The 123247-nt window shown below is 43.8% G+C and overlaps 1 protein-coding gene and 1 non-coding gene across 2 annotated transcripts; both read right to left on the bottom strand.

Annotated features, from left to right (window-relative positions):
- Positions 1–24369: 24369 nt before the first annotated feature.
- On the bottom strand, positions 24370–64588 carry LOC119929711 (carboxypeptidase B-like). Its single transcript, XM_038747953.1, has 11 exons — positions 64515–64588; positions 63088–63163; positions 56839–56963; positions 52057–52156; positions 51863–51964; positions 49394–49495; positions 47521–47631; positions 47230–47320; positions 44307–44509; positions 25757–25841; positions 24370–24759 (listed from the first exon to the last, which is right to left on the bottom strand). The coding sequence occupies exons 1-11, from the start codon at positions 64586–64588 to the stop codon at positions 24572–24574; spliced, it is 1257 nt and encodes a 418-aa protein (XP_038603881.1). The 3' UTR covers positions 24370–24571.
- Positions 64589–69507: 4919 nt separating this feature from the next.
- LOC119935255 lies at positions 69508–69645 on the bottom strand. Its single transcript, XR_005453146.1, has one exon. It is a non-coding gene; the product is annotated as a small nucleolar RNA SNORA7 (small nucleolar RNA).
- Between the last annotated feature and the right edge of the window lie 53602 nt (positions 69646–123247).

Below are 123247 nucleotides of genomic sequence, written 5' to 3'. Positions count from 1 at the left end.
AATTTCCGTGCAAGGAAAATATCAGAGGAAGGAGAAGGTTTTCAAAAGTTAATTCAGGTCAACTTGCTAAAGCCCTTAATTTTTCATTATTCTGAGTGGACTTAACAATCAAGCATAGTTTTAGTCTTTAATGTAGAAAAATATATGTACTGTAGCCATAAGAGGAACTTTCACTTGAAAAGTAAAGGGATTTGTAGAATAAGATTTACCCTAGCTTCACCACTTGCTTCATTATACAGAGTGAAAGTACAGCTTGACTGGTATACAGAACAGAAGTCAGCTCTGAGTTCCACAATGTATTTTGCAAAGTGTAAAGTTGATTAAAATGGAGCTACATACATAAGCAGAAGCTGTAAAACCATGAGACTTTCTTATTCATCTAGAAAATGATGTTTTACTAATGCCAGACAAGGTTTTTAGATCTGTAATACACTGAGAATATTACGTATTTGGCATTTGGAACTCAGTGTCTCCTTCTGCTTGCCTGAAAAAAATAATATATTGCCAAAAAGGATTTATTCAGGTGAGGTAGCTAGAGCTCTTGTAACCAAATGAAAAATATAGTCAGATTTGAAAGGAATAAATGGGTTGCACCAGGAAAAGAGAATAGACTTATTACTTGAAACAGAATAAACCCATTGTGAAGTCTTCTTGAGGATAGCATTCACTTGGAATTTGACAGCCAGAATGGTTTCTCTTCAGGATGACTTTATGTATGACTCTGGTAAGACAAAGCCATAGCTACCCTTAGCTCGGAGCTCAAAGACAAAGGAGTATTTGATTCCAAGTTTGTAAGTCCAGTCTATTGATGAGCTTGAATTTGGGATTGTAAAACACAGGCATTAAATAATTAATTAAAAGCTATCTCTCAGTGGAGATTTAGTGGAGCAAACTTAGGGAGAGACAAAGAACTGCAATTCCAGATATTCTTCGTAACTGGTATTTTGGTTACAAAAATAAAAATAGTAATTGTGATATTTGTTAAGTGCTTACTATGTACCAAGCACTGTATTAAGTGTTGGGGTAGAAACAAATAGTCAAGTCCCACAAGGGGCTCACAATCTAAGTAGAAGGGAGGACAGGTATTGAATACCTGTTTTACAGATGAGGGCACTCAGGTCCAGTGACTTGACCAAGGTCGCACTGCAGACAAGTGGTAGAGCCAGAATTAGAACCCAGATCCTTTTGATTCTCAGGCCTATGCTCTATCCACTGGGCTATGCTGCTTCTATCCAGTAACAGGGATCAGGACAGAATTTATGAGAAAAAGTTAAAAAAAATTTGTTGACCAAGATAACTAAGATCATTTAAGAATGGGAGCAATGTCCTCTTTTCTCTTCATAATTTTAAGGATGGTTAGCAACCAAGTATAGCCCCTTTGAAGGTCAGTCTCAGAGCAAGAAGTAAAATGGATATCTTTAATTATTTATTATTATGGTGTTTGTTGAGAGCTTGCTATATGTTAAGCACTATTCTAAGTGCTGGAGTAGATACAAGTTAATCAAAACCCTGTCCCTGTTTTACATAGAACTTCCAGTCTAAGTAGGAGGGAGATTCATTCATTCATTCATTCATTCATTGATTCATCCATTCATTCATTCATTCATTCATTCAATTGTATTTATTGAGTGCTTCCTGTTTGCAGAGCAGAGTTCTATCTTGGGAAAGTACAATACAGCAATAAAGAGAGACAAATGGGGATTAAAACTGTGACCCCAGCGTTGAATGGGACTGTGTCCACCCCGATTTGCTTGTAGTGCTTGGTACATAGTAAACACTTAACAAATATCATAATTATCATTATTATTTTTGTACCCAGAATACCAGTTACTATGAATATCTGGAATTACAGTTCTTTGTCTCTCCCTGAGTTCACTCCGCTAAATCTCCACTGAGAGATAGCTTTCAATTTATTATTTAATGCCTGCGTTTTACAGTCCCAAATTCAAGCTCATCAGTAGACTGGATTTACAAACTTGGGATCAAATACTCCTTTGAGCTCCGAGTGAAGGGTAAATATGGCTTTGTCTTACCAGCGTCATACATAAAGTCAACCTGAACAGAAACCATGCTGGCTGTCAAATTCCTAGCCAATGCTATCCTCAAGAAGACTTGATAATGTGTTTCGAGTAATAAGTCAATTCTCTTTTCCTGGTGCAGCCCATTTATTCCTTTCAAATTTGACTATATTTTTCATTTGATAACAGGAGCTCTAGCTACCTGTCACCTTAATAAATCCTTTTTGGTAACATGTTATTTTTTCAGGCAAGGAGAAGCAGACACTGAGTTCCAAGTGTCATATACGCAATGTTCTCAGTTTATTACGGATCTAAAAAGCTGGTTGGGCATTAGTAAAGCATCATTTTCCAGATGAATATGAAAGTCTCATGGTTTTACAGCTTCTGCTTATGTAGCTCCATTGTGAACAATTTTATGCTTTGCAAAATACATTGTGGAACTCAGAGCTGACTTTGTTCTGTATACCAATCTTGAATTCCCATTCTACAGGTGAGAAAACTGAGGCATCAGGAAGTTAAGTGACTTGTCTAAAGTCATCCAGCAAGCAAGTGGTGAAGCTAGGGTAAGATCTTATTCTCCAAACCCTTTTACTTTTCAAGTGAAAGTTCCTCTTATGGTTACAGTACATATTTTTTTCTACATTAAAGACTAAAACTATGCTTGATTGTTAAGTCCACTCAGAATAATGAAAAATTAAGGGCTTTAGCAAGCTGACCTGAATTAACTTTTGAAAACCTTCTCCTTCCTCTGATATTTTCGTTGCGTAGAAATTGCTCTCATTCTGTTGACTTTCGACATTTGCTGAACACTTACTGAGTCTTTTTCATCTACCCATTTGGAGGCACCAGAATTTGCTTCTTAACAGAAAAAGAGCCTTCAATAATTATATAGCTGAATAGATATAGGAGTTTCATATATTCAGGGGCACTGTATGTGGCTTGCTCCTTGTTCAGTTGTCTGATGTTTCATCAGATGTCTTCAAGTCAGTAGTCTGTTTAGTGCCACACACTACACATGAAAAAGGAACAGATTCAACCTGATGATATTTTGGTAGATAGCCTATCCACTCTCTGCCTCTATCTTTCTATTTCTCTCTTTCTCTCTCATCTGGGATCAAACTCGTCACTGTTGCTATGAGGGTTACTATCTATTTGTGTTTGCATGGCTGAAAAAACCGTGCCCTTTTCACATTGGGCACCCCTTTGGTTTGTGTCTCCATTTGCTGCTCAGAAGGGTGTCATTTTTGTGGTCCTGCCTCTTTGTCAACGGGGAGGGAAACATCTCTTACTCCCTGCCCTCCCTCTAGCTCCTAAAAAGGCACTCCATCCCTCATTCCTGCCCTCCAAGGGAAATGGCTCTGGCTGGGGTTTCCCCACATTCCACAGCTCTGCTTCACAGCTTGAAATTGTGTTCCAGAGCATACGCGTGACATTTCTTCTGCATTCCCTGTTACAGTTTATTTTCTTGAGGCTACTATGAATCACCACGGAGCAGCGTAGCCTAGAGAAAAGAGCACAGGTCCGGGAGTCAGAGGACATGGGTTCCAATTCCGACTCTTCCACTTTGGGGTGTGACTTCGGACAAGTCACTTAACTCTTTGGTGCCTCAGTTATCTCACCTGTAACATGGGGGCTAAGACTTGTGAGCCCTATGGGGGACAACGACTATGTCCAACCTGATTATTTTGTATATAACCCAGTGATTGGTACAAAGTCAGTGCTTAACAAATACCATTGAAAAAACAGAAACCTGCTCAGGACCGCTGCTGTCATCTATCCTCCACTTCTGGGGAGCCTCCCCGATATACCTCTGTTGTAGTCTAACAGTTGGGCCTTGTTGGATTATAGGAGCTGGTTGTTGAGTTTGCCTGTTTTAAATGTAAAAGTATTTGTGAAGCATTTACTGAGGGCCAAAGAACCATGCTGAGCTCTGGGATTGATACAAGATGGAAAGGTCAGGTACAGTCCTTTTTCAACACAGGGCTACCTCACCTTTTAAGAAGGAGGGAGAGCAGGTATCTTATCCTTATTTTTCAGTTGAGGAAACTGAGGCCCAGAGAAATTGTGATATCAAGCTAGTGATAGAGTTGTGACTACAACTTGTGAATCCTGACTCCTAGTTACCAATCAGTCATATTTATTGAGTACTTAATGTGTGCAGAACACTGTACTAAGCGCTTGGGAGAGTACAGTATAACAATATAACAGACACATTTCCTGCTCGCAATGAGCTTACAGTCTAGAGATGAGCTTACTGTCTAGAGATGAGCTTACAGTCTCCATACTTTCACTCTATGGGAGAGTTTTTGGGAGGGGTTTTGAGAGCTGTTCACATTGGACCTGGAGTCGGTTTAGATCTCAGAGCTAAAGAGAGAGTTAATGACTTTATCTGCTCTGTAGGCTTTAGCTTTCATGCTGTGTGGCCCCCATCTCTAATAGCTTCTCTAAGGCTAGCCCTTGCCAAAGCACAGTAAGAGGAAGAAAATGATTTTCACCAAACTTTCCGTCTCCAGAAGTTAATGGATGGACTTTCAGGGGGAAGAGATCATTCTGAATTACCATTCTGGGACACATTATTTCTCCAGAAAGGAGGAAATAGGGCAGAGCTACCCATAAAGTTTATTCATCCTGCAGCTCAGTCTCTCAGCGCATATGCACCTATCTGTAATTTATTTATTTATTTATTTATTTGTTCAATTATATTAATGTCTGTCTTCCCCAGTAGATTGTAACCTCATTGTGGGCAGGGAATGTATCTGTTTATTATTATAGTCTCTATATGTTGCCAACTTGTACTTCCCAAGTGCTTAGTACAGTGCTCTGCACACAGTAAGCACTCAATAAATACGATTGAATAGTGTACTCTCCCAAGGGTTTAGTATAGAGCTCTGCACACAGTAAGTGCTCAATAAATATGAATGAATGAATAAAAAAACAGTTTGAAAACTTACAGGTGATGGAAAATATTAGCTCACAAGTCCAAAGTTGATAAAGTTTCAATGGTAGAGTTTGTTTTGGAGCCTGAGAAAAATGAGAGATGAGAACATGAAAGAGAGCAGAAGAGTTGTGATAGGGAACTAAGGTGGATTTTCTGATGCCCTCCCTCCTTATTCATTCAGTTGTATTTATTGAGCACTTACTGTGTGCAGAGCACTGTACTAATCCCCCTTCTTTCTTCCTGCTCTTTTTGTCTCTTCTCCCCATGTCTCTCCTTGCATCTCCTGCCATTTTCCTTCCTCACTTTTATTTCTTCAATCATCTCTCAGTTCTGTCCACCCTCATTCACCCCTAAGCAAGCCAGTGGCCTTCAGAGGCCAGGTAACATGGGCATTCATTCAATCGTATTTATTGAGGGCTGACTGTGTGCAGAGCACTGTACTATAGGCATCATGGAGGTCAGGTAGTGGGGCAGATGGAGGCTTCGTGCTCCTGGCCTAGAGGAGTATTTTAAGATGTATCTACCAGGACCAAGCAGGGCTTTGTGGGAAATTCTACGATTGGTCTGGATCTTCACAGGATCCTCAAAAGCAGCATTGGATAGAGCATGGGCCTGGGACTCAGAAGGACCTGGGTTCTAATCCTGGCTCCTCTGCTTGTCTGCTGTGTGATCTCGGGCCAGTGATTTAAATTCTCTGTGCCTCAGCTACCTGATCTGTAAAATGTGGATTAAGACTGTGAGCCCTATGTGAGACAGGGACTGTGTCCAACCTGATTAGCTTGTATCTATCCCAACGCTTAGTACAGTGCCTACATAGCTAGACGTTTAACATATACCATAAAAAAACTGGGGTTGGGTGGTCATGACCAGCATTTTGGGTAACCCTACACTAGTCCATTTCCATGTTTGACTGATATTATTTCAGATTTTCCTTTTCCTAAACCTTTTCTCCACGTTTCCACCACTCTGGGGGCTAGGGTGATGGTGACGGGGAAGGACTCAGGACTGCCAAGCAGACTGGATGCACTCTCAAGCCAAGCTGGCGGCCTGCCCAAAGAAACAATCCTGGAGAGGAAAATACCAAGTTTGCCCAATTTCACAACCCTTCCATGCCTTATTGGGACAGAAAGTATAAGGAACAATCTCAGCCTGAGAGTAGTGCCCCAAGGGCACAAGCAGTGTCTGGGAATGTTTCTGCCAATGGGTTTGGCCACCTGCCATGGCCACGTGTCTGCTGTTGTTTGGAAACACCTTCAGATGCCACGCTGCTCACACATGCTTAACAAAATCACCTTTAGGAATGTGAAATAGACAGTCCTGTGTCAGCAGCTGACCGACCCATAATCTTCACTTTAGGTCACCTCTATTTCCTAACCGGCCTAGGAAGTGAATTTGATTTTGCAAAAATCTGTGGGAGAGAAAAGGAGGGCAAGCACATTTTTACGTTTCATGGGTCACCTTTGGGAATAGGGCTTTTTTTGTGTGGTATTTGTTAAGCACTTACTATGTGTCAAGCACTATTCTGTGAACTAGATACAAGTTAATCAGGTCAGATCAGTCCCTGTCCCACACAGGGCTAACAAATTTTGTGGGAGGGAGAGTGGGTATTGAATCCCTATTATGCAGTTGAGGAAACGGAGGCACAGAGAAGTTAAGTGACTTGCCTAATGTCACACAGAAAGCAAGTGACAGAACTGGGATTAGAAGGTCCTCTGGCTCCCAGGCCCAAGTTTTATCCACTAGGTCACATTGCTTCCATGCCACGTAGGGGATAGACCACGTAGCAGATAGACTTGCTCTTTCCTAGTTAGATGGGCTGTGGTAGTGCCTTGACAATGGTTTGGGCCATGGCTTTTGTTTGGGCCATTGCTAACTTTTCCAGAAGGGCCTTTCCCACTGGTGCATTGTCACTGTGGCTGGGTTCGGTTTTCCATAGTAACTAAGAATTGATATTTAGGCAGCTGCACGTCACAGTTGTAGCCTATATTTTTTGAGAACCCATGGTAGGAATTTCTTCATATTACATCCCCTCCCGTTATCTCTGCCTCCCCCATTTTAGTGCTCTTATAATTTTCTCCCCACCATGCTTCTCCCCACCGGCCCCGTCTCACTTCCAAATTTGCTTCATCCTCCCCTTCCTCTCTCAAACTTCTATCTCCATGGCTCCCCCTGCACACTTCCTTCCCCAGTGTTCTGTAACACCAAACCAGCCCTCCCCTTCCCTGTGGCTCCCTCATGCCAGGCTTCCAAGTTCCCAAGCGAGAAGCAGCGTGGCTCAGTGGAAGGAGCATGGGCTTTGGAGTCAGAGGTCATGGGTTCAAATCCCAGCTCCGCCAATTGTCAGCTGTGTGAATTTGGGCAAGTCACTTCACTTCTCTGTGCCTTTGTTACCTCATCTGGAAAATGGGGATTAAGACTGTGTGCCCCCTGTGGGACAACCTGATCACCTTGTAACCTCTCCAGCGCTTAGAACAATGCTTTGCCCATAGTAAGCACTTAATAAATGCCATCATTATTATTATTATTAGCAAACTGGTCCCTCCTGTTTTTTTTTATTTAATTTGTCTTTCTGGAAACACCACAGAACCTTTCCTGCTGCCTGAGTCCCTTACAGTTTGCTCCGTGGACCCCAAAGTCTGGGGGAGAGGGAGCAGAACAGAGTTAGGGAGGTAGCAAACCTTTCCAAGCCTCCTCCTTTGTCTGCTCCTTTCCCAGCTCCACAGCTTGAGAAGCAATGCAGAAGCAGCCTGGCCTATTGGAGATATCATGGGCTTGAGAGTCAATGGACCTGGGTTCTAATCACAGCTTCACCACATGGCAACATGTCTATCAACTCTTGTTATATTGTATTCTGCACGGAGTAAGTGTTCAGTAAATACAACTAATTGATTGCTGTGTGACCTTGAACATGTCACTTAATGTCTCTGTGTCTTACTTCCTTCACCTGTAAAATGGGGATTCAATACCTTTTCTCCCTGCTACTTAGACTGTGAGTCCCTTATGGGACCTGAATATCTACTCCAGTGCTTAGTACAGTGTTTGACACATAGTAATCACTTAACAAATACCGCAATTATTAATTATTATTCATTCACAAGGGAATCATTTTTACAGTAGGGAAAGTGCAGGGGAACATGGCAAGATTAGGGAAAGAAAAAAGGAAGTCACTTGGGGAAGGTTCAGTTGTGGAGCGCTCAATAAATACGATTGAATGAATGAATGACAAGGGGCAGGGCAAGAGGCTAGCCCCGTGGGAGCTGGGATGAGGGAGGATTAGGGGGAATTTCGGTGCAGAGAAGGAAGTTTAAAAGAGCTGTGAGAAGGACAGGGAGAGGAAGGATGAGGATTTGGGAGAGGCCAGTGTCAGGGTGCAGTAATGAAAAATAACATAAAAAAGGACTTCAGCATATTCACCAGCAAGTAAAAGAATCAGGTTGCAATGGAATTGATTCAATCACACCTAAATTATGGGTATTAATGGTAGTCACAGAGCTATACTGTCTGTATTTTCTTCCCCCTTGTATAATCATTGCCTGGTTGAAATCTCTATACTGCTCAAACTTAAATGTCATGGGCTAATCACTGGCTCCTGAAGTCTGACTATATATCTCTTTCTCCACAGAAAGGGCAGAGTTTGCACTGCAGCCATAAGCAGATCTGTTGCATCATTATGAGAGGGTTCAGTGAGCCAAAGTCCAGGCACTTTATGTTATTTCTCTTTCTCGTAATCCCGTTGAAAACTAAAACTCCACCCAGTTTATGTGACTCCTGTTTACATATGCGGGCCCAAGAAAAAGTCAGTAAAATGCTATTCCAAACAGACTAGAATAGGTTGATGTCCATTTATAGAGAGGTCCAGGGTTCTGAGTGTACTGTTATTCACCAGAAGAGACAGTTGCTGTTCTCTAGAAAGCATCCTAAAACTGGAGCTGGAAGTTGTTGGGCATTATTGAGGTTGGTAAAAAGGATTCTGACATTTTTCTGATCCTTGCTGGTTGGGGTCTCTTTCAAACCTATTTGTATTTTATATGTCCACTCCCACCAATGGTGTCTTTGATCTCCCAAGGGCCCTAGTTTTCCTCTCCTTTCCACAATGGACAAAATAGTCATTTGCTCAGGGAACATGGGATTAAATCCCTTAGGCCTAGGGGCTTTTTGATTATGAGGGGCCCTTCACATGACATCATTGCCTCCCACTATTTAATGACATCATTTCATCACAACCCTCCTTCCTCTCAACCCTGAAGCCACAGTTGGAACTTTTCCACTGCTGCTTACCCCCTTCCCCAAAACCGCATATGCTCCTTGTTGCTTTTGCCTGATTCCTGCCCCTGTTGGGAAACAGAAGGGGACCTTCAGGGATCAGGATGGACATCAGAAGACCTCCTGCCTGGCAGACATCCAATCTCCCATTCCTTTCTTCCCCAGAAACACCCTCCCCCTTTCCAACGGGTACAACTGGGCAGCCAGACTAAGTAATCCAGGTCTTTAACTGCCTCCAGCATCCCCACCTTCCTCACCTTTGATGGTTATTCCCACTTGCTTGTTGAAAAAACTGAAACATTCAGGAATAAACTTCCCAAAGTCTTCCCCTCATCTCCCCAGCTCCCTCCCACTCCTAAATCCCTTGTTTCATCCTGTCCACCCTTCTCTGCTGGGTATCTCCCACTGGTTTTTGAAATCTATCCTATCAGTGACTCCTTCCCCATACTCTCTCACCTTCTGTAGACACTTGTGCCCACTTTCCTTCTCTCCTTGATTGCCATCTTCAACCATTCACGTTTTGATAATACCTTCCCCTCTGCCTTCACATGTGCTCATGTCTGCTTTTTTCCTCCTTCCCCCTCTCCTCTCACCTTCTCGAAACACTTGTTCCCACTCTTTTTCCCTCCTTGATTGCCCTGATGGCACTTTCCCCTCGGCCTTCAAACATGCTCATGTCTTCTTCCTCCTCCTTCCCCATCCCCTCTCACCTCCCTCTCTCACCTTCTGAAGACACTTGTGCCCACTCTCCTTCCCAACTTGATTGCCTTCTTCAACCACTTACTCCCTGATGACACCTTCCCATCTGCCTTCAAACATGCTCATGTTTTCTGTATCCTAAAAAAATTATTCTCTGGATTCCACTCTATTCTCCAGCTAATGCATGATGTCCCTATTCCAATTCCTGTCCAAGCATCTGTTCCCTCCACTTCCTCTCCTTCCAGTTCCTTTCTTGACCTTCCTTTGATTTCCATCCTCTTCGCTTCACTAAGACTGCACTCTTCAAGATCACCAAAGACCTTCTCTTTGACAAATGCATTTGACTCCACTCTGTCCTAATCTGTCTCGACCTTCAAGGTGTTCCCTTGAGGTATGGAATGTATGAGCCCCTCTGGCCTGCTGCAATCTGGAATAAAGCCTTGTAGGACCCTGATCAGGCCAAGCAGGGACTATCCCTCTCTAATGGATTAGCTGGGGATTAGCAAGGCCTTTAGGAGGGCGCTCCAAGTTGGGTCAACCTGCAGACCTGTGGTTCTGATCTGGACACCTGGCTATTAGACTCCTGAACAACTAGTTGAGCTTCATCTCCACTGGCTTTCAATCCAATAGCTGCTAGGGTCCCAAGCATCATGCCTGTCTGTGAGAGGCATCCTTCTTCTGTGTATTCCCACATATAATACTATTATTATATTATTCCCACATAATACCCTTCATAATACTAACATAATTAATAATAAATAATAAAACATGCAATATACAACAATAATAATATAATAATAATACTTTCCACATAATAATACCATTATCCTTCCCACATAATAATATTATCAACATATTGTGCCCAGTTAGAGATGGGGCAGGCCTGGAAGATCTCTTTCAGGGCTTGATGGAAGAGGGTTGAAGCACTGTGAAAGTTGGGGTGCATCCAAGTTTGATGCCATTGGGTCCTTCCTACATAAAAGCAGTTTTGGATTCTCTGCCTGCCTTCCAATGCCAGAGTGACCTGATGAAGTTCAGGATAGTCAATGGTGAGTCTCCAGGTATGAATGGAGCATGCGCAGAGGACTAGCTGGAAATGACACAGCCCCTCTGATATGTGATGTCTCCCTTGCCCCTCTGGAATTTTATATTGTCGGAGTGGATATGGCCGACCTCCCTCAACCTGTACCTCAGTTTGGCCCTAGATCCCCAGCCTTCAGACCTTCCCTGGTCCAGGATCCTATGTCTTTCCACCCACTGTGGAGAATCTTTATGGAGAGTGCCTCAGTAGTTGTGGATGAGTAAGCCTCATTATCATCATTCCCTTCTGGCTGTCCCCTTCCCATAATAGGGTATTATTGGCTAGGTCAACGCATCCCCTGCCAAGAAGCCTCATCCTTATAATGCTATTGTCATTCTAGACAGCCCAACACACACATGTCCAGTCCGTGGGTTGCGTTGAAGGGCCAGCTGTAATGGCAACTTGGAAAGGAAGCTCAACGAGATCGTTAGCCACTGTCCCCACACACAGTTCCATTCCAGATGACCTTCCCTACTACTGTGCTCATATTGGGGAGGGGGTTTGAGGTTTAGGGAGGATCCGGTATCAATAATCATGACCTAGTGGATAGAGCCCAGACCTGGAAAGGACCTGATTTCTAATCCAGGCATCTGCCACTTACTGAGACATAGCATGGCATAGTGGGTAGAGCACTAGCCCCGGAGCCAGAAGGACCTGGGTTCTAATTCCACTTCTCTACTTGTCTGCTGTGTGACCGAGGGCAAGTCACTTCACTTCTCTGGGTCTCGGTTAACTCAGCTGTAAAATGGAGATTGAGACTGTGAGTTCCATATGGGAAAGGGGCTGTGCCCAAACCGATTTGCTTGTATCCACCCCAGTGGTTAGTACAGTGCTTGGTACATAGTAAGTGCTTAATAAATACCATAATTATTATTACTATTGTCTGCCGTGGGACCCTGGGCAAGTCACTTAGTTTCTCTGTGTTTCAGTTACCTGATCTGTAAAATGGGGATTAAGACTATGAGTCCCATGGGACAGGGACTCATAAGTATAGTGCCTGGCACATAGTAAGTGCTTAACAAATGCCGTAAAATCCCTCCTCATATCTGATAGACAATTACTTGCCTCCCAAGTCAAAACCATATTGAAGGCACATTTCCTCCAAGAGGGCTTCAGGCATAAGCCCTCCTTTCCTCTTCTCTCACTCCCTTCTGCATTGCCCTGACTTGCTCCCTTTATTCATCCCCCCTCCCAAACCCACATTACTTATGTACATGTCTGTAATTTGTTTGTTTATATTAATGTCTGTTTCTCCCTCTAGACTGTAAGTTTGTTGTGGGCAGGGAAAGTGTCTGTTTACTGTTCTATTGTACTCTCCCAAGCACTTAGTACAATACTCTGAACATAGTAAGCACTCAATAAATACGATTGAATGAAATAATGAATGGTCTCTGCCCCACTGCTGAATTTTGTGGGTCTGGAACCAGGTCTGAGGCTGGTCCAGGGATGCAGCCATGTACCCCTGGAGAACATGCAGGCAAGCAGGAGACAGACTATCTCTCCAGGCCTGGAATAGGTCCAGGCTGGCAGGACCCACTGTCAGGGCCCAATCCTGGGAGAACCAGACTGGTTTTCCCTCAGGGATCGGTGGGATACCTGTTCAAATCCTCACTGGCATTTGTAGTTATTGGTTGACCTCATCTGAGAGGTTTTTCTTTTCAAGGTATGTGGTAAGTGCTTACTGTGTCCCTGGCACTGTACTAAGCATTGGGGTTGATACAAGTTAATCAGTTTGGACAAAATCCCTGTCCTTCATAGGGCTCACAGTCTTAATCCCCATTTTACAGATGAGGTAACTGAGACACAGATAATATAAGTGACTTACCCAAGGTAACAGAGCAGACAACTGGCGGACCCAGAGTTCCCCTGGGTCTGAGAGTAACTGAGCAACCCCAGAGGCCAGTGACCAAATAGAAAACAGTAATCCGGTGAGCTCCTGTACTGCTTCCAACTGCCCTCCCCCTGCCAGTATGTGAAAGAGGTAGGCCCAAGGATCCAGGAGGCTCTCCCGAGCCTCTTCTGGTTTCTAGGTTCATACTGAAACATTATTATTCTAAAAAACTTTTTTGTTCATGTTTCCCCACTCCTCAATAACCTCCAGTGGTTGCCACCCACTTCCACACTGAATAGAAACTCCTTACTATCAGCTTTAAAACACTCAATCATCTTGGCCCTTCCTACCTTACCTCAGTGATCTCCTACTACTGGCCAGCACACATACATAACTCCTCTGGTGTTGGCTTGTTCACTGTTCCCCAGTCTCATCTATCTCACCACCAACCCCTTTCCCACATCCTCCCTCTGCCCTGAAACAATAATAATAATAATAATGGTATTTGTTAAGCGCTTACTATGTGCAAAGCACTGTTCTATGTGCTAGGGAGGTTACAAGGTGATCAGGTTGTCCCAAGGGAGGCTCACAGTCTTAATCCCCACTTTACAGATGAGGTAACTGAGGCTCAGAGAAGTTAAGTGACTTGTCCAAAGTCAAACAGCTGACGGTGGAGCCAGGATTTGAACCCATGACCTCTGACTCTGAAGCCCATGCTCTTTCCACTGAGCCACGCTGCTTCTCCTGAAACTCTGTTCCCCTCCATGTAAGCTAAACCATCACTCTCCCCACCTTCAAAGCCTTATTAAAATCATATCACCTCAAACAGGCCTTCCCCAATTAAGCCCACTTTTCCCTACTCCCACTCCTGCTTTCCCCACTCCCTTCTGCTTTATCATTCATTCATTCATTCAGTCATATTTATGCACTTGTCTCTGTATCCTTTGGGCACTTGTTTCTCACCCCATTCTCAGCCTGACAGCACTTATGTACATAACTGCAATTTGTTTACATTAATGTCTGTCTCCCCTTCTAGACTGTAAGCTCCCTGTGGGCAGAGAACATATCTTCCAACTTTGTTGTATTGAACTCTCCGCAGTGCATAATACAGTGCTGTGCAAACAGTAAACACTCAATAAATACCATTGATTGATTACCTCTTCTCCTCTCTCCCCCCCACCCCCTTCTCTCTTCCCCTCTCTCCCCCCACCCCCTGTGTGTGAGCTGGAATAAGTTTTTGGACTGAAAAAAAATTTCATCTCCAGGAATGAGAGTGGTGAAGGTAATCCTATCTCACATCACAGGCCTACCAGTGGCTGATGCTGATGTTCTAGCCTCTGGAGTTGCGGTAGAGTTGATGGGAAATGAGACTGAGGTCAAGTCATATGTTCAAGTCTGAGCAGTCATACAGATTTTATGAGTATTAGTATGAGCCCTTATTTCCTTTTTTCTCACTCCCTTCTGTTCCCTTTATTCACCCCCTCTCCCAGCTCCACAGCACTTGTGTACATAACTGTAATTTATTTACTTATATTAATGTCCATCTTCCCCTCTAGACTGTAAGCTCATTGTGGGCAGGGAATGTGTCTGTTCTATTGTTGTGTAGTACTCTCCCAAGCACTTGGTATAGTGTCTTGCACACAATAAGCGCTCAGTTCATTCATTCATTCAATTGTATTTATTGAGCACTTACTGTGTGCAGAGCACTGTACTAAGCGCTTGGGAAGTACAAGTTGGCAACATATAGAGACGGTCCATACCCAACAGTGGGCTCACAGTCTAGAAGAGTGGGCTCACAGTCTAGAAGCTCAATAAATATGATTGATTGATGAGGCCTGTCTTCATTTTCCCTTACACCTGGATAGTACCCAAACCACTCACAGGAAGGAGTTTTTCTGGGGGCTGTCAGCCGCTCTGGGAACAATCTCCCCCTACTGCCCCCCATTTCTACCAGGATTCCGGGAGCTGGACCCTGGTCTATCACGTCTTTGGGCTAGAGTTCCCTGAAGATCTCTATTCTGCTCCTCCACTCTCCAAAGCTGTAATTCTAGTATCTGACTCACCTCTCTCTTTTCCTGTAACTGCAGAGCCATCAGTTCCCTGGCCATCACTGACTGACAAGGGACCACCTGCTAGAGAAGCAGCATTACCTAGTGGATAGAACACAGGCCTAGAAGTCAGGAGGACTTGAACTTTAGTCCCGGCTCTACCATTTGCCTGCTGTATGGACTTGGGCAAGTCACTTTACTTCTCTATTCCTCAGTTACTTCATCCATAAAATGGGGATTAAGACTGTGAGCCCTATGTGGGACATGGACTGTGTCCAACTTGATTACTTTGTATCTACCCTAGCACTTAGAACGATACCTAGCATATAGTTAGTACTTAACAAATACCATAAACAAATGTCCTTAGTCTACTGAAGGGTTCCAGCCTTTTAAGGTGGTGATGTCTCTACACACTGTCTCCTTTTCTTCCTTCCAGTGATTCATGCCTTTTCTTTAAAAAAAAATCCTGCTCCCCTTACTAACTAGCCCACAAACCCTGGATGCTTGTTGGCCCCTGTTTTGGAGACCCCAGCAATCCTCTTGAAGCCCCCCTGGGTCCTCGGGCAATGTCTTGTCTGACCTCCTGAGGTGTTCTGAGGTGTTCCTTAAGGACCCATCCCAATTCCCAATACATTTGGCCATAAACTCACTGTCCAAGATCCAAGTTTGCAGGACTCAAGGACAGCCTGTGGTCTCACGGATCCTCACTGGGTAATCAATCCAGGGTCTGGATCCACCATGTGTTCAAGATCCTGCTCACAGCACCACGCTGTTAGGTCAAAACTTCAGCAGACCTATCCTAGAACAAGAAGAGGATGGCATAGTTTAAACGAGCAGTACTTTACTGCCAGCTGGACACTACCGGCAGATTGACTGTCCCGGGATGCAGCCTAGCCTTACATCCTGTTGATCTCCATCTCCAGGTTACTCTGCCCACATGACAGGGATGACCCAGATTCTCCAATGCACCTGCCGAACATGTTGACCTCTTTCCCTCCTGCTCTAGACTGTAAGCTCATTGCAGGCAGAGAATATGTCTATGAACTCTGTTGAATTATGCTCTCTCAAATACCTAGTACAGTGCCCTGCACACAGTAAGCACTCAATAAATACCACTGATGGACTGATTTTAAGTCTTGCCTTCTGGTGACCCAGTCCCATTCTAACCAAGGAGACCAAAATGCTGTCTCTTTGTTTTTGTAGTTTCATGTTTCTCCCTCTCCCTGGTCAGGGAAAGGGGATAATGGGAGCTTTTCTGTTTTTGTGACTTAGAAGGGAAATTAGGTCCCAAGAATTAACTTCCACCCAAAGTTAGTAGTTAGTACTTTTCTCATCCGTGTTAATGAGTGGTATCCTTTCATTCATTCAATCATATTTATTGAGCGTTTACTGTGTGCAGAGCACTGTACAGTGCTTGGGAAGTATAAGTCGGTAGAGACGGTCCCTACCCAACAACGGGCTCACAGGCTAGAAGGGGAAGACAGACTACAAAACAAAACACGTAGACAGGTGTCAAAACAGTCAGAATAAATAGAATTATATCTATATGCACATCATTATCAAAATAAATAGAGTTGCAAGTGCACAAGTAAAATAAATAGGGTAATAAATCTGTACAGATATATACAAGTGCTGTGGGGAGGGGAAGGAGGTAGGGTTGGGGGGGCTGGGGAGGAGGAGAGGAAAATGGGGGCTCAGTCTTGGAAGGCTTCTTGGAGGAGGTGAGCTCTCAGTAGGGCTTTGAAGGGAGGAAGAGAGCTAGTTTGGTAGATGTGTAGAGGGAGGGCATTCCAGGCCATGGGAAGGATGTGGGCCAGGGGTCAATGGCAGGACAGGAGAGAACAAGGCACAGTGAGGAGGTTAGTGGCAGAGGAGCGGAGAGTGAGGGCTGGGCTGTAGAAGGAGAGAATTGGGAGGTGAGGTAGGAGGGGGCGAGGTGATGGAGAGCCTCGAAGCCGAGAGTGAGGAGTTTTTGCTTGATGTGTAGGTTGATTGGTAGCCACTGGAGATTTTTGAGGAGGGGAGTGACATGCCCAGAGCATTTCTGTACAAACTCTCTGTTCTTTTAGATCCCTAACTTAGAAATAAGGCACATTATTCAATTTCTGGAGGTGATCCCATTATTGGTCTAATCCTAAAGCGTCATAATTACCACTTGTCTGCTTTGTGGCCTTGGGCAAGTCACTTTACTTGCTTGTGCCTCAGTTACCTTATCTGTAAAATGGAGGTTGAGATTGTGAGCCTCACATGGACTATGTCCGACCCGATTAACTTGTACCCACCCCAGGACTTGGAACAGTGCCTGGCACATAATAAGTGCTTAACAAATACTGTTATTATTATTATTATTATTGTTAATGATAATAACAATTCTGATCTGAGACACTCAATAAATACCATTACAACAACTACTACTGTTACTGCTACTAGTTCTTCAGCTACTACCACTACTCTGATTACTACTACTATAACTACTACTACTATTATTACCATTCTTCCTCTTCCTCTTCCTCCCCCCCTTCCTCTTCTTCCTCCTCCTCCCCCTCCTACTACTACAACTACCATAGAAGGGCACAGCAGGGGAAGACTCCAACAACTGGAACAGTAGATCTGAGTGTCTTATTCAAAAGTGGTTTACAAGGCATTGTATAGCATATGCATAAGGAACTAATTGCAACTGTTTAAAGTACAGTGTTGCCTTATGTTTACTAGAAACAATGAACTTTGAGCAGTTACAGACTAATTTCTTACTCAATGCTACTGAACTAGTGTTCTAGTAGAGTCATTCTGTGCATAACCATTGTGCACTCCAGTCCCATTATGGCCAATTCATGGCTGCATTATGACTGAGTTTCTCTATCGAATCACACATTAAATAGTTGTACTATGGCAGGAAGAACTAATATATTTTAATTATTTTTTATAAGATCTTTGAAATAAAAATCTTGCATAGTAACATTTCTCACAACTGGAACCCTCAGTATTGTTTTAGAGGCTTAACTGTATAGTGGTGGATTAAACAGGCTTTACCTGTTTTTTGCTTATCAAAATTGATCTATGGATTGATTTCCTAATATATTTGTAGTGTTCAAGCCACTTCTGAGGAGCTGTAAGTTTCAGTAGTTGTCAAGACTCATAAAGTGTTTGATTTTGCTTCAAGAATGGCTGGATGTGCACTGACTCATTTTAACCAACATGATAATAATGTTAATAGTACTATTACTACTAATAATAATGATATTTGTTAAGTACTTACTATGTACCAAGTACTGTATTATGTGCAAGGGAAGATACAAGATAATCAGGTCCCACTTAGGAGGCACAGACTAATTAGTAGAGAGAACAGGTTTTGAATCCCAATTTTGCAGATGAGGGAACTGAAACACAGATAATTTAAGTGACTTGCCAAATCCACCTTTGGGTCAACAACTATGTGATGATCAGAAGTGGGATATCAGAAACAAGGGGCAAAAATAAATGATGGCGAGTTGTATCATCATCATTAGCACAATGTAGAGGCCTCTTATATGGGTTCATGAAGACTAAGATTGTTGGGTAGGGACTGTCTCTATATGTTGCCAATTTGTACTTCCCAAGCGCTTAGTACAGTGCTCTGCACACAGTAAGCACTCAATAAATACGATTGATGATGAAATGCCAAAAGGAATCAAAGACTTCTGGGTAAACCAGGTCTTTGGGTAATCATTTCCTTCCCTCTCTGAGGGAGTCTGGCCATGGGTACCCATCTGGGTGTTGGTCTGAAAGCAGAGGCATGATCATCCTGAAGTAAACATTCCCAGACCCCAGATCAAAATGAAATGTCTCTTTACCTCAATTTTCATGACTGAAGTCTCTAGGAAGCTAGCCTGCTTTTCATTCTGGGGCTTCATGAGAAGTACTTTTTCCCTTTGAAACAAAAATTCAAGCAGTCAGCACCGAATCGAACAAGCAGGTCCAAAAACACCTCAAAAGCCCCAAGAAGATGACATATGTTTTACCTTTCAAAGTGGCGAGTGGAAGTCAGAGCAAATGCCACTGGGACTCAGACGAAAAGGCCCAGAAGCTTTATGTTTCTCTTTTCCCTTTAGATCATCTTGATGGCCATTTTTATATATCAGGAATGATCGCCTCAGCAACAACTTTGTTTCTGGGTCTTCCTGGAGCAGCTATTTTGGAAGTGGCTTTCTTAATCTTTCAATGAATCTGATGGAGAATCTGATTGGAAGTAGCATGGCCTAGTGGAAAGAGCACAGTCCTGGGAGTCAGGGGACCTGTGTTCTAATCCTGGCTCTGCCACTTTCTTGCTGTGTGACCTTGGACAAGTCAAAAACTCTCTGTGGCTCAGTTTTCTTAGCTGTAAAATGGGGATTCAATACCTGTTCTCCCTCCTATTTGACAGTGAGCCCTATATGGGTCAGGTCTGTATCTAGACTGATTAACTTGCATCTTCCCTAGTAAGTACTTAAAAAATACCATTAAAAAAGAAAGCAGAGCCTATCACAGTGTCCCACATACCAGATCCCCTGGTTGTCTGGAGAGGAGCAAGATAACCATTTTATGTCATGAAGAAAGGAGGATGCTTTTTCTTGTTTACACTGATCACCACCATCTTGTAGTCATCTTTTTATGGTATTTGTTTAGCACTTACTACGTGTCAAGCGCTGTTCTAAGTGCTGGGATAGATACAAGTTAATCAGATTGGACACAGTCCTTTTCCCACATGGAGCTCACAGACTAAGAAGGAGTGAGAACAGGTATTGAATCCCCGTTTTGTAGATGGGGCAGAGAGAAGATAAGTGAAGGTCACACAGTAGGTAAATTGAGGATCTCCAGACTTGGACTCAGCAGGCAGTTGTCATAGTTGCATTCAGTATCTGCCATCCAGGAGGAATGAATGTTTCAGGGAACTGCAGACTTCACTGACAGAGTGACTTCCAAAAACCACAACGGGATTCCAAGTGATAGCCAGTTCAGCCATCTCTTTCACACACACACACACACACACACACACACACACACACACACACACACACACACACACACACACACACACACACACACACCCATTTATACAATCTGACCTTTGCCATGCTCAGTATTCCGATGAGCCAGAACAGCTGGATATTCACACCTTGTAAATTCATCCACTGTACATGGTCCTGGGCCTCTCTTTTAATATCATCATCATCATCAATCGTATTTATTGAGCGCTTACTATGTGCAGAGCACTGTACTAAGCGCTTGGGAAGTACAAATTGGCAACATATAGAGACAGTCCCTACCCAACAGTGGGCTCACAGTCTTAAAGGGGGAGACAGAGAACAAAACCAAACATACTAACAAAATAAAATAAATAGAATAGATATGTACAAGTAAAATAAATAAATAAATAGAGTAATAAATATGTACAAACATATATACATATATACAGGTGCTGTGGGGAAGGGAAGGAGGTAAGATGGGGGGGATGGAGATGGGGACGAGGGGGAAAGGAAGGAAGGGGCTCAGTCTGGGAAGGCCTCCTGGAGGAGGTGAGCTCTCAGTAGGGTCTTGAAGGGAGGAAGAGAGCGAGCTTGGCGGATGGGCAGAGGGAGGGCATTCCAGGCCCGGGGGATGACGTGGGCCGGGGGTCGAACTAATGATGATATTTATTAAGCACTTACTATGTGCCAAGCACTATTCTAAGTGCTGGGGTAGACACAAGGTAATCAGGTTGTCCCATATGGGGCTCACAGTCTTAATCCCTATTTTACAGATGAGGTAACTGAGGCACAGAGAAGTTAAAAGTGACTTCCCAAAGTCACAGAGCTGATAAGTGGTAGAGCCAGGATTAGAACCCATGACTTCTGACTCCTAAGCCTGGGCTCTTTCCACTAAGCCTCGCTACTTCTCTTCTGTCAGGTGGATGCTGATGAGGACTAGATCCTTGACATTCACACTCTGAATCTCACTCCAGATCTAAGCACTTATCGTATTCCACCTTAATTACTCTATCAGTCTCCTCAATGACCACCCTGCCTCCTGTCTCTGTCCTGTCCCTCCCCAGTCTACTTCAGTCTGCTACTTGGGGATCATTTTTCTAAAAAAAACCCCCTTAGTTTGTGTTTCCCCACTCCTCAAGAGAGCCACCAGTGGTTGCTCATCCACCTCCGCATCAAAAAGGAATTCCTTACAAATGGCTTTAAGGCACTCGATCCGCTCTCCACCTCCAACCTTAACTCACTGCTCTCCTATTACAACCCAGACCACACACTCCACTACTCTCAATCCATCAATCAATGGCATTTACTGAACACTTACTTGTGCAGAGCACTGCACTAGCTCCTTGGGAAATACAAAGTTAGTGGACATCAGGAGACACAAGATCAAAGTACAATGAGAAGGCTGGTGTTAGAGGAGCGAAGTGAGTGTTCTGGGTTGTAGAAGGAGATTGGTGAGGTAAGGATAGGTGATTGACGGGGAGGTGGAAAGGACCTTCTGTTTGATGGGGAGGTGAACTGTCATAGAAGGTTATTGAGGATTGGGGAGACATGGGCTGAGACTTTATTTTAGAAAAATGATCTAGGCAACATAGTGGGGTATGTTTTGAAGAGGGGAGAGACAGGAGGTAGAAAGGGCAGTGGACTGATGCATTAGTTAAGGAGAGACATGATAACACTTGGGGTGTAAAGGAAGAGGTAGACTCTAGAAATGTTGAGAAGGTAGAATGGACAGAATTCAGTGACAAAAAGCCAATTTTCTAAACCTTGCTTAACTGAATGACCAGTACCTTTAGCTAACAGTACTTCTTTCTATGTTATCTTTCTGCCTTCCATTTCTTCAAATGCATGGCATTTTGCAGAGTAAATTCAGGCCATCTCCTCCTTTTCTTCCTCTTCCTCCTATACTTCAATCCTATATTTTCTTTTCCATTTCTTCTTCCTCCTGGTGTGTTTTTTCCTCTTCATATTTTCTACCTCCTCTTCCTTCTCCTCCTCCTCCTCCTCTTCTCCTCCTATCCTTCTTCTTTCTCCTCTTGCCCTTTAAATTCCACTGGGCCGGGGATTTTGGAGCTACTCACTTGACCCAGACCATACAGTTCTCACTGACTAAAATGGAATGGGGCAAGTCTCGCCTTTTTCTTCCTCATGGAGTCAAGGCCCAAGATTTCCAGGAGAACTTTCGTCTCCCTCTCAGGAGTCAGCTCCTTAAGGAATCTTTTATTTTATTCAAGCCAATTTACCGGACCTGGAAAACATCGAGCTCGTGTGCTAGCCAGAATTTGGAAGTAGCACTGCCACCATCTAGTGGACAATTAGCAGAATCAATTATGGATTGTCAAGATTTTCAAGATTTCCATGTGCAGTTGGGATTTCTTTAACTTGTTTTAACAAAGCCAAAGAAATCACTCCAACCAGATTTTACCGGGAAAGCCTTCCTCTAGTCTATTTTGTTTCCTCTCCCCCTCGTCCCCCTCTCCATCCCCACCTCTTACCTCCTTCCCTTCCCCACAGCACCTGTATATATGTATATATGTTTGTACATATTTATTACTCTATTTATTTATTTATTTTACTTGTACATATCTATTCTATTTATTTTATTTTGTTAGTATGTTTGGTTCTGTTCTCTGTCTCCCCCCTTTTAGACTGTGAGCCCACTGTTGGGTAGGGACTGTCTCTATATGTTGCCAACTTGTACTTCCCAAGCGCTTAGTACAGTGCTCTGCACACAGTAAGTGCTCAATAAATACGATTGATTGATAGTAATGTTTAGTTGATTTTGAGTTTCACTTTTTCTAAGATTTTTAAAGTCAATCAATCAATCAATACTATTTATTGAGCGTTTACGGTGTGCAGAGAGCTCTACTGAGTGCTTGGAAGTGTACAATACAACGAAGTTGATAGGCATGTTCCCTGCCCACAACAAGCTTACAGTCGAGAGAGAGAGAGAGAGAGGGAGAGAGAGAGAGAGGGAGAGAGAAAGAGAGGGAGAGAGAGGGAGCAGACATTAATATGAATAAATTAGGGATATGTGCTGTGGGATGAGAGTGGGGTGACTATCAAGTGCTTAAAGGGTACAAATCCAAGTGCACAGGGGATACAATAGGGAGAGAGAGTCGGGGAAAGAGGTGCTTATTTGGGGAAGGTCTCTTGGAAGAGATGTTATTTTAATAAAGCTTTGAAGGTGGTGAAAGTGGTGGTCTGGCATATATGGAGGAGGACAGAGTTCCAGAGCAGAGGGAGGAATGTGGTAAAGATAAGGAGGTCTATTTTGGACATATTTAGTTTGAGGTGCTGGCTGGACATCCTATTTGAGATGTTCTGAAGGTAGCAGGAAATGTGAAACTGCAGATAAGGAGAAAGGTCAGGGCTGGAGAGGTAAATTTGAGAATCATCTACATAAAGATGGTATTTGAAGCCAAGGGAGTGAATGAGTTCTCCAAGGGAGTGGGTGTAGATGGGGAATAGAAGGGGACCCAGAATTGAGCCTCGAGGGACTCCCACAGAGGGTGGGAGGCTGAGGAGGAGCCTGCAAAAGAGATGGGGAATGAGTAGCCAGAGAAATGGCAGGAGAACCAGGAGAGTGTCAGTGTCAGTGAAGCCAAGGTTGAAGGCACTGAGAGATCGAGAAGGATTAGGATGGAGAAGAAGGTCACTTGCGACCTTGGAGAAGACAGTTTCCTTGGAGTGATAGATGCAGAAACCAGACTAAAGGGGATCCAGGAGAGATTTAGAAGAAAGGAAGTGGACACTGTGGGTATAGACAAGTAGTTTGGAGAGGAATGGTAGGAAGGAGATGGGGCAATAACTACAGAGATCTGTAGGATCAAGTGAGGGTTTTTTTTAGGAAAGGAGATACCCGAGCATGCTTGAAAGTCATAAAATCCAGTCAATTTGGGGAAAGGATAGAACTGGGAGTCAGGAGAACTGGGTTCCTGCTTTCCCACTTGCCTCTTGTGTGTCCCTGGGCAAGTCACTTCTCTGTGCCTATAGCTGTTCTGCCCAATCCTTCTCTTTAAACTTTAAGCCCCATGTGGGATAGGGATTATGTCTGATCTGATTATATTTTACTTACCCCAAGGGCTAATACAATGCTTTGCTCATAGGAAGCTCTTAACAAATACCAAAATTATTATCAATCATTCACACTCAGTGACATTTATTAAACATTAATTACTTATCATTTTTCAAATGTTGAAAATATGCCCAAAGCTGCTATATGATGACTTTTCTATTTTGAGGAGCATTACACTTTTCCCACCACTATCAAATTTCTTCTCCCTCTCCTTTGTACCATCTGACTAGGAGGCTAAAATTAGTACCTCTGTCCTGCCCCATTCTTTATGATTTTACCATTTCCTATTATGCTGTTCCTTACACCCGGTCCATGTATTGTGCAATGTACATCCCAGATTAATAGCCTAACAATGCAAAATCTTGAAATTTCTTCCAGATGCTGGGAACCAGCCAGAGTTAAAAAGTGCAGCATTTACGTATTCATCTATTCATCCCAGTTCCCCAAGAAACAGATGTTCTATCAATTTTTCAAATTGGAAGTGACTCGTTTTTATTTGTGATCAACAGCAAAAGACTCGGATGGCTCCATTAGTTCTGAGGTGTTTTAAAAAGGTCAAAAGCATCAAGGAAAGCAGAAACACAAGTTCAAAAGAGGAATGAGGAGCTGGAATCTGGCAACGAAATTGCCTCTAAGTTAGTATAAGTGCTGCAGTACGTAATTGGCAATGTATTTGACGGCTAGGGTGGTTTCTTCGCAGGTGGGCTTAATCAGTGATGGAGGAAGGACAAAGCCATAAGCACCCGTGTCACGGAGTTCAAAGGTGAAGGAATATTTGATACCTTGATCGTAAGCCCAGTCATCAGAGCCTCCTGCAGCGGGGTCTGAAACAAGAGGACACACAAATAAAAGAGAACTCTTTCAAATGTTTTGAAAAATGAAGGTTTCCCCAAACCTATTACACCTTTCCTGGCCCCCTTCCCGCATTTCCTTATTCACTTGCAAGAATTTACTGAGAGTCCTCTGTGTGCAGAACCCTGAGTTGGGTTCAGCAGGTATGTTAACACCAGTGGACTGAATTTTAAGCCACTGACCACTGTCAGGGTTGGTCTTTCCACGGCCAGTGTAATCTCGATCCTGAACGAAAACTGCAGTGCTCTGAAAGCCTAGTTTCTGGGAAAATGCATTGTTTTGTACTCTGGGGAGCATGGAGCTCCCTCAAAACAGTCTTCTAGACTGTGAGCCCATTGTGGGCAGGGACTGTCTCTATTTGTTGCTGAACTGTACTTCCCAAGAGCTTAGTACAGTGCTCTGCACACAGTAAGTGCTCAATAAATACCATTGAATGAAAAGTGTGGGCTTTAGTGAGGACTCTCAACTCTGGGGAGGGCCAAGGCTCGAATAATTTTTGGCTTCTGAAACACAGCTGAACCCTTAGTGCAGTTTTAAAAATCGATTCTGAAAGAACAGTGATCTTTGTGAAATAAATTGGCCGAGTCCATTCCAGCCATGCCCAGAAGAACCAACCCTGGGAGGGACAGAAAGGAAATGGGGAAAGCCCGTATAGAATCAGGTGGAGGGCAAAGTAGAACTTAAATGAAAACTGGACAACATCAAATTAGTAGGGGGTTGCACACCACAAGACAGCTTCCTTCTGTAACATCGGTGGCAGTGGGAAGTGGTGGTGAGTAGCTTAAATATGGTTAAACCGTGTTGGGTTTCTGAATCAAAATCTGATTAGTCACTTGGGAAGAATTAGGGCCATCCACTGACAAATTTTCAGAGATGGTTTGAATTGTCAGGAAGAAGGGGCTATATATCTGTCCAATGTGCTGTTGCAATGTGCCGCGCCGTGAAAGGTGAACGGAAACTGAGACTCACAGATAGTTTTTGCTCCAGGCCCGTACTTGTACTTTGTGTTGTAAAGTGAAGCCAGCTGTTTCACAGTAGCTTCAGCGAGGGCGTTCTGGACAAAAAATAATTAAAAACAATAATTTATTACTTATTGAGCACTCATAATGTGCAGAGCCTGTGCTCAGCGCTCGGGTGAGAGCAATTGAGTTAGAAGGCATGATCTTTATCCTCAAGGAACTTAAAGGTAATTGGGTAGGCCTTTGGTTATTTAAAGTCCCATACATATTCCTAGACCTAAGCAATGCCTCTTTGTCAAGAAGATCCAAGATTTTTTTATCTCTCTGACCTCAATTCCCCTGACCTCAGCCCAAGGAAGAGGAGGAGGACAAAGGACAATGTCTAAAGATCTTTTTCTTTTCCCTGGTAAAAAGGATGCCCAGGATCATCAGGTAGTAATAACGTTTTGAATTTATAGAACACTTTTATTTTCTTAATAGCTTTCCCTATTACTTATTCCATTTTTGCCCCACAATGTCCCCATGAAAGGCAAAGGGAAAGGCAGGTGCTATTCTCATTTTACATATGAAGAAATAGAGATTAAGGAATTTGTCGTGGCCTTCGAGAAATGGTGTGGCCTAGTGGATGAAGTACAGGCCTGGGAGTTAGAAGGATCTGGGCTCTAATTCTGACTCTGTCACTTGTCTGATCTGTGACCTTTGGCAAGTCACTTACCTTTGCTGGGATTGAATTACCTCATCGGTAAAATGATTAAGACTGTGAGCCCCATGTTGGGGGTCATGGATTGTGTCCAATCTGATTATCTTGCATCTACCTCAGCACTTAGTACGGTGCCTGACACATAGTAAGTCCTTAACAAATACTATTAAAAAAATTCTAGGTCTTATGAAGTTGATAATGGAACCAGGCTGGGAATCCATCTCTATTTATTTCCTGTCCACTCTGATTCATTGTTCCTCTCATTTTCCTCTCACTTTTATCCCCCTTATCAATATCAGTATCAGTAGCAACAGTGTTTATTGAATGCCTGCAAGGTACAAATCAATGTACCAGGTCTCTGGGGAACATGTTAAAGAAGCAAAGACATGGTTCCTTCCCTTACAATCTAATGGGGCAGTAGATCTAAATGAACTAACCTACCACAGCTAAGAGAGAAAAATAAGTTAAATGATAGCTATCAATAATAGAAAAAGTGAATAAATCAACCAATAACAGGTAAGTAAATCAATAGAAGCAAAAATGGTAATTGCAGATATGACCAGAAAAGTGAGAGAATTAGTCAGGAAAGGCTTCATGTTTTTCAGGTCTTTGATTGGGAAGGCCAGAGCTTAGCAAAGACGTGAGGGAGAAACGTTCTGGTTGAGGGTGGTGGGTCAGAGCTGGGAGAATTGAGAGTGAGGGAAGTTTGCCTGGGAATCTCAAAGAGCACAAGTCACAGTACTCGTGAACCTGGGTCTTTTATCTACATTTACTTTTTCCCTTTTCTATCCTGGTGAAGCAGAATTGCAGGGATTTTGCAGCGACCTCAAATCTCATCATGTGCTGATGCAATGACACAGCAACGTCTGTTGTGTTCCAAGCTTTAGTTTGGCAAGATGGATTTGATGAAGTTTAAGTAGTCCCCTGTGGGAAGGGAAAAGCAGGAATTGCTATTGGAACAAGAGATATTTTCAGCGTAGAACTTTATGAAAAGAAACTGGAGATGGAAGAAAAATGAGGTAAAGTTGTAGCCGTGGTAGGTATATGACAACTGGGGGATTAGAAAAGACATAAAAAGGTGATTAACTTGATAGTCAAAACTATTTTCAATTTCAATTTAGAAATTTCAGGTCTGTGGCAAATCCCTCAGATGGAGAGTACTTAACTTGATAAGTAATTAGTGAAGAAAATTAAGACCATGAGAACATCATGGGCATTGCCATTACTTGTTTGAACAGCCTGGGATTATGGCTCTGAGAGGGGCAGCATGGCCTAATGGAAATGGCATGGGCATGGGAGTCAAAGGAGTTCGGTTCTAATCCTGGCTCTGCTACTGGCCTGCTGTCTGACCTTGGGGAAGTCACCTAACGTCTCTGTGCCTCAGTTTCCACTTCTGTAAAATGGAAATTCAATACCTGTTTTCCTCCTACTTCAACTGTAAACCTCATGTGGGACATGGACTGTGTTTAACCTGATTATTTGTATCTATCCCAGGGCTTACTACAGTGCTTGGCACAAAGTAAGCACTTAACAAATATAATAATAGTAATCATAATCACAATAATAATAGTAATAAAAAGTCTGGAGGAATAATGTGATGTTTGCCCTCCTAGACAGCTGCCCTAATAGTTAGGTTAGGCCATTTGATTCCCCTGTCTTTGCCATCTAATAAATTTTTCCTTTTAGAGCTACACATCTTTAAGATGTGAACTTTTTCAGCAGTGGGTTTCAAAATGTTGAAATGAATAGTAATGAGAAAACATTTCCAGGTTATTACACACTTTGGAAGCAACAATACCTTATTCTTTAAATAAGACAAAGATCACTCAGATACTTAATTCCAACTCCACAGATTATTTACACAGGAGATGATGGGACAGTTAGAAATCTCAGTAGGTTTCATAATCAAATAACTCATTCAAATATCATAGCCCAGACAGGCCTTTGGGGAAATTCAGTCTGTTTATTCTAGAGAATCAGCTGGAATTCAGTCTAGTCATAAAAACCACAGCATTTCATTCTGCCATAGAATAACTGACCTGTGCACATAGACAGGGGCACTGTACTGAAGAGCAAAACAGTAGGGGTTTAGTAAATTAGTAAGTGGATATCATTCAAGGCAAGTCAATGAAGCTAGTTGGGTTTCCATCCTAGGATTCAACCAATTAATCGGTCAGTGATACTGTCTGTGTGAAGTGCACTCTACTAAAAGCCTGAGAGAGTACAATATAACAGAGTTGGTAGAAGTTCTCCTGGCCTACTAGAAGCTTACAGTCTAGAGAAAAGCCATGGGGTACTGAGGCTAATGTCCTTCAATATATTCAATGACTTAGACATGACAAACCTCCCTCCACCCTCCCTTACCCCGCCAAAGCCTTTGAAATTATTTCGTTTCAGGGCTGCCCTTGGACCTAGGCCTGAGACTATCACTTTCCCAATGCCCAAATTTCTAGGCTACAGATAACCGTCTTCGCTCTTCTCTCCGAGGGATGGAGGAACTGTGACTGTAGGAAAAAAAACAGAGCTGAACTTCACCCAGTCCTTAGACTCTGTTGCTCCTTTTTTATAGCCAAGACCTTCCTCAGTGTAGATTTCAATTCCAGAAGGATTTCAGGTACCTCTACAGCATTAATGTCATCTCACAAAACCAATCACCTCACTTTCTAGACATGTGCTGCTTCAGTCAGGTGGAGCATTTTTTCTGAGGTGGATAGCATGGTGGCTATTTGTCTACTCTCTCTCCCATTGCCATCCATCAAAGGCTGGCCTCACATTCCCTTTTGTGTGAGCTCCTCGGCCCTTTCCTCTTCTCCACAGGTGAACTTCCAACAGTGTCCCTTCCCCCTCCACTCAGGGCATCTCCTCTGTTCTTCCTTCCCCTTCAGCTTCAGAACTCTGAATTGCATTTTTGTCACTTCAGGCAATATTGCTCTCTGACCTATTTCTGAACTCCTAGACACTGCTTAATCCAGGGGAATTTAGTATGCGTTGTAATCATTGCTTAGATTCACGAACTGGGAGATTGCCATTGTTTGAAATTTGACTCGAGTCTTCTTCAGCATCTCAGTCCCCCGTCATAACCAAAGGTCACACTTGGGATCGTTTTGTCTCCCTTAACCTGCCTGCTTTGATCTGAACTTTAGAGTTGGTATGTTCGTATGAAAATCAAGACTGGCTTCCACTTCCAATTTGCCTCTCCCTAAATGTCTACCAGGGCTGCATACTGAGAACAGGCTGCTTAGAACTTGTACATTTCTTCTGGCTGGAATTGCAGTGCCTTTGCTCATGATCCACTGACTGTGTCTGCACTACCCAAGGTGAGAGAAAGAGGAAGCATTGGTCTTGCTTATAATGCTCCATAGACATCCGCTAATGGGGAAATTTAGGCCAATAAAGTCCAACTTGGGACCTACCTGCATGAAACAAATCAACTGGATTGTGACAACTCCTTCACCTGGGCTGAGTTGGGCCATTAGCATTTCAACCTTTCCATGCAGTATTATGGCAATGTGAACTAGGAGGGAATCTCCATAGCAATAATAATAATAATAATTATTATTATTATTATGGTACTTGTTAAGTACCTACTATATGCCAGGTACTGGTTTAAATGCTGGAGTAGATACAAGTTAATCAGGTTGGACAGAGTCCTTGTCCCACATAGGGCTCAAGGTCTAAGTAGGAGAGAGTAGGATTCAATCCCCATTTTACAGATGAGGTAACTGAGGCACAGAGAAGTTAAGTAACTTGCCCAAGGTCATAGAGAAGACATGTGTTGGAACTGGGATTAGAACCCAGGTTCTCTGACTCTCAGACCCAAGCTCTTTCCACTAGGCCATTCTAATTCCCTACCATTAACTGAGAAGATAGCAGACATGATACTGCTGCTAAAATCCAGTAATCCAGTACAGGGATGGAGCTGACCCCTGTGTTCAGTACCATTGCCTGGAATGCCCTCCCTCTGCCCATCCGCCAAGCTAGCTCTCTTCCTCCCTTCAAGGCCCTACTGAGAGCTCACCTCCTCCAGGAGGCCTTCCCAGACTGAGCCCCCTCCTTCCTCTCCCCCTTGCCCCCCTCTCCATCCCCCCCATCTTACCTCCTTCCCTTCCCCACAGCACCTGTATATATGTTTGTACATATTTATTACTCTATTTATTTATTTTACTTGTACATATCTATTTTATTTATTTTATTTTGTTAGTGTGTTTGGTTTTGTTCTCTGTCTCCCAGTTTTAGACTGTGAGCCCACTGTTGGGTAGGGACTGTCTCTATATGTTGCCAACTTGTACTTCCCAAGCGATAGTACAGTGCTCTGCACACAGTAAGTGCTCAATAAATACGATTGATTGATTGATTGATTGCTGACACTGAAATTTTCATGCTGAGAAGTGAAAAGATTGAGCCTTCCACAGTGTATCCATAGAGAATTAGTGAGACGAAGCATGTTCTAGTGGAAGAAGCGTAGGCTTGGGAATCAGAGGACATGACTTAGTGGCAGGAGCACAGTCTTGGGAGTTGGAAGTTGTGGGTTCTAATCTCGGCTCTGCCACTTATCAGCTGTGTGATTTTGGGCAAGCCACTTAACTTCTCTGTGCCTCAGTTACCTCATCTGTAAAATGGGGATTTAAACTGTGAGCCCCATGTGGGACAACCTGATTATCTTGTATCTACCCCAGTGCTTAGAACAGTGCTTGGCACACAGTAAGCACTTAATGAATACCATTATTATTATTACTATTATTATTAATCCCAACTCCACCACTTATTTGCAGTGTGACCTTGGCCAAGTCACTTAACTGCTCTGAGCCTTGGTTCTTTCACCTGCAAAAAGAGGATTCAATACCTGTTGTCCCTCCTACTTAGACTGTGAACCCCATGAGGGACCTGATTACCTTGTATCTATCCCAGCACTTAGTACAGTGGATGGCATATAGTAAAGGCTCAGTGGGAAGAGCACAGCCTTGGGAGTCAAGGTCACAGGTTCTATTCCTGTTTCCACCACTTGTCAGCTGTGTGACTATGGGAAAGTCACTTAACTTCTCTGTGCCTCGGTTACCTCATCTGTAAAACGGGAATTAAGACTGTGAGCCCCACGTGGGACAACCTGGTTATCTTGTATCACCCCTAGTGCTTAGAACAGTGCTTGGCACATAGTAAGTGCTTAACAAATGCTATTATTATTATTAAATAGCACACATTATTATTATTATTATTATTATTATTATCATTATTATTATTATTATTATTATTACTAGGACTCCTTTCATTCCTTGTCCAAGTGGAATCGACAGTGCATCTTTAACTGGGGCACTCAGACACCCAGGAATTGTCAGAGGATGTTGTCTCAGAGCTCTGTTCATTTTGTGACACAAGAGTAGCTCCAATGACAAGGTATTCACACAGTGGCATGGACCCAACCGTTGAGTTTACAGAAGACAAAAAGTGTTCTTGTGGAAAAATCAGGAGGCTAAAGGGTACAGGAGAATCCTAGAGTGTAAGCTCATTGTGGGCAGAGAATATGTCTATGGACTCTGTTATACTGTACTCTCTCAAGCACTCAGTAAAGTGCTCTTCATCCAGTAAGCGCTCAATAAATGCCACTGACATTGATTTCTAATGCTGCATTTTGCTTGGAAGGTCAGGAGCTTAGACAGTGAGCTCCTTGTGGGCAGGGAAGATGTCTACCAATTCTGTTTTATTATCCATTCCCAAATGCTTGCAAGCCTACAACCCTGCAATAAGTGCTCAATAAATATAATTAATTGATTGAGCTGTCAGGCTTGGTAGGAGCGATAAGCATTTGTCAGGGTGGGAGGGTGGAACTGGAACCACTCTCTCCTGTGGCTAGTCAGGATTCATTCCAGTTTTGGTCTCTGAACCTCCAGGGGACAAGGAAGGTTGAATTAGTTGGAGGTGCCAAGCCCACAGAACAAATTCACACTGATACGCACCATTTTACTTCCAAATAAACATTAAATTAAGCTGAGTAACTGGGATGGGCAGACCCTCTCACAGTGGGGAATGGTAGAACAGCTCAGACTATTTTTTCATGTGTTTCCAGGGTTTATGAAACTCTCAAATGCTTTTGTCCAAATACTTTCTACAGCATTTTGATCAATGTTTGTTAAAAGACAATGGAATTTGATGCTAATGATGCCTGTCTACTTGTTTTGTTTTGTTGCCTGTCTCCCCCTTCTAGACTGTGAGCCCATTGTTGGGTAGGGATTGTATCTATCTGTTGCTGAACTGTACTTTCCAAGGGCTTAGTACAGTGCTCTGCACACAGTAAGTGCTCAATAAATAAGATTGAATGAATGAATGAATGAATGAAATTAAAGACCTTGACAAATTGCAGTAAATAAATTTTAAGTTTCAATCCCTGTCCTGCTGGTGGATTACAGTGATCCTCCCCAACTAGACTACATCCACCCCTTTCCCCCCACCTTCCCCTGCTCCTCCTGGTCCAGGCCCAGTTGAGAGACCAAGAGGAGCTCGAGATATTTTTCTGGGAGAGGAAGCCTTCCGGCAGCTGTCATAACAGAGACGTCCTGCCAGATGATGTTCCAAGGTACCACCTAAGGCATTGGCCCTCTGGTACAGCTATGTGAGGAAGTGATTTCCGTCAGAGTTGGAACCCTCACTGCTGGTAGAACAGGCTAAAAACTGGGTAGGCAGCCCCTCTCGGAGAACAACACTAGGCAGGGATTACCCAGTGACTCTCCTTCCTTCGCGTGACTCTCCTCCTTTCAGTGACTCTCCTCCTTTACTGCTACTGATCCTAACACTTTGTCTCCTGGGTGGAAGTTCCCCGGGCTGCCCTCTCTGAGTGAGGGTCAGTGCTCCAGTGCTTTGCGCACAGTCAGCACTCAATAAATACTATTGAATGAATGAACGAGTGAATACCCCATATCAATCAATCAATCAATCGTATTTATTGAGTGCTTACTGTGTTCAGAGTACTGTTCTAAGCGTTTGGGAAGTAAAAGTTGGCAACATATAGAGATGGTCCCTACCCAACAGTCAGGCTCACCAGTGTGAGGCAGCAGTCAGTCAATCAGTCAATCACATTTTTTGAGCACTTACTGTGTGCAGAACACTGTACTAAGTCCCTGGGAGAGTACAATAAAACAATAGACAGACACATTCCCTGCCCACAACGAGCTTTCAGTCTAGAGGCAGGACCCTGAAAGTTTGAAGTTACTACCTGGGGGGCCGAAATCCTAATCTTTCCCTTGAATTAACTGGAAATCAGTCCTGAACCACAAACTGATAATCTTGTATCTACACCAATGCTTAGAACAGTGCTTGGAACATAGTAAGTGCTTAATGAATGCCATTTAAAAAAGTGCAACAGAGCATCATCATCATCAATCGTATTTATTGAGCGCTTACTTTGTGCAGAGCACTGTACGTGCAGAGCACACAACTTCAATGTTCCATTTAAAGGTTCTCAAGGGAGGCAAGAGGCATCACATCTGTCCCAGGCATTTCAGCACTCCCTGAATTTCCCCCCTCACCCAATTTTGCTCCATTAGGGACTTAAAAATCCCATCACATGTTCATTTCATTTCTCACTTTTCCCTAGGAGTGTGGAATTCTAGGTTCATTCTCCCCTCCGCCTCAAGCTCTATTTTTAGTTAAACAGTAAAATGATGATATTTTCCACAGAGAAGCAATGTGGCTAAGTGGAAAAAGTGCAGGCCTGAGAGTCAGAGAATCTGGGTTCTAATCCTGACTCTCCTTTGTGACATTGGACAAGTCACCTAATTTCTTTATGCCTCAGTTTCCTCATTTATAAAATGGAGATTAAATACCTGCTCTCTCTCCTCAGGCTGTGAGTTTATGAAGGGACAGGGACTGTGTCTAACCAGATTATCTTTTATCTACTTGAATACTTGGCAGTTGGTAAGCTTTTAACAAATGCCATTATTATTATTCCAACGTGCAAAGTGAAAGGGAGCAGGGCCTCTGAAGTCATTACCGAAAAAAGCCAGGAAAAAAGAGAGATAGTGACCTAGAGAAACAAACACACTAAAGGCATTTGGAGAAACATGGAAACAGAGACAGAGAGGGCAAAATATGTGAACAGAGACTAAGAGGAAGGAGAAAAATATTTGAGAGGGAAGAAAAAGAAAGTAGATAGAGAGCACTTGCGTGTGAGAGAGAGGCAGCATGGGCTAGTGGAAAGAGCCAGTCCCAGGAGTCAGAAGACCTGGATTCTAATCCTGCCTCTGTCAGTTGCCTGTTGTGTGACCTTGGGCAAGTCACTCAACTTCTCTGTGTCCCAGTTGCCTCATCTGCAAAATGAGGATTCGATTCCTGTTCTCCCTCTTACTTAGACTGTGATTTCTATTTGGGACAGGAATTGTGCCCAACCTGATTAACTTTTATCTACCCTATCGCTTAGAAATGATTGACAGATAGTAAGCACTTAACAAATTCCATAAAAAAAGGGAAGACAAGGGAAGAGAATAATAATAATAATGATGGTATTTGTTAAGCGCTTGCTATGTGCAAAGCGCTGTTCTAAGTGCTGGGGGGATACAAGGTGATCAGGTTGTCCCACGTGGGGCTCACAATCTTAATCCCCATTTTACAGATCCTCATCTGTAGCTGAGGTACAGAGAAGTTAAGTGACTTGTCCAAAGTCACACAGCCGACAAGTGGTGGAGCTGGGAAAGAGAAAGAAAGAGAAAGAAAGAGGAAAAGAAACTGAAGGCAAGTATATATTTAAGAAGGTCTAGGGAAGAAACAGCATGCACACATGCATATGTATTATTAATAAATTATATATCCTAAATGATATTATTTATTATACATTATATTGCACTATAAGTTACTTGCTACAAATTATTTATTTATATTAATGTTTGTCTCCCCAGTAGACTTTAAGCTTGTTGGACACGGGGAAAGTGTCCATTATCATCATACTGTACTCTCCCAAGAGTTTAGTACAGTGCTCTGCACATAGTAAGCACTCAATAAATGCTATTGATGATGATGATTATTATTATGGCGTATTGCACCAGGCACACAGATTAATTAAATGATATCATAAGCACCATTTTCCTGAAGTCCCTCCAAGTCCACCAAATCTAGAATGTTTCTCTTTGGGGACCCTGAACTTCCCTACTGTTTTGGTCCGGGCTCTTTGCAGTGTCCTCCCAGGCCCTTCTGAACATGGGTGCAGTTTGTGAGCCAAATAACCTGGCAGAGGATGGCTGGGTGCTAAGAATTAAAATACTAGACCTAGGTGCCTATGCTGCTCTGTAAGGGACTGGACAGAGGCCGGACCAGTTGAGAAATGGACCGTGCAGAGCAAAATCAAGTTGTAAGTGCATCATATTGTGTATATATCTATAATTCTATTTATCTATTTTGGTGGTATTGACACTTGCCTACTTGTTTTGTTTTGTTGTCTGTCTCCCGCTTCTAGACTGTGAGCCCATTGTTGGGTAGGGACTGTCTCTATCTGTTGCCAAATTGTACTTTCCAAGCACTTAGTACAGTGCTCTCCACACAGTAAATGCTCCATAAATACGATTGAATGAATGAATCATCAAGGCAAGATGCCACCTTTCCTTGCATGTGGCATGGAATGAACTGTCAGTCACACATAGGTCTTTTCAGCGACCCTCACCCACATGGATAGGATCTCAGCCTTCACCCACATGGATAGGATCTCAGCCCGTCAGAAGTGCCATATTTAAATACAAAGGACACCTATCCGGAGGGCACAGAGCCTCAGGAAGTCACCTACATCTCGTGTTAAGGAGGGGAGTTGACAAGTAGAAGTACTTGCTGATATGTAGTTATGCTCTTAACCCATGCCTCCCTCAACCTAGCCCATGAGGCCACGAGTTCCAGGGCTAATTTGGTCCTACCCCCAGTGGCTCTGCCACAGAATAATAATAATAGTATTTGTTGAGTGCTTCCTATGTGCCAGGCACTGTTCTAAGCCCTGGGGTAGATACAAGCTACTCAGGTTGGACACCCTGTCTCACATTCATTCATTCATTCATTCATTCATTCAGTCGTATTTATTGAGTGCTTCTGTGTGCAGAGCACTGTCCTAAATGCTTGGGAAGTACAAGTCGGCAACATACAGAGACGATCCCTACCCAATAACGGGCTCACAGTCTAGAAGGGGGAGACAGACAACAAAACAAAACATGTAGACAGATGTCAAAATCGTCAGAACAAATAGAATTAAAGCTATATGCACAACATTAACAAAATAAATAGTAAATATGTACCAGTAAAATAGAGTAATAAATCTGTAGAAATATATATCCAGGTGCTGAGGGGAGGGGAAGGAGGTAGGGCAGGGGGGATGGGGAGGAGGAGAGGAAAAAGGGGGCTCAGCCTGGGAAGGCCTCCTGGAGGAGGTGAGCTCTCAGTAGGGCTCTGAAGGGAGGAAGAGAGCTAGCTTGGTGGATGCGTGGAGGGAGGGCCGGGGGTCAACGGTGGGACAGGCAAGAACAAGGTACAGTGAGGAGGTTTGCGGCAGAGGAGTGTAGGGTGCGGGCTGGGCTGTAGAAGGAGAGAAGGGAGGTGAGGTAGGAGGGGGAGAGGTGACGGAGAGCCTTGGAGCCGAGAGTGAGGAGTTTTTGCTTGATTCGTGGGTTGGCAGCCAGGGCTCACAGTCTTAATCCCCATTTTACAGATGAGGTAACCGAGGCACAGAGAAGTTAAGTGACTTGCCCACGGTCACAGAGCAGACAAGTGGCGGAGCCGGGATTAGAACCAAGGTCCTTCTGACTCCCAGGCCTGTGCTCCATCTCCTAGGCCCTGCTGCTTCTCATAGAATAGGTTCATTTGCTGTAAGGGGTGGGTTTGCTTCAGGCCTATGGCCTGGGTCATTGTTGGTCCTCCCTACCAGCTCTCGATGTATAGAGTTATGTATATGCCAGCAGAACTACCTGGTCTATGTCTGGGTTGTTAGATCCTGCTTCCCTCTCGCTCCAGATTCAATATGCCAAAATTAAAATTAAAATTAAAACAGTTCTCCCGCTCCCTAAACAGAGCCTGCTGCTGCTCATTGCTTCCCTGAGCCCAATTCTGAGGTTCTTCTCTCTGGAGTAGTCCTGATAGCTCCAGGATGTCCCACCTCCCCAGCTCCCTCCTTCTTGTCCTGACGTTTCTAATTCCTTACTTTTTCCCTTCTCCAGAGTCCAACTTTTGTTTCCGTTTCAGCTCCTGTCCATCTCATGGCTTAACCCTCTCAGCTAATCACCTCTTGGGAATCATCTCTGAACCAGTAAGAGAACACAGGGATGTTTTAGATGGGGACACCTTCATTCAAGTGGTGATTTTGTATGTAGATGTTCTGGATATGCTCAGTTCCAACGATATATTCTTAAACAGCTTAAAAATTGACCAGAAAAATCCATGCTTAAAAAAATGATAGTTACATTTCCATTAGTAGAGTTATAGACTAGACAGATCGGCATTCTCCAGGGACTGAAAAAAAAATCCATAAAGTTCCATGACACTCTACTCTGCCATACTTAAAATATTGAACTTGCTCAAATGCAGATTCCAGTATTTTCCATATTCAATGTTCCTATCAATCCTACAGAAGCATCTCCCGCCTGATGGGACAGATATTCCATTCTATTTATTCCTGCAGTTAATTTCTGAAGTAAGAGATTGGACCAGTGAATTAATACCGATGAGAACTTAGTTTTGATATTCAGTCACTTATCACATTGTGGAAAAGATCAGTAGTGTCAGGCACATTCTCCTCGATTTGTTCAGTATAAAAACAAACATCTGAGATAAAGTTGTTTGCTTTTGTCTTTGTAGGATGATTACAGATACTGTTTGGGGAAGACGAGGATTCTCTTTGGTTCTCTGTAAGCTCATTGAGGGCAGGGAACATGCCTACCAACTGGGTTATATTGTACTCTCTCAAGTGCTTAGTACAGTGCTCTATACATAATAAGTTCTCTTAAATACGATAGATTAATTGACTGATCTTCCTTGAGTTTGCTAATGCTGATCTTTGAAAACAAGTCTGGGAAATATTAATAGAGGGCTGACCCAAGCAGCATGGCTCAATGGAAAGAGCACGGGCTTGGGAGTCAGAGGTCATGGGTTCAAATCCTGACTCTGCCAATTGTTAGCTGTGTGACTTTGGGCAAGTGACTTAACTTCTCTGTGCCTCAGTTACCTCATCTGTAAAATGGGGATGAAGACTGTGAGCCCTACGTGGGACAATCTGATCATCTTTTATCCTCCCCAGCGCTTAGAACAGTGCTTTGCACATAGTAAGCACTTAACAGATGCCTTATTATTATTATTATCCCTCATTTATCTTGTTTTTAAATGAGGAGGTAATTGCTAGCAGAAAGTCTCACTGGCTCACAGGGGTTGAGAATTTATCCATGGACTCCAGACACAAACTGGTTATCCCATGAACTCCTATCCTGTGAGTTATTGGCACTTTATTGGGTAGTGAAAAACCTGGGTGGAAGGTGGCATTTCATTATTTTGCTTATGCTACAATTATTTTTAGATTCCTTGGTCCCAGGATCCTAGATGATCAGTATATAGGGGAATGTTTCTAGAAACTGATCCTGTGAAGCTCATTCTAGACCTGCTGGTATCTTTAAGACTGTGAGCCCATTGTTGGGTAGGGATTGTCTCTATTTATTCCCCAGTTGTACCTTCAAGCTCTTACTACAGTGCTCTTCACATGGCCTGGAATGTCCTCCCTCTGCACATCCGCGAAGCTAGCTCTCTTCCTCCCTTCAAAGCCCTACTGAGAGCTCACCTCCTCCAGGAGGCCTTCCCAGACTGAGCCCCCTCTTTCCTCTCCCCCTCTCCCTGGCCTTACCTCCTTCCCCTCCCCACAGCACCTGTATATATGTTTGTACAGATTTATTACTCTATTTTACTTGTACATATTTACTATTCTACTTATTTTATTTTGTTAATATGTTTTGTTTTGTTGTCTGTCTCCCCCTTCTAGACTGTGAGCTTGCTGTTGGATAGGGACCGTTTCTATATGTTGCCAACTTGTACTTCCCAACTGCTTAGTACAGTGCTCTGCACACAGTAAGCGCTCAATAAATACAATTGAATGAATGAATGAATGAATAAATACGATTGGATGAAAGCTGGAGGCCAACAGGGCTCGCTGGAAAGCAGTACGACCTAGAGGGAAGAACATGGGCCTAGTAGTCAGAGGACTTGGGTTCTAATCCTGACTCCACCACTTGTCTGTTGTGTGACCTTGGGCAAGTTACTTAGCTTCCCTGTACCTCAGTTACTTACCTCATCTGTAAAATTGGGATTAAGACTGTGAGCCCTATGCGGGACACAGATTGTATCCATTCTGATTAGTTTGTATCTACCCCAGTGCTTAGTACAGTGCCTGCCCTATAGTAAGTAGTTAAAAATACCAAAAAACAAAATTTCAGAAGCAAATCCAAAACCAGTTCTTTGAGATCAGAATTTAGCTCTGGCTCATCACTACCTGGCTGAGAACAAACTGGATAAAGTTAATGTTCTCATTCAGGTGGAGCTTGGCTAGGTATATGTATACTGATGCCCAAATGGGTATTTTACCTATTCATTTAGATTAAATAACATAGATCCTCAGTTCTCCCAGGGGCTGAAGTTCTTCACTAGGAGGCTCCCCTGGCACTTTAGTAGGAGTTGGGACTCAAATCCCCAGAGAATGTTTGTGTTCACAGCTACTTTACAGGTGCACACTCAGGGCTGCCAAGTTTTAAGCTGCCCCCTACAAGTCTAAGAGAAGTGCTGCTTCCTCTAGAGTGCCTCCACTTCCTCTCCTCCAGTCTCATCTTGATTTCATCCAACTGGGCTTGCATGGAAACTGCCCTTTCTAAGGTCATCAGTGATCTCCTTCCTGCCAAAGCCAATGGCTTCTACTCCATCCCAATCCTACTCAACCTCTCAGCTGCCTTCCACACTGTGGATCGGCTCTTCTCTGGGAAACATTATCTAACTTTGGCTTTCCTGACACTACTTTCTCCTGGTTCTCCTCCTGTCTATCTCTCTGGCTGCTCTTTCTCAGTCAGTTTCACAGGCTTCTCCTCTGTCTTCCATCACTTAACAGTGGGAGTCCCTCAAAACTCAGGTCTAGGTCCCCTTCTATTCTCTATCTACTCAGACTCCCTTGAAAAATTCATTCATTTTCATGGCTTCAACTTCCATCTCTATGAGGATGATTCCCACAGCTACATCTGCAGTCCTAAACTCTGTAGTGTCTTATTTCTTCCTGCCTTCAGGACATCGCAACTGCTGACACCTCAAACTAAACATGTCCAAAATCATCTTCCCACCTAAACCCTGTCTTCCTCCTGATTTTCCCATTACTGTAGACAAAGCCACTATCCTACCTATCTCACCACCCTTGACATTATTCTCAACTCATCTCTCACATTCAATCCACATATTCAATCTGACCTTCACTACATCACTAAAATGTGCCATTTTCTCTCCATCCAAACCGCTACCATGTTGATCGAAGCGCTTATTTCCTGCCTTGACTACTGCATCTATCTCCTCACTGACATCCCTGCATCCTGTCTCTCCTCGCTCTAGTCCATGCTTCACTCTGCTGTCTGGATCAACTTTTCTAAAAAAAAGTTCAGCCTACATCTCCTTAATCCTCAAGAACCTCCAGTGATTGCCCATCTACCACTGCATCAAACAGAAACTCCTTATCATTGGCTGTAAAGCACTCATTCACCTTGGCCCCTCCTATGTTACCTCTCTGATTTCCTGCTACAACTTAGCACACTCTGCTCCTCTATCACCAACCTACTCACTACACCAATCTTACTGTTGACCCCTTGCCCACATTAGACTGTGAGCCCACTGTTGGGTAGGGACTGTCTCTATATGTTGCTAATTTGTACTTCCCAAGCGCTTAGTACAGTGCTCTACACATAGTAAGCACTCAATAAATACTATTGATGATGATGATTATGCTTCCGGCCTGGAACATTTTCCCCCTTCGTATCTGACAGTTGATAGCTTTTCCCTCTTTCAAAACCTTATTATAAGCACATCTCCTCAAAGAGGCCTTCTCTGACTAAGCCCTCATTTCCCCTACTCCCTCTCCCTTCTGCATCACCCTTGCACTTAGATTTTCATCCTTTGTCTACCCCTCCTCAGCCCCATAGCACTTAAGTACATATCTATAATTTATTTATTTATATTCATGTCTGTCTCCCCCTCTAGACTGTGAGGTCTTTGTGGGCAGAGAATGTGTCTACCAACCCTGTTACATTATACTCTCCTAAGCTCCTAGTTCTGTAATCAGCACATGGTAAATGCTCAATAAATATGATTGCTTAACTGATTGACATGGATCTTCAATGCAGAGGAGTGGATCCACTCTGTTTGCATTTTCCTTTTTATTCCAGCTTTTAACTAGCTAGACAGTTAAGCCCGATGGACAGGAAAGGTTCATCTGAGACATCCCAAACTTTTCCATCATGCTGTTACATCCTGAACCCTCAATCCCCTCTTTAACCAGCAGAATTATGAGCTCTTTGCTTGTGGAACACTTTGTTCTTGCACAATTTGAGAGTAGAAATATTGAAGGAGCCAGCAAACAGTGTTTCCCCTGGTTTCTGGAAAATGCCCTGTGAAAAGTACCGCTAAAAGAGATCTCCTGACCAAGTGCAGCTCTGTGTTTCTTGGAGGAGACAAGGGTAACTTTCTCATTGTCATTTTGTTTTTCATATTATTCTACTACTAATTCTAATAATAATAGTATTTGTTAAGGGCTTACTATGTGCCAGGCACTGTAGTGTTGGGGTAGATAGTGTTGGGGTCCCTCATGGGGCTCACTGTCTAAAATAAGAGGGAGAACTGGTACTGAATCCCCATTTTGCAGATGAGGAAACTGAGACCCAGAGAAGTTAAGCTGCTTACAGAATTAGAATGCTTACAGGGTTAGAGTTAGCATTTAGCCTTAGGAAGTATGAATAGTTAAAAACCCCCAAGCATTTTCCCCAGTTTCACTGCAGCTGAATTGACATTCTAGGTCCATGTTGATTTGGTTTGCCAAAATGTATGGTAATAGTTATAGCGATAGAGAAGCAGCAGGGGCATGAGCCTGGGAGTGAGAAGGTCATGAGTTCTAATCCTGGCTCTGTCATATCTGCTGTGTGACCTTGGGTAATTCACTTTACTTCTCAATGCCTCAGTTACCTCATCTGTAAAATGGGGATTGAAACTGTGAGCCCCATGTGGGACAGGGACTGTATTCAACCCAATTTGCTTGTATCCACCCTAGCGCTTAGTACACTGCCTGGTATATAGTAAGCACATAACAAATACCTTAATAATAACAATAATAATAATAATTTAATGGATTAATGGCACCTGCTGACTCATACAGTTCCTCTAGACTGTAAGCTTGTTGTGGACAGGGAATGCATCTGTTTATTGTTGTATTCTCCCAAATGCTTAGTATAGTGCTCTGCTCACAGTCAGTGCTCAATAAATATGATTGAATGAATGAATGAACATGATCTCTGTTTATTTCCCCATTCCCTGTCCTTTACATGGAGTTGCCATCCCTGCTTCTGGAAGCCAAGTATTTCTGGAGAATTTAAAACTATTTGCACTGACTGTATTACTTCTGAAATGAAGCCTGCTCCTGTTCCTTTACCATTCCAGTCCAGAACCGCCCTGAAGAATGGGTGTGGTTTGGCACATTCACTACCACCTGTCCAGGTGGCCCAAAGCAAAGTGGCATACGGCAATTATCTAGGTAATTTGATCTGGCAGGCAGCCAAACTGGCTAATTTAGGCCCTGGAGGGGTCTTTTTGGCCCAGCTAATTGGGTTCGGATGTCCTCATCAGTTCAATATATTACTGTCAAAGATTGACTTCATGTGCTGCTTTTTAGACAAATGTGCCAAACTCCTGTTGCTATTTGGTGTGGTTTGCCTATACAGAGTGGGAGAAGTTACGCATGCGAAGCTTAGCAGATCGACCAAGTAGGCAACCCTTGGGAAGGACAGTCATGATCCCCGAGAAGACAGGGAACTAGAAACAGGGAGTCTCCCAAATGGTTTCTTGAGTGGGAACTGGTGATGGCTGGATGCCAGAGAAACAGGACTAGTGGAGTGATATGGTGGTCCTTCTGACCTGGGCTCTTAGTGTTCAAGGGTGGTGCCACTGACACAAGCACAAGGAGAAAATAATGACAAATAATCTTACTCCAGGTGAAACCACAATATAACCAGAGCTCACTGAACTCCCCCAAATACTTTATAGTACCAGTCTTTATTATATCTAAAGACAACTGCCCAGCCAGACTAGTCTTGTGGAAGCAGCATGGCCTAGTGGAAAGAGCACAGGCCTGGGAGTTGTAGGATCTGGATTCTAATCCTGGCTTTGCCACTTGCCTCCTGCATGACCTGGGGCAAGTTGCTTCACTTCTCTGTGCCTCAATTTCCTCATCTGTAAAATGAGGACTTGATACCTGTACTCCCTCCTACTTAGACTGTGAGCCCCATATGGCACAGGGACTGTGTCCAACTTGATTATCTTGTTTCTACCCCAGAGCTTAGGACAGTGTTTGACACCCAGTAAGTTCTTATCCAATACTACAACCTTTGTGTCCCCTTTCTATGAAGTGCTTCTTCATAGTTATATCTGTATCATTTCCCTTTCCAGCTAACCCAACTTTCCATATCAAGTGGAAATAATGAATGCCTTCTCTCCCCCCAAAGCAACAGTCGACACACTGAACTAGCTCTCGAAATTGCTCGAAGGTTTCTATTCTAGTGTTGGAAGGAAGTAGACCAGGGACGTGATTTCTCTGACAGGCCAAAGGATTGTTTAGTAAGTAAGGGCTCCTTACCAGTTCATCGAAGTCCTTTGGGATATTGTAGTTGTATGAGTAGGGGAAGAGTAACAACTGAGAATAGGAGTGAATGGTCAGATAGGCCTTGATGGAGGAGAGCTTGCTTCGGACGAAATCGGCCAGGGCCTTAGTTTCCTTCTCCGACTCAGGGCGTGGTCCGCAGTAAGTGTCATCACATGGGTACTTGGAGGCTCCCATTGCTGCAGAAAGTGGGGAGTCAGAGTCAGGAAGCCAGACAGGCAATGGACCAGGATTAAAAAGCTGTTCTTCCCCTACTGCTTCAAATGTGAACCCACAAGACTCCGGGACAGGGATTGTGTCTAATCTGCTTGTAATGTATCTATTCCATTGCTTAGCACAGTGCCTGGTACATAATAAGTTCTTAACAAATACTAGTTATTAGGGCAGCAGTGTGGCCTAGTGGAAGGAACCCGGATGGGACTGGGAGCCAGGAGACTGGGTTCTAGTCCCGACTACACCACTGGTCCACTATGTAACCTTGTGGGAGTCACTTGACCTTCTCAGCCTTGATTTTTCTATATTCCAAGTGGGGTTAAAATACTTATTTTTCATCCCTCTTGGACTGTGAGCCCCTGAGAAACAAGGACTATGCTTCAACTATCATCTCCATGCAGATGACACTCAAATCTACATCTCCGCCCCTGCTCTCTCTCCCTCCCTCCAGGCTTGCATCTCCTCCTGCCTTTAGGACATCTTTACTTGGATGTCCTCCCACCACTTCAGACTCAACATGTCCAAGACGGAGCTCCTTATCTTCCCTCCCAAACCCTGTTCTCTCCTTAACTTTCTCATCACTGTGGACGGCACAATCATCGTTCACGTCTCACAAGCCCACAACCTTGGTCTCATCCTTGACTCTGCTTTCTCATTCACCCAACATATCCAATCTGTCACCAAAGCCTGCTGCTCTCACCTTCACAACATTGCCAAGATCCACCATTTCCTCTCCATCCAAACTACTACCGCATTAGTACAATCACTCATCCTATTCCAACTGGATTACTTGCATCAGTCTCCTTTCTGAGCTCCCAACCTCTTGTCTCTCCCCGCTTCAGTCTATACTTCACTCTGCTGCCCGGATTATCTTTCTACAGAAAGGTTCTGGGAATAATAATAATAATGATAGCATTTATTAAGTGCTTACTATATGCAAAGCACTGTTCTAAGCGCTGGGGAGGTTACAAGGTGATGAGGTTGTCCCACGAGGGGCTCACAGTCTTAATCCCCATTTTACAGATGAGGGAACTGAGGCCCAGAGAAGGTAAGTGACTTGCTGAAAGTCACACAGCTGACAAGTGGCGGAGCTGGGATTTGAACCCATGACCTCTGACTCTCAAGCCCGTGTTCTTTCCACTGAGCCAGACTGCTTCCCATGTCATGTGCATGTGCATGACATGCTTCCCATGTGCATGCCACCTCTCCTCAAAAATCTCCAGTGTTTGCCTATCAACCTCTATATCAAACAAAAACTCCTCACTATTGTCTTCAAAGCTCTCCATCACCTTGCCCCTTCTTGCCTCACCTCACTTCTCTCCTTCTACATCCCAGCCCGCATACTCTGCTCCTCTGGTGCTAACCTTTTCACTGTGCCTCTATCTCACCTGTCCTGCCTTCAACCCCTGGCCCAAGTCCTCCTGGAACTCCCTGGAACATCCTCCCTCCTCAAATCCTCCAAACAATCACTCTTCCCCCCCTTCAAAGCCCTACTGAAGGTTCACCTCCTCCAAGAGGCCTTCTCAAACTGTCCCACTTTTCCTCAGCTCCATCTCCCTTCTGCATCCCCTCAACTTGCTCCCTTTGCTCTTCCCCCACCCCACCCCACAGCACATTTGTCTATAAGTATATATCTATAATTTTATTTATTTATTTTGATGCCTGTTTACTTGTATTGATATCTGTCTCCACCCTTATAGATTGTAAACCTGGTGTGGGTAGGGATTGTCTGTCTTTATTGCTGAATTGTACTTTCCAAGCACTTAGTACAGTGCTTTGCACAGTCAGTGCCCAATAAATAATGATTGAATGAATCTTGTATCTACCTCAGGGTTTACCACAGTAGTTGGGACATAGTAAGTGCCTAACAAACTCCATAATTATTAGTATTATTACTTAATAAATGCCATTATTATTATTATTATTATTGTTATTATTATTATTAAGGTGTTTCCAGGGGAGAGAGACTTGGCCTCTGATTTAATCAATGTATTGGGGCTAATGGTTCCAAGAACTATTCCACTTGACTTTTGAGCTTGTTTGAGCTCTAAAGCCTTGGGGAATCTCTGTTACACAGGTCAGGGTGATTCGTTATGAAATGGTTATCCAGATTTGGGAAGACATACATCTTACCCAGTCACTTTCCTGAGAAACCTGAGAGTGACTACTTAGGAGATTAATTAAGAACCACGACTTTATCCTGCACATTTTTTCTTCATTAGGATCTATAGGTGATTCTGGAAGTTAAAAAAATAAAAAGCTCGTACATCTCTTCTTGGATTAGCAGTACACATTTTTCTGGGCAATGCATCTTAACGCTGCCACCCAATTGACAGTGGATTGTGTCTGACCTGATTATCTTGTAACTGCCCAGTGCTTGGGCTTGGGGCATAGTAAGAGCTTAACAAATACCACAATTATTTATCTAGACTGTAAGCTCCTTGTGGGCAGGGATCAGCTCTAGCAACTTGGTTGTATTATACTCTCTCAAGAGCTTAGTAGAGAGCTCTGCACAGAGTAAGCATTCAATATATAGCATAGATTGATCAACTGACTGGAAATGGAAACATTATTGTTTTGTCCTTTCCCAAGAGCTTGGTTGAGAGCCCTGCACATGGTAAGTATGCAATATATACCACTGATAGATTGATTAGAAATGGCCAGAAAGCTCCTGGGCCACACTTACTACACCATTTGGCATCGAAGTTTCTGTTTGGGTCGGTACCAATGCAGTTGCTGTTAGAAGAGGTGGAACGGGTCTTTCTCCACATGCGATCCTGAACCAGAGAGAGCAGACTGTGAGCTCTATATGTTGCCAATTTGTACTTCCCAAGCGCTTAGTACAGTGCTCTGCACATAGTAAGCACTCAATAAATACGATTGATGATGATCTAGGATTAGGGCAATCTGAACTCACCAACACCTAGTTGCTTCCTGCTCCAACTAACACACTTTGGGGTGGAGGCAAGGGATGTACCTTTTTCCAGGTGTAGACATAGCCATCGATGTTGACCACGGGCAGGATGTAGAAGTCAAGGTTGTTGAGGAGATTGGCCATCTGGGCATCAGTTCCATAGGTGTTCACAGCCTAGAGACGGCGATAGGGACATGCAGATCTAAGTGAATGTCGGCCACCATGGGTCCATTAGCCCAGAAACAGTGGGAGGTGGGTGGGAGGTCAGTCCCATTAAGGGAATACTCAGTTAGGCGGTTCAGTTGCCAGCACAATGCCAGGTTCCATTTTAAAGGGCAGACTCTGGTCGCCTGGGCCACCTTCGCTGCTGAGACAACAAATAGAGCAGTTCATTTCTCATGCTGTTGTTTTCAGCCTTCCACAAGCAGACCAAGGTTTAAAATGGTGGGCAATTTCCCCTTGGGGTGACCAATCATTCAATCAATCAATCAGTGGTATTTAGGGAGTGCTTACTGTGTGCCGAGCACTGTGCTAAACTCTTGGGGAGTACAATATAGCAAGTTAGAAGGCACGTTCCCTACCTACAAGGAGTTTACAGTCTAGTGGGGGAGACAGACAGTCAAAGAAATTACAGATAGAGTGGAAGCCGTTTCACCCAGTGTATAAAGAGAGTCCTCTGTTAACATTATCTAAAATAAATACACATTATATGATTCAAAATAACTCTTTTATGGTATTTGTGTAGCAGAGTGGCCTAGTGGATAGAGCACAGGCCTGGAAGTAAGACGGACCTGAGTTCTAGTCCCAGATCTTCCACTTGTCTGTTGTGTGACCTTGGGCAAGTCACTTCACTTTTCTGTGCCTCAGTTACCTCATCTGGAAAATGGTAATTATGACTATAAGCCCCATTGAGGACATGCGTCTGTGTCCAATCTGATTACTTGTAAATACCCCAGTACTTTGAACAGTGCCTGGCCTGTTTTTTTGAAAATATATTTTGTCTTTCTTCTCCATTAGATTGTAAGTTTCTTGAGGGCAGGGAATATATCTTTTGCTGCTGTTGTATTCACTCTAATGCTTAGGACAGTTTTCTGCACTTTTGATTACTTAAATTTAATCTCTTGCCTCAAGCTTCCTTGTTTGATCTTCAGAATGACTGAAAACAATCTACTCATCTTCTCACTATTCAATTTTTGGAGTAAACGTTGATTCAGGAACACAATAACATATATGACCCAGTCCATAATTACTTATTGGTCACAAAAAAATAGATAGCGTAATAAACTTGCTCTAAAGTGTCTGGATTCATTTGCAAATGCTCTAAAGGATACTTGACTATCCTATCTTATCTCTGTAAGGATAGAGATATAAGACCTACTAATTTCTTGGTGCAGATGGTTAACTCTCAGTGATGTTATGGGTTGCTAATTGGAATTATAATATGCCTACAAATCAAGAGCACAAGAGTTTCAGTATTTCTTACGGAGATCTCTCTAAAACTAAACTAGAAGAGGACAGTTGGGGAAGTCGAAGCTTCGGGTGGGCTCCTTGGAAGAGCGATTTTATTTTCTTGCAAATACTAATTTTGCTTACTTCATCTAGTCAACAGTCAGGTACTGTTTGTTGACTAGATCAGCCCAATGTTCTGGTGGATGCATTTTCCCATTCCTCTTCTTCTCAATCTTCCTCTGCTTCCTCCTCCTCCTTATCTTTCCAGCAATTTTCCATTTTATCTCTTAATGGCAGAGGGGAGGGGAAGGAAGATGGGGGAAGAAGCTTGTGACCAGGCTCAGAAAAGAGGGCTGGAGGAAGTTCAAGTGGAGAACTCCTATAAATTTGGGCCATGCCTGAAGATTTAATTTAGCCCACAGAATGCTTCCCTCCTCCAGCTCAGGAATTTCCTTCCCACAGTTGCTTCATTGCTCATCTCACTGACCTCTTTCACAAACCACTGGCAGAATGCATGGGAGATCCACTCTCTGGCATGGAAACCACAGTCCATGAAGATGGCTGGCTTGTCTGCTCCTTCTTTGCCAACCTATTCCAAACAGAGAAATAGTGGTAGAAAACACCCACAAGTGAGCAGCCTGAAGTTAACACTCCACCAGTCAGTCAGTCAATCGTACTTACTGAGGCACTTACTTGGTGCAGAGCAATGTACTAACCGTTTGGGAGAGTACAATACAACAATAAACAGACACATGGGGAAACTCGACAGCAGCGCGTGAATCTCTGCCCTTTGGGCACCTGGTATTGACCCCACCCCTAGTCCCACAGCACTTATGTACGTAGCCATAATTTATTTATTTGTATTACTATCGGTCCCCCTCCAGACTGTAAATTCACTGTGGGCAGGGAATGTGCCTACCAATTCTACCAAGAAGCAGCAGGGCTTAGTGGAAAGAGCATGGGTTTGGGAGTCAGAAGTCGTGGGTTCTAATCCCAGTTTTGCCACTTGTCAGCTATGTGACCTTGGGCAAGTCACTTAACTTCTCTGTGCCTCAGTTACCTCATCTGTAAATTGGGGATGAAGACTGTGAGCCCCATGTGGGGCAACCTGATTACCCTATATCTACCCCAGTGCTTAGTAAGTGCTTAACAAATATTGTTATTATTATTATGGATGGGAAATGCTGGGGTTTCTGTCTCTTGAGCCACAGGGGCTAAGACAAAAACAAGTATATTTCTGACTACCAGAGAGGGAAGTGGGCACAGGCCAGCGCCCCTGGCATGCCAAGTTCTTCGGCCCTCTGACCCTGGTGGTCGGTTCCCTGGTTTTTCCTCAGACCCGGCTCAGGCAGGCACAGGGACCTCCAGGAGAGGATTCAATCACAGGACAGGAGGCCCAACTGAATATTCAAAGCAGCAGTGGCTCCTCTACAGAGTGAGACAACCTGATTGCCTTGTATCTACCCCAGCGCTTAAAACAGTGCTTGGCACATAGTAAGTGCTTAACAAACGCCAACATTATTATTATTATTAATTCTGTTATCTCCCTAGAGGTTGGTACAGTACTCTGCACGCAGTAAATATCGCTGATTGACTTATTTAATGAAAACATAATGCCAAGAAGCAATTTCACACCCTAGATGGTAACAATGATCAAGCTGCTTTTTATTTTTACTGAGGTTGTCAAGATCATATTTCCAGGGGATGCCTGATTGTCACCTCTTAATTGTTCTATGATGTTATTATTCATTGACACAGCTAAGACAACTGCAGGTGTTAATGACTCCTGCCCAACTGCCAGGAAATTTTCCTTCCCTCCCACTCTTGACACTTAGTCCTTGGGAATTGTATTTGTTCATTAGTCTTAGATGACAGAAATGACATTTGTAGAAGACACAAACAAATTGTTGGTAGAGTTTATAATGCTATCTGATAGACTGAAGTTTATGGATCTCTTTAGGGAAAGGAGTGGCAACACCAGATGGGAGAGACAGTTTCATCAAGGTAGATTATCATTTACATGGCTTGCAGGGACGGGGCTGAATTTATGGGTTGGAGTGCTCACCATTTTATGGCATTTTCCTTTTGGATCAATCTAACTGAGAGCAATAAGAGCTCAACGTAGGATATGAGTGGAGGTGGAGGGAGAGAGGCCGGAGGGAGAAGTGGAAGGATGTGGAGTAAAGAAATGAATGACAATAAATTAGAATCCCCCACTTTGAAGCACTTCTACTAGGTAGTGTGCCTAATGGAAGCCTGGAATTCTAGTCCCAGCTCCACCACTGGCCTGCTGTGTAATTAATTCATTCAATTGTATTTATTGAGCGCTCACCACATGCAAAGCACTGTACTAAAGCACTTGGGAGAGTATGGGAACAGCATGGAAGAGTGGGTGGAGCCTGGGCCTGGGGCCTGGGAGAAAGTCATGGGTTCTAATACCGGCTCCTCCACTTGCTGCTGTGTGGCCTTGGGTGAGTCACTTCACGTCTCTGGGCCTAGTTACCTTATCTGTAAAATGGAGATTGAGACTGTGAACCCCATGTGGTACAGGGACTGTGTCCAACAGAATTTTCCTGTATCTACCCCAGCGCTTAGTACAGTGCCTGGCACATAGTAAGTGCTTAACAAACACCACTGTTATTATCACCTATAAGCAAGTCCCTTAGGGTCCCTCTCCTTCAATTTCCTCACCTGTAAACATGTTGTTGGACAGGGACCGTCTCCATATGTTGCAAATTTGTACTTCCCAAGCGCTTAGTCCAGTGCTCTGCACACAGTAAGCTCTCAATAAATACGATTGAATGAATGAATGAATAAAATGGGGACAAAACCCCTGAACTCCCTCCCTCTTAGGCTGTGTGTCCCCCGTGGCACGGGGATGATCCCTAGCAAGGCATCTAGTAAGCACATAATCGATGCTATCGTTATTGTTGTAATTATTATTCCTGACAATTACCTTGAGGACGTACATGTTGCGCTCTTCAAAGGTGGTGCCGATCACAATCCGTGACACAAGCTTTGGGTTCTCCTCAGCCATCTGCTGGGTCCAGGCTTCAATCTGCAAAAAAACCACCCCATGGGGGTTAGAGCAGAGTTGGATCACCTCCCGAAGCAGGTGACACCCCGCAAGGAGGACTTCCCCCTTCCTACCTGCTCCCAGGTGTTATACTTCTCATAATCGTGCCCCGTCGCCCGAGCCTGGTGGTCAAACTGAGCCTCCAGCACTGACTGCAGGTTGTCGATCAAAACCCTGTGGGAGAGTAGCAGTCAATCAATCATATTTATTGAATGCTTCCTAGGTGCAGAGAACTGTATTAAATGCTGGGTCGCAGTGATGACTGGTGTGAAAACAGGCACTTTCCGTCCTATCCCCGGCCCTGGCAGTGAGTGACTGATTAATTCAACCTTACTGGTGGCTGCCCCATTTGAAACAGCAGCAAGTTTCCTCCTGCCCTTGATTCTGATAAGCTGAGAGATTCCCACAGGGATTCTTTCCCTTCCCTCCCCCACCTCCAGCACCACCCCCACATCCCATCCCGCCACTGAGAATGACTTGTGGAGTGCTGGGCTCCGGGAAGGACCGAGTTTCAGTTGGGGCTTTCTTGGTCCAGAACATTTTTGAGGAGTTCAGTTCCCGCCTACATCATTCTGGGAATGGATATCTGGAATGGGCTGCATTTCTGGGGTTGAATAGTCCATTTTTAACCCCAGAGATGGATAATTCACCACTGGTTCCTTCAAATGCCCTGGTGCTACAACCAGAGACAGAGTCCTGGCCTGCTTGGTCTGCCTAGCTGCTTCACAGGCCATCCAGCCCAGGACTCTGTTTCTGACTGTGTAGCTAAGCTACTAGGTGATTTACTGGGTGCTGTATTTGGGCTCACAGCCTAAGAGGGAGGATTGACAAGTGTTTTGTCTCAATTTTATAGGTGAGGCAACTGAGGCAGAAAAACCCTAAGGGACTTGCTCATGGGTACTCTTCCAAGCGCTTTGTACAGTGCACTGCACACAGTAACTGCTCAGCAATGGTGAGGTTTAAGAGGCCTTCCCTGATTAAGCTCACTTTTCCCCTACACCCACTCTCTTCTGCATCACCTACTAACTTAGATGTGATTCCTTTAAGCACTTAATATTCATTCCATCCTAAGCCCCACAGTACATAGCCATAATTTATCTATTTATAATATTTTCTGTCTCCCATTCTAGACTGCAAACTTGCTGTGGGCAGCGAACATGTCTACCTACTCTATTTTACTCTCCCAAGTGCTTAGTGAAGTGTGTTACACACAGTAAGCACTCAATAAATATCACTGATTGGTTTTTTTTTCCCCTGGGAATCCATCCACAGGGGGTCCACGCTGTCATTGGTGTTTTGACACGAACTCTGGTAACAGAGTGATGTTAGTCTGTCACTCCACATTCATTCACTCAATCAATCAGTGGCATTTATTGGGTGCTCAGTGTTTGCAGAACACTTTATTAAGCACTTGGGAAAGTACAATAGAATAGAACTGGTAAGATACTCTTTTCTTGAGTGTTAATAGGTTAATGCAACTCTGCTCTGAGTTGCTGATTGGGTGATGAGACTGAATGAGGTTAAGAGACTCTAAAATAAATGCCTTGGATCACATAAATCCAGTTACGCTGCACACAACCATTTACTGGACTAAAATGGTTTTGGATTTGAAGAACTGGGACTTTAATTTTAATCACTTGCTTTGTGCTTGTCCTCATCTTGCTTTAAAATAATGAAACGCTGCCAACCAGCTTTTCCAATATTGGCAAACGTGGCCTAGTGGATAAAACACAGGCCTGGGAGTCAGAAGGACTTGGGTTCTAATCCCTGCTCTGCCACTTGTCTGCTGTGTGACCTTGGGCAAGTCACTTCACTTCCCTGTGCCTCAGTTACCTCCTCTGTAAAATAGGGATTTAAGACTGTGATTTCTACTGTGGGACAGGGACTGTGTCCAACCTAAGCTGGTAGTCAACTACCCCAGTGCTTAAAATAATGCTTCATCCATAGTAAGCACTTAAAAAACGCCATTATTATTATCATTAAGTCCACTGAATGACAATTATCTTCAAGGGACGGGGAGTCCACCAGGCAGGTGGGTGCACGCCTGGCTGTGGGCATAGCTCCCACAGTTCCCACACCCTTATACTTCATCTGTGTGAAAGGAAGCTGGGAAGAGGACAGAACATTTTGTCCCTGGTGGCTGCAACTTAAAAATTAGAACACAAAATTAGAGGGCCAGGCAGGGTTTGCACCACCAGGCAGCATAACAAACAATCCAAGTGGTTTCATCTGACATGTCGGAGAATTGTAGCAGCACATCAAAGGGTGGTATCTGCTCCGGCCTCCCCAAGGACAGGCTGATGAAACCCTTCAAGGACATCCTCTCGGTTTATGCCTTCTATCTGACAATCTGGGCCTGAACTCGGGTCAACTGATGGAAGATGCAGAGGCCTTGCCCACTCTACAACTCCTCCCATGCCCCAAGGAAACTCTGAGCCCAGAACTCACGGGTGAGGAACAGATCGCTATTGATCCAAGAGCCAAAAATGAGTCCTCCGAAAAAGATTGAGTTTTTTTTTTAAACCAAGCAGCTCTGCCTGCTTAATTTAGCCTGATGGGGTTAAAAATTGCACTCCAGGTACCCCAGGTGAAAGAGAGAGATTATTGAGCAGTAGGCAAGATGGTTTTCACTGTTCAGGCCCAGAGACTATAAAGCTAATCAAATTCATTGCTTGGCCACTGAAGTGCTCATAAAGGTGTGCAGAGACAGAGATGACCCATCTATTTTAATGATAATGATAATACTTATTAACGATGTTGATTTTAACCATTAAAATTAATAAAATAATGATAGTAATAGTGGTACTTATTCAGGGTTTACCAAGTGCCTAGCACTGTATTCATTCATTCATTCAATCGTATTTATTGAGTGCTTACTGTGTGCAGAGCACTGTACTAAGCGATTGGGAAGTACAAGTCAGCAACATACAGAGACGGTCCCTACCCAACAATGGGCTCACAGTCTGGAAGGGGGAGACAGACAACAAAACATGTAGACAGGTGTCAAAATTGTCAGAACAAATATAATTAAAACTATATGCACATCTTAACAAAATAAATAGTAAATATGTACTGTATAAACAATGGGACACATACACTACAACTAGATCATATACTGTACCTATCTTACAGATAATCTGGAAAAAAACCAACAACATAACATTCAAATCCATTTGAAGAAGCTGTGTGGCCTAGTGGAAAGAACATGGGCCTAGCAGTCGGAGGACCTGGGTTCTAATCCCAGCTCTGCCGCTTACTTGCTGTGTGATCTTGGGCAGGTCACTTAACTTCTCATTCCCTCATCTACAAAGTGGGGATTTGATCCCTCCTGCTTAGACTGTGAGCCAGCCCCATATGAGATCTGATTATCTTGTATCCTAGGGTTTAGTATAGTGTACGCCATACACTGATTGCTTAACAAATACCATTTTGCTCAGTAGATACAATTAGCTGTACTACTAGCATGGCTCAGTAGAAAGAACCTGGGCTTGGTAGTCAGAGGTCATGGGTTCTAATAACCAGCTCCACCACTTGTCAGCTGTGTGACTTTGGGCAAGTCACTTAACTTCTCCGTGCTTCAGTTACGTCATCTGTAAAATGGGGATTAAGACTGTGAGCCCCATGTGGGACAACCTGATTACCTTGGATCCCCCCCAGTGCTTAGATCAGTACATAGTAAGCACTTAGCAAATGCCATTATTATTATTACTACTGTTGATGAAGCTACTACTACTATTACTACTCCTACTTACTGACACACTGAACACACAGAGTTGGTTTAAAATTCCACAGGATGTGAGGTTCCTGCCCACACAAAACCTCTTAACCATAGAGGAGAGACTCGGGGTTTCCACTTGCCCGCTTCTTCCTGTACACAGGAAATGAAAGATTCAGTCTGAGAGAGCCAGAGATGCACTCTCTTTCCACATAAGTCACTTTATGAGGGCAGGACAGATGGCTGCTACCGGTACCTCTTTAGGAGTCAGCAGAGTTCCAGACACCTCTGAACACTCTACAGCCTGGGGACTAGAGATAAACTTTGGTAGTGTTTTTTTTTCTTATTTTTTTATGGTATTTGGTAAGAGCTTACTATATGCCATCATCGTCATCATCAATTGTATTTATTGAGCGCTTACTGTGTGCAGAGCACTGTACTAAGCTCTTGGGAAGTACAAGTTGGTAACATATAGAGACAGTCCCTACCCAGCAGTGGGCTCACAGTCTAAAAGGGGGAGACAGAGAACAAAACCAAACATACTAACAAAATAAAATAAATAGAATAGATATGTACAAGTAAAATAAATAAATAAATAGAGTAATAAATATGTACAAACATATGTACATATATACAGGTGCTGTGGGGAAGGGAAGGAGGTAAGATGGGGGGGATGGAGAGGGGGACGAGGGGGAGAGGAAGGAAGGGACTATATGCCAGGGACTATATGCCAGGGACTATACTGTGTGCTGCGGCAGATACAAGCTGATCAGGTTAGATGCAGTCCTTGTCCCACATGTGGCTCCCTAGTCTCATTCCCATTTTACAGATGGGGTAACTGAGGCACAGAAAAGTGAAGTGACTTGCCCAAGGTCGCACAGCAGACAAGCGGTGGAGCTGGGATTAGAACCCAGGTCCTTCTGACTCCCAAATCCGGGCTCTATCCATGCTGCTTTAAATGCAGGTTCAGGTTCTGACAAGATATTGGCTTCCTGAATCTTCCTGCTTCATCTGCACCATCACCCAGCTGACCACACAGGGAGTCTGCCACCCCATAGGACAGTTATAGTAAGGGAGAACGCATCCACTTTATGACATTGTGTGTTTCTCAAAACAAAATAAATTTTGGGTATCAACTTACTCGTAATTGAATCCATTCTGCTCCAGAAATCGCTCAGCAGCAAAGACCTGGGCAGCTTCCACACGGAAGTCCACGATGCTGTCAGGTTTGACTAGGACAACTGAATCTGGTTTCCAGAAATCAATCTGAAAGAAAGGGCAATGATGTTCTTTCTCTGCAGGTTCTTGGGGTGGAAAGAAATGAGCTCAACGTTCATGGGCCTACGAGTCAGGAGGACCTGGGTTCTAATACTGATCCACCACTGGCTTGCTGGGTGACCTTGGCCAAGTCATTTAACGTCTCTGTGGCTCAGTTACCTCATCTGTAAAATGGGAATTAATAATAACAATAATAATAATAGTGTTTGTTAAACACTTACTATGTGCCAAGCACTGTTCTAAGCTCTGTGGAAAATATAAAGTAATCAGGTTGGACACAGTCCCTGACCCACAGGGGGCTCACAGTCTTGTGGCTCAGTGGAAAGAGCATGGGCTTGGGAGTCAGAAGTCATGGGTTCAAATCCCAGCTCCACCACTTGTCAGCTGTGTGACTTTGGGCAAGTCACTTAACTTCTCTGTGCCTCAGTTACCCCATCTGTAAAATGGGAATTAAGACTGTGAGCCCCACGTGGGACAACCTGATCCCTTGTATCCTCCCCAGTGTTTAGAACAGTGCTTTGCACAGAGTAAGCACTTAACAAATACCATTAAAAAAAGACTATCCCAAAAAGACATATTCTGCATAATGATAGCATTTATTAAGCACTTACTATGTGCAAAGCACTGTTCTAAGCTCTGGGGAGGTTACAAGGTGATCAGGTTGTCCCACGGGGGGTTCACAGTCTTAATCCCCAATTTACAGATGCGGTAACTGAGGAACAGAGAAGTTAAGTGACTAGCCCAAAGTCACACAGCTGGCAATTGACAGAGCAGAGATTTGAACCCATGACCTCTAACTCCAAAGCCCATGCTCTTTCCACTGAGGGCATGGAGGGTGAATAAATGATGCAACTTTAGTTTATTTGCTTTGGGTGATTTGCCTTGAGGGAAGGAATAGAAGTACATAGATGTAGTTCCTCAATCTGAATTTGTTAACTGCTCATTTTTTTTCTGTTACCTGAGGAAATGTCAGTACATATATAACTTGTTAATCAACCTTACCTCTGTTTAGTAGGTCGTAAGACATTCAAAACAACCTGAATTTCACACTGAAAATGTCAACACCTTTCTTCCCTCAACCCCAGATCTGCACCAGAAACCTTTTAGGACAATTGAAAAGTCAGAACTCTTGAATTAGTCTTTTCTTAAAGAATGTAGTGGATATAGCATCCTCACCTCAAATTTCTTCCATCGTAAAGTTCACTATTGCTTCATTTTCTCTGGTATGATTATACGTTCCAAAACAGGCAGGCACGCTGCCTAATTTTGCATAATATTGTTAAAGTGTCTATGAAAATAGAGTGAAAACTAACACAAGATCTAAGTACACAGAACAGCTAATAAGCTAAGCTGATTCCATTTCGGAGCTGATGAATCCTCTGCCATCAGGAAGTCCCTGGCCATTCATTCTCAGTCTACTTTGGGAGCTCCTCCTCCCCCTTCCATCCCCTAGCTGTAGTAGTCCCTTAAGGTTCAGTTTTTGGTCCCCTCCTATTCTCCATCTACACTCATTCCCTTGGAGAACTCATTCTCTCCCATGGCTTCAGATCCCATGTCTACCCACGTGACACCCAAATCTCATCATCTCCTCCCCTGTTCTCTCTCTCTCCCTCCCTCCAGGCTTGCCTCTCTTCCTGCCTTCAAGATATCTCCACCTGGGTGTCCTCCGGGCACCTCAAACTCAACATGTCCAAGACAGAGCTCCTTATCTTCCCTCCCAAACCCTGTCCTCTCCTGAACTTTCCTGTCATTCTGGATGGCATAACCATCCTTCCTGTCTCACAAACCCATAACCTCGGAGTCATCCTTGGCTCCGTTCCTCACTAATCTCATTCTAAACATACCCTCCCTTGGCCCCAGAGCCCCCTCCAGTTATCGCTCCATCTCCCTCCTACCCTTACTCACTCATGTCCCGCCTCTGGCCTAGAATGCCCTCCCTGTTCACATATGACAGGCAATTACTCTCCCCATGTTCAAAGCCTTATTGAAGGCACATCTCCTCCAAGAGGACTTTCTTAACTAAGCCCTCCCTTTTCTCCCACTCTCTTCTGCATTATCCTGATTTGCTCACTTTCACCACACCCTCAACCCTGCCGAGCACTTATGCACATATTCGTAATTTATTTATATTAATGTCTGTCTCCCTCTCTAGAGTTTTAGCTTATTATTGTCAGGGAATGTGTCTATTATATTGTTATATTGTGCACTCTCAAGCGCTTAGTACAGTGCTCTGTTCAGCGTAGGCACTCAATAAATACGATTGATTGATTTCCTCATCTGTAAAAAGGAGATAACATCTTTTCTCTTCCCTCTAAAGATTGTGAGCCCTGACTGGAATCAAGACTGTAACTGACCTGATTATCTTGGATCAATCACAGTGCTCTGTACATAGTAAGCATTTAGTAGATATCATTATCTATCAATCAGTGGTAGTCATTGAATGCTTATTGTGTGCAGAGCTCTGTACTAAGGACTTGGGAGAGTACAATACAACAGAGTTGGCAGGCACATTCCCTAACCACAAGGAACTTTCAGCCTAGAGGGGAAGACCAACATTAATATAAATAAATAATTTACGGTTATGTACCTAAGTGCTGTTGGGCTGAGGGTGGGGTGAATACTAAATGCCCAAAAAGAGCAGTTCCAAGTGCAGAGACGATGCAGAGGGAGAGGGAGTAGGGGAAAAGAGAACTTAAAGGGGGAAGACTTCCCGGAGGAGATGTGTTTTTAACAAGCCTTTGAAGGTGGGGAGAGTGGTGGTCTATGAATATGGAGGGGAAAAGAGTTCCAGACCATTATAAAAATAACTAGGTGGTAGTTGGGTTGTTTGTAGTTGTGGAGGTTGCTGGCTGGGCTGAGTCTGAGTAAGAGACTGGGAGGGAGTTGGGGCTCACTTCCAAATTCCCTGCCAATCAAAGATCCCAGGGCTTGCCCTAGACGCCGTAGGGAGCTCATCAGCCTTTTACTTAACTAACTTATTGAATTAGCCTTACAGGGGTCATGTACACGAGTGCACAGGAACGTTGAAAATGTTACAACAATCCACAGTTTTGACTTGCAGCAGATACCCCGCAGCTGATGAACACTTCTTAAATGACTCTGGAGGCATTCCCTGGAGCACTCCCAAGTGCTCTCTAATTTGGCTCAATCTCTAGTTACAACAACAGTGGGGGAGCCAAGCCAGGCCTGGTTTGGAGCAGAGCTTCATCTCCAGAGCCAGCTGGGAGAGCCAGGACCCAGCCGCAAAGGAACTTCCAAATTCCTTAAACCTTTCCTCCTTTTCAGCTTCACTCTCTGGCCCTGAGCATCCCCTAACCCGGCCTGCTCCTGGACACTGAGCCCCAGAATCTGTGACCTTGGGCAAGTCACTTAACTTCTCTGAGCCTCAGTTACATCATCTGTAAAATAGGGATTAAGATTGTGGGTCCCACGTGGGACAACCTGATCACCTTGTATCCCCCCAGCGCTTAGAACAGTGCTTTGCGCATAGTAAGTACTTAACAAATACTATTATTATTATTATTATATTACTTGTATAACTTGTCTATTCCTCACAGTATCACTCCAAAAAGTGCAAAAGAGGAGCATTTTTTCCTTAAAGGTCTACTTGGGAGACGGTAAAGGATTTTTTTGCTTTTTTAGAAATGTATTTGCTCAGAATTTACCTATGTGTCAAGCACTGTTCTAAGCACTTGGGTACATGCAAGTTTATTGGGTTGGACACAGTTCCTGTCCCACAAGGGGCTCACAATCCAAGTAGGAGGGAAGAGGATTTAATCCTCATTTTACGGATGAGGTAACTGAGGCACAGAAAAGTTAAGTGTCTTGCCCAAAGTCACACAGCAAGCAATTGGCAGAGATGGGATTAGAGTACATATTTGTACATATTTATTACTCTATTTATTTTACTTGTACGTATTTACTACTCTTAATTTTATTAATGATGTGCATATAGCTATAATTCTATTTGTTCTGATGGTTTTGACACCTGTCTACATGTTTTATTTAGTTTTCTGTCTCCCCCTTCTAGACTGTGAGCCTGTTGTTGGGTAGGGACCGTCTCTATATGTTGCCGACTTGTACTTCCCAAGTGCTTAGTACAGTGCTCTGCACACAGTAAGTGCTCAATAAATACATTTGAATGAATGAATGAATGAACCCAGATCCTCTGACTCCAAGGCCTGTGCTCTTTCAACTAGACCAATCTGCTTCTCGATGTGAATACATGCTTCTTGGGATTTACATATTCCTAAGGAGCAGGCATAGGGACTGTTACTTACTGCATGATTGTCAGTGCAAACCCCCTCCACCTCGCCAGATAATTAAAAATACCAGGCATCCTCCTACAGATAGTTCTACTCTCCTGACCAGCGATCTTGGCATCCACAGAGCTGATGGGAAGTAAGAAATGAAAAAAAAAAAAACCCAAAATACGTGGCGGAGCCAGGATTAGAACCCATGTTCTAGAGAAGCAGCGTGGCTCAGTGGAAAGAGCACGGGCTTTGTAGTCAGAGGTCATGAGTTCAAATCCCGGCTCCACCACAAGTCTGCTGTGTGACTTTGGGCAAGTCATTTCACTTCTCTGGGCCTCAGTTACCTCATCTGTAAAATGGGGATGAAGACTGTGAGCCCCCCATGGGACAACCTGATCACCTTGTAATCTCCCCAGTGTTTAGAACAGTGCTTTGCACATAGTAAGTGCTTAGTAAATGCTATCATTATGCAGAATATGTCTTTCTGGGATAGTCTTTTTTAAATGACATTTGTTGGGAATTGGGAAGCTTCAATTGGGAAGCTTTTCAGTATTCTTACATGGGTTTAGAGAAACCAGAGAGGGGCCTGGGAAAAAGCCTCCAAAATTATTTTAAAAAGTGGAAACTGGGTTCTAAGGAATTTTTAAAGTGATTAGGGTTTTTAGCCTGGAGTCAAGACAGCTCGGGAGTGACATAGGGAAAGATGTCTTGGCCACTGTCCCTGGAGATCTTTAAAGGAAGACTGACGCCCCTCTGTCTGGGGTCATATAGTCTGTCTCCTACCTGGAGGCAGACCACTGGACCTGATGGACTCTTAGGATCTTTTCCAGATCCACACCTTTTTGACTTTCACCTTCAGACAACTGAACTCCCTGCCTCTTGTCCCTCTCCTCTCCAATCCATATTTTACTTTGCTACTTGAATTGTTTCTCCAAAAAAAAAATCAAGTCCATGTCTCACCACTACTCAAAATCCAGCCATAGCCATGGCAAGCAGAAACTCTTTACCATTGGCTTTAAGGCACTCGGTCAGGTCTCCCGCTCCTACCTTGTGTCCTTAATCTCCTACCACATCCCAGTTCACGCACTTCACTCTTCTAATGCCAACCTTATTCACTGTACCTCTAGGTCATCTGTCTCACTGCCGACCCCTTGCCTGTGTGCTCCCACTGGCCTGGAACTCTCTCCTCCTTCATATCTGACAGAACAAAACCGTTTCCATCTTCAAAGCCCTCCCAAAATCCTATCTCTTTCTAGAGGCTTTTCCAGACTAAGTCCTCTTTTCCCTATTCTATTTCCCCTCACTTCTGTATTGTCTATGAATGTGGGTATGCATCCCTTTAGAACTTTGATACTCACCACAACCCACAGCACACACAGATATCCTTTGACTCATCATTTCATCTGTAATTTATTTTAATCCCTGTCTCCTCCTCTACAGTGCAAACTCCTTGTGGGCAGGAATTGAATCTACCAATTATATTATATTGTACTCTCCCAAGCACTTAGTGCAATGCTCTGCACACCGTAAGGGTTCAGTAATTACTGCAGATTGACTGATTAAAACAGCAAGGCATGATAATAATAATAATAATAATAATAATAATAATAATAATAATAATAATGGCATTTATTAAGCACTATGTGCAAGATGCTAACAGCCATGAAAAAATATAGGACTCAATCATAGCCTCAGTGATTTTATGGCAATGCTCAATCCAGGTTAGCCCAAATAATTCGGGATCATCTGGGCCACACTGTACCACACTTTCATTTGATTTTGGAGAATGAGGTTGCTACTTAGGCTTTTAATGTCGGGACAAAAGAAAAGGTAGAAACACCAAATGATCATTTATTTACCTGCATGGTATTGGCCAAGGCATTGATCAATTTCACTTGCTCCTCATTTTGGACATTCACCCGGAACACCTTCTCCCTAAACAGGGTTTGCAGCACAAATAGAAGGGAACATTTAATTAAAAATAATAATAGTAACAATAGCAATCATATTTGTTAAGTACTTACTCTGTGCCAAGCACATGAAGAGCAGTGCATCTAGTGGAAAGAACATGGGCCTGAGATTCACAGGACCTGGATTCTAGTCCCAGCTCTGACAACTCCTTGTTGTGTGACCTTGGGCCAGTCACTTAACTTCTCTATGTGTCAGTTTCCTCAACTGTAAAATGGGGATTAAATGCCTGTTCTCCCTCCTACTTAAACTGTGATCCCTGTGAGGGACAGGCACTGTGTTGGACCTAATTAACTTGTACCTACCCCAGTGCTTAGAACAGTGTTTGACACCTAGTAAGTGTTTAACAAATACCACTGGAAAAAAAGCTGTTCTAAGCCCTGTTCTGATATTATAATTGCTATAGAATAGAACCCATGACCTCTCACTCCCAAGCCCGTGCTCTTGCCACTGGGCCATGCTGCTTCTCATACAAGATAGTCAGATTTGACATGGGAACAAGATATTCAGGTTGGACGCAGTCCTTGTCCCACACAGGGCTCACAGTCAATCTCCATTTTACAGATGAGAGAACTGAGGCACAGAAAAGTTGTGTAGGTTGCCCAAAGTCACACAGCAGGCAATTGGTGGAGCCAGGATTAGAACCCAGCTCCTCTGACTCCCGGGTCTATGCTCTTTCCACTAGACCATGCTGCTACTCTAAGCACTTTTCATGTACTTATATTTACCAAGCACTGAACTAAGTGTTGGGACAGGCATAAAGTCATCCGGTGGGACACATTCCCCCAAGGGGTGAACCCCATGCTGGAAGCAGCATGGCTCAGTGGAAAGAGCCCAGGCTTTGGAGTCAGAGGTCATGGGTTCAAATTCCAACTCCACCACTTGTCTGTGTGACTTTGGGCAAGTCACTTCCCTTCTCTGGGCCTCAGTTACCTCATCTGTAAAATGGGGATGAAGACTGTGAGCCCCACATGGGACAACCTGATCACCTTGTAACCTCCCCAGCGCTTAGAACAGTGCTTTGCACATAGTAAGTGCTTAATAAATGCCATTAAAAAAGGGGTTCACCTTGTAAGTAGGAGAGAGAACAGGTATTGAAGCCCCATTTTTCAGATGGGAAAACTAAGGCCCAGAGAATGTAAGTGACTTGCACAAACTCACTTAACAGGCAAGTCGTAGGGCTGTGATCAGAACCCAGGTCCTCTGACTCTCAGGCCTGTGCTCTTTCCACTAAGCCAGGCAGATTGTCAGTTGATTGGAATGGTTCATTCGGACAGGCAATGAGAAGGCCCCCTCCAGTTAAGGATTACAGTCTTACCCATTGAACTTTTCAGCAGAAATGTTGGCCGAAGCCAAGGCAGTGGTGGCGAGGATCAGCAGCAGGGCCAGCATGTTGCTCCTTTGCACATCGACCAAGGGGGCTCGCTGCCTTTTAAAGCCCAGCCCGTTCACTCTCCTCTTTCCTCAGGAGACGGTGTCACTCGAGGTGTGATTGATGACCTTTCTGGCCTTGCAGCACTGTTAGCCTGGTGGAAGTCGGGCCGGCTATCTCTCACTCTCTGCACCTGTGGCCCCAGAGCAAACATCCTCTGGTTTGACCTTCAATATTTCGGAGGGAACACCATGAGGACTAAAAACATTTAACTTCCCAGGGGGGTAATTTGCACTGGCTAAACGCCTTCCTCTGACGTGTCCTATTTTCCACACTGGTGGAAGGTGAGGCCCAGGATGACATCTCCATCATTTGTTGGGGACCCCAAACCCCACGAGTAGGCTTTTCCCCAGGCAAAGACTGGCCCTGCAGAAGTGAACTAAAATGAGATTTGGGATCAGGAATGCTGGCAATGTGGTCAGAAATGCTGTCGGTCAGAGATGGGGCAACTGAAACAAGTTGCTGAGACCTGTGAAACACTCATAGTCATTTCTTTCATTTATTCATTCAACCGTATTTTTTGAACGCTTACTGTGTGCAGAGCACTGTACTAAGCATTTGGGAAGAAGAAGTCGGCAACATGTAGAGACAGTCCCTACCCAACAACGGGCTTGTTTTCTCCTTTTATTCATTCATTCAATCATATTTATTGAGTGCTTGCTGCTTGCAAGCATTGTACTAAGCTCTTGGGAGAGTACAGTACAACAGCAGACACATTTCTTGCCCACAAGAAGCTTACAGCCTAAAGGGAATACTAGTCTGTCTCCTTTTTCCTCAGACCCCCTCATCATTTACCCCTCCAGCTCAATCTAACCCCTAACACCTCAATCCATCAATCAAATTAATTGCAATGCACAGCAAAAAACACTTGGCAAAGCATGACAGACACTCAAGATGTAATCCCTGCCCACGAAGGGCTTATGTTCTTTTTGTGGAGACAGATATAAAAAATATTTACGAACAGTGGGATCAGAAAAAATAATAGAATGTTCAATTGAATAGACACATATACACAAGTGCTGAGGATAATAATAATGAATATGAATAAATACCAACATAAGTGCTAGAGTCAGTCTGTCAATCATATTTATTGAGTGTTTTCTGTGTGCAGAGCACTGTACTAAGTGCTGGAGATGTTGCCAACTTGAACCCCCCAAGCGCTTAGTACAGTGCTCTGCACACAGTAAGTGCTCAATAAATACGATGGATTGATTGATTGATTGGAGAGAATATGATTCAACAATAAGCAGACATATTCCCTGAGATGGCTTTGGAGGTGTTGTGATTCAGGGTGTTGGGCATTGGTTGGGAAAGGTTTGTTAGAGGAAGTTGGATTTTAGGAGTTGGAAGATGGGCTAGGGACCTTGGGAGTAATAAAAAGTGCAGTTTGGGGAAGAGTAGGTGAAGAGAACCAAGGAGAGAGCAGGTGGAGAGCCTAAAAGCAAATGGTAAGGGATTTTTGTTTGAGGTGGAGGAAGATGAGAGTTTTAGAAGAGTGGAGAAGCAATAATTCAGGAAGAAAATTTGGCATCAGCATCGATTTTGGGAGAACATGAAGAGGCTAGTACTGTGAGAAGGCTAGCATAGCCTCACAGTACGGCTCTTTAGAACCCAAAAGTATTATTTGATCAATTAGAAGAGGCCAGGAACTAAAAAGGAAGTGAATTCTGTCTTTGAGATGGCCACCTGGACATTGAGAAACAGAGTGGGTAGAATACAGGCCTGGGAGTCATAAGGACCTGGGTTCTAATCCCTTCTCTGCCACTTGTTGGCTGTGTGACTTTGGGCAAGTCACTTCACTTCTCACTTCATGTGGGTCATGGACTGTATCCAATCTGTTTAGCTTTTATCTCCCCCAGGGCTTAGAACAGTGCTTGACACGTAGTAGGTGCTTAAGAAGTACTATCATTATTATTAATAGGCCAGGAAAAACTTTTCAGAAACCCCAATGAGCTCTTGCCCATTCAGTATCATGGGAGAGCAGTGTGGCCTAGAGGATAGAGAATGGGCCTGGGACTCAGAAGGACCTGTGTTCTAACTCCCCCTCTGCCACTTGTCTGCTGTGCAAACTTGGGCAAGTCATTTAACTTCTCTGTGCCTCAGTTACCTCATCTGTAAAATGGGGATTAAGACTCTGAGCCCCATGTGGGACAAGGACTGTGTCCAAACTGATTAGCTTTTATCTACCCCGGCACTTAGAACAGTTCTTGGCACATGGTAAGCGCTTAGCAAATACCATTAAAAAAAAGAGAGAACTCATATGGAAAACTACGGGATTCTTATGGATGAAATCGGGACACAAGGAGCCCTGGAATATTTTGTTCTTGAGCTCTGATGACCCAGTGGTTGGATGGTGCAGGACATATAATAATAATAATAATAATAATAATAATAATAATAATAAACATAGTAATAATAATAATAGTAACAAAACAACAACGATAATGATACTAAATGGGGTATTCATTAAGTTCTTACTTTGTGCCCAGCACTGACTTAAATGGTGGGGTAGACACAAGATAGTCAGCTCCCACACAGGGCTCACAATCTAGGTAGGAGGGCAAACAAATATTTAATCCCCATTTTGCAGAGGAGGGAACTGAGGCACAGAGAAGTTAAGTAACCTGTCCAGAAGTCACAGAGCAGATACATGGCAGAGCTGGAATTAGAACCCACATCCTCTGACTCCCAGTCCTGTGCTCTTTTCACCAGGCCATGCTGCTTTTCATATGCATAGGTAGTATGGAGTGCATTTTATGGCCCTGCAATTTGTCAGGGAATCTGTTAAGAATGAGAAAGTGTACCTTGGGTTTTATTTTCCAAGTAAAACCTGAATCTTTCTACTCTCTCTACGATCCAGCATTCTCAGAATACTCTCTTACACTCCCACACCATGTTTTCTTCCTGGGCTGTAGGAGCCAGAATGGGAGAAATCACACTTGGCTTTTGAACTATAGAACATTCATTTTGAAGAATCTGGAGATAAACATAGGCTTATTTCCAATCAACCCTCCACATTTGACTCATCAGTTTGAGTTTCTTTATTGTGACAAGAAAAACATCTTTAATCATGCAAACTATTTGGAAACTGCAAATGTTCTTCTGCTTGGCATTTTTGAGCTAATTAAAATAGCAGGCATGTTGTGATTGATTAGCATGTGTAGGATGGGTAGTCAAGAATGAATTGGTTATGCTGCTTCTTTCCGACAGCAGCAGGCTACGAAACAGGCATTATGAATACCTTCTAACTGAGCTTGAATCCCTTGTGAGGAGCAATAAGTCAAGACAGGAGAGTGGGTTTAACATCTCCTTCAAAGCTTTTTGAGTCTAAATGACTGTGTTCTAACTTCCCACCATTTTCAGGGATGCATTATTTATTTATTTTTTGACCTGAGTGGTCTCAGACAGTGGGAAAGTCTGGATTTCAAAACAGATTTTTCATTTCTTTTTGGCTTTGAAAGAATACCTAAATGAATAAATTATGACTCATGTTGGCATACTAGTGTTGCTACCTGTTGAGAAGGAAACTCAGCTAGAAAGAAAGTCCAGGTTTTTTAGACACAAAGGTCAAATTTCAAAGCTTAGTGCAGCTGTGGGGAAAAAATCTTTTCCCATGGTTTGTAAGTTGTTGGTTTAAAAGGAATTCAAGGACAGCCATTTGTCTGCCCAGTATTCTATACTGCTGTTTGACTATGAAAGCCGATGAGCTGGAATTTTATTTGATTTTCCCTGTTGGATATTTCCTTTCCCCAAACCATACATTGTACTTTGAACAGCTCCAGTGGACACTGTTTCATTTTGGTTCAATCTTAGAGTTAGTTTCCAAAGGCAAGTTCTAAGCAGATTGATTATGTAGTCAATAATGCCACTTGAGAATGTTGATTCCAACTAATGAGTGGGCATGTTTATGTTCCCAGTTTGAAAACACTTGAGACTTCATCATCAACATGAATAGTATTTATTGAATGTTCACTATGTGCAGAGCATTGTACTAAGCTCTTGGGAGAGTGCGATACAACAGAGTTGGCAGACAGGTTCCCCACCCAAAATGAGTTTAGAGTCTTTTGGAAGATGTGTGTGCTTCAGTCTTATTATGCTATGAAGACAAGTTATCCATGGACTAATAATAATAATGATGGCATTTATTAAACGCTTACTATGTGCAAAGCACTGTTTGAAGGGCTGGGGAGGTTACAGGGTGATTAGGTTGTCACACGGGGGGCTCACAATCTTAATCCCCATTTTACAGATGAGGTAACTGAGGCACAGAGAAGTTAAGTGACTTGCCCAGTCACACAGCTGACAATTGGTGGAGCTGGGATTTGAACCCATGAGCTCTGACTGCAGAGTCCATGCTCTTTCCATTGAGCCACGCTGCAATACAATATGAATGTACACTAGACATTAAATGAAGCAGTGTGGCCTACCAGAGAGAGCACAGGCTTGGGAGTCAGCGGACCTGGGTTCTATTTCTGGTTCCGCCACTTTGCTGTGTGACCCCGGACAACTCACTTGACTTTCTGTGTCTCTGTTACCTCATCTGTAAAATGGGGATTAAATCTGTGAGTCCAATGTGGGACATGGACTGCATCCAATCTGATTAGCTTGTATCTATACCGGTGCTTAGTGTAATGTCTGGCACATAGTAAGCATTTAACAAATCTTGTCTTGTCTTCTGCTTGGCCCCATGGTGACGCCATGAACACATCTCTCCCAAAATGCCCCATCTCCATCTGCAATCATTCTGGTAGTGTATCCATAGAGTTTTCTTGGTAAAAATATGGAAATGGTTTACCATTGCCTGCTTCCATGCAGTAAACCTGCATTTTCACCCTTGATTCTCTCCCGTGCGACTGCTGCCCAGCGCAGGTGAGTTTTGTTTTGTAGCGGATTGCCTTCCACTGACTAGCCCTTAGCCAAGCTAGGAATGGAGTGGATATGTCTCTGCCTGACTCTCCCTCCTGTAGTCGAGACTGGTAGAGTACTGGGAACTCTCCAGGTGTGACCCTGAGAGAGGGGACTTAAATACCATTTATGAAAAAAGAAAAAGTCCCAGTGGGTCAGACTGAAGCCCTGGCTGGCATTTCCCCTCTCTGACCAAAGGACATTTGAATTTATTTGTGCACAGTCAGGATATGGCTGTGGCAGTCAATCTGGTCCTCTTATATACACTCTCATTTGACGTATTTGAGCCATACAGCCATACATACTTAAGGTGTCAGTCCCCTGTGTTTTAGCTTTCTGAAGGATCACAGGTGGGGTCTTTCCAGTGGAATGCTATGTAGTCCTTGGTTGGCAAATTACCTCACATGAAACAGATGGAAAGGAGGTCCATGAGATTTACATTTCCAGTCGCTCAGAAGGGACTCGATTTCCACCTGACTGAACTCAGGCAGATTCTAGAATTCCCAGTCAGCTTCAGAACCCTGCTTTCCCCAACAAAAGGCGTTTTGAACTCATGATGCAATTAGCCTGCTAAATCCCTTCCCCCACCACAAATGGATGATTACAAGAAGTTATCAGATGGAAGCAAATGGCATTTTGTGGTGGAGCACCAGGAAGCACGGAATAAATGGAAGACCGATTAAGATTGTTTTTATCCCTTTCTCAAATCAGTCAAGTGCCGAATGGCTGCCGTTAAGTACACAAGTTCCAAATAACATGAAATACCAGGGCTCTTGGCTGTTTCCATTCTTTAATGCTCCTTGCCAAGAAGCCGATGACACAATGAAGATGGTTTACACACCAGATTAATGGGCACATGTCACCTTATCTGATGAACATGTTCGAAGGGTGGTTTTGTTTTTTTCAAACAGCATCAGATAGATGGTCCATATATGCCTCACAAAATGGGCAGCACGAGGATAGATCAAATAGCAAATTAAATTTAGGTGGGCCATCTGTTGCCTTGATTTTAGGACTAGCAGCTTGTAGGATAAAGCCAAGCAATGAAGGCAGTCCTTTTTAAAAGAACTGGACAAATTTCTCATCCGTGCCATCTATCTTCCTGGATGGAACGTGGAATTCCACAAAAGAGAAATAGAGAAATTTTTGTTTTGTTGTTTACCAAAAAAAAAAAAAAGGAACAGAAGAAAAACCAGCATGTACTCATTCCTCCAACTGCAGCAGCCCAGCATGGTTTAGAAGCTCATCGACAAGGGGTAAATTGTCTAATGCATAATTGTGAGCGGAACTGTATAAAGCCACATAGGCCACCATAATTTTATTCTCTTCTTCTGGGAAAAGATCATTACTTCTCTCAGGGCCCCTCCGAGTTAAGCCTGCTACATTTCCATTTGTGAGAAAGTTCTCTGCTTCTATCATCTACAAGTCCTCTGAAATGCCTGTTTTTAAATTACCAACTTCCCTGAAGTTTCTTTGTCAGATTTCACATGGCTCCTTAAGGGCAAAGCTCTTCTTTCCTCTAAGCACAGGAAGAATAAACACAAGTTAAGCTGTGGTCATGTCTACATAGCCCAAAAGGATTTGGATGTTTTTGGAATATTGGTAGAAAATTCTTGTGGGCCTAAATCTGTAAGGGTCCCCCTTCCCCACACGGTGAGAACTAAGCCAATCTCGAATGACTGGTGAAATTCCGTGTAGGCTGGATTTAAATTTTGGGAGTCAGAAACTGCTAATCCCGTCTCCCACCTGCCTTGGGAACAACTATCTTTTCGGCCACGCCCACCTTCTCATTTGGCCAAACTTCTTGGAATCTGCATGCTTGAATTCTCACAGTGATCGGCATGATTGCATATGAACAGAAAGTTGTTTTTGGGTGTGGGTAAAGCCATTTCTTTTCTTTAAGCATGTATTTGAGGCCCCTAGAGAATATTTGCTGACTTCATCAAATTGCATAATCATTTAGTGAGTGGTTTTAACAGGCCAATTAACAAGCAGATCAAAGGAATAAAATGACCGTTCACTTGGTGGGCTCTTCCAATAACTTCTTAAATGTGATTAAGTTAAGATGTGTAGTCTCAGAATAGATACCCTATAGGGGAAGAAACCAGCAGCAATGCAGAATAAAAGAGTAGCGATGGATCACAGAAGGGCCTGGATTTTGCTTAGATGTTTTTGATCATATATTTTCACATTAGTACCTGCATTTCTGGGAAACGGCTTGTACCAGTGGAAAGATCATGGACCTGGAAATTGGAGGACCTGAGTTCTAATCCTGGCTCTACTACTTGTTTGCAGTGTGGCCCTGGGCAAGTCACTTGACTTCTCTGTGCCTCAGTTTCATCTGTAAAATGGGGATTAACTCCTATTAGCTCTACTTAGACTGTGAACCCCATGTAGGACAGGAACTGTGTCCAACCTGATTATCTTGTATCTACTCCAACACTTAGTACAGTGCTTGACACATAGTAAGTGCTTAACCAGTACCACAGTTAGTATTAATCTTTGTAGTAGTAGTGCTCTGCATACAGTAAGTGCTCTATAAATATCATTGATTGATTAGTCAAAGAGCAATCAATTAATAGGATTTATAGACCACCTACGGTGGGCAGAACACTGTACTAGTTGCTTTAGAGAGCACAATAGATGTTGAAGGCATGTTAAGCCTCAAGGAGCTAGCAACCTGAGGGAGACAGATACAATTTAATTTACCAATGTGGGGAGTAAGTTCAAATAGTTTGTTACATAAAATGTATAAAAATGCTATGGACAGTTGTGATGTGAAAGGCAGAGGTGGGAGGTTTAGACCTGAATAGTAGAAAATTGACCAGGACATCTGTAGACTAGCTTGATTCTCATTTGTGGTTTACTGAGGCCCTGTAAGACATCCTGAGGAGTCAAAGATCAGTCTTGGATAATTTACACAGTGTGGTAGAGTCAATGTTTTTTCTCAGCATAGCTGTTCCCCTGTCCTTACACCTTAACAGCTGGATTTCTGGGACTGGTTGAATAAATAAGGTAGCTAGTAGGCTGAGTTAGTGGATCCCTTTTCATATCCTCCACTTTTCTTTTTCAGAGGCTTAGGCCAACACAGAGAGGGCTTCTGGGAGCTGCCGGAGGCTTCAACTGATAATTGCTCAATTCAGGGTAAAGTAAAAAGGCTTCAGATTTCACAAGTGCCAGAATGATTTCACTACAAAACTCTAAGCTGTCACTGAATCACTCTGTCACTTGTGATTTCAGGTTCTCCTCCCTCTATCTGTCTGCTAGGGAGAGCTTTTTCCATTTTTCTCTTTCCTAGGTGCCTTATTGAAAATCTTGAGTTATACACCTAAAAATGAAGATACTAATGAGCTTGTGAATATGAGACATGCAGCTAAAAGGCTGCTTAAATTTACCTGGCATCTGGTCCAATTTACTGTCATTTACTAGTAACGACCTCCAGTCTTCCTGTCTGGAAGCAGAATGACATATACATTATATTTACGAGTCTGCTAATACTCCAAAAAGCTTCACGATTGTCATTTTCAGCCTACCTGCTATGTGTCTATGAAGCTATCTCATTCTTGGGAAAATGCACCCTTGACTGAATCATCTTCCTCTTCTTTATGGTGGGAGAGCCTTTGAGAACCCGGACTCTGGTTACTCAATCAATTAATCAATCGATCGATGCTGAAAGCAAAAGGGAGTTGAGGGATGAGCTGACCTCTGGCCACAATAAAATCAGGACTGAGATAAGTTCCAGGTTTTCAGGCAGGTTGGGGCAGGGGAAGATCAAATTTTCGAGGAAAGAACAAACTTAGAAGAAGGAGCTTTCCACTGAACGTGGTCCCTTCCTCTGGTGGCCAATGTAGAATGCTGGGCTGGACACTGGAAGGATTTGTCAGCTGTTTTCTCCCCCTCTGTCCCCTCCCCCCTGTCTGGTGGGACCCCCTCTGCTCAGGGGGCCTGCAGCAGCTAATGGACTGCAGATCAAGGCTTGCTGGGGATGAGTGACTGACATTTTTCTTAGAGACCTTGACAAAAACACTCATGTCTGGCAACTCTGTTATGTTGGACTCTCACAAGCACTTAGTACAGGACTCTGCACACAGTAAGCCCTCAATAAATACCACTGATTGATTCTCCCCCAAGACTCTGCAACACTGACATAGAGGAATGTATTTTTCAAGCTGTATTTAGGTGCTGACACAGAGCCAAGCTTACTGAACCTGTGAACCCTCCCAATTTTGTCATTGTGGGTTTTCAAGGGCATTGGAGGCGTTGTAATCTCTTTCCTGTCTCTCAGGTTTCTATTTTCAGCTAGCCTCTCTGACCAAGAATCTAGGGCAAGACTGTGTCTTCCCTTATCCTTTCCAGAGGCCAAAAGAGATAGATAAATGCTTTCTAAATTCGGTAATAATTCTATAATAAAGATACTAGACTTTCTTAGTAGGAGGAACAGGTTTTTAAAAATCACTTGTTTCAGATAGTAACTACTGCCAGAAAACCAAAGAACAGTTGGGAAATAATTTGGAGAGTCTGAGAGGATTGTATTTGTCCCCTGGAACATTTTAATTGTTTAGATCCCAGTCTGATGTTCAGTTCAGTGAAAGCGGCACATACACTCCAACATTTTTTCATCATAATTCACTACAATCTGTCTTAATAGTGGCAAGCTGGGTTTTGGTCCATGTGGCAGCAGGCCCGGGGGAGGAACTTCCTTACTTGTGCTTCCGGACAGGTCCAGGAAGCCTTATGATTGACAGCATTTTAGGCCAGCAACAGGATGAGAGAATGGGACTGGAGGCATCTAGAAATACTGGAAATGTTGGCTGTCATGCTGATCCAGGGCAGGTTCAGAGGTTGGGAGTGGTCAGTATGGTCCAGGCAAAATGCACATGAGTTTGACCCTGCTGTGAATTTGCCTAAAATGGAAGAATTTGCTGAAACATCCATTTGGGAATAATGCCTATTCCTGGTTCAGACACAACCTTGATATCTAAATTTGACAGGTCCTTTTTGCTTGTGGGTACTTCCAGTATTGGCATCAAAAATTCACCAAGAAATCTCCTTGTGTTGCCAAGAGAAACAGGCCCTGAGGAGTTCTTTGGTTCTTGTTTTTCCTGTGTTTCCTAATGTTGAGTGTTTTCGGGTGGGGGATTTGGCATTGTCTCTACCTGGAGGAATGAGCTATAAAACAGAGCAAATGGGAGCCACTCCAGTTAGAGAGCACCAAAGTGTGCTTAGAAGAAATTAACGAAGCTCCACAATAGCACGTAGACTTTTAAAAATTCATTCTCTTTCCATTTCAACTTTGTGATTAAGGAGAAATGAATAAACAAAAGGACCAGGGAGAAGGAGGAAATGGTGAGAGATGATTTCTCCAACACAAAGCTTTTATAGATATTATAGTCTAATGTCTGAGTGAAAAGATAGGTGCTCAATCATTTTTTTCCCAGAGATGAAGAATACCATTAAATAATCAAAATCACTCTATGCCAATTTACTGTGGTTGGGATTTTAAAAGCACAGATGCTACAAAACATATTTTACTCCCTCATGAAAGAAGTGTGAAGCACCTCACGCTCGGTGAAATTTAATTTTGCTGGGTGATATACTATTGCTGCAGATGGCCCAGTTCTACATAAAATAAGGGTCTGTTATGGTTGCTAATAATAATAATGGCATTTATTAAGTGCTTACTATGTGCAAAGCACTGTTCTAAGCGCTAATGGCATCTTAGACTGGGACTCGCCAATTCTTTGTGCATAAAGCATCAATCAATAGTATTTAGGAAGCATTTACTCTGTGCAGAGCACTGTACAGAGCGCTAGGGAGAGTACAATACAACAGAGTTGGTAGACACGTTCCTTGCCCACGACGAGCTTAAAGCGTCTACTTTTATTGGTATTTCCAAGAGTACGGTGGTATAGTTTTTAAGGAACAATGTCTCTTTGAAAAAGGACTTGGATTCTGTCACACCCTCTTAGGATTGACCATTGGCCCACAGGCTATAGATTCAGGTCTCATGGAGGCATAGACCCTTAAGCCTGCTTCTTTTGTATTGTAAAGACCTCTCAGGGCAATTGATCCATCAATCAGTGGTATTTATTGAGCTCTTACTGTGTGCAGAGCACTGTGCTACGTGCTTGAAGAATCCAATAAGACTTTGGAGAGTCCAATAATAATAATAATAATGATGGCATTTATTAAGCACTTACTATGTGCAGAGCACTGTTCTAAGCACTGGGGAGGTTACAAGGTGATCAGGTTGTCCCACAGGGGGCTCACAGTCTTCATCCCCATTTTCCAGATGAGGTAACTGAGGCACAGAGAAGTGAGGTGACTTGCCCAAAGTCACACAGCTGACAATTGGCAGAGCCGGGATTTGAACCCATGACCTCTGACTCCAAAGTCCGGGCCCTTTCCACTGAGCCACACTGCTTCTCCAATAGAGAAGCAGCAGGATGTCCAATAGAGGACAAGCAGCATGGAGCTAGAGAGGACCTAGACTGGATGGGCCTGAGGAAATGCCTGAGGAAGAATCAATGAGCTGCAATTCTGAGGAGAATAAATAATAATAATTACAATTATTATTATGGCATTTGTTAAGCACTTACTACGTGCCAGGCACTGTACTAAACTGAGTCCATCCTGATTGGCTTGTACTGGGGTGGATACAAGCCAATCAGGATGGACTCAGTCCCTTTCCCACATAGGGTTCATGGTCTCAATCCCCATTTTACAGTTGTGGTAACTGAGGCGCAGTGAAGTGACTTGCCCAAGGTCACACAGCAGAAAGTGGCAGAGACAGGATTAGAACCCATGATCTTCTGACCCCCAGGCCCATGCTCCATCCACTTTGCCATGCTGCTTCTCAGTGAGGGTGGTGCCTCTTATAATTTGTGTTCAGAGTTCTTCCTGGAGCCCTACCCACAGGGAGTCAGTGTAGCAACTTGGTCCAAGCTCATCTCCCTGTGAGCAGGGCTCCAGGAAGAACTCTGAACACAAATTATAAGAATAGCTTGCCTCCAAGGAAGTTTCCAATTAAAGGGCATGGCAACGAGAGAAATAGATCAAACTTCCATGACCATTGAGAGCAGCAGCAGCAGTCAGCGAGTGTAGTACAGTACCTTGCACAGAGTAAGTGTTCAAGAAATACCACTGATTGGTCAATCAGAGAGACACTGACACACTAGAAGATGACCTGCCACAATTCCTGAGTGTATCTTGGGAGAAGGTTGGGTCACCAAAGACAAAACAGCTCCTTCAGTAGGGCTTAGGGTTCAGTTCCCTCCCAGGATTCTCCCACAATTTCAAAGTGAAACAAAGAGAGCCTGATTGAGCCTGAGAGCCTGATCCGTCCCCCAGAAGTGCCGTTGGAGAGGAAGCTCATTGGAAGCCCAAGGGCTGGGCTTCCTGGCCACCAGCCTGCAGTTGTGTGGCCACAAGCTGATGGCCCTGATCGGGTGTGTGAGGAGGGCAAGGAAGGAAACAATGCCCCAGCCACCAGGTCTACCTCAACCAGAAGTTCTGGTGGAAGTGAATGACTGCGGTGAACCTACATCTCCTGACTCTTTTCTCAGTGCCTCCCAGCTCCACTAGAACTTCAGATTGCTGGAGATTCATTCATTCATTCAATCTCATTTATTGAGCGCTTACTGTGTGCAGAGCACTGTACTAAGCGCTTGGGAAGTACAAGTTGGCAACATATAGAGACGGTCCTTACCCAACAGCGGGCTCACAGTCTAGAAGGGGGAGACAGAGAACAAAACAAAACATATTAACAAAATAAAATAAATAGAATATGTACAAGTAAAATAAATAAATAAATAGAGTAATAAATGAGTACAAACATATTTACATATATACGGGTGCTGTGGGGAAGGGAAGGAGGTAAGGTGGGGGGGATGGAGAGGGGGAGGAGGAGGAAAGGAAGGAGGGGGCTCAGTCTGGGAAGGCATTCTGGAGGAGGTGAGCTCTCAGTAGGGCCTTGAAGGGAGGAAGAGACCTAGCTTGGAGGATGTGGGGAGGGAGGGCAATCCAGGCCAGGGGGATGACGTGGGCCGGGGGTCGACAGCAGGACAGGCAAAAATGAGGCACGGTGAGGAGATTAGCATCAGAGGAGTGGAGGGTGCGGGCTGGGCTGGAGAAGGAGAGAAGAGAGGTGAGGTAGGAGGGGGCGAGGTGATGGGCAGCCTTGAAGCTGAGGGTGAGGAGTTTCTGCCTGATGCATAGGTTGATTGGTAACCACTAGAGATTTTTGAGGAGGGGAGTAACATGCCCAGAGCGTTTCTGGACAAAGACAATCCAGGCAGTGGCATGAAGTATGGATTGAAGTGGGGAGAGACAGGAGGATGGGAGATAGGAGAGGAGGCTGATATCTCTCCAAAGAGATTATCCTCCTTCTCTGCTGCACTAACCCTGCACTCATAGGCAGGAAAATGTTTTGCCACTGGCCAAGGTGTGAGCTGTCATCTCAGGTTCCCACCCATATTTAAGGACTTGGAAGACCCCAGAACAATTCATTTGGTAGGGAGGGGAGGAGGAGAGGTGTTACAGAGTTCAGCCCCACCCTTAAATACACTCTGCAGCCACCTTCCCTTCATCCTTGACAGCATTCTGGACAGTCCTGGCTCCTGCATCCTAGGGAACACAATCTGTCCTGAAGAGTTTGACTCTGTGACTCCTCTTTTTTTTCAATAAAAGGTATTTGTTAAGAGTTTCCTGTGTGGCAGGCCCCGTACTAAGTGCTGGAGTAGATACAAGCTAATCAGGTTGGACACAGTCCATGTCCCACATGGGGTTCACAGTCTTAATCCCCATTTTACAGATAAGGTAACTGAGACCCAGAGAAGTTAAGTGATTTGCCCAAGGTCACACAGCAGACAAGTAGTAGAGAACGGATTAGAAGCCAAGTCCTTCTGACACCCAGGCTCGGGCTCTCTCCATTAGGCAACCCTGCCCTGCTTCTCACCTCTTCCTCCTTGATAAAATGTATAATAATTGATATTTTTTAAGTGCTTACTATGTGCCAGGCACAGTACTAAGCGATGGGGTGGATGCCAGCAAATTGGGTTGGACACAGTCCCCGTCCCACTTGGGCTCACGGTCTCAATCCCCATTTTACAGATGAAGTCACTGCGGCACGAAGAAGTGAAATGACTTGCTCAACATCACAGAGTAGACAAGTGACAGAGCTGGGATATGAACATTAATCTTCCATGACTTCTCCCTTGACCATTCCCTGCTCTTTGAAACACTATCCAACTTGGATTTTACTAGTCTGTAACTCCCCTTCTTGATTGTAAGCTCGTTGTGGGCAGGGAACGTGTCTGTTTATTGCATACTGTACGCTCCAGTGCTCTGCACACAATAAGCACTCAATAAATACAATTGGCTGACTGACTAACATAGTCCTCTCCTCTCCTGGCTCTTCTTCTACTTGTCCTGTGGTTCCTTTTCAGCCTCTTTTTCTGTTTCCTTTCCCACCTCTTACCCCCCAAAATTATGGTTAGTCTCTCAGGACTATGTTCTATGTTGTTGACTGTTTTCACTTTCCAGGCACTCCCTTAGGGAGCTCCTCTGTTGATAATGCTCCAGTTCTCACCTCTAAGGACGTAACTTCCAAATCTAACTCACTAACACCAGACTTTCCCTTCTCAGGTCATTTCCATAATAATAAATGATAACAATAATAACAACAGTAATAATAATTGTGGTATGTTAAGCACTTACTATGTGGCAGGCACTGCATGAAAGATTGGGGTAGTTAGAAGGTTATCAGGTTGGACACAGTCCCTGTCCCACATGGGGCTTACAGTCTTAATCCCCATTTTACAGATGAGGTAACTGAGGCCCAGAAAAGTTAAGTAATAATAATAATAATAATGATGGCATTTATTAAGCACTTACTATGTGCAAAGCACGGTTCTAAGGTTGCAAGGTTACAAGGTTGTCCCACAGGGGACTCACAGTCTTAATCCCCATTTTACAGATGAGGTAACTGAGGCACAGAGAAGTGAAGTGGCTTGCCCAAGGTCACACAGCTGACAAGTGGTGGAGTCAGGATTTGAACCCGTGACCTCTGACTCCAAAGCCTGGGCTCTTTCCACTGAGCCACGCTGCTTCCCTTAAGTGACTTACCCAAGGTCACACAGCAGACAAATGGCAAACTAGAGATTAGAACCCAGGTCCTTCTGACTCCCAAGCCCGCACTCTATCCACTAAGAGATGCTGCTTCTCAACAATGGTCTTTAGCTTGTACATCTTCTCCATTAGAGAAGCAGCGTGGCTCAGTGGAAAGAGCCCAGGTTTTGGAGTCAGAGGACATGGGTTCAAATCCCAGCTCCGCCAATTGTCAGCTGTGTAACTTTGGGCAAGTCACTTAACTTCTCTATGCCTCAGTTACCTCATCTGTAAAATAGGGATTAAGACTGTGAGCCCCAGGTGGGACAACCTGATCACCTTGTAACCTCCCCAGTGCTTAGAACAGTGCTTTGCACACAGTAAGTGCTTAATAAATGCCATTATTATTATTATCTTGTTACATATATTTATCTACTTATCTTCCCTTAATTATCTTATCCCCATTCCTCAAGAATCTCCAGTGGTTGCCTATCCACCCCCACATCAAACAGATCCTCCTTACCATCTGCTTTAAAGCACTCAATCAGCTCTCCCCCTCACCTCACTGATTTCTCAGTACAATCCAGCTGGAACACTTTGCCCCTCAAATATCAATCCACTCAGGGTAGCTTCTCTAGCTCCCCACCTCCAAAGAATTATTAAAATTGCATCTCCTTCAAGAGATTTTCCCCAAATAAACCCTCATCTTCCCTGCTCGCTCATCCTTCCTTGTCACCCATGCAGAAGCACTTAACATTCCCCCCATTCTCAGCTCCATAGCATTTGTGCATCGATCCTATAATCTGTATTAATGTCTATCTTCTCCTGTAGAATGTAAACTCATCTGTTGGCAGGTTTGTGTTTAGCAACTCTCTTGTACTATACTCTCCCAAGCATTTAGCACAGTACTCTGTACAGTAAATCCTCAATAAATACCATTGATTGGTTGATTTATTGATTATCAGCTGCTGTAATGTTGATTCCTTTCACCCCCTCCATCTTTCTGTGCATAATAATAATAATAATGTTGGTATTTGTTAAATGCTTACTATGTGCAAAGCACTGTTCTAAGCGCTGGGGTAGATACAAGGTAATCAGGTTGTCCCATGTGGGGCTCACAGTCTTCATCCCCATTTTACAGATGAGGGAACTGAGGCACAGAGAAGTGAAGTGACTTGCCCAAAGTCACACAGCTGACAAGTGGTGGAGCTGGGATTTGAACCCACAACCTCTGACTCCAAAGCCTGTGCTCTTTTCCACTGAGCCACTCTGCTTCTCTGCTTGCCACGCTGCTTCTCTGCTTGCCACGCTGCTTCTCTGCTTTATTTGTGTCTGTCAATTTCCCCCATTTACTTAAGTGTACTACCCTAAGCACTTAGTTTAGTCATCTGCATATAGTAGGTGCTCAATAAATACTATTTAATTGATTGATATTCTCTAGAAATCTACTGTTCTCTCCTTATGAAGAACTAGAACCAGGAAAATATTGTTAAAGATAAAAATTGTGGTATTTGTCAAGCACTTACTGTATAACAAGCCCTCTATTAAACACAGGGGTAGATACAAGATAATCACGCCCCACATGAAGCTCACAGTCTAAGTAGGAGGGAGAATAGGTATTGAATCCCCATTTTGCAGATGAGGGAATTGTAGCACAGACAAGTTAAGTGACTTGCCTAAGGTCACAGAGCAGGTATTGAATACGATTGAATGAATGAAAGGTATTAATCAATGGTCAATCAATCAATGGTGTTTGAGTATTTACTATGTGCAGAGCACTGTACTAGGCATTGGAAGAGTACAGTATGACAGAATTAGTTCCCTCCCTGCCAATAGCAGCGTGAAGCAGTGTGGCTCAGGGGAAAAAGCCCGGGCTTTGGAGTCAGAGGTCATGGGTTCGAATCCCGGCTCCTCCACATGTCTGCTGTGTGACCTTGGGCAAGTCACTTAACTTCTCTGAGCCTCAGTTACCTCATCTGTAAAATGGGAATTAAGACTGTGAGCCCCACGTGGGACAACCTGATCACCTTGTATTCCCTCCCAGTGCTTAGAACAGTGCATTGCACATAGTAAGCGCTTAACAAATGCCATCATTAATAGCAAGCTTACAGCCTAGAGGGGGAGATAGACATTAACATGAATAAGTAATTTATAAAACATAATTTAAGGGTATGTATGTAAGTATGTGTCAGAGCCTGGATTAAAACCCAGGTCTTCTGCTTCCCAGGCCCATGTGCTTTCCATTAGGTCACATGGCTTCTCTAGATCATTTATGTGTTTCCAATCTTCTTGTTATTTCACAGACCTTCAAAGCTGTCCCAGAAGTTGTTAAAGTTTCCCCCTCCTGAGGCTCCTATGTCTTTAGCTCCTATATGGGCAGAGAAAGTGTGTTATATTTATTCAACCCTATCCCAAGAAATCCTGATAAGATGTCACCACCCTTTCTGTCCAGTGGAGGTAAGCGTATGAACTTTATTAGCACAAGAAATTGCTCCCCCTTTTAGACTGTGAGCCCACTGTTGGGTGGGGACTGTCTCTATATGTTGCCGACTTGTACTTCCCAAGTGCTTAGTACAGTGCTCTGCACACAGTAAGTGCTCAATAAATATGATTGATGATGATGAAGAAATTATGAAGGCCAAAGCATTAGAAGATTCTAGAAAGCTTTGGGAAAAGTATCTCTTTTTACTTTCACCTTCTTTCTCCTATCTGTTTCTGCCACAAGATTTTATCTTCATAAAGACAAGGCTCATGTCTGTAAAATCTACTGTGCTCCTCCAAGCATTTGATGTGAACTGTAGGTGTTCAGTAAAGTCTGTTGATTGAAGATGTCCTTGATTGATTCAGTCAATTGTATTTATTGGGTGCTTACTGTTTGCAAAGCACTATACTAAGTGCTTGGGAGAGTATACTATAACAATAAACAGACATATTCCCTGAACACAGTGGGCTTATAGTCTAGAGGTATGTAGAGGGAGACAATTACTAATCAATCAATCATATTTATTGGGTGCTTACTGTGTACAGAGCATTGTACTAAACACTTGGGTGAGTACAATATAACAGAGTTGATAGCCTGTTGTTGGGTGTCTTTATATGTTGCTGACTTGTACTTTCCAAGTGCTCTGCACACAGTAAGTGCTCAATAAATGAGAAAGAATGAGTGAATGTTCCCTGTCCACAATGCACTTAGAGACTAGATGAGCCATATACAAATGACACATGGTGGCTCATTCTTGATCATAAGGATCCATATTAAGGAGGGTTACTGTTAGGGACACAGTACTCTTTTAAGCAGATCATTGCTCTGACCCAGGAATGTTATTGTTCATAATACTATCCAGATAAAAAGCCATTCACAATAACTCTTTGGACAAGTCTAGTGTCCTTTTCAATCAATCATATTTATTGAGTGCTTACTTTGTGCAGAGTACTGTACTAAGTGCTTTGGAGAGTACAGTATAACAGAGTTGGTAGGTATATTACCAGCCTACAATGAGCTTGCAGTCTAGAGGTAGAGGCAGACATTTATATGAATAAATAAATTAATACATGAAAAGCAGCATGGTTTAGTGGAAAGAGCACAGGCCTGGGGTTCAGATGACTTGGGTTCATCTGGATTCTGCCACATGTCTCCTGTGTGACCTTGGTCAAATCATTTAACTTCCTCGGTTCCTCAATTACCTCATCTGTGAAATGGAAATTATACCTCTCTCCTACTTAGACTGTGAACTCATGTGGGATGGGGATAATGTTCAGCCTGATTAACTTGTATCTACCCCAGAGCTTAAAACAGTGCTGGGCATATATTAAGCACTTACAAAGTACCCTAGAAAAAGAAAAGAGGAAAACAAGGCTTAGTCAGGGAAGGCCTCTTGGAGGAGGTGTGTTTTTAATAAGGCTTTGGAGATGGGAAGAGTTACAGTCTTTCACATATGATGAGGGAGGACATTCCAGGCCAGAGGCAGGATGTGGGTGAGGGATTGGTGGCAAGATAAATGAGACTGAAGTACATTGAGTAGATTGGCATTAGAGAAGCAGCGTGGCTTAGTGGAAAGAGCACTGGCTTGGGAGTCAGAGAACATGGGATCTAATCCTGGCTCTGCCCTTTTCTGCTGTGTGACCTTGTGCAAGCCACTTAACTTCTCTGTGCCTGTTACCTCCTCTGTAAAATGGGGATTAAGACTGGGCCACATGTGGGCAGCCTGATTGCCATACATTTACCCCAGTGCTCAGAACAGCGTTTAGCAGAGAGTAAGAGCTTAACAAATACCATAATCATCATTTAATTATTATTATTAGGAGGGAAGTACGTGGGCTGAGTTGTAGTAGGAAAGCAACAAGGTAAGGTAGGAGGGGGGCAAGATGATCCAGGGCTTTAAAGCCAATGACAAGGAGTTTGCATTTGATGTGGAGGTGGATGGGCAACCACTAGAGGTTCTTGAGGGGTGAGAAAACATGAATTTAATGTTTTTGTAGAAAAACAATCCAGGTAGCCAAGTGAAGTATGGACTGGAGTGGGGAGAGAAAGGAGGCAGGGAGGTCAGCAAAGAGGGTAATACAGTAATCAAGGTGGGATAGGATAAGTGCTTCAGTTAACACTAGTGATTTTGTGAAGGTTGAAATGAAAGGATTTAATGACAGATTGAATATGTGGGTTGAATGAGAGAGATGAGTCCAGGACAATAACAAGGTAATAGGCTTGTGAGATGGTGGTGCTGTTTCCAGTGAAGGTGGCTCAGTGGAAAGAGCACGGGCTTGGGAGTCAGAGGTTGTGGGTTCAAATCCCGGCTCTGCTGCTTGTCAGCTGTGTGACTTTGGGCAAGTCACTTAACATCTCTGTGCCTCAGTGACCTCATCTGTAAAATGGGGATTAAGATTGTGAGCCCCACATGGGACAACTTGATCACCTTGTATCCTTCCCAGCGCTTAGAACAGTCCTTTGCACATAGTAAGTGCTTAACAAATACCAAAATTATTATTATTTGAGTACTTAGTACAGTGCTCCGCACATAGTAAGCGCTTAATAAATACAATTGAATGAAGGGGAGAACAGGGTTTGGGTGGGAAGATGAGGAGTTCCGTTTTGGACATGTTAAGTCAGAGGTGCTGGTGGTGCGTCCACGTAGAAATGTCCTGAAGGCAGCAGGAAATGCTATAAGGCTGATGCAAACTGGCACATCTTACTAGTTTCAAAGAGGGTTCCATGTGTAGATGAGCAATATTGAAACAGAGCACCAGATAAGAAACTGGCCCTCTATGGAAACCCTGTTTCTTGGTATCCAGGGGACAGACAATAACCCTGTTTACTTTATCTTGGCCACAGCTGTTTCGGCGAGATTCCAATCGTTTTGATCTCTGGAGGATTCTTGTTGGCAATGCAAGCCCAGCCTGGATCATGATAACAAAATAATGACAGTTGAAATGCATTCATCATCTCCATCCCAGTTGTGGGGTTTGATGACCACGTGTTTACCCCTTCCATTCGGGAGGACCATTCTAAAAGCCTTCTGACTTTTGAAGTGAAATAGTCATAGGTTCATGTTGGTTAATGCACTGTTGCAGTGAAACCAGGGAAAATCAGTGATTGGAAAAAAGAACTGGCATCCCGAACCATGTGTTTACATAATTTTTATGGTCTATTTCAATTTAAACAATCACACCCATTGATGGGCCAATAATTTTCATAACAGGGCTCTCAGAGAAATAAAGCAATCTGAGAACAATTTGTGCAGACCCCTTTTTAGGAACCATGGAGTTGGAAAAGAAGGAATAGCAGCGACATGGCAGTGAGCACCCAAGAAGCAGTACATTTATTTCAGTGAATTAATCATGACAACTCCTGTTTTGGGGTTGCATAGGAAAATTTTATTTCAGGGATGTTAGTAATCAATCAATCAATGGTATTTGTTGAGTGCTTATTGTGTGCAGAGCAGTGTAGTAACTGCTTGGGTGCATACAATACAGGTGAACATGTTTCCTGCCCACAAGAAGCTTACAGTCTAGGAGGGAGAAAGACCTTAAAATTGAGTAAGGAAAAAGGAAATGGCAGAGTAAAAGGATATATGTGGAAGTGTTGTGTGGATGGGGGTGGTGTATCATTGTTTAAGGAATACACAGCCAAGTCCATAGGTAATGTAAAGGGTATGGTGAATAAGTGAATAGAGTTGGGAAATGAGGGTTTAAATCACAAAAGACCCCTTGAGAAGGAGCGTGACCTAGTGGAAAAATCAGGATCCTGGGAATCAGAGGACCTGGGTTCTAATCCCAGCTCTGTCCCGTGTCTGTTGTGTGACCTTGGCTGAATCACTTCACTTTTATGTGTCTGAAAATCTCAGCCCCGTCTGCAAGTGCTCCACCCAGACTTGACAAGTGGCCGGGCCCGTGTAGCTGGTTTGACACCTGTCCACATGTTTTGTTTTCTTGTCTGTCTCTCCCCTTTAGATTGTGAGCCTGCTGTTGGGTAGGGACCGTCTCTACACGTTGCCAACTTGTACATCCCAAGCGCTTAGTACAGTGCTCTGCACACAATAAGCGCTCAATAAATACAATTGAATGAATGAATGAATACTCCTTACTATTAAGACGGAGCCCCATGAGAAACAGGGACGGTGTTCCGCTTGATTAACTTGTATCTATCCCAGTGCTTGGGACAGTGCTTGGCACACAGTAAGTGCTTAACAGGTATAATAATGATTATAACTATCAATTATTATTGTTATTATTGAAGGAGATGTGATTATAGTAGGGCATTGAAGATGGGGAGCCTGTTGGATATGAAGGGGTGGGGGATTGCATTCCAGAGGCAGGATGTGGGCAAGTTGGGTCGGTGGTGAGATAAGATGAGATTGAGGTACAGTGATTAGGCTGGCATTAGAGAAGTTTGTGTTCTGGGTTGTAGTATAAAATCGGTAAGGTAGGAGGGGGTGAGCTGATTGAGTGCTTTAAAGCCATTGATAAGAAGTTTATGTTTGATGTGGAGGTGGACGAGTAGCCATTAGAGGTTCCTGAGGAGTGAGGAGGTGTGTGAGCCCCTTGTGGGCAGGGATTACCTCTGTTGCTGAATTGTACTTCCCAAGCACTTAGTTCAGTGCTCTGCACACAGTCAGTGCTCAATAGATGTGACTGAATGAATATTTTTTTAGAAAAATGATCCAGACAGCAGAGCAAAATATGGACTGGGGTGAGGACAGACAGAAGGCAGGGAGTTCAATTCATTCATTCAATAGTATTTATTGAGCGCTTACTGTGTGCAGAGCACTGTACTAAGCACTTGGGAAGTACAAGTTGGCAACATATAGAGACGGTCCCTACCCAACAATGGGCTCACAGTCTAGAAGGTGGAGACAGACAACAAAACAAAATAAAATAAATAGAATATGTACAAGTAAAATAAATAGAGTAATAAATACATACAAACATATATACGTATATACAGGTGCTGTGGGGAAGGGAAGGAGATAAGGTCGGGGGGATGGAGAGAGGGAGGAGGGGGAGAGGAAGGAGAGGGCTCAGTCTGGGAAGGCCTCCTGGAGGAGGTGAGCTCTCAGTAGGGCCTTGAAGGGAGGAAGAGAGCTAGCTTCAATGAGGAGGCAGATGCAGTAGTCAAGGTCAGGTCAGTGTTAAGTGCTTGGATGAGCATAGTAGCAATTTCGATAGGGAAAAGGGGCGCGTTTAGTGATGTGAAGGTAGAGCCAATAGGATTTGGTGACGGATCGAATATATGGATTGAATGAAGAAAGATGTCAAGAATAATGCCAAGTTTATGGGCTTGTGAGACAGGGAAGATGGCGGTGTTGTCTGTAGTGATGGGAGTGTATTGGGGAGGGCAGGGTTTGTGTGGAAAGATGAGGAGTTCTGTTTTGGGTATGCCAAGTTTGAGGTATCAGTGGGACAGCCAAGTAGAGTCATTCTGAAGGCAGGAGGAAGTGCAAGACTGCAGAGAGGGAGAAGGATGAGGGCTGCAGAGCTAGATTTGGGAAGCATCCGTATAAAGATGGTAGTTGAAGTCTTGGAGGCAAATGAGTTTTCTAAAAGAGTGGATGTAGATAGAGAATAGAAGGGAGTCAGAACTGAGCTATGAGGGAGGCTGAAGAGGGAGGGAGGCTGAAGAGGAGGAGCCAGTAAAAGTCATTGAGTAGGAGAGGCCAGACCAGCCAGCAAAGATGGGTATAAATAAAATCAATCAAGCAATGGTATTTATTTATTTATTTATTGGGAGAGGATAATATAGCAGAGTTGGTAGATGTGTTCCCTGCCCATAGCGAGTTTACATTCTAGAGGGGGAGATATGGGTTAAGGATGTACTCGTTCATTCATTCACTAAATTGTATTTATTGAGCACTTACTGTGCGCAGAGTACTGTACTAAGCTCTTGGGAGAGTACAATACAACAATAAACAGATACATTCCCCTCATACAGTAAGCTTACATTTGACGGGGGGAGATGGACATTTATATAAATAAATGAATTATGACATGTACATAAGAGCTGCGGAGCTGGGAGGAGGGAAGAATAGAGAGAGCAACTCAGGGTGATGCAGAAGAGAGTGGGAGAAGAAGAAAAGGGGTAGGGGGGCTTAGGGAAGGCCTCTTAGAGGAGATGTACCTTCAGTAAGACTTTGAATGAGGGGAGAGTATTTGTCTGTCAGATTTAAGGAAGAAGGGTGTTACAGCACAGGCAGACCATGGGTGAGGGGTTGGCAGTGAGATAGACAAGATGGAGGCACATTGAGAAGGTTAGCATTAGAGAAGTGATGTATCCACAGTCATGGACTGAGTTCCTACTATGTACAGAACATTGGATTGTGCACCTGTTGCAGAACAAGGATTTTTTTGTGAAGATGTACATAGTGCTGTGGGGCTGAAGGAGGGGTGAATAAAGGATGCAAATCCAAGTGTAAGGGTGACTCAGAAGGGAGTGGGAGAAGAACCCAGCTCCATTTTCCAGAACAATGACAGTGGGCAGAGATTAGGTCTACCAACTCTATCTATTGGATTGGACATAACCATGTTCTTAGAACAGTACTCTACACAGAATAAACACTTAATACTACTGAGTGACTGACAGATCTCTAAACACAAGCAGGAATGGGAAAATTCAGAACTTCCTTGGGTTTCAACCTAGCTCATTCATCTAAATGAGCAATAAACAAGGAAACAGGATTCCTCCCCTCACCCAAATGGTAGTTTATAATCTTCCTTTATCCTAAAGTTGTTTCTGATCCTCCTTTGCCCTGAAATGCTTCCTAAAAATCTTTAAGAGCAGAACATCGGGTGGGGGAGGAATAAGCAGACTAGGTTAAGGCCCCCTATACTGTAAACTTGTTGTGGGCAGGGAACATGTCTACCAACCCTGTTCTGTTGTACTCACCCGAGCACTTAGTACAGTGCTCTTCATACAATCAGTGCTCAATAAATACCATTGATTGATTGATTTCCAGGAAAGGCATCCCTCTGCTCCTCCATCTGCTAACAATGGAAGGGCCACCCTAATCCATTCTAATCCATCCCTGCATAGAATCCTGGCTGTCCAGAAATCATAATCTGGCACAGCTGTTGGAACTCAGCGTCTCTGACCTGAGCTCACTGGATTGGGTCTCTTTCCCGAATACTTTTATCTCGATTTAATGGTTTGCTTCTCCCCAGCACATGCCTCCAGGCCTAGCAGAGTCGAGGCTATCTGGACAGTGCCCTGACTAGTATCAGCTCCAGCTCTTCCAGGCCTCAGTAACATAAGATAGCCGGAGGCCAGGTGACACAAGGACCTGGAAGCTTTCAAAGATGCTGTGAGCTGTGGGAGCGCATCCAGGAGACAGACCAGACAGGCCAGCTGCAAGAGAAAATGACAACACCGAGGAATCACGAGCCCAGGCGAAACAGGACTTCTTTCCGCTAAGAGCAGCGTGGTCTAGTGCAAAGAGAGAGGGCTTGGAAGTTAGAGGACGTGGGTTCTAAACCTGGCTCTGCTACCGGTCTGCTGTGCTGTTTGGGAAGTCACTTCACTTCTCTGTATATCGGTTATCTCATCTGTAAAATGGGGATTAAGACTGTGAGCCCCATGAGGAACAGGGATTGTATCCAAGCCCATTATCTTGTCATTGTTTAGTACAGTCCCTGACACTAGTAAGTGCTTAACAAATACCACAGTTATTATTATTAAGAAGAATAAGATAAATTCTTTAAGTGAATACTAGTCTGCTGTCTCCCAACAATCAATCAATCAAATATATTTTTTGAATGCTTCCTGGGGGCTGATGCTGTACTGATCCAAACCTTTTGAGTTCAACAAACGTCTCTGCAGATTTTCTTAATTGCCTCCCTCCTTTTCCTCATTTTGGAGAAAGCATTGTCTGATCAAACCAGAAGAAGCATAACCAAGTGGATAGAGCACAGGCCCGGGAGTCAGAAGACCTGGGTTCTAATCCAGGTTTTGCCTCTTGTCTGCTGTATGACCTTGGGCAAGTCACTTGACCTCTCTAGGCCTCAGTTACCACAACCATAAAATGGGGATTAAGACTGTGAGCCTCTTATGGGACATGGACTGTTTCCAGCCTGATTAGCTTGTAACTACCCCAGCACTTAATACAGTGCCTGGCAACTAGTAAGTGCTTAACAAATACCAAAAAACCCCAAACCCAGAGTCAGTCAGTCAATTGTATTTTTTGAGTACTTTCTGTGTGCAGAGCACTGTACTAAGCACTTGGGAGAGTACAATATAAAAATATAATGGACACATTCCCTACCCACAGTGAACTTACAGTCAAGAGGGGTGACAGATATTAATATAAATAAATAAAATTACAGATATGTACATAGTGCTGGGGGTCTGGGAGTGGGTGAGCGATGCAGAAGGGAGTGGGAGAAGAAGAAAGGCAGGCTTAGTCAGGGAAGGCCTCTTGGAGGAGATGGGCCTTCAACAGGGCTTTGAAAGGGGACAGAGTCATTGTCAGATAAAATGGGGGAGTGAGTTCCAGGTTGGAAGTAGGACATTGGCAAGAGGTTGTTGGTGAGAGGTGGGTGGTGAGATAGATGAGATTGAGGTAAGGTGAGGAGGTTAGCATTAGAGGAGTGAAGTGTGCCAGCTGCCAGTTGTAGTAGGAAATGTTTGTTGTGAGCAGGGAATGCTATTGTCCTCTTCCAAGTGCTTAGTACAGTGTTCGGCACATAGTAAGCACTCAATAAATACAATTGACTGAAATCAGGAAGGTAAGATAAGAGGAGGCAAGGTGATTGAGTGTTCTAAAGGAGTTTCTGTTTGATGTGGGAGTTGATGGGCAACCACTGGAGGTTCTGGATGAGTGGGGAAAATATGAATGTTTTTGTGGGAAAATGATCCGGGCAGCAGAGTGATGCATGGACTGGAGTGGGGAGAGACAGGAGGCAGAGAGATCCGCAAGGAGGCTAATACAGTAGTAATAATAATAATAATGATAATAATAATTATAGTATTTTTTAAGCACTTACTATGTGCCTAGCACTGTTCCAAGCTCTGGGGATGATACAAGATAATCAGGTTGTCCCAGGTGGGGCTCACAGTTTTAATCCCTATTTTAAAGATGAGGTAACTGAGGCACATAGAGAAGCAGTGTGGCTCAGTGGAAAGAGCCCGGGCTTTGGAGAGGTCATGGGTTCAAATCCCATCTCCGCCAATTGTCAGCTGTGTGACTTTGGGCAAGTCACTTAACTTCTCTGTGCCTCATTTACCTCATCTGTAAAATGGGGTGAAGACTGTGAGACCCCCATGGACAACCTGATCACATTGTAACCTCCCCAGTGCTTAGAACAGTGCTATGCACATAGTAAGCGCTTAATATATGCCATCATTATTATTGTTATTAAGTGGCTTGCCCAAGGTCACACAGCAGACAAGTGGTGGAGCCAGGATTAGAACCCACGCCCTCTGACTCCCAAGCCCGTGCTCTTGCCACTAAGGTGAACATACCCTACCATTTTTCTCTGATTTGCCTTTAATAGCATCCCTTAATTAACACTTCATGAAAGTTGACGTTGAAAATGGTAGTTATCAAGGTAGGTTACAGAGGGATCATAACAGAAGCACAGACTGTTTAGCTGTTGCTTCCTAGGGCCCCTGCTAGCCAGTTATTAGCCATTTAGTCATTTTTCATTTTATTTTTTTTTTATCTGCTCCATCCTACCACATTTCCATACTCTGTGTATATGTCCTGGCTCCCAAAGCTGGGCAGTGATGCATCAGATCAGATCAGACACCCTGTCCCTGTCCCATATGGGGCTCACAGTGTAAGTAGGAGGGAGAACAGGATTGAATCCCCATTTTACAGTTGAGGAAACTGAAGCACAGAGAAGTTGTGTCTTGCCTAAACTCACACAGCAGACAAGTGGTGGAATCAGGACCAGAACCCACGTCCACTGACTTCCAGATGCATGTTTCTTCTACTAGGCCACACTGCATCCAACTTTAGAAGCCTCTCAGCTCTCATTGTTTGGGTCTCCTGTGCATCTTTGGTGAATGGGGTACTGAGGCCTGGGAGGAATGTTTGGGGGAGCACTGTGGTGGGAGGGAGCTGGGTAGGTGGGGTCTCCTCACAGTTTTGGAGAGAGGGATATAAGGATAAAGGAGGGTGGGATGAGTGGAAAAGGGAGGCAAGAGAGATGGGAGTGTGGGGTGAGTAAAGTGGAAAAAATGGTTATTTGGTTGATAATGGCAGCATACAGGAGACTTCTGGCCTCTGTATACTTCTGATTTGGAGGCACCACGGACTGCAGAGGAGGCTAAACTAGATTTGTGGGAATCACTTTGGGGTATCTGCGGAAACTAGAACTTCCATATGCTAGAAAATAACAGCACTGATTGAATGCCTCCTGTGTACGGAGCACTGAAATGAGCTCCTACTGTGCATGGAGGGCCGGACTGGACTTCTGCTGATTGCAAAGCAATCAATCAAGGAATCAATCAATCAGTGGTATTTATTAAGTGCTTACTGTATGCAGAGCACTGTACTAAGCACTTGAGAGAGCACTATATAACAGAGTTGGTAGAGAGGGTCAGTGCCCACAACGAGCTTGCAGTCCAGAGGGAGAGATAGAACTGGGAAGCAGCATAGCCTAGTGGATAAAACACAGGCCTGGGAGCCAGAAGGACCTGGGTTCTAATCCCAGCTCCACCACTTGTCTGTTGTGTGATCTTGGGCAAGTCAGGTCACTTCTCTTGGCCTCAGTTACCTTATCTGTAAAAATGGGAATTAAGACTGTGAGCCTCAAGTGAGACAGGGACTGTGTCCAACCTGATTAGCTTGTATCTAGTCCAGGGCTTAGAATCAATCAATCAATCATATTTATTGAGTGCTTACTGTGTGCAGAGCACTGTACTAAGCTCTTGGGAAGTACAAGTTGGCAACATATAGAGACAGTCCCTATCCAACAGTGGGCTCACAGTCTAGAAGGGGGAGACGGAGAACAAAACCAAACATACTAATAAAATAAATAGAATAGATATGTACAAATAAAATAGAGTAGTAAATATGTACAAACATACATATATACAGGTGCTGTGGGGAAGGGAAGGAGGTAAGATGGGGGAATGGAGAGGGGGAGAGGAAGGAAGGGGCTCAGTCTGGGAAGGCCTCCTGGAGGAGGTGAGCTCTCACTAGGGCCTTGAAGGGAGGAAGAGAGCTAGCTTGGCGGATGGGCAGAGGGAGGGCATTCCAGGCCCAGGGGATGACGTGGGCCGGGGGTCGATGGCGGGACAGGCGAGAACGAGGTACGGTGAGGAGATTAGTGGCAGAAGAGCGGAGGGTGTGGGCTGGGCTGTAGAAGGAGAGAAGGGAGGTGAGGTAGGAGGGGGCAAGGTGATGGACAGCCTTGAAGCCCAGGGTGAGGAGTTTCTGCCTGATGCGCAGATTGATTGGTAGCCACTGGAGATTTTTGAGGAGGGGAGTAACATGGCCAGAGTGTTTCTGGACGAAGACAATCCGGGCAGCAGCATGAAGTATGGATTGAAGTGGGGAGAGGCAAGAGGATGGGAGATCAGAGAGAAGGCTGGTGCAGTAGTCCAGACGGGATAGGATGAGAACTTGAATGAGCAGGGTAGCGGTTTGGATGGAGAGGAAAGTGCGGATCTTGGCAATGTCGTGGAGCTGAGACCGGCAGGTTTTGGTGATGGCTTGGATGTGAGGGGTGAATGAGAGAGCGGAGTCGAGGATGACACCAAGGTTGCCGGCTTGTGAAACGGGAAGGATGGTAGTGCCATCAACAGAGATGGGAAAGTCAGGGAGAGGGCAGGGTTTGGGAGGGAAGACAAGGAGTTCAGTCTTGGACATGTTGAGTTTGAGGTGGCGGGCAGACATCCAGATGGAGATGTCCTGAAGGCAGGAGGAGATGAGATCCTGGAGAGAAGGGGAGAGAGCAGGGGCAGAGATGTAGATCTGGGTGTCATCAGTGTAGAGATGATAGTTGAAGCCGTGGGAGCAAATGAGGTCACCAAGGGAGAGCGTGTAGATCGAGAACAGAAGGGGACCAAGCACTGAACCTTGGGGAACCCCCACAGTAAGGGGATGGGAGGGGGAGGAGGAGCCTGCAAAAGAGACTGAGAATGAATGACCGGAGAGACAAGAGGAGAACCAGGAGAGGACGGAGTCTGTGAAGCCAAGTTCAGATAGCGTGTTGAGGAGAAGGGGGTGGTCCACAGTGTCGAAGGCAGCTGAGAGGACAAGGAGGATTAGGACGGAGTATGAGCCGTTGGATTTGGCAAGCAGGTGGTCATTTCTGACCTTCAAGAGGGCAGTTTCCGTGGAATGTAGGGGACGGAAGCCAGACTGGAGGGGGTCGAGGAGAGAGTTGGCGTTGAGGAATTCGAGGCAGCGCGTGTAGACAACTCGTTCAAGGAGTTTGGAAAAGAATGATAGGAGGGATATGGGGCGATAACTAAAAGGTGAGGTGGGGTCAAGAGAGGGTTTTTTTTAGGATAGGAGAGACATGGGCATGTTTGAAGGCAGAGGGGAAGGAACCAGTGGAGAGTGAGCAGTTGAAGATGGAAGTTAAGGAGGGGAGAAGGGATGGAGCGAGAGATTTCATGAGATGAGAGGGAATGGGGTCAGAAGCACAGGTGGCCGGAGTAGCACTTGAGAGGACTAAAAAACTGGGCTAAGGATCTACTGGATTGCAGAGTCATGGACTGAATTCCTACTATGTGCAGAGCACTGGAATGTGTACCCATTGAGGCTCAACGATCTTTTGTGAAGAACAGTATATTGAGCACTATACTGTGTACGGAGTAATGGGTTGAATGTTTACTGCACTAAGAACACCATACCAAGCACTTATTCTGTGCAAAGCCCTAGACTGAAAGCCACCTGTGTGCACAGCACTGGATTGAATGCCAGCTGGGTGCAAAACACTGCTTACTGGGTGCCTACCAATGGCACTGTATTGTACTCTCCCAAGCACTTGGTACAGTGCCCTACACCCAGTAAGTGATCAATAAATACGATTGATGATGATGATTGAATAGCCATGACACAGTCAGCTGGAGACGCATCACTCTAGATTGTAAGCTTGTTGTGGGTGAGGAATGTGTCCGTTTATTGTTGTACTGTACGCTCCCTGACTGACTGACAGGGAACACCAGCTGCTGGTACTCTTAATGCCAGAGTGACCTACTGGAATTTCAAGAGGTCATTTAAGTCCAGCTCCCTGCCACCCTGACTCCCCTATTTTTGCCAACAGTTCCTTGAACACTTGTTTGGAGACTAGCATAGTCAATCCTGAGCAAGTAACAGAAAGCACTGATTTAATTCATTTTCAACTTGAGGGGAGAGAGATGGTAAAGTAACTGGGTACTGTTAGTAGTGGTTTCATGACATTTTTCTGGACTTTGTTTTATGATATGTTAATGAAGCATGATCCTTCTAGACGATCACTTAAGCAGCTGTTTATGGAGTCACCCCCCCCAAATAGAGAAGCAGTATGGCATAGTGGATAGAACCTGGGCCTGAGAGTCAGAAGGACCTGGGTTCTACTCTCCTCTCTACCACCAGTCTGCTATGTAACCTGAGGCAAGTCACTTTCATTCATTCATTCATTCATTCATTCATTCATTCATTCATTCATATTTATTGAGTGCTTACTGTGTGCAGAGCACTGTACTAAGCTCTTGGGAAGTACAAGTTGGCAACATATAGAGATGGTGCCTCCCCAACAACAGGCTCACAGTCTAGAAGGGTGAAACAGACAACAAAACAAAACATGTGGACAGGTGTCAAGTCGTCAGAACAAATAGAATTATCATCATCATCATCATCAATCGTATTTATTGAGCACTTACTGTGTGCAGAGCACTGTACTAAGCACTTGGGAAGTACAAGTTGGCAACATATAGAGACAGTCCCTACCCAACAGTGGGCTCACAGTCTAAAAGTAGCTACATGCATACATTAAATATTATATATTAAAGCTATATGCACATCATTAACAAAATAAATAGAATAGTAAATATGTACAAGTAAAATAGAGATGAATCTGTACAAACATATATACAGGTGCTGTGGAGAGGGGAAGGAGGTAGGGTGGAGGGGATGGAGAAGGAGGAGAGGAAAAAGGGGGCTCAGTCTGGGAAAGCCTCTTGGAGGAGGTGAGCTCTCAGTAGGACTTTGAAGGGAGGAAGAGAGCTAGCTTGGCGGATGTGTGGAGGGAGGGCATTCCAGGACAGGGGAAGGACATGGGCCAGGGGGTTGATGGCGGGACAGGCAAGAACAAGGTACAGTGAGAAGGTTAGCGACAGACGAATGGAGGGTGCGGGCTGGGCTGAAGAAGGAAAGAAGGGAGGTGAGGTAGGAGGGGGCCAGGGGATGGAGGACCTTGAAGCCAAGAATGAGGAGTTTTTGCCTGATGCGTAGGTTGACTGGCAGCCACTGGAGATTTTTGAGGAGGGGAGTAACATGCCCATAGCACTTCTGAACAAAGATGATCTGGGCAGCAGCATGAAGTGTAGACTGAAGTGGGTAGAGACAGGAGGATGGGAGATCAGAGAGGATGCTGATGCAGTAATCCAGTTGGGATAGGATGAGCGACTGAACCAGCAAGGCAGCGGTTTGGATGGAGAGGAAGGGGCAGATCTTGGTGATGTTATGGAGGTGAGACTGGCAGGTTTTGGTGACTTCACTTCTCTGTACCTCAGTTCCCTCATCTACAAAAATGGAAATTAAGATTGTGAGCCCCATGTGGGACATGGACTGTGTCCCACCTGATTAACTAGTATCTACTCCACCAGCACTTAGGACAGTGCTTGACACATAGTAAGTGCTTAGCAATCTTTATTGAGCACTGTTCTAAGCACTTCAGAACTTAGAACAGTGTTCTAAGTGCTTAGAACAGTGCTTTGCACATAGTAAGCATTTAACAAATGCCATCATTATTATTTAGATTATTTATCTAGAAGCAGCGTGGCTCAGTGGAAAGAGCACGGGCTTTGGAGTCAGAGGTCATGGGTTTGAATCCCGACTCCACCATGTCTGCTGTGTGATCTCGGGCAAGTCACTTAACTTCTCTGGGCCTCAGTTCCCTCATCTGCAAAATGGGGATTAAGACTGTGCGCCCCACGTGGGACAACCTGATCACCCCGTATCCTCCCCAGCACTTAGAACAGTGCTTTGCACATAGTAAGTGCTTAACAAATGCCACTTATTACTATTTATTATTTATAGACTACAAATACCATTAAAAATATCTGCAGGATTTAAATTATGAGGTCCCTGGAGTTTCTGAGGCTTGGGAGTATGTGGGTTGAGGGGGGAGGAGGGGGGCAGTGGGAATTTGAGCACAAAGTCAGGTGATTTGATCCAGATGGGCCCTGCTCCCAGGCTGAGGAGGGTCTTTTGACTCTGCCTGTTGTTGTGGTCCTGTAGCCTAATGGGGAAAAGTGGAAGCTGCTGTTTGTGAGATGGTCTGGGACCCAGAGGAAGAATTTCATTCCAGAGATAAGATGGAGGTGAAGAAACAGGGGATGGGGGTAGAGGGGCAGGCGGAGAAGAGAATTATAGTAGTCCTATTTTGCTCTCAGATCTACTTTTTATGGCATTTATTAAGTGCTTACTATGTGTAAAGCACTGTTCTGAGCGATGGGGAGGTTACAAGGTAATCAGGATGTCCCACGGGGGGCTCATAGTCTTAGCCCCCATTTTACAGATGAGGTAACTGAGGCACAAAGAAGTTAAGTGACTTACCCAAAGTCACACAGCTGACAATTGGCAGAGCCGGGATTTGAACCCATGGCCTCTGACTCCAAAGCCTGGTCTCTTTCCACTGAGCCATGCTGCTTCCACTTATAATTCTGAAGGTCTTCTGACTCGGACTCTGTGGGGCAACATGGAGGCTAGTGTGGTTCATTCATTCAATCGTATTTATTGAGTGCTTATTGTGTGCAGAGCACTGTTCTAAGTGCTTGGGAAGTACAATTCAGCAACAAAGAGAGATAATTCCTGCCCATAATGGGCTCACAGTCTAGAAGGGGGGAGACAGACGTCAAAACAAGTAAACAGGCATCAGTAGCATCATTACAAATAGAATTATAGATATATACATATCATTAATAAAAATAAATAGAATTATAAGTATAAATATGTACATATATATACAAGTGTTGTGGGGTGGGGAGAGGGGGTAGAGCGAAGGAAGTGAGTCAGGGCAATGGGGAAGGGAGAGGGAGCAGAGGAAAAGGGGCCTTAGTCTGGGAAGTCCTCCTGGAGGAGGTGAGCCTTCAGTAGGGCTTTCAATAGGGCTTTGAGAGAGAATTGACTAATATTCAAAGTACGCCCTTCTCCTATTTTCTTTCATTTGCAGATTAATAGTAAACCACCGGCTTTGGACTCTGTCTTCAGAGAAGCAGCATTCATTCATTCATTCATTCAATTGTATTTATTGAGCACTTACTGTGTGCAGAGCACTGTACTAAACGCTGGGGAAGTACAAATTGGCAACATAGATGGCCCCTACCCAACAATGGGCTCACAATCTAGAAGGGGGAGGCAGACAACAAAACAAAACAAGTAGACAGGTGTCAATACCATCAGAATAAATAGAATCATAGCTACATAATACACATCAATAAAATAGAGTAATAAATATGTACAAATATACCCAAGTGCTGTAGACAGGGAAGGGGGTAGGGTGGGGTGGGGACAGTGGGGAGGAGGAGGAGGAGAGGAAAAGAGAGGCTCAGTCTGGGAAGGCCTCCTGGAGGAGGTGAGCTCTCAGTAGGGCCTTGAAGGGAGGAAGAGAGGTAGTTGGTGAATATGTTGAGGGAGGGCATTCCAGGTCAGAGGTAAGATGTGGGCCAGGGGTTGATGGTGGGACAGGAGAGAACGAGGCACAGTGAGGAGGTTAGCGGTGACAGAGGAGTGGAGTATGCAGGCTGGGCTGTTGTAGGAGAGAAGGGAGGTGAGGTAGGAGGGGGTGAGGTGATGGAGAGCTTTGAAGCTGAGAGTGAGGAGTTTTTGCTTGATTCAAAGGTTGATAGGAAACCACTGGAGATTTTTGAGGAGGGGAGTACAGAGCATTTCTGTACAAAGATAATCCGGGCAGCAGAGTGAAGTATAGACTGAAGCAGGGAGAGACAGGAGGATGGGAGATCAGAGAGGAGGCTAATGCAGTAATCCAGTCGGGATAGGATGAGAGATTGAACCAGCAAGGTAGCGGTTTGGATGGAGAGGAAAGGGTGGATCTTGGTGATGTTGTGGAGGTGAGATCGGCAGATTTTGGTGATGGATTGGATGTGATGGGTGAATGAGAGAGCGGAGTCAAGGATGACAACAAGGTTGCAGGCTTGTGAGATGGCAAGGATGGTAGTGCTGTCTACAGTGACGGGAAAGTCAGGGAGGGGACAGGGTTTGGGAGGGAAGATAAGGAGCTCAGTCTTGGACATGTTGAGTTTTAGATGGCGGGCAGACATCCAGATGGAGATGTCCTGAAGGCAGGAGGAGACCCGAGTCTGAAGGGAGGGAGAGAGAACAGGGGCAGAGATGTAGATTTGGGTGTCATCAGCATAAAGATGATAGCTGAAGCCGTGGGAGTGAATGAGTTCACCAAGGAACTGAGTATAGATGGAGAACAGAAGGGGACCAAGAACGGACTTTTGAGGAACCCCTACAGTATGAGGATGGGAGGGGGAACATGGCTTAGTGGAAAGATCACGGGCTTGGGAATCAGAGATTGTGGGTTCTAATCCCAGCTCCACCACTTCTCTGTTGTGTGACCTTGGACAATTCATTTCACTTCTCTGTGCCTCGGTTACCTCATTTGTAAAATGGGGATTAAGACTGTGAGCCCCACGTAAGACAACCTGATTCCCTTGTATCCATCCCAGCACTTAGAACAATGCTTGATACATAGTAAGTGCTGAACAAATGCCATTATTATTGTTATTATCTCTTTCTGAGACATGAGTCACTCAGATATCAGTTTGTGTTGAACACTGTCGAAGGCTCTGGAGAAGACAGTTGTAAATTTTAATGTCCTACTTTAAACAGTATGAATTAAAGTAGTCTTTTTTTCCCAGCTCTGTTCATTATTCTATCTACTCTGTCAGACCTTGTTTGTCTTCTAAACCAACTCTGGCTTCTATGGACCAAAGAAAATAATACAATATAAAAGATAAAAAAGATTCTCTTCTCTTCTCTTCTCCACCTGCCTGTCCCCACTCCCCATTTCTCCACTTCCATCTTGCCTCCAGTGTAAAACCTTCAGAATAAAGAAAATTAAAAGGAAACAAAAGAAAATTAAAAGAATGAAAAATAATTTAAATTAAAAACAAAAGCAACTTGAATTCTTTCCTCCTTCTCCCTGTCTCCACCCCTCATTTTTCCACTTCCATCTCACCTCTAGAGTAAAACCTTTTAGAATAAACAAAAAAAAGAAAAGAATGGAAAAAGAATAAATACAATTTTAAGAAAGAGAAAGGACTACTTTAATTCTCTTTATGTGCCTGGGCCCACCTCCATGACTACTCAAGGGGGTGCTGGGGGTGGACACACGCTGAAACATGTATAGATTTTATCATGACTTGGGGGCGGGAAAGAGGAGGAGGAGGTAGGGAAAGTGGCTCCAAGTAGGAGAGTGATTCAACCCCTTCATCTTGAGGTTGGTAGAATTGTTAGGGCACCTGTACAGTCTTGGAGATCAAACACGCAATTGTCATGCAAATCATACCCTGTCATGGCACTGTAGTAATAATAGTATACTGTGTGTAGAACACTCTACTAAGCACTAGGAAAGAAGACACAGATGTGATTTTGTCAGTCTCTGTCTTTCAGGAGGCTATGGGGCATTTATTTACAAGCCTGATCAAAACCATCCCAGGCAGATGGGAATATTTTTTTATTCCTAAAGACATTTCCCAGCCTCCATTACCACATTTCAGTCTCTAACCCTGCACGGTCAGGAAATTCTTCTTCCATGAGTAAAGGGTAACCTTTTTGTTGAGATAATCTCCTTTCTTTCTAACCCCAAAGGCAGTGAAGAAAACCGGTCACTAAAGCATGACCTTTTAAGATGATTATTAACTCATACTTTTGACTTCTAGCCTTCTGACCCTTTCCAATGGCCCCATTTTCCACAGATTTGCAAATAATCTAAACACTAAGAATAAATAAATCAGGCCGGGGTCCTTATATAGAAAGGAAGGTTCAGTGACTTAATCAAGTGGGTAGAATGGAGCACTGTTGCTTTAGCAGTAAAGCACCTGAGGAGTTCGATGAACTAGAGACCAAGATAAAAATGACATGATTTGGGTGCTAAAGCTTCTGTATTCAAATATCTACAATTCCTCCAGTTTGCTATATAGCCCAGTAATGCTTAACTCAAATTGTGATTTCTTAGGAGTAAGAACAAACCTCAGATTTTGGATAACATTGTTTACCCATATTTATACTTGAGGATGTTGTAAAGTAACTTCCAGTGATCTGCACATAGTAAGCACTCAATAAATACCACTGACTGATTAATATTTTCTTCTCAGGTAGGACACTCAGGTAGAGACAGCAGAACTGAATAAATACTGCAGTTGATGATACTGTTGACTTGCTCATTCATTCATTCATTCAATCATATTTATTGAGCACTTACTGTGTGCAGAGCACTATAATAATAATAATAATGATGGCATTTATTAAGTGCTTACTATGTGCAAAGCACTGTTCTAAGCACTGGGGAAGTTATAAGGCCATCAGGTTGTCCCACAGGGGGCTCACAGTCTTAATCCCCATTTTACAGATGAGGTAACTGAAGCCCAGAGAAGTTAAGTGACTTGCCCAAAGTCACACAGCTGATAATTGGCAGAGCTGGGATTTGAACCCATGACCTCTGACTCCAAAGCCCATGCTTTTTCCATTGAGCCACACTGCTTCTCTAAGCGCTTGGGAAGTACAAGTTGGCAACATATAAAGATGGTCCCTACCCAACAACAGGCTCATAGTCCAGAAGAGAATCATAAATAAAATAATTTATTTTATTTGTACATATTTATTCTCTTTATTTTATTTTGTTAATATGTTTTGTTTTGTTCTCTGTTTCCCCCTTCTAGACTGTGAGCCCACTGTTGGGTAGGGACCGTCTCTATATGTTGCCAACTTGTACTTCCCAAGCGCTTAGTACAGTGCTCTGCACACAGTAAGGGCTCAATAAATACGATTGAATGAATGAATGAATAGCGAAGGAGTGGTAGTAGTAATGGCATTTTGTCTTTACTATGAATCAGAGGGAGGGACTTGTTTTTTGGGTGAAAACAGTGCAAAGGTGGGTGGGTCAAAGTCTCTTGGAAAGCTGAAGAGCTGAGACCAGCCTTACAGGTAGTCTAACAATCAATTGTATTTTTTGAGCACTTACTGTGTGCAGAGCACTGTACTGTGCACTTGGGAGAGTGCACTGTAACAGAGTTGGTAGACATGTGGCAGACATTGATATAAATGTCTTCTAGACTGTGAGCCCACTGTTGGATAGGGACCGTCTCTATATGTTGCCAACTTGTACTTCCCAAGCACTTAGTACAGTGCTCTGCACACAGTAAGCGCTCAATAAATATGATTGAATGAATATAAATAAATTATGGATATATACATAAGGACTGTGGGGCTGAAGGAGGGGTGAATAAAGAGTGCAAATCCAAGTGCGAGATTGGTGCAGATGGGAGTAGAAGAGGAAATGAGGGCTTAGTCACGGAAGGCCTCTTGGAGGAGATGAGCCTTCAATAAGGCTTTGAAGGTGAGGAAAGTGATGATAATAATAATAATAATAATAATGGCATTTGTTAAGCGCTTACTATGTGCGGAGATAGCACTTCAGGACTGAGGCAGGACATGGTCGAAAGGTTAGCTGTGAGATAGGTGAGATCGAGTTGCAGTGAGTAGGTTTGTATTAGAAGAGCAAAGATAGGAGTGGGCAAGGTGATTGAGTGCTTTAAAGCTGATGGTAAGGAGTTTCTGTTTGATAGAAAGGTGGATGGGCAACCACTAGAAGTTTGGGAGAATTGGGGAAACATGGGCTGAATGTTTTTGTAGAAAAATGATTCAGGCAGCAGAGTGAATCATGGACTGTACTGGAGAGAGACAGGAGGCAAGGAGGTCGGCAAGAAGGCTGATACAGTAATCAAGGCAGGATAGGATAAGTGCTTGGATTAACGTGGTAGCAGTTTGGATGGGGAGCAAATGGTGGATTTTAGTGATGTTGTGAAGGTTGAATAGACTGGGTTTAGTGATAGATTGAGTATATGGGTTGAATGAGGGATATAAGTCGAGGATAACGCCAATGTTATGGGCTTGTGAAAAGATGGTGATGCTGTCTACAGTGAGGCGAAAGTCATGGAGAGGTCAGGGTTTGGGTGGGAAGATAAGGTGCTGTTTTGGACATGTTAAGTTTGAGGTTTTGGCAGGATATCCCACAACAGATGTCCTGAAGGCAGGAGGAAATGCAAGGCTGCAGAGAAGGAGAGAGATCAGGGCTGCATATGTAGATTTGGGAATATCCTCATAGAGATAGTAACTGAAGCCATGGAACTGAGTGAATTCCCTAAGGGAATGGGTGTAGAAGATGGAGAATAGAAGGGGACTCAGAACTGAACTTTGAGAGACTGCCTCTCTTAGGGGGTAAGAAGCAGGGGAGTCAGTGAAAGAGACTGAAAATGAACATCCAGAGAGATAGGAAGAGAACCAAAAGAGTATGGTATCTGTGAAACCAAGGTTGCGTAATGTTTCCAGGAGAAGGAGGTGGTCTACAGCATTGAAGGCAGCTGAAAGGTTGAGGAGGATTAGAATAGAGACCATTGAATTTGGCAAAAAGGCGATCATTGGTGACTTTTGAGAGGTGGTTTCTGTGGAGTGAAGAGGGTGGAAGTCAGATTTTAGGAGTTCTAGGAGAGAAGTGGAGAGGAACTGGAGACAGTGGGTGTAGACAACTTATACAAGGAGCTGTCAGTTGATTAGCTACATTGGCTCTCTTTAGGAGCCCTACTACTTGGACCCTTTCAATCAATCAATGGTATTTATTGAGTATTTACTGTGTCCAGAACACCATACTAAGTGCCCCGGAGAGTACAGTGCAGTAGAATTCCCTTTAAGCACTTGTTAGTCTTCCCAACCCTCAGCTCCCAGTACTAATGTACATATCCTTATTCCCTGCCATTTCCCCTGTCTTTAATTTATCAATCATTCATCCATATTTATTGAGCACTTACTGTGTGCAGAGCACTATATTATGCTCTTGGTGAGTACAATATAATGGAGTCAATAGACATGTTTCTTACCCACGAAGAGTTTACAGTCTAGGAGATTAATATCCGTCTCCTATAGGCTATAGGGCCCTTGTTAGCAGGGATCATGCCTACTAACTATACTGTATTTTACTCTTCCAAATACTCAGGATAGTGTTCCGCACACAATAAACATTCACTAAATATCATTGATTGATTAAGCACTTACAGGTGTAATGCATTGTTCTAAATATTTGGGTGTTACAACAAGAAGAGGTAACATATTTCCTGTACAGTAGGAGTTTATATTCTAAAGAGGAAGACAGATATAAACATATTTGTAAATAGAGTAAACAAATTAAATAATTCAATATGATTGAATAAGCACATATACCTAAATGTTAAAGGATGGGAATAAATAAGTACATGAGTGCTAGTGTTAAATGATTAGTTTAAGTGACTTGGAATGCTGGGAATTAATTGGGGAGGGCTTGTTTGTGGAACAGGAGGTTTAAGTAGAGACTCAGACTGCATCTTTTGTTCCTCTAGTGCCAACTTTCTCACTGTACCTCAATCTCATCTTATCAACTCAATCTCATCATCTATCTCGCTGCCAACTTCTTGCCCACATTCTGCCTCTCACATGGAACAACCAAGCAGCGTGGCTCAGTGGAAAGAGCATGGGCTTTGGAGTCCGAGGTCATGGGTTCAAATCCTGGTCCGCCAATTGTCAGCTGTGTGACTTTGGGCAAGTCACTTAACTTCTCTGGGCCTCAGTTCCCTCATCTGTAAAATGGGGATTATGACTGTGAGCCCCCTGTGGGACAACCTGATCACCTCGTAACATCCCCAGCATTTAGAACAGTGCTTTGCACATAGTAAATGCTTAATAAATGCCATTATTATTATTATTGTTATTATTATTACCTCCTCAAATCCGACAGATGATTACTCTCCCCACCTTTGAAGTCTTATTGGAGGCACAGGCCTTCCCTGGCTAAGCCCTCCTTTCATTCATTCATTCAATTGTATTTATTGAGCGCTTACTGTTTGCAGAGCACTGTGCTAAGCACTTGGGAAGTACAAGTTGGCAACATATAGAGACGGTCCCTACCCAACAACGGGCTCACAGTCTAGAAGGGGGAGACAGACAACAAAACAAAACATATTAACAAAATAAAATAAACAGAATAGTAAATATGTACAAGTACAATGGAGTAATAAATCTGTACAAACATATATACAGGTGTTGTGGGGAGGGGAAGGAGGTAGGGTGGGGGGGATGGGGAGGGGGAAGAGGAAGGAGGGGGCTCAGTCTGGGAAGGCCTCCTGGAGGAGGTGAGCTCTCAGTAGAGCTTTGAAGGGAGGAAGAGAGTTAACTTGGCGGATGTACGGAGGGAGGGCATTCCAGGCTAGGGGGAGGATCAATCAATCAATCAATCGTATTTATTGAGCGCTTACTGTGTGCAGAGCACTGTACTAAGCACTTGGGAAGTACAAGTTGGCAGCATATAGAGACAGTCCCTACCCAACAGTGGGCTCACAGTCTAAAAGGGGGAGACAGAGAACAAAACCAAACATACTAACAAAATAAAATAAATAGAATAGATATGTACAAGTAAAATAAATAAATAAATCCGGAGGTCGACGGCGGGACAGGCGAGAACAAGGCACAGTGAGGAGGTTAGTGGCAGAGGAGCGGAGGCTGTGGGCTGGGCTGTAGAAGAAAAGAAGGGAGGTGAGGTAGGAGGGGGCCAGGTGATGGACAGCCTTGAAGCTGAGAGTGAGGAGTTTTTGCCTGAGGAGTTTTGCGTAGGTTGATTGGTAGCCACTGGAGATTTTTGAGGAGGAGAGTAACATGCCCACAGTGTTTCTGCACAATGATGATCCGAGCAGCAGCATGAAGTATAGACTGAAGTGGGGAGAGACAGGAGGATGGGAGATCAGAGAGGAGGCTGATGCAGTAATCCAGTAGGGATAGGATGAGAGATTGAACCAGCAGGATAGCGGTTTGGATGGAGAGGAAAGGGCATCTTGGCGATGTTGCGGAGGTGAGACCAGCAGGTTTTGGTGACGGATTGGATGTGAGGGGTGAACGATAGAGCAGAGTCGAGGATGACAGCAAGGTTGCAGGCTTGGGAGACAGGCAGGATGGTAATGCCATCTACAGTGATGGGAAAGTCAGGGAGAGGGCAGGGTTTGGGAGGGAAGATAAGGTTTTCAGTCTTGGACATATTGAGTTTTAGATGGCGGGCAGATATCCAGATGGAGATGTCTTGATAATAATAATGATGGCATTTGTTAAGCACTTACTATGTGCAAAACACTGTTCTAAGTGCTGGGGAGGATACAAGGTGATCAGGTTGTCCCACGTGGGTCTTGAAGGCAGGAGGAGACACAGGCCTGAAGGGAGGGAGAGAGAGCAGGGGCAGAGATGTAGATTTGGGTGTCATCAGCGTAGAGATGATAGTTGAAGCCGTGGGAGTGAATGAGTTCCTTTCCTCTTCTCCCACTCTCTTCTGTGTCGCCCTGACTTGATCCCTTTACTCATCACCCTTCCAAGCCCCACAGCACTTCTTTAAATACCTGTAATATATTTATTTATATTGAAGTCTGTCTCCCCATCTAGACAGACAGGGCAGGGGCAGGGAATGTGTTTGTTTATTGTTATATTGTTTTCTCCCAAATGCTTAGTACAGTACTCTGCACACAGTAAGTACTTAATAGATTCAATTGACTGACTGACTGACTTTGAATACAGGGAGAATTGTGGTCTGTCAGACTTGGGGAAGGAGGTCATTCCAAGCCAGGGGAAGTAAGGAGATGGTTGAGTTGAGAGTGAGGTTCAGTTATAAGTTATCTTGGGAGGAATGAGGAAAGTGAGAAAAGGAGTGGTTGATGAGAGCAGTTAGGTGGGGGTGAATTGGTGGAACCCCTTGAAGCCCACTGTGAGAAGATTTTGCTTCATACAGCAGGAGTCAGGAAGCCATTGGAGGATTTTAAGGAATGGGGAGATGGGTGGTGAGCAGTATTTTCAGAAGATGATTTAGGCAGCAGCTGCATGGCCTAGTGGACTAAGAGATCCTGGGTTCTAATCCTGGCTCTGCCACCTGTCTGCTGTGTGACCTTGGGCAAATCACTTAACTACTCTGTGCCTCAGTTTCTTCATCTATAAAATGGGGATTCATTCCCTGATATCCATTCTACTTTGACTGGGATTCCCAAGTGGGGTAGGGACTGTGTCTGACATGATTACCCCAATGCTTAGAACAGTGCTTAACACATAGAAAGTACTTAATAATAATAATAATTGTGGTAATTGTTATTATTATCTTGTACTATTGTCATTTCTCGCTCAGGATCACACCTGGAGAGTTTCCAGTGTTCTACCAGTCTCAGCTATGGGAAGGAGAGTCAAGCAGAGGCCTACCCATTCCATTTCTAGCTTGGGCAGTGGCTAACGAGTGAAAGGCAATCAGCTACAAATCAAAACTCAGCTGTGCTGGGCAGCAGCCACATGGGAGAGAGTCAAGGGCAGAGACTTGAGTGTACTGTGTGGAAGAAGGCAATGGAAAGCCACTTCCTTATTTTTTCCAAGAAAACTCTATGAATACCCTACCAGAATGATTGCAGTTGGAGGTGGGGTATTCCGGGTGAGATGTGTCTATGGAGTTGATGTGGGTCAGAGACGGCTCGACAGCAAAAAACAAGACTACAGTCAATCATATTTATTGAACACTTACTGTATACAAGTGCTTGAGAGAATACAGTACTCATTCCCTGCCCATAATGAGCTTGCTGTCTAGAGAGGGAGACAGATATTTATATTAATAAATAAAATTACAGATATATGCATAAATGTTGTGGGACTTGGAGGGGGTATGAATAAAGGGAGCAAGTCAGTGCAGTGCAGAAGGGAGTGGAAGAAAAGGAAAAGAAGGCTAGTCAGGGAAGGCCTGTTGGAGGATATGTGCCTTCAATAAGACTTGAAGGGGGGGAAAGTAATTATCTGTCAGATATGAAGAGGGAGGGCGTCCCAGGCCAGAGGCAGAACATGAGTGAGAAATTGGTGGTGAGATAGATGGGCTCGAGGAACAGTGAGAAGATTAGATTGTCGGAGAGACCAGTAAAGAGACTGGACAGGTAGAGGGGTTAGCTGTGATGTGACTAGATCCTAAACCAGGTTGGTAGCTGTTTGGGCAGAGATGAAGAGGCGGGTCCAGATGTAGGAAGGATGGAGAGGACAGTGAAGAAGCAAGGATTTCATTGAGGTTGCAGGCTTCAGGGGGAAGGAGAATGATGGGGTTATCTACTGAGATGGAAAAGTTAGGAGGAGGAATGGGTTTATGATGAAAGACAAGTACTTTTGTTTCAGACATATTGAGTTTGAGGTTCCAGCTAGACATTCAGGTGGAGATGTCCTGAGAGAAAGAGGATATGTGGGATTGCAGCTTGAGTAAAAGGTCAGGGCTGGATAAGTAGATTTGGGAGTGTTTCACATAGTAATTATAATAATAACAATAATAATAATGATGATGGTGTTTAAGAACATACTATGTGCCAAGCACTGTACTAAGCGCTGGGTTGGGTAAAATCAAATTGGGTTGGATGCAGTCCCTGTCCCACATGGGGCTCACAGTCTCAATCTCCATTTTACACATGAGGTAATTGAGGCCCAGAGCAGTGAAGTGACTTGCCCAAGGTCACACAGCAGATAAGTGGCTGGGCTGGGATTAGAACCCATGACCTTCTGACTCCCAGGCCTGAGCTCTATCCACATACTGCTTCTCATGGAATGTGACCTTGGAAAAATCACTTAACTTGTCAGTGCCTCAGTTTCCTCATTTGAAAAATGGGGAGAAAATACCTTGTCTCCCTCCTCCTTAGGCTGTGAGCCCTATGGATGACCAGGGATTGAGATCAATTTGACTGCACTGAATGCAGTCCAGTACTTAGCCCAGTGCTTGGAATATAGTATGTGATTAACAAATAATCCACAATTATTATTATTTTTATTGTAGAGAGGGCTTTAAGCAACAAAATGCAGAGTGAGACGTATTGATGTAGGCTCTGCCTTGAAAATGCACAAAATTCATCCAGATATTGAAGTTTTCTAAGTGAAATTTTCCAAATTGCAAGGGGTAGTTCCAGTACCCTTTTATAATAATAATATTACTATATAATATTATATATAATAAGACTCCCTCCATCTGCTGTACCCCCCTCCCTGCCCCACAGTACTTGTGTATATATGTACATATTTATAATTCTATTCATTTCATGCATATATATATATATAATTCTATTTATTTATTTTGATGCTATTGATGCCTGTCTACTTGTTTTGTTGTCTGTCTCCCCCCTTCTAGACTGTGAGCCCGTCATTGGATAGGGATCGTCTCTATCTGTTGCCAAATTGTACTTTCCAAGCACTTGGTACCATGCTGTGCACATAGTAAGTGCTCAATAAATACAATTGAATGAAAATGACTTGCCCAGGGTCACACAGCAGGCAGGTGGCAGAGCCAGGATTATAACTCAGATCCTCCGACTCCTAGACCGATACTCCTTCCACTACTCCTTCCCTTGACATACTGTCATAATGAAAGTATAAGTTTATATTCTAACATTAACATGTTTTAAATAGTTTTAAATAATCTTAAGGCTACTTTCTAAATCAAGGTGGCCTCAGAGTTCCCTGTTCCCTCTTTTCTTCACCCTCCATTCCATCATTATTCCTGTTTTCATCCCTTTTCCATTATTATATGTGACAGCTCTGTTGATTTTCCTTGTACATGATGCAACCTGGTTATGTTCCTTGAAAGTGAGCCAACAATCTAAAGGGGGAGACAGACATTAAAATAAAGTACATCTAAGTGATGTGGGGCTGATGTTGGGGTGACTCTCAAGTGCTTCAAGGGTACAAATCCAAGCACAAGGGTTATATAGAAGGGAGAGGGAGTAGGGGAAAGAGAGCTTAATCCAGGAAGGCCTCTTGGAGGAGATATGATTTTAGTACATGCCAAGCTTTCCTAAGTGCTCAGAAAAAAATACATGGGTGAGAATTAGACTTAGTCCCTGGCCCTTCAGGGTCACATAGTAAAAAAATTAGGTGGGATTGGATTTGGTGACAGACACAATAGGAAAGACGAAGTAATATAAAAAGAGAACGACCTGAAAGACAAAGGTTAGGGTCCAACAGATCCAGTAGCTGTCCCAAGGACTAGCCAGCCAAATCGTCAAGGGTCCAGTGACACTCAGTCTTTCCTATGTTCTGAAAGATATAGAAGCTGACCACTGCTGCAGCCTCAATCCCCAAAGTTGTCGCATGCCAACCTACTCACTGTACCTCGATTTTGTCTATCTTGCCTCCAACCTCTTGCCCACGTCCTCCCTTTGTCCTGGAACTCCCTCCTCGTTCACGTATGACAGACCACCACTCTCCCCACTTTCAAAGCCATCCTCAAATCACAGCTCCTCCAAGAGGCCATCCCAAACCCCTCATTTCCCCTACTTCCTTTCCCTTCCGCAACAACTGTGGTTTTCTTGGATTTGTACCATTTAAGCCCTTGTCTGTCTCCCCTGCTGGAAATTAGCTCCTTCTGGGTGAGGAACATGTCTCACCAACCCTGTTGTATTGTTCTCTCTTCCTAGCACTCAGTACAGTACTCCGCATCCAACACTCAATACCACTGATTGATTGATTCCAGTCCTGAGCAGCATTCTGTAACTCTCCTATTGCTAAGTAGGGATTTTTCTTCGTACCCCAATCTACTGTCAATATCCCTTTCATTCCTTGTATGCTGATGTGTGTCTTCACTGGAAAACAAGCCAGGTTATATTTACCAAATTAAACTGTGACAAACTCTGTTCTTTAACTAGGCACCCATTAGATTATGCAAATGCCTTGCTTCTGTACTACTCTCCCAAGCACTTGGGACAGTGGTTAGAACTCAGTAGATATTAGATGAAAGGTCCATTGATTGCTTGACTGGTTTATTGATTCAACTGCTTTGCTCCATTTCATACCCATGCATTAGACCCAGAGAGCACTAAATAAATACTATTATTGTGGCAATAATAATTTTGGTATTTGTTAAGCACTTACTATGTGCCAGGCATTGTACTAAGCACTGGGGTGGCTACAATATTATTAATAATACTACTTCTTTTCCCTGTGCATTCCCAATTCCCCTTTCCACAAGTCGTTAGCTCTTAGGTTGTTTATAGATTATCCTCTTTTTAAATTCATTTCCAGAGGTAAAACTCCTACAAGATACTTCCCAAACTCAGAAGGAGAAGTAAAAGGACCATAGGATTGAGTCTCTATAAAGGTAAATTATACAGGTGAGAGGCTTTTTTCTTCCCATGCATTGAAAGTATCGTCCAAATGTGACATTGGAGGAGACCAATCCTTGTTTAAGAAGATTTAGAATCCAATTCATTGTACTGAAAACCTCCTATTTGAATTTTTGTGACTAAATTCATTATTCTTATGCTAATTCCTATAGAACCTTCTTTTCTGACAAACCATCTCTATTTTTCCTCTCATAAATCAAGCTGCTAAGTGCTAATAAAGCAAGTAATAAAAAGGTAAATGGCCTCTATATTAATCTTAAGTGGTGCCACATGGAATATGATTTTAAAACTACATTCTCAAATTACATAGGCCCCTTGAGGCTGATTGTCAAGGCTGTTATGCATTAAAAAATTCACTCGGATTCTGCCATATAACTTATAACATGCCCATTTTGTTTTTTAGCTTTGTTCTAAAAGATTTTTAGCAAAATGTATACTGATGAAAAGTGTTTGATTGACAGCTCTGAGGACCCCTGTTTATACACAGAATGAAATGGGGGGGGGGGGGGGGGGGCTGTATTCTACCAATACACCTGAATCGTGTCCCAGAAACTACATATGTTCTTATTCCTGCCTCTCTACCTGCCAGTTCATCAATGTCCAGATATTGCCGATTTATAATTATTTTGAAGCAGCCACATTAATCTGAATTGAGTTATTTTTTCCATAGGCTACAGAACAACTTTCCCTTCTTCTAGCAATGGCTGATAGTGGCACATTTTACCATGTCTTTTATACCTTCAGGACTCATAAACCAAAGCAGTGTGGAAACAGCACAGGCCTGAGAGTCAGAGGACCTGGATTTTAATTCTGGCTCTTCCACTTGTCTACTGTGTGACCTTGGGCAAGTCATTTAACTTCTCTGTGCCTCAGTTTCCTTATCTGTAAAATGGGGATTAAGACTTTGAGCCCTATGTGGAATAGGGACTGAGTCCTATCCTCTGCTCCTCCTCCCCTCCCCATCACCTCCACTCCCTCCCCCTGCCCTATCCCCTTCTCACAGCACCTGTGTATATTTGTACATATTTATTACTCTATTTTATTAATGATGTGTATATATCTAGAATTCTATTTATCTATTTTGATGGTATTGGCGCCTATCTACTTGTTTGTTTTGTTTTGTTGTCTGTCTCCCCCTTCTAGACTGTGTGCCCATTGTTGGGTAGGGATTGTCTCTATCTGTTGCCAAATTGTACTTTCTAAATGCTTAGTACAGTGCTCTGCACACAGTAGGCACTCAATAAATACGATTGAATGAATGATCTTGTATCTACCCCAGTGCTTAGTGCCACCTGGAACATAGTAAGTGCTTAACAAATATTATTATTCTTATTATATAATATAATAGTACAGTGCTTGGTACACAATAAGTGCCTATTAATAATAATAATAATAATAATAGTAACAATTTTATTGGCATTTATCAGTATATCTATTATAAAGTAAATGTTGATACTATATTTTTAATCAAGTAATTGATCAGCCATATTTGAGCACTTACTATGTGCAATGCACTGTACTAAGCATAAGAGTACACTATAACAGAGTACACTAAGAGTACACTATAACAGAGTAGGTAGACATGTTCCATGCCCACAATGAGCTCACAGGAGAGAGAATGGCCTAAAGGACACCAGAAATAGAAGGCAGCAAACAGAACACAAGCACAAAGAGGTGAAAAACAATACTTGACACAGGTTCACAAATAAATAGTTTTATCTTATAAGTACACAAGTTCTTTGTTTCATTAAACTGGCAGTGACCATTTTTTTTTTTTTCCCTCAGAGAAAACACACATTGTTCCCCTTCAACCCTTTTCACTGGCCAAGGGCAAAGGCAGAGAACTTTCAATATTTAGGAGGGTTTATTTTTTCAGTGGCTTCTCCTCTTACTTTCCTTCATTCATCAGGTGACTGACTAGCAGGAGTTGCCGAGGAGCTGAGTCTTCTTTCCTGTTTCCAGATATATTTCATTTCACTGCAAATTAACCCCACTTGATTTCTAAACATTACCTATGTTCAATATTACTTGTAGCTATTTCCCTCACATCCTTTTACACTTTAGTAATTACCCTGGGTAATTTCCTAACGCTGAGCCAATTGTAGTACTGGTAATGCACACAAAATATATTGTTGGACTAAAGGCTGAAGGAGCCCAAACTGTAGGATGAGGTTCAAGGATGATAGACACAACTGATCACCTATAGTGCGCAAAACACTTTACTTGGCATTTGGGAGCAAACACTAAAAGTAGGAGATAAATCCCTGCCCTTGAAGCATTTGCACTCTAATGGGAGGGACAAACAGACTTAGCTGGGCACTTACAGTGAAAACAAGAAAGATGGATACAACTGGTACTACCAAATTAAGCAACAACTAAAAATGTAATTAAGAAAAATGACCAGGGAGATGAGAATTTGTCAGGGAAGTCCCTCTAGAGGATACAATTTTTAGATGGGCTTAGAAGGCCATTCCCTTAGAATGACCTATTCCTTCATTTTCCCCATTCACACTCCTTTCTTCATTGCCTGTGCACTTAGGAAGCAGTGTGGCTAACTGGAAAGAGCAGGAGCTTAGGAGTCAGAGGTCGTGGGTTCTAATCCCAGCTCCGTGACTTGTCTGCTGTGTGACCTTGGACAAGTCACTTCACTTCTCTGTGCCTCAGTTAGCTCATCTGTAAAATGGGGATTAAGACTGTGAGTCCCACGTGAGACTACCTGATTACCTTGTATCTACCCCAGCGCTTAGAACAGTGCTTTGTACATAGTAAGCGCTTAACAAATACCATGATTATTATTAGAACCAGGTCCTCTGACTCTCAGGCCTGGGCTCTTTCCACTAGACCACGCTGCTTCTCATTAGGCCATGCTACTTCATCTCTTTCTCTCTACTTCTCGGTGTTGTTCTCATGACCCTTTCAATCAATTATAATAATGGACCAAAAATGATAATTATATACAATATAATTCAGTCAATTATCGAGTGCTTACTGGGTGCAGAGTACTGTGTGAAAAGCTTAGTACCCTGTGGTGGGCTACTGCCTCTCTGTTTTTCCTAGTGATTCTTTCTTTCTCTGCCATTCTGTCCAGTCATGCTCAAAGACAAAATGAGGAATTCGGAAAACTGGCCTTAGACTATGATTCCGATCTCGTTCAGCTCAACAGATTCAATAGCATAGTTGAAAATACTTGAATCACGGTTCCAGGAACTCCTTTATCTAAAAACTGAGCTCTAAAAGCACACACCCAAGAAGACATGCCACTGATTAGGATATGCTTCTCAGAATTAGCTGAGCATTATGGATGGGCAATTAGTCTGAAGAAGAAGGAGGTTATCTGCCTGTACTTGGCAAACTCTTTACATAGCTAAGGATTGGGAAGTTGAACTTTATCCACAAATTCCACTTCTTAGGCAGTATCTTGTCCTATGGTACAAGGACTGACAAAAATGAAATCCCAGTATGTAGATCAGTCAATTTATCAATCATATTTATTGAACACTTACTGTCCTTTGGAAGGCAGAGGGAGTGGATCAAGATTCAGCCCCATCTGAATGCCATTAGAGCAATTAAAGGGTCAAACCTTCTTTTTAGCTCTCCTGCTCATACTTTCCATTCCTCCCAAGCTCACTGTCAAACTGTACTCCACTCACAACTGCCTTGTATCTGACCTCCCACTCATTCTGTTTCCCCCACTGAAACTTTCTCTCACAACTAATCCCACCAAAGCACAATTCTACCCAACTTCAAAGCCCTTCTAAAATATTGCCTCTTCTAGGAAGCTCCCTGACCCCTCCTAACACCTGGTTGTATCAACCCAACATCCACACTTAGCAGTTTTGTGTATTATGAGAAGTAACCCAACCTAGTGGAAAGAGCATGGGTCTAAGAGTCAGAAGACCTAGTTCTAATTCCAGCTCTGCCACTTGTCTGCTGTGTGACCTTGAGTAAGTCTTTAATTTCTCTGTTTCTCTGTTCCCTCATTTATAAAAGGGGGATTAAATACCTGGTCTCCCTCCTCCTTCAACTCTAAGCCTCATGAATTAATGTAGTAATGTATATTCATTCAATCTTATTTATTGAGCACTTACTATGTGCAAAGCACCGTACTAAGTGCTTGGAGAGTACAATTCAGCAATAGAGACAATCCCTGCCCACACCAGGCTTACAGTATTGAAGGAGAAGCAACTGAGTGTAAGGAGATATACAAAAGTGCTGTGAGGGTGGGATGAGAATCTAAGTGCTTTGGGGATGAGAATAACTACATTGGCTGTAGGGAAAGTCTGGTGGAAGAGTTGAGAGCATTATCAGTAGGAGTATTATCATGGCCTAGAAAATGGACCACAGGCCTGGGACTAAGAAGGACTTGGGTTCTAATCCCAACTCTGCAATTTGTCTGTCATGTGACCTCGGGTAAGTCACTTCACTTCTCTATGCCTCAGTTATGGGGATTAAGACTGTGAGCCCCATGTGGGACAGGGACCGTGTCCGACCTGATTAATTTGTACCTACCCCAACGCTTAGAACAGTATTTGACACATGGTAAGTGCTTAACAAATACCATCATCATCACCATCAATCAGGGAAGGCTTCCTGGAGGGAATATGATTTTATTAGGATTTTGAAGATGGGGAGATAAATCGGCTGCTAAATCGAATGGAATATCTGGAGGGAAGATGTGGGAGGGGTTCGTGTGTACTGGAAGCCTGAAAGATTCGTGTTTCCGTTGCTGGTCTGGTTGAGGAGTAAGAAGGCTAGCTCCCGCTGAAACCACGTTATAAAGTACTGCTGTTTCCCTGCTCGGACTGGCATGTTGTGGAATGTTGCAGGGTAGATTGATTGTGCATGTAGGTTGTGGAAATGAGTGTTTATTCCTCCAGCTTGCCTGGCAGGCGTGTATTGGCAGTTTCATATTTAACAGGAAGGTGAGTTAGTAGACATAATTCTACCAACAATTCTTTAAATTAAAGCAATATGGCCTAATGGAAAGTACACAGGCCTGGGAGCCAGAACAAGGGTTCTAATCCCGGCTTCGTCATTTGTCTGACGTGTGACCTTGGGCAAGTCGCTTCACTTCTCTGGGCCTTAGTTCCCTCCTCTGTAAAATGGGAATTTAGACTTTGAGCCCCATGTGGAACATGGAGGGAGTCCAACCTGATTATCTTGTATCTACGAACATGGAGGGAGTCCAACCTGATTATCTTGTATCTACCCCAGTGCTTAGTATAGTCCCTGACACTTAGTAAACACTTAAATACCATTAAGAAAGAAACCAGTGCTGAATCAGGAGATCCGGGTTCCAGTCCCAGTTCAACCTGCTGTGTGACCTTGAGCAAATCACTTAACCTCTCTGTGCCTCAATTCTCTCATCTGTAAAATTTGGATGGATACCTGTTTTCCCTCCATTTTAGACCGTAGGACAGAGGTAGTGTCTGACCTGGTTATCTTGTAGCTACCCCAGCATTTAGTACAGTACTTGGTACATAGTAAGCAAATACCACATTTAACTTAGGTGTTCCCTCACTAAAATGTTAGTCATTGGCAGTTTTGCCCGCTAAATGCTTCATCTCTTGTGTAGGGTGTGTTTTCCTGAAGGAAAGTAGGATGTGGGGCTCTGGGCTCTAGAAACTGGGAGAGAGAATCCTTATCAAGTGGAGGAGGAAGCCAGTCATGAAGGTTGGGAGAAAATCAACAGTGGGGCTCTGAATTGGCCAAATTCTAGAAGAGCTACCAGCTCACCAGGGACAATTTTAACAAAACTGGAACTCTGAACAGTCCAGGCCCTGAATTTACCACCCTTGGTAAGAACATTGTGGGAAGGGAACATCTCTCCCAAGCATTTAGAAAAGTGCTCTGCACCTCAGAAGCGCTTAATAAATACCATTGATTGACTGATTCAAGGGGGTGGTGATTCCATTCTGGTTGTGGGTGCATACAGCTGACTGCAGGGAGCATTCTCTAGAGCTACTGTGGGGGGGTGGGTCTTAAACCTTAAGGGAAGGAGAAGTTAAATAGAGAGCAGCAGGAGCGAAGAGAAAAGTAAACAAAGAATTCTTCTATGTATCTATCTCCCGGCTGGGAGCTGTATGCAGAGCCCTCAGCCTGGCACAAGCTTCCTCAGAAACAGAGTAGTCCCAGATTAAAGGTTGGCAGGGTTTGTATCAGCAGCAGCATGGCCCCTCTTTCTTGGGCACACACTTTGTAGTGAGCAGCTGTGCCAGTATGCAGTGAAGAGGTGAGATCCCTGCCCTTGGGGAGCTTACAGTATAATGGGGACAAAAATGAAATAAAGTGATGATAATTGAGAGAAGAGCTGTCAGAGTGAGAGAATGGTTCTAAGTGATGGAAGCATCAGTTTACTAAGGCTCTGAGTTAACTGATGGGATGGCATCAATCAATCAATCAGATTTATTGAGCACTTAATGTGTGCAGAGCACTGCACTAAGTGCTTGGGAGTTTCTAGACACATTTCCTGCCCATGACAAGTTTACAGTTTAGAGGGAATGGCATGCAACATGGTGAAGAATGAATAAATAGGAAAAAGAAGAACTTTCCCATCACTGTAGATGGCATCACTATCCTTCCCATCTCACAAGTCCATAAGCTTGGCATTATCTTTGACTCTTCTCTCTCACTCAACCCACATATTCAATCCGTCACCAAATCCTGTCGGTCTCACCTTCACAACCACTAAAATCTGCCCTTTCCTCTTCATCCAAACTATCACGTTAATACAATCACTCATCCTATCCCACCGAGATTACTGCATCAGCCTCTTTGCTGACCTCCTAACCTCCTGTCTCTTCCCACTCCAGTCCATACTTCACTCTGCTGCCCAGATCATCTTTCTACAGAAGCGTGCAGGACATGTCACCCCACTCTTCAAAAATCTCCAGTGGTTGCTTATCCAATTCCCTAACAAACTCCACATGATTGGTTTTAAAGCACTCTTTCACCTTATCCCCTCAGACCTCACTTCTCTCCTTCTACAACCCAGTCCACCCACTTCACTCCTCTAACACTAAACCTCTCACTGTGCCCCAATCTCATCTGTCTCACTGCCAACCCCTAGCCCATGTCCTGTTTCTTGCCTGGAACAGCCCCCTCCTCAAATCCGACAATTATTCTCCCCCAACTTCAAAGCCTTATTGAAGGCACATTTCCTCCAAGAGGCCTTCCCCGACAAAGCCCCACTTTTCCTTATCTCCCACTCCCTTCTGCGTTGTCTTGACTCTCTTCCTTCGCTCTTCCTCTCTGCCCCAGCTCCAAAGCATTTATGTATATATCTGTAATTTTATTTATTTGTATTGTTGTCTGTCTTCCCTCCTCTATACTGTGAGCTTGTTGTGGGCTGGGAATATCACTGTTTATTGTAGTATTGTACTTTCCCAAATTCTTTGTACAGTGTTCTGAACAGAGTAAGTGCTTAATAAATACAATTGAATGTATGAATAATTTATGGGACTTGAAGCAGCATGTTTTAGTGGAAAGAGCAAGGGCATGGGAGTCAGATGACCTTAGTTCTAATCCTGACTCTTCCACCTATCTGCTCTGTCACCTTGGGCAGTCACTTAACTCTTCTGTGCCTCAATTTCCTCATCTGTAAAATGGGGATCAAATCTTCCCCCTTCTTGGATTGTGAGCCCCATGTGGACAGGGACTGTATCCAGCCTGATGATTTTGTACCTACTGCAATATTTAGTTCAGTGCTTAACCAGTACCGTAACTGGGGAACCCCCTGAACTAGATTAGCCGAACTTAATGACCTTGGCTCAGTGCCAGCTTGACATGCCACCCCTATCTGGCCAGATGTACTGTCAGTGGATAGAAAAGGTTTTGAAAGACTAAATTCCCCACTAGGTTATAAGCTCTTTAACTCTGCCAACTCTGCCAAACGTGCCTTCTCTGTACTCTCCCAAGCACTTAGTACAGTGCTTTGCACACAGTAAGCACTCAATAAATACCACTGATGATGATGAAAGAGTCACCTTGCCCATCAACCACTAACAAGATGTTCAGAGCTCTCCACCCACACCCCATTTTCCAGTTCCTTCCCCGGCCTTCAGCCCTGGCCTCCAGCATGACCCTGATTGAGAGTTGTGGCATACACCCCAACCCCGCCTCGTTGCCTGGAAACTGACAGGCCCTGGACCTTGCTCTTCAAGAGACAAGTATTGCCCCTGTTGAGCAAACCCAAATCCAGAGAGAAAACAGCCAGCATGTCTCTTCAGCTCCCCCTTTGAACTTCCTAGCCTCTGAACCAGCTTTTATGGTGAATGCCACTCTCTACCACTATCCTTCAGGAAATACTCAGGTATGAGGAAATGGGATTGTACAGGTAGAAGGAATCAATGACCTATCAAGCACTGGCATTTTGGAGTCAGAGATCGTGGGTTCGAATCCTGGCTCTGCCACGTGTCTGTGTGACCTTGGGCAAGTCTCTCAAATTCTCGGAGCCTCAGTTACCTCATCTGTAAAATGGGGATGATGACTGTGAGTCCCACGCGGGACAATTTGATCACCTTGTATCCCCCCAGTGCTTAGAACAGTGCTTTGCACATAGTAAGTGCTTAACAAATGGAATTATTATTATTATTATTATTATTATTAGAGTGCTTACTGTGCGCACAGCACTGTATAAGGCGCTTCAGAGAGTTCAGTGCAACAGAGTCTGTAAACATGCTCCCACCCACAAGGAGCTTACAGTCTAGAGAGGGATACAGGTATTAAATAAATAAAAGAGACACCTTCTCTCTTTCCTGTTCTATTAACTATGAGGCTATTTTTATTGACCACACTCTGGCACTCACAGTCTCCATTTTAGCAATGAACCTCTTAGAGTCTGAGTTGAATATACACTTTAAGCGGTACTTGTTAAATACGATCCTTGTTCTCTTCTTCAGCTAACTGCAGCCCAGACATTTAAGGAACTCTCCCACTGTCTATAGTGCGATCTCAGGAGATACCCAGGAGGCCCCTCAAACTAGGAACTCAGACAATGTCTCTGCCTCTGGTTAGTTTTCAAGTGTTCCTGTCACTATTGCCCAGAGGATTCTGGAAGAAGTACTCCACTACTTGGAACCTGGCCTTCTATAGGCAGGAAGAGGCTGCTGCAATATTCCTTTTGCCTTTCAGGCCATTTTTATGCTCTTGGCCCCCTCTTCACAGACCTGGTCTTGGGGCAGCAGAGCTTAAGATGAAAAGAAAGGCATGGGATGGCACTGTAAGTCAAGCAATGGAAGACCAGGCATCAGCTGTCGGTCAACTGGAGGCAACTGTAAGTTGGCTTCAACAGCAGCCAATCAGGAGATACATCAGAGTTCGCAGCATCCCGACCGAAATCCAGTCAGCCTGACCTCCACTGGGTGTTCTTCACATGTTCCAAGTCATTTAGGACAAAATGATCTGGTTGTTAAAACCCCTTTGATTGTGTAGAGGTGGGAGAGACAAATCAAATACTAAAAGTAAGCTATTGCCGTTTCACTTTTTTTTTTTTTAATGGTATATGTTAAAGTGTTGTCTATGACCCAGGCACTGTACAAGGCTATGGTCAGATTCAAGGCAATGAGGCCATAGCCACATGTCCCACATTCATTCATTCATTCAATCGTATTTGAGTGCTTACTGTGTGCAGAGCACTGTACTAAGCACTTGGGAAGCACAATTGGCAACATATAGAGACGGTCCCCACCCAACAACAGGCTCACAGTCTAGAAGGGGGAGACAGACAACAAAACAAAATATGTAGACAGGTGTCAAAATCATCAGAACAAATAGAATTAAAGCTATATGTACATCATTAACAAAATAAATAGAATAGTAAATATGTAGAGTAATAAATCTGTACAAATATATATGAGTGCTGTGGGGAGGGGAAGGAGGTAGGGTGCAGGGGATGGGGAGGAGGAGAGGAAAAAGGGGGCTCAGTCTGGAAAGGCCTCCTGGAGGAGGTGAGCTCTCAGTAGGGCTTTGAAGGGAGGGAGAGAGCTAGCTTGGCGGATATGTGGAAGGAGGGCATTCCGGGCCAGGGGAAGGACATGGGCCGGGGGTCGGCGGCGGGACAGGCGAGAACAAGGCACAGTGAGGAGGTTAGCAGCAGAGGAGCGGAGGGTGCGGGCTGGGCTGGAGAAGGAGAGATGGGAGGTGAGGTAGGAAGGAGCGAGGTGGTGGAGAGCCTTGAAGCCAAGAGTGAGGAGTTTTTGCTTGATTCGTAGGTTGACAGGCAGCCACTGGAGGTTTTTGAGGAGGGGAGTAACACGACCAGAGTGTTTCTGTACAAAGATAATCCGGGCAGCAGAGTGAAGTATAGACTGAAGTGGGGAGAGACAGGAGGATAGGAGATCAGAGAGGAGGCTGATGCAGTAATCCAGTCGGGATAGGATGAGAGATTGAACCAGCAAGGTAGCGGTTTGGTGGAGAGGAAAGGACAGATCTTGGCGATACTGTGGACATGAGACCAGCAGGTTCTGGTGATGTATTGGATGTGTGGACTCACAGCTTTAAATCACATTTTACAGATGAGGTAACTGAGGCACAGAAAAGCAGCAGCATGGACTAGCAGAAAGAACACGAGCCTGGGCGTTAGAGGATTTGGATTCTAATCCTGGCTCTATCAAATGTTTGTTGTGTGACCTTGGGCAAGTCACTTAACATCACTGTACCTCAGTTCTCCTGCTCTCCCTCATATTTATACTGTAAACCCCACACAGGACAGGGACTGTGTCCAAACTAATTCACTTGTATCTACCCCAGTGCTTAAAATAGTGTTTGACACATAGTAAGCACTTATTAAAAAAACATTTAAAAAATTTAAGTGACTTGCCCAAGGTCACAGCACACATGTGGTGGAGCAGGGTTTAGAATGCAGGTGCTCTGATTCCCAGGTTCCTGCTCTTTCCATTAGGTCTCATTGCTTCTCAGTAATAGATTTAGTTAATTCTACTGTCTGCATTTTCCAAAGTCCATCAAAAACCACAACTGGGGGAACTATCATTTAGTAGGATGCTTTGCACACAGTAAGCACTCAATAAATACAGTTGAACTATCAAGGTTGCTCGCTCCAGGATATGCAGTTTTGACTGGAACCCATTGAATGGAAGAGGGCAGGCCATTCCAGTAAAGCCCCTAACTCTCCTTCCCAATTTGGGTCATGGTCTCCAATGCCATCCTCGGGTTAGTCTCCAGAAGGTAAGATTTTTATCTCCTGCACCACCCATGTCCAGTCTGACAACAAGCAGAGGTTCTGCCATTCCTCTAGCCCCTTTGGTTTACAATCTGTCTCATGGATAATAAAGATGATAATTATGATATTCATTAAGTGCTTACTGTGTGCCAGGCAGTATACTAAGTGTTGGGATGGATACAAGCAAATCGGATTGGAAACGGTCCCTGCCCAACGTGGGGCTCACAGTCTCAATCCCCATTTTCCAGATAAGGTAACTGAGGCACAGAGAAGTGAAGTAGCTCGCCCCAGGGCACACAGCAGACAAGTGGCAGAGCCAGGATTAGAACTCATGATGTTCTTACTCCCAGGCCAGTG

The sequence above is a fragment of the Tachyglossus aculeatus genome, chromosome 1, assembly GCF_015852505.1.
Source record: "Tachyglossus aculeatus isolate mTacAcu1 chromosome 1, mTacAcu1.pri, whole genome shotgun sequence".
Taxonomy (NCBI): Eukaryota; Metazoa; Chordata; class Mammalia; order Monotremata; family Tachyglossidae; genus Tachyglossus; species Tachyglossus aculeatus.
Note: the sequence above shows the minus strand (reverse complement) of the source record. Positions and strands in the feature narration are given on the sequence as shown.

Bases quoted from the DNA above. Each gene is read 5' to 3' on its own strand.
- LOC119929711 (XM_038747953.1), bottom strand. From the start codon at position 64,588: ATGCTGGCCCTGCTGCTGATCCTCGCCACCACTGCCTTGGCTTCGGCC. The intron at 49,496-51,862 runs GTAATTGTCAGG...TGTTTGGAATAG, and splicing joins GCAACATGTACGTCCTCAAG to GTTGGCAAAGAAGGAGCAGA. The intron at 25,842-44,306 runs GTAAGGAGCCCT...TTTTTTGTCCAG, and splicing joins CAAAGGACTTCGATGAACTG to AACGCCCTCGCTGAAGCTAC.